This window comes from Vanacampus margaritifer, chromosome 2 (genome assembly GCF_051991255.1).
Source record: "Vanacampus margaritifer isolate UIUO_Vmar chromosome 2, RoL_Vmar_1.0, whole genome shotgun sequence".
Classification (NCBI taxonomy): domain Eukaryota; kingdom Metazoa; phylum Chordata; class Actinopteri; order Syngnathiformes; family Syngnathidae; genus Vanacampus; species Vanacampus margaritifer.
In genome coordinates, this window is record NC_135433.1 from 18,023,416 (window position 1) to 18,134,206 (window position 110,791).

Below are 110,791 nucleotides of genomic sequence, written 5' to 3' on the forward strand. Positions count from 1 at the left end.
ATGTTTATGTTGATGTTCCTTTCAGCTTGTAGCAATTTGTAGTAACAAGAATGCATGTTTTCACAAAGCTCACAATGTCATCAATGTAATGTATTTACATTTTGTGTTCAAATGTCACCATGTAGTTTTGACCTTCATGCATCAGTCAGACTATTTAGTGGAACTGTATGCTTTGTTGTCTGTCATCTGCTCAAAACAATAACTTCCTGCAGTCAATATTAGGCGTTGAGCTTTTCTCGAATTTTGAAGGCCAGTTCTCGCAGCCAATGGAGATATTGTGGTTTTAAACTTCTAGTTCACATATTTATTAACAGGACATGCAGCAAAACAGAGAACTTTCCTTTGATTAGTGCTGCTCTTAATGACAACGCAAAAAGTAAAACCTACACATTTACAAATATTGATTGTCAATGTCAACTTATGTTCAATTTTAGACATTTATTAGTATTTGGACCACAGAACTATTCAAGTTATGAAGGTTCAACCAAACACCCCACCCAACCCCCCCCCCCCCCCCCCCCCGCGCAAAAGTCGTAATTTGGCATCAGCATTTAACGATGAAGTGTTATTTTTGAAATATAATCTTTGCCTGTTTTTATGCCAGCGTTGGTCTCTGTTAAGTTACAAACTAATTGAGACTGAATCAGCTGCACTTCTGGTTACCGCCAACTAATACACTAAAAGTCCAACTTCTTATGATCATCTACCAGGTTTATTATGCTGATCTCTACTTGGAATATGAGATCACAATAAGCCATTTCTCTGCAAAATGTTGGCGTACGTACTGCTGTTGAGCGGACACTGGACAGCCGAGCTGACGTTAGTGTCACCCTTTCACTGACTGGCTCCGACCGCGGGGCTAATATGAGCTTTCATCCTCTGCCTTTCTGACAATTCCCTCTCTGTGTCCCGCAAAGAAAACGGTGTTGTAAATCACGATGACCAAATGTGCATGTAAAAAAAAAGAAAGTGTTAGCCTCTTGTATGCCTGCTCCAAAGTCCAAGCTGATGTGCGCTTGCATTTGAGGTAATTTATGTGCACACACATACGGCGTGCCTCAACATGTTGGTTGGGCCACTTAATGGTTACACATGAGCACTGCCAAGCATACTTTTGCACCGTGTTTCCCCGTCCTCACGTTTTACTGCATTCCCACACGGAGAGCTTGTAACAGTGAGTGATTTACACACGCACAAGTGAATGAATAAGGTGGGCTGGTGATACAGTGCACTGTACCCCCCACACTTCTGTTCTGATTTGAAAGCTGCAGCTGGTCTGTGGTTCCGGCACAGGTCAGGTCATAAGGGCATGTTTGTTTAGCGTCCCTGCAAAATATGTTTGAAAAAGAGCCAGAGTTGTTGTATTCCTTGGTGTTTTGAGGTGCACATTACACCACAAACTACAAACTGCGGTTCCCTCCAATATGCTAAAGGAAAAAATGAATTGTGTATCAAAACATTGGTTAATAGTCATATAGTTAGATAGTTAGTTATGTTGCACTTGCTGACATAGTTCCACTCTATTCAAGTGGTTTGTGGTAGTGTGCACACTAAAACCATTTTTATTTTATTTTTTTACGGCCCATCCCTCGACTAGATCTGGTTCGTCACTGCCTCATTTGGCCCCAACGTAAGCCAATTAGTTTTAACATTTGACATCAACCTTTCCTCTTAAAAAATCAATATGAAAAGTCCAGACCATGGTAGCTTCAGGTAACACCAAAAGGAATGGGATAAAGAACGTTGTGGGAGCTTCTCCCACTTAGTCACAACACATTTAAGCCAACAAATACACAGAGAGATGCCATTTGTCCCAACATTCCCCTCAAACAGACTACTGATGGTACACATTTGTTTCATTGGGGAAATTTTCATTGAGCAGCTGGGGACATGTCTTCGTTCCCCTGTTGTCTCTCATTCAGCCCCCCATCCTCCACCCTCCCCGAATGTGGGTTGAGTGTTTACAACAGGAAGTGCTTGGCGCAGTCACACTTGGCATTGGTGGGAAGTGACATGGCAGTTGTTGGAAGCCCAACATCATTCATAGTCCCAGTATCTGCTTCACTGTAATTCATGAGCTACTGGGAGACATGCTTACTATAATAATGGACTTTTTTTTGTGCTGTTGTTGAAGATTCCATCTGTTTTTGATTATATCCTGGCAGAGCATCACCCATTGGACAATTGAGCTGTAATTCCTATATTTGTTAATGGGCCCCAGGCTCCAAGTTTATATTGGGGCGAACAGCCGGTTGGCAAAGATTCTGCGTTTTTTTGTGATGAATGCTTCTACCCATGTAAAGATTGTCTGGTCGATTTTGAGCCTGATTCACGCCTGCCGACCAAAGTTAGCAAAGACCAGATTCTTTGATGGCTTTAAAAATAATCTCGTGATTTGAGGAGTTTTAACTCATTTGCTCCCAAAACCGTATAAATACGTTCTATTTAAAATTTCCATAGTCCCAAAAACAGATTTATAAGGTTTTTTTTATGCTAGAGCATACAGAAAGCTTTGATGAAGCTTCCGGACTGAAGAGAACGTTTGAAGCAATGGCAGGTTATTAAATTAAGATTAATTAATTAATTAATTAATTAAGATTACAAAAAGGCCAGCAGGTGGCAGCCGAGTATAAGAGATCAACCAGGGCCTTGTTGCAAAGAGCACTTTTCCCCGCTGTTTTAAACAGATTTGTGAATAATGAAGAAACTTAGCTATATTCTAATGCTAATTGCTGCAAAACGGAAACAGATAGAAATATACTTTTTCCTGATGAAAGAAGAGACTCTAATCTTTTTTTTCTTTCTGTTTTTATAGCAATAGAACACAATATTCTGTAGGCCATGCAAAATCCAGCAAAACAGCCAGAGCAAAGGGGGTTGCTTAGTGAAAATGGCTGGGAGTGAATGAGTTAATAGTAAGGTTGACATTCATATAAAATAAACATATTCAATGTGTAAAATAAAATAAAAAAATCTAGCTGTTTGCGGTCTACACTGACACACTTAGAACGAAACAATAACCAAGGAGAAAGTGACCTGATTGAAGAGAACCGAAGCATAGCAAACAAATAATGGTGACCATCACCATTGAAAAGCTTAAATGAACCTAAGAAAAGTAATATCAACTTATATATCCACCAAGTCATACCACGATAGAAATTTCAATTTCAATGGAGATACCTGATGAGATAGCCTTGCTTTATCTTTGTCTGGGGGCTCGGTGGCAAACTGTCCCCTCTCACAGTTCAGTCTGGCTACTATGCACAAAATCAAGTAAGTAGTTTAAGTAGTTATACATTATATGCTGATTGGTGTCATGTGATAGTCTATGTGACGAATGTGTGTGTGCAAACAACCGTTTCTTGTGGCCATTGTGCCTTTCTTTTAGCCAGCTGTAGTGTCAGGCACTGTAAAACACTGATTTTTAGTGTTTGGAAGGTGCAAAACAGAGTGTGCGCGCCTTGGCCCTCGGCATAGCTGCTGCATGATCCGAATAGTGGTAGCTTCTGGAAAAGCACTCCAATGGCACTCCGTCGAAGTGCTAAGCCTGCTGGGGCCGTTTGTACCGGATCAGCTTTTATTTCCTTGAGCAAGCACCACCTGTCAGCAAGAAACACAAGTGTGTATGGATTTGGATTTTAGTGTGTTTACACACTGGTGCATGGTCGTTACAAGCGTGTCAAACGGTTTGACCACCAGTTCAAGCCATGTGCTCTTCCAAATGAACTGAAATCGGCAGCACTTTTTTTTTATTAAGTAGTTTTTAGATGTAATTTATATTCATTTCGATTTTACATTTATTTATATTTAGATTTATTTTTAGATTGTAATTGGATTCCAAAAGCGGTGGGGCCTTGTGTATGCTCATTTTCATGAGCATACATGCAACTTTCCCAAGGGAGCTACCTGATCCTATTACATTATCCGGAGCATATCAAAGGGTTAAGCGCTGTCTGCTTCTATAGTCATTAAGTCCTCTCTTAGCCACGGTAAATCAACGCTGTGCTGGCAGCAGCTGCTCTGATCACCTATTAAAACTTCCATAATGTGCCGGGCATACGGAGTGGGCCCTGTAAACCGACACTGAACGGTGGACCGCAGATGAAGGCCAGCTTGAGAGTCTGATCTGGTTCCTGTGGCCAGGCGAGCGAAGCAAGTCCAGAGATGATAGAAAAGCCCTGTGATTAAGCGTCTTGAACCTGTGCTGGATGGAAGCTATACTGCCGATGTATTTATATCTCAAGACACTTTGCGATAAGATGCTATCTGTGGTTTTAAATCCTTAAGTGGAAATCCAGTACCTTCGAAGCTAGCCCTTTACTTGGTGGAGGAATATTAGATAGCTGAGGCTGTTGTAATGAGTCATACATGTTGAAATGTGTCTGAAAGCTAACACAAATTGGACTTGAACTCCCCAAAATGCTGTGCCATTCATTTAATAACATGTATAATGTGAAAGTACAGTACCTCATAATATCATGGGTCACCGGTTTCAATCCATGTACACTTCAGGGGTGTTTCACACATATAGTTCATAATCAACCCATATTACAACATGCGGAAAATTTACTGTACTTTATTGTTTTGTCCTTTCAGTCACACTCACTTAACTGAGTTTACTGAAGTTTAGAAGGCGTTCGACTGTGTCCTTCGAGGAGTCCTGTGGAGGGTGCCTTGGGAGTATGGGACACCGAACCTCCTAATACGGGTTGTTCGGTCCCTGTACGACCGATGTCAGATTTCGGTCTGCATTGCAGGCAATACGTTGGATTTGTTTCCAGTGAGAGTTGGACTCCGCCAAGGTTGCCCTTTGTCACCGATTCAGTTCATAACCTTTATGGACAGAATTTCTAGGCACAACCGAGGCGTTCAAGGGGTCCGGTTTGGTAGCCTCATTGCCGCATTGAATCCCTACTTTTTGCGGATGATGTGGTGCTGTTGGCTTTTTCAAGCCGCAATCTCCAACTCTCACTGGAGCGTGAAGCGGTTGGGATGAGGATCAGCACCTCCAAATCCGAGACCAAGGTGCTCAGTTGGAAAAGGGTAGAGTGTCCAAAAGAGCAAGATCCCGGCTACAAGCGGCCGAAATTAGTTTCCTTCGCAGGGTGTCCGGGCTCTCCCTTATAAATAGGGTAAGAAGCTCAGTCATCTGGGATGGACTCATAGTCGGGCCGCTGCTCCTCTACGTTGAAAGGAGCCAGTTGAGGTGGCTTGGTCATCTGGTTCGGATGCCTCCTGGACGCCTCCCTGGTGAGGTGTTCCGAGCATGTCTCACCGGCGGGAGGCCCCAGGGACGACACAGGACACGCTGTAGAGACTATGTCTCTTGGCTGGCTTGGGAACGCCTTGGGATCCCGCCGCAGGAGCTAGATGAGGTGGCTGGAGAGAGGGAAGTTTGGGCTTCACTGCTAAAGCTGCTACCCCCATGACCTGACCCTAACCCTATAAGCATTAGAAGATGGATTGATGGCTACAGTACACCAACAAATTATTGACCTGCATATGCGGTCAAAATATGATGCACTACTATCAGGCTGGATGAAAGAAATTTAAGAAACATTAGTCAAGTTTCATCTGTTCTACTATCTGTAGCCACTATTATGCTGCATAGGGTCATACACGAGAAATCTATTGGCTGGTTTGACCAGATCATGACCGGATTGCCAGGTGGAGCTCATTTTGTTTTGGATCAATTCCGAAGAAGTTGGTTAGTTCTGTCATTGTGTTAATGAGCATACACCATCAAAAGTGCCTTAAGTATCTTAAAGGTAAAGGCAGAAAGCCACTTCATAAATGCAGCCCATTTACCATTTAGTTCCGTACTGTCCACATCAGTTGAGTTTACAGCAGCGGGCCTGCTTTTTGTCTGGATCTGGTCAGGAACATTGTGTGGAAATCAATCGCTGGGCAGGCTTGTTGGTCAAAAGTCAGCCCCCACCGAATTGTGCACTCAGAAAGCCCGGTCTCCATGGAGACACAAGCAGTGTCGGAGACTACCCTCAGGTGAATTCACCGTTTGCCTCCGCCGACTGAATTGGTCCATTTAGGTTTCATTTTCTTTCTTGTCCACATCTCTTTCTCTTTTCTTGCCTTTGACCCCTACTGTTCAGCCGCAGGCTCTGAGCCTGCCTTGTCTTTCATTCACTCACCCTGTCTCCCCCACTGACAGGTTTCCGTTGCTTAAATTCAAGAGAGGATATAAGACAAAATTGGTTCTCTGTACATAACTGTTATCACAGGAGATGGTTTGGGATTGGCCTCTGGCAAGGTTGCAGAGGTGTGTCAGCTGATCTAATTGTGTTTCCCATGCAAGCTGTGCTCTTCCCTTTTCCTTCACAGTGCCTTATTTTGTCCTCACGTGTATAATCTTCTTTTCAGCTCCTCACGTTGCTATTGAAAAGAACATACATATATAGCTGTGCCCTGCATCGCAGAGTACACTTGATGCTTGATGAGTTTGTTTGGAATTTAGCCCCAATGGATTTGTTTGAAGAAATAGCGCAATGTCTCCAAAATGTCTGATCAAAGCGTGGATTAGCGGCCCAGGGGCTTCAACTCATGTTAATAAGTTGTCCAAGTGCCAGTCACAAGGCTTATGAACACCTTGTATCCTGAGAGATTGTGTATTTTTAAAAATAGTAGAGGCAGCATATCTAGTGAGAAACACAGATGTGTACTTCTGGCAAATGGCGGAATAAGTATTGTATATTCTGCCAAGTGTTACTTTTTAACATGCGGACGTGTCACTCACCCACCACATCCACTTTTATTATGTGAGGTAACCACTGACTAAAGAACTTGGTTATATAGCCGCTAACACATCATCTATCCGTTTCTATACCCTTTATCCTGTTCAGGGTCATAGGCATAAACTGGAGCCTACCCTAGCAGACGATCACCAGTTAGTTGCAGTGCACATGTGAAGATGGGCAATCATTCAGAATCCACTCACTTAGTCACTTAGTGGGAACAGAACCCACACTGCCTGCTCCAAAGTCAAGCCAATGTACCACTACACCATCAGTAATTTCAGATAACGTTGTCATACTGTTTACCTTCAGGTATTATTCACTGAGAAATAAATGAAAACACTCACTTAACGAATGTCCAGAGGTGGGCAAAACAGCCCACGCAAAGCAAAGCCTCGTAAAAATACAGACTTAGAAAGACTGTCTGTACTGACTCGGATCGACAGGCATAAACCTGCTTCAGTTTGTCCTCAGTCTGTGTATTTTCTCGAGGTTTCGCGTCATAAAGCACTCACCGAAAATGTGGAAACACTCGCCAAAAGGTGGGCATCTGTCATTGACGGGCAGATACAACGGCAGGTTTGCCCACTTCTGTGAAAAACTGCCTGGGTCTGAAACTTCATCCGTCATCATCAAAATTAATAGGTTTGCTGGCTGTTAGAACATTTGAGGTGGGCCTAATCACTTTTTATAACTTTAAAAAACGGGGGATCTCTTGAAAGCTCTGAAAAACTGTTTTGATGTGTTCTGGTTGAGCTGAAAAATGTTGCCCACATTAGTTACATGTTGGTCTTCTTTAAACAGCAAAATAGTTGATATCGAATGAGAAACACCTCTGAGTAGTACTTCAAATTGTATTTTTCAATAATGCACTATATCTTTTACTTTATTACTCCGTTTTTCATATATACACAACAACATCCAATTAATCCAGCCTGAAAAGCCTATATTCAGTTTCAGCCCACCCAAGACAGTGGCTATTAGATATTAATTTATGCACCATTTCTTGTCCTTGCCGCCACATCGCCTTGCAGCAGTCCACAGGCTGCCTGGGGCTGTTTGGTGGCCTTTCGGACAGGTTTCCTGTTGCCTGACTCAGCACCAGCTGCGCTCACAAACAGGAAAAACAAAACCATTAATTAAAAAAAAAAAGACATCCAAAGAGTTTCATGGTGTAGTCCAAAATAGCCCATGAGGTAAGGCATTATTTGACCACTGGACACTGTACATAAAAGTCAAAAGGGCTAGAGTTAGGATAGGTTTTATAGTAGGGTTTGGGTGAGAGTTAGGATAAGGGTGAGTTAGGATTTGTTCAAGTTGAAGGGCCTAAAGCATGCTGTATTGCTGTATAATCTGTGACATACACCTCTTGGTTGGTATTGAATTTCTATCTTTATGAATTTCCCGATTGTTAGAATTTTATTTATGAATTACTTCATAAAGTAGGACTACCGTATTGTGCTGTACACACGTGCATGTTATGAGCCCAGAGTGAGAAGAGTCAGCATACAATCTTACAGCTAAAAGTGGAAATACAAACTCGTATCACCACTCAAATAATATCATACTGTCGTGGAGTGCAGCCAGGCTAAGCGAAGCTCCGTGCAGCTGATGTGTGCCTCTCGAGTCAACAAATATTCCGAAAAATATTAGGGTATAATTTTGCGGCTATATCGCCCAACCCTAACACAAAAAGCATTTAATCAAAAGCAGAACTTGGTCAATTTTCATAGTGGTTTGACAACCTTCCTTGGCTGACTCTTTATCCAGAATTCTCTCCGGCATTGCTGAAGACTATACGCTTTATGACTTTTGCATCCGTGCCAGCGAAGGCAGGCAATCATAGCGGTGGCAGTGGTAATGGCTGTCGATGAGATCCGTGCGGCAGAGCATTGTGGTCGAAGCACCCGCTCTCGCTATAATGGAACAGCTGTTTGGAGCGTGGCGCACCAGAGCGAGTGAGCGCAGAGTAAATAGCAGAGAAGAGCAAGGTAAACAGAGATGGCATGGCGAGAGCTGCTTCCCGGTGCTTGTGAAAGGGGGTAAACACCCGAGGGAGCTCAACGAGGTTTGGGGTGGTCAACATGAGAATGCACAAAACACCACAACACTGGGTGGTAGGGAAATAAGTGACATGGTAATTACCAGCATGAATTCCATTTCCAGATGGAAGTGTTAGTTTTCAAATTACAACTCGCACTGTACCAGTACATTGGCTGAGGCCGGAAGCTAACAATTCAAGCGCTTGTTGTTGTTGTTCCATTTTAGCCATTTAGATGTCTTGAGTGCAGGGCCGGACTGGGACTCATCTTCAGCCCTGCAGTTTCATGGCTCAGGCCGGCCCACTTTAGTTGACAGTGTTTTAATGACGATGTATATTTCATATGTATTAATTTCTCAATCTAAAATAGATAAACATTCAAATAAGTAACCAACGTCAATAGTTATGTTGTATATGGTCAAAATACTAGATCACAATCAGTACTGTATATCTGAACAATTATGACAACATAAATAAAGTCAAGTGTGCTAAAGAAATTGATTTGACCACCTGTCATATTCTCTAAACAAACTCAGGCACAGACAGCGACCCCTGTCCAATTTAAAACTATTTGTTGCAGCGATCAAAGACTTTTATCTGCCGTGATTGAAGCACAACGAAGCTACATGCTACGCTAACCGCCACATGCGCTTCAACTATCGTATACTATGCCACTTAAGCACTTTGAGATTTCTCTTGAAATATAAAGTGCATTACAAAGACAATTTATTATTATTCGTTAACTTCAGCTGGCCCGACACAGTCACATGGTGGCCATGTTGAACCCTGCAATCAAGAAGACGACGTTTCAGCCAACTGCAGACTGTATGTAATCCTAAAAATGCATAGTGATGCGCATCGGGATAATGCTGAAAGACATAGTCACAAATAGTAGTAGTCACCCTTCTTAACATCTTTCGATGTCAACTGTGTCCATTTTGTGTGGAGGTGCAATGATGGAAAAAGTGTTGCCGATTAAGAATTCCAGTCATAACACTGCTTCAACTGTCAGGGCCAACCACATTTTCTAACACACGCTAATCCTGTTCATTTATAGAGGCACAAGAGTTCATCATGACACTTGATATGTCTTGACTTGGCTTGACAATGAACCGAAGTGGGATCCACCTCACCAGTTTGTACGTGTCCCTCTTACAAAGAGCAAAGTCATTACTTATGAGATCTACAGAGGTTTCCAGCTGTCCGCCACCTGACCCCTTTTATGACAGGCTGTAACTTTACTTGCCATTACTGCACTAGGTTATTGGACTGCTGAGATAACAACTGTGGCTGTTGGCACGCTATTGTTTTTATAACAACGAGATCAAATTGTACACATCAGTTCCAATCCACTCTTTAAAAGTGTCATAACTTCTCAGTAAATGAAGATTCTGCACCCTTGTTTGTTTTATATTCACTTTGGCTCTTTTTCTGTCCTTCATATGCGGAACCTCAACAGGGTGATGGTATTACAACAGCGTTTGTGACCATCATATATTGTGAGACACAAGACTAATCCAATGTAATAGTGCCAAAATCTCTTCTATCATAACGGATACACAATGTTTACTAGTGACCAGGCTTGGAATACATGTACCGTCGTTACGTAATCAGATTACAATTTTTTAAAAACTGTATTCTATTACAGTTACAGGAAAAAAACATGTAATTAGAATACAGGTACATTTATTAAAAATGGGGATTACTTCGAGCGATTACAATTTCTACGATGAGAGAGTGCGAAAGAGAGAGAGAGAGAGAGAAGAGAAGGACATAGTGGGACCGTTGTACATGTCAGGGAGGTGGGGACGAACAAACTGACTAGTCGTGTACTCCACACGCAAAAGCTTCACGGACGGGAGGAGGAAATGGCGACCGGTATTCACTGGAACTCGGAGCGAAAGTTTGAGCTAAGAGTCCAGCGGCATGCTATGCGCTGGAGCTTCTTGCTAGCTAGCCCGCTAGCCTACAACCATAATGTGAGTTACACCTTCCAAACAAATCTTCCTCCCACCAATTCACTATTTAAACATCATGCACAACATATACACGGCTAAACTTGTGACTGGGATAAAAGTTCATTTTGCAGTTGATGTCACGCATCATCATCTTCATTGGATCGATCGATCTATCTATCTATCTATCTATCTATCTATCTATCTATCTATCTATCTATCTATCTATCTATCTATCTATCTATCTATCTATCTATCTATCTATCTATCATATTGTGGTGATATTTATTTTTAATTTGTCTTTGTGAGCATACTCGGTATTGGAGTAATCCAAAAGTAATCCAATTACATTACTTTAATGTTATGGTACTTGGATTACGTTACTAACTACATTTATTAGCAAGTAACTTGTAACATTTTAAAAGTAACCCTCCCAACCCTGCTAGTGACCAATAACAAGTCATTGAGAAATGCATTGGAGAGACGGCTGGATTTAGGACAGACACGGCAGGCACCAACCTTAAGGGTGGCTGCTTGTTGTTTGTCTAAGTGTGCATTCATTTTGCTTTGACTGAATGACTGGCCATGGGCAAAAATGCAAAAAAAGTGGCAATTCCATTGCCTTTGCATCCCTTTTTTATCTCTTCAATATAATGAGGACAAGGCCGTATTTACTGAGCAGCCGGGACAGTCGTGCAACATTTGTCACAATGTCATATTTACGGTTCTGTTGTCGTCACAGAAAATGCATTTGTAAAAACAGATAAAACCTTGAAGGAATCATTATAAAATGCCCCATAACATTTAACCCATACATCCCACTATTTTCCATGTTTTTTACTTTTTAACATTATTCTTTTATTTTTTAGATATCCCAACATGGTACGTTTTAATACCCCCCCGCTTCCCCCCCTCACCCCTATGCGAGCTGCATGGCTGACATTACACATGATGATGTCTTGCAGGATTTTTTTGTTTAGTGCAAGGCACACTTGTCCTGTAAAACTGGTCGACTTCAAGAGCAGTCGACTTTTTCCCACCGGACTTTACAAATACAGACGCTCCCCTACTTACGAACATTCGAGTTACAAACAACGGTACATACGAACATGTCTGCGCGCATGCGCGCATGTCAAAAAATGTTCGGAAAGAGATGCTGTAAGTTCGATTTTTTATTGCGCACCTTTTTCCGAGTACTGTAGTGCTTCTTTCCGCCGCTAATACCGACGCTTGGCGCTGTGAGAGCTCACCCAGCATTGGAGGCTCAGCAACGTGTCGAGGAGGAGGAAGAAGAAGAAACGCCTGTCGCTCATAGATAAAGCCATCGCACTCTTCGAGCAGCAAGACCCAAATATTGAACGTTGCACAAAGGTTGCAAATCAATTGAATGATGCCATACAGTGCTACCGCATCATTTATGATGAAAAAAGAAGAAAACTGTGCAATCGTCGTTAGATCGCTTCTTTCGGCCAGTTTCTAGTAAATCCTCCAAGGAAGATACTCATCAACCCTCATCTTCTTCTCCGCGACCCTCAACTTCTTCCTACATTGAAGTTACGGAGGAGGAAGTAACTTTTGAAGCCCATTCCAGCGACGACGAAGAACCTCTCATGATATAAAATCCTCCTCTTCCTCCGCCATCAAATCCTTAAGCATCGAGTACATCTTCCAAAAGTAAGTTAAACTTCATTTTATTTATCTTATTACGTACATGTACATACTGTGTGTGTCTCTCGCGCTCTCTCTCTAACATACGTAGTACAGTACTGTACGTATTCTCTTTAAACATAAATTATAATCCAAAATATAGCACTGAAGCAACTTACGAACAAATTCACCTTACGAACGATCGCTCGGAACGTAACTCGTTCGTAAGTTGGGGAGCGTCTGTATCATATTCATGCAATGTTTACTAAAATAGAGCGTGCAATATGGTTAGGTCCGTTCGATGATGGCTGCTATTGCTTCATAATTGATATGCTTAACGATGAATGAGCAGGGCTTTAGTGCCCTTTAAGAAAGGGCAGTCAGCACTTGATTGATGTGTTTTTCCTGCTGGGAGAGCCAGCATCTTGTTAAGACCCAAGACCTTACCTCCGCTACGTTTACCAGCATACCCCCCACCCCACCCTTATACACATATACACGCATAGGCCTACACTAATGCGCACCAGGCTGTCTGTCCCCTGCTCAACCTCAACCCCCTCGCAGTCAGAGGCCAGACAGGGTCAAGCAGAGGGCGAGACATTTATGAGGTGTAGATATTTCTGCAGGAAAGTATTCTTCCTGTTGACACTAAGCAACGCAGTCTTGATGCTGAGCAAACTGATGCAGAGAGGAGGCACACGCAAAAAAATACATGGCGCGTTACGAAAGGTAACAGTTAAGTGACCTCGGCTTTCCCATGACCTTTGGTGGGACGGTTGCGTTCTTTACAACCCACATTTTCCAAATTAGATCGCAGACTATTCCTATCTTGACTGTGTATCTCAAAGCACAGAGGGGTAATGAGGCAAGGCCTTCTCCAAACAAAGAATGTTAACCTCATCATACTCGCGCTGCCACTTTTCACCTCTTAATCTCCCCTCCTGCCCGCACGCTGCTGAGACAGCAAAGGGCCATGACTTGGACACGGGGCAGTGGCCATCGTCAACACAAAAGGTTGTGGTAGCAAACAGCCCTGTTTGTGTTCACTGGGCTGTTGTTGGAGATGACTGATGTACCCATTAACCCCTGTTGAGGGCGTTCGGGGGGGATGGGTGATGGCGATGGTGCTCCATGCAGGACGAAAACACCCGTGGGCCCGCAGAGAAAGTCATTGACCCATATTGTTTCTCCTTCGGGCCCTGTCAGCGGTTCAGTCACTCTATTAACAGAGATAAGCGTTGACAAAGCTGATGTATGCAAATGTGGAACCGGAAATTTTCAGTTTGGTCCAATTTGGAGGAAAGCCCTCAAATATACACATTATGGACATCAAATTACCATTTGTGTTGTATCATTTTTCAAGAGTTAGTGTGTTTGTGAAATATGAGTTATGCAGAAACACTCACAATTTTTTGGGGGGGCTCACACTTTTTTTTAATCAATCTCAAGGGCAGCCATTTTGTCACTTGCTGTCGCTTGAAAAAGACAAGACAGTTGCTCAGGGCTCAGGTGACATGCAATCACAACTCACCTGTTTTGTGAAGCTGAGCCTTGATTGGTCTTTAACTGAGCCCTAATAAAGTGTGATGTCATTTTCAGGCAACAGAAAGTGACAAAATGGTTGCCCTTGAGATTGATTTAAAAAAAAAAAACGGGAGGATTTTGCTGTTAAATACATTTTCCAGAAATATTAATATTAAAGACGAGTACGGGGCACATACTACATATTGTAAAGAAAAGTTTCAAGTTTCAAGTATCATTTATTTTTTACTGTACAAAATCATTACTTGTGATCGTTTCCTTCAAATTCTATATAAACGGTCAATTTTTACTTATGGTTTTAATATGGCCTCACATTCTATTTGAAGCTTGGCATGTGTGCGATCTAGCATGAATCATGAGAATGTGCATCTACTGTATCTCCGAATCAGTCGGCATCATATTTACAGAGCTTGGCAGTTAAAGCCAGAAGGCTTTATCGGATGCCGTGACAGATCTGTCTATTTACCATGGAACTCCATGCTCACATAAACTTAGCTGAGCCCGAGACACTTACACGGAAAGACTTAGCGCAACAAATAAAATTTGGCAGGCGGAGGTCTTTGTCTGATAAGTGTTCTCCAAATGAATCGGAGTAACCTCAAATTGTTAAGTCTACATACAGTACGTGGCGTGATAAGTTGACAAGGGCACAGCCAAAATAATAGACGTTATTCACAGATGTTGGTGGATGAGAACAATCCAGTGTTTTTATTTCATTTCACTGTTTGGCCTCTAGAAGACCACTTTTATTTAAGAAATGCAAAATGCGACATCACACCGATTTTAAAAACAGTGTCACATTCTCATAAAGCGCTCTTTGCTTCCAACAAACAGCAACAATGACATGAAAATAAATAAAGTATTGGCGAACAAAATAAACCTTTGTCAATACAAGAGTCAGGATTGCATAAAAAAAACAAAAAACAAGACTAGAGTAGACAAAAGGTACTTGGCACAAATTAAATAAATTTAAGTAATTTTCAGATTGAATGAACCTAGTCCATTGCTTTGTGAATCTGATTGTCCTTCACAGTTCGTATCGAGTATGTGCATGTACTGTACAAAATAGACATATGATATTCAAACTGAAATAACATTTTTGAAAGCTCAGTCTCATATTTTGTCAGTACCTGGACGTTCATGCTCTCGCTCCCTGCTGCGCTATTGGATATTTTGTGTTTTTTTTGTTTTGCACTAGACAAAACTGCAGGTACATGTGCAAGAAGACATTGTCACAATGCAGAACCAATACACACAGGGAGGAGTATTGTAGACGTTATCAGTGATTTCTGATTCAAATTCAATACAGGTGCTTTACATAAGATAATTTCAAATAAAGATACTCAAGCCACTTTGGTATGTTTTTTTTTTAGGATGTAGCACATAAAATTACATTGTTAGAAGAACCAGTCTTGTTCTAAATTCATTTGTATGGACATGATTAGTGATGACACAAATGTCCTTCATATCTTAAATTATTATGTATGTTTGCAGTCCACTGGGATCTGCCATTAAAAAAAAAAGCTGTTGAGAAGTACATAAATTAAAAAAAAAAAAGATAGGGTAAAAAAATACAAAAAAACTCACACAAAAGAACATTTACAAAAAAAGCCACTTGACCTTTTTTTTTTAAACAGGATGACTCAAAATCTCTCAGAGAGCGAGCCTTTCCCTGTTATACACCAAATCCTTGTCTCTTTGTGCTCTGTCTGTTTCTGTCTCAGCAGGGCATACACAGTGCAACACTAACATCTTCAATCATGAGTTCCCAAAGCAAAGGAAAGAGAAGAAAAAACAACAACAATCTATACACATATAAAAATAAATCAATTGCAAACATGGAAAGATACATCTCCTATATACAATATAATCCTGTATAAAATAGCTTTTATGTACATATAGACAACGGACAACAATACAATATTCCATCTGTACAATATGTACACCTGAAGAGTGAAGACAGGTGAGAGGTACTGAAGTGTATGGCTTGATTTGGATCAATTTCAAAATAATTACAGACATCAACTTTACACGTTTTCAACTTCCCTGGAATGACGAGGCTTTGAGAGAGTCCCAAGTCTCGCTTTCACTTCTTCGTTCAGGTAAGGCTACCTGAATCGAATTGGTCCTTAGAGACCATTACGGCCTTGTGGTATTTAGCCCAGCTCCGTTTTGGTGACATGTGATAGAAGCTGGGCCTATGGAAGCGTTAGACCAATATAACACCAGTTATTGATGGCTGTGATGTACAGAAAGACCCACAGTTCAGCCATTCTACTAAAATGGTCCAAGTTTTCGAAGTCTCCTTCTCTTCCACGAAGGTTCGACGTCAATAGTCTCCAGTGTGTAGTCCCAGACAGCCGTAAACCAATCAACATCTCCTATGTAAAGTATTCCACTTTGACATTTCAGGCAGAGGAATTCTTCAGTAGTTTACTCATAGAGGTTCAGCACAAGATTGAAACACCTTCAGCAGTAAGCAGCTGACCAGTGGTGGGGTCGTACGTCCCTGCCAGGTAATACAGGTCTGGAGAGGTACAGTTCGGCTTCTGATTGCGCGTCAGACTCTCATATTCCTCCTGACTCACTACCTGGCACTTATGAGAGATTGTCTGGACATCATTTTCGTCCTCGTGGCATGACTGGTACAGGGCATGCTGGATGGGGAAAGGGTTCCGGTTAGTCGCATCAAAACCAACACATTGAGGGGAATACCTTATTTAAATGTCAAGTATGTTACAAATGTCTGCTTACCTTGCCGTCTCGCTGCCTCTTTCCTTGCTTGGTCTCTTCAGGGTGGTAGAACCACTTGACTTTGACCACCATGCTAGAGGTCCAAGACTCCCAGAAGTTCTCAATTTTACCAATGTATGGTAGGTTAGGGCGTCCTGCTGAGAGGAACACGGCACAGTCTCCCACTTTGACTGCTTCTTTGCCTCTCACGATGGCCTTGTAGAAAAGCTTCTTGGCCTTACCTTTCAGGCCTCGCCTCTGTGGAAACACAGACATGTCAACAATCTTCCTTGACAATGACTATGTACTATTTGACATCCCCCTAAACTGACAAGCACTGGAAATGATCATTCTCACACCTGTGTTGGGCTGCCAGACCACCTCCACAACTGGCGCCCCGCAAGGAATGTAGACATCTTGGGCCTTGGAATACATGAAATGCCATCTGGTAGCATTCTCGGTTTCTTCACAAATTCTCGAGATGGCTTAGAGATGGAACTGTTGCAGTCTTTCCTCTTAAGACATTTACTGTTGGAGACATGTTCATCAGGCGATCCTTTTTTGATATTGGAAACAGCCAACGCTTTAGCCACAAATGAATGTTGCCGTGAGGAAGTGGAGGGTTCACTGGGTTGTAGGAGTCCCCGGTGAGAAGACAAGCAGTTCTGTAGCATTAGTGTAGAACTTTCCTCATCCTCTGAGCTGTAGGAAGAGTCGTTGTCAGAGGAATACAGGCTGGAGCTGGATATTGAGCCTGACGAGGAGGAACTGGATGAGCCGGAAGAAGAGGATGAAACTGAGAGATGAGAGAGGAAATGTCCAGCTGTCCTTAGCCCCCCTGAAGCTACTGCAAGTGCAGCCCTTTTCCTCTCCTGCTCTTCTTCCTCTTCATCATCCATATCAGAGTAGGAGCTATGACACTCTCTGTGAGAACTAAAGCCCAGGTCTCCATATTCTCCTATATGCAATGAAGGGGAATGCTTTCTTTGGGGTGGGGTTCCTTTTGGGAGAAGTTCGACCCTAGAGTTGTCACCCTTTTTGTTGTCTTTAACGAGAAGGACCGGATGTGAGTAACCCTCTGTCTTAGGCATTCCGCTCACAACAGACGTGGCACCTCGCAGCAAGAGAGCCTTGCTGTTCTTGGTCTTTGGGGAAGTTACTCCTTCGTGATCTAACTTGACCAAAAACTCTTGTCCAGATTTCTTCCCCCTCGGTGTTATCAACTCGTCTGGTCTGCGTTTCTGTCCATAAAGCGCACTTTTCGGACCAACAGATAAATCTGGACGTGATCCTGTGGACTTGGCACAGAAGGAGGAGTAGCCGTTTGCAATGCTACTAAAGGAGTCCACCTCAAAGGAGCTACTGCTGAAAAGTCCTTTAGACTGGGTGGAGACAAGGGGTTGGATCTGAGTTGAGGCAAATGAGTCATCCTCCCTCAATCTCAAGGCCTTTCTCGGTGTCCCATTGAGCTGAAATAGATTGTGGGACGCCCTCTTCCTGGTGCCGGTCAATGAAGGCCATGCCACAAAAAGGGAAGAATTTTTATTGGCATTTTCAGCCAGCTGACGTTGCTTTTGCTTTTTCCCAGATCCCTTTGGTCTCCCTAGAATGAAAAAAAAAAATGACATTGAAGCATTATCGTATAATGTGTACAACGACCAGGTTGTAGGTACAGTATCTGCCGCGTAATTTTATATAGACATTATCTACTAAGTATTCATGAAGATTAGGACAAATAGGATGAAAAAATGACAAATTCTTACCTGGTCTTCTTTTTTGTAGAGTTAGCGGTTGGTTGTTTTTGACCATACTGGCAGTGTTGAGTCTGTCACTGGAAGCATTATTAAAACCGGGGCTTTTCTTGACCTGACTCCCACTCGGTACAAACACAGCAGGAGATGTCTCCTCACCTTAGAAATGATATATTGAATTCAATTATTGTCATTTATTTACAGATAAACATCCTAAAAAGGTGCATGGTAAGGAAACACCCACAATGGATTTGATATCCCGGTGGTAGGAGGCGGATGTTTGGTACAGAAATCTTCCCTCGATCCCCATCATCAAACTCTACCATTACACCTGGCTTCGCCTCATCGCTTGAAATCCCTGCAAGAGACAAACATGAAACTCAGCAGAGAGTGAAGAATTGAGATCCACAGGATATAAATGGGGGTTGATGTCTCACCTCTGCGAACATAGCCTGGGTACAAGCAGCGTGAGCGTTCACTCCAATAAGCACACACCCTGGTTCCATCATTTAGCACAGCCTCTGACTCTGGGCGTACATCGAGGACCTGACATCCAGACCAAAATGTCGTTAAGGTTTATGACAAGCTGTGCTAAATATCAAACACACATGTTGAGGCAGCATGAGTGAAGTGCAACCAAGTTCATGGGCAGCACTCTGCTGCAATTCCAAGCAGTGCTTACTGCATGCCATGCCAATGTGCCAGGCAGGGCTGAAAGGAACGGAAGCCTGGATGTAGTAAACCCTGACTTGCTGAGTAATACCAAAGAAGGCCTGAATAGAGAGCTTGTGATTGCTGGTTGCCAGATCTTCCTTCCAACAATGCAGGCAGCCCTAACATCCGCCTCTCACTGGGGGCTCTTTCAGGTTGCTTTCATTTACTGTTGCCATGACGAGAGACCCTTTTGAAAGATGAGGTGTGGATGTGGGTGTGAGTGTGTGCGCGAAAAGCACCTTGGTGAAAATTGTGGATGATCTCCCTTAAGATCTAACCAAAGATCTCACAATCTAATTTATCTTGGCCACTGAGCGAGAAACGGGTCCAGTAACTGGGCTTATTGCTTCTAACTTATCTTCATATTCACATTTTCACCTGAGACTTACACCGCTTCAGGTGAAAATGTGAATACCAAGCGGTGTGACAAAGCAAATAAACCAATGAAAGCTTAGGAACAGAAGTATTTACAGGCTCAATGTCAAGCAATGACCGTTTTACAGTAGATGAACTTACAACTTCCCGAAGCAGTTGCTCCAATGAATAGATCTTGGCGCGGTTTCCCCTTTCCCCATCAATCGTAACACTAAATCTGGAAAAGAGACAACAAAAATAGGGTATTTTTAACCTGTTGACTTGCCATTGCCAATTTGTTGTTGCAGCTGTCTAATCTACTGCTTGATAGCTGTGTATATTAGTCTTGCTATCCTTAGTTAAGAAACAAACGTGCAAAATGGATAAAAGGCCTCTATACCTCAAATGCAGTCATCAACAAATGCCAAACAACAAATTGTTTTATTAAAATGTAATTATATATATATATATATATATATAAAATTCACAAGGTGGCTTACATATCTGGGAAATCCATGGTGTGGATCCTGGCAGCGTACAGAAGCTCATCTTCCTTTGAGACCAGTATCTTCAGTCCATCCGTTAAGAGTTCTTTGGTCAAGACGCACTTGGGAACTGCAACTGACAATGCAAACATCCCCAAAAATATTTTAGCATCCCTGCACAACTGTCGTGAGAAATGGTATGTAATTTAGTTTACCTTCAGGGTTTTTGTTGCATGAATCACTGTTGTCGTCCTCCTCTTCCGAGAAGCTGCTGCCATCCATCTGGAAGCCCTCATCAGCCGCAAAGCTTTCTAGGAGCCGACTAACTGCTCGACCCGTTGTCTGTGGATCATTGAGAGAAAAATAGAAACATGTCGGAACTCATTTAACATTTAAAAAATGTGACTGTTTCAATTTTTTTGTCTCTGGTACCTGTTGCACCTTAGCTCTTCTGCTTCTGCTGCCGTCTTCACTCTTTGACACCGGGTCCCAGTTATTTCTCCGCTAAGGAACAAGATGAGGGTCAAAATTTAGACTATGGTGCAAATTATAAACACATTTCTTTGTACTGATGTAATTATCTCAAATGGAAGCAGTTTTTGTCCATTTCAAGATGTCCTGCTAACGTTGCTAACTGCTAAGATGTCCTGCTAAACTCTAAATTTCAATGACAATTTTACCCTTGCAAGACGATTTTTCAAAAACAAGTTCTCACAGACTTGGTAACATCAAATCTAACTTTCACCAAACATCTGACAAAACAAATCTATGGAATCTTTTTAGTACCATCACTTAGCAAAAGACTTAAAATCTTACCCATAATTTAGCGTGCATAGCTGTTGAGGCAATGAGACAATGATTCTGAATGTAAGTAACCCTCTGTTAAATACAACCGGAATTAAATTACTGCCTAAAATGTTGACCTATTCCTCAAACATGCCCTAGGTTGGGTTTAGGGTTAAAAATCCTGATTTAAGAATGAAAACCTAACATGACAAAAACTATTTGTGACGCCATTACTAAATCCTCATTGGCGAATGTCACTAGATTAAGATAGTTCTAGACACCACAAGCCTGCAATCAAATGGCCATCATAAACATTTTGCTTTTATGTAGTCTTTCAATATATTTGCTAAACAAACATGGTATTTCACTCTTCATGATTATATTCCTTATGCACAGAAATCGAATTAATTAATTAATTGATGAAAAATGACTTTCTGCTAACCTTGTTAATCGTTCCTCTCAACATGGTACTTTTGCGTGTGGCCCTCTTCAACCTCTCGCTCGTTGTTGGAAAGGTAGGCAGCCCCATGCTACGTCGGAAACGGTTGCCCCTGTTGTTGTGGCTTCCCCACCGAGGCTCCTTGTACCCTGGTATGGATGGTCTGCCAACTCCCTCTATGTTGTGGTCCTCATGGCGGTTTTTGACAGCACTGGCTGGGCTCAGCCTACAGGGGTTCTTCTTTCGTACTTTGACCTCTCCTTCTGCGCCAGAGAGACTATGGAAGCCTGTGCCGTTCAATTACAGAAACAGACATAGTTAACAAGCCATATGGAGAAACACAAAACAGATGCTTCTCGTCAAGATTTCTTATAAGTCCGCTGTCAACCTTACCATAAAGCTCCTGTCTCTGTTTTTTGTTCCTGGCTTTCTGATTGGCCTCTAGTTTTACAATGGATGAAGGACTCGGATCGGTCACAGAGGAGCTAGAAGTCACATCTCTTGGCGCTTGGCTTCTTAGGTCTTGACCTTCATCGCTATCATTACTACCTTCCTCCTCTTCCTCTCCTGATGGAAGATGAGAATATAGAGCATGCATACTTGGGTTAGAAACTTACCAGTCTTATCAAATGCATTGCTAAACTGTGATTATCATGGAACGTCCCTCCATTATTTCACAAACACTTCATTAGCATTCAAGTAAATGTTGAACTGGTCATTCAAATGATGTATTAAGTGCTTTGCCTTGATGGTATTTCCTGGTGTGAACCCACATGCAACAGAGCCAGAATACGGCGGTGAGTGGGAGTGACTTTGTGTGTGTGTGTTTGTCACATTGCTCCCCTCAAGCCAGCCAGTCTCTCGGTCTCCTGGCCTGTCAAAGCCTCTCACAGGCAAATGTCCACAGCTGCACGTGTAGCACAGATCAGCCAACAAGCCTGATCACTCAGGTGTCAAAACGTCCATGCACACCTTGTATTCAACACAAGGTGTTCCTCACCTTTTTACCCACATCTGGTTGCCTTCAGAGTGAATTACAGATTTTAAGGCTCACCCGTGTGTGGCACTGCATGTCTTGCAAAGTGTATACAGTGCATTAGCATTCCTCTGATCGAGGTCTTTAGGTTTACAGTAGTGCCTTTGAGTTCAAATGCTCCTAAACCAGAATTGATGACTGCCATATCCTTGTCACTTCTGATCAAGCAGTAGATGTTAGTGTGTAGATGTGAGAGTTAATGTTAGTTTTCACTGGTGGCCAAATCTTCTCCTCTTACCTTGTTCTGATGAGTCACTCTCAGGATTAGAACTTTCTCCAAATGACTCCAGTCGCTGTCCACGGTGGACCCTCACTCCAGTCTTGCTGTGATGAGTGAAATCATGTGTCCCTTTTTTAGATCCACGGTGTAGCTCCCCAGCCCAACTCTCCTGGGGACCACTGTCCACACTTGCTGCTGAGAAAGTTGGACAACCCTTCTGAGATCTTGGCTTCCTTGGCCTGAGAATCAGACTGCACGGATGAAATAATGGCAAACCATGTACCTGTGTCGCTGTGTGCCCCAGACTCCCGCCTGTTGCCCTGGTGTCTGTGTCCATGCTTTGAGTTGCACGGTGAAACCTCCTTGTCCCTGTAACGCATCCCTGAAAGTGTCTTTTTGCCCTGGCTCTTCTGTTTGAGCTGTGTCACATCGGCGGCCAGCTTAGAGCCCAGGACACTTTGAGGACCACCTTTTTTGCAACCTTGGACTTTTATCTGCCAGGGCAGAAAGGGACAGTGAAACCTAGTTAAAGCTACAGAAAAAAACACCAGAGACTATAAAAGGGAAAAGGATATTAAGTGGTCAGGTGTAAAATACATGAACATGAACTGCTCAAAATTTGACTCATGTGGGTTGTATTTAATTAGAAACACAGTTCAACAAAGTATTATTTCTCATACAGAAGTGCGGCCTCTTTAATTTCTAGTTGCGCGGAGGATAAAAGGAAGGTGGACAATGGGTTCCTGACCTGTGCACTGCCAAGTTGTTCAAAGGCTCGGCTGGACGGCCTCTTCTTCCTTCTCAGGCTGTCTCCTCCCCCTCCTTGCTCCTCAGGCGTCATGGAATGCCCCGCCACCATCGGCCTGTCAGTCAAAACATGGGGGATGAATTCATTAGAGAAGAATGGCAGTGGTTTGAACGAATAAAGGGGAGCGAGGACATAACAAAGAAAAACAGTTCTCTGTCTGAAGCATAGAGTGATGCAAAAGTAGAAGGACAGACCGGCATCTGTACAGTACTTTTGGAAAACTGGGCATCTAACAAGGAAGCTGAGGTTGTCTGAAGGGAGATTGTACGCAGCATTCGAACTAGCATTGAGAGTTTTGGCAAGTGGTTGGAGGGCATCACATAGTGCTATTGTTTTCAGTGGGGAAAAATTATACATGTCCAGTTGCATTTTCATATTATCTTGGATAGCTTTGCCAGCACTAAGCAGCATCACAAGTCAATCACTTCAAATGCCCTTGAGTAACCCTCCTGGAAGCCCGTCCACAGACCACACTGACAAGTGCCAGGCCATGCTCAAACAAAAGATTAACCTCCCCTCTCCTATTGTGTGCACAGCCCGTGAAATCTGTAACATTTACACAGCAGACAAAGTTTGAACGCCAAAAGAATTTAAAAAAAGAAAAGAAAAGATAACTATAGTGTATGTGCACTATACAATTCGGTAACCAATAAAATCTTTGGTGAAATCCATCCATCTAATTTCTGTACTGCTTATGCTGTGGGTTGGAGGCTAAAGAAAGACAACACTTTGGACCAGTTAATCATAGGGCGGCTGCGAAATGTGCTTTGAGTGAGACTCAATCCTAAATTGGCTGTGTGAACCACTATACTATTACTACCTATGATAAAAGATCATTTGTATATGTAATGAATGATACACAAGAATAATCTATTGTCTCTTCGTCTTTTAGCGGTTATTTGGGCCTGAGTATTGCTCACATCCTCCATATTGGAGAAGCTACGTTATCAGTGACCAGATGGGCACAATAATGGGAAATACTTCTAAAACAGAGGTGGTCGTCGAGGGCCGGAGTCCTGCAGGTTTTGGAGATTTCTCACTTCCAACACAAGCTGGTTTCAATCAACAGGATCGTCATCAGGCTTATGCAGATCTTGCTGATGAACTAATCATATATTATCTGTGTTGGAGAATGGCAACATGCAAAACCTGCAGGACTCCGGCCCTCGATGCCCACCTCTGTTCTAAAGCCATTCACTTTGAGACACGTTTCAATAATCCATCTCCACAAGCGGTCAGAATGACAGTTTTTTATTACTAAAAATATGGCTGAGTAAGCAGTCCCTGTATCTCATAATCGGAATGTGGCCTCAACAATCCATAAGAGAATACAATGAATGTGGTTGTTGTGTAGTGGGGTCTGCCAACAGACTGACAATAAAGAGTGACTTGTCCACAAGAATGATCCCACTGCAGGCTGTCGTTTGCCACTGAACATGTCAAGATATACGACTTACAGTATACGTACTTTCATAGTGTAACTAATTGATCAGCTGACTAAACTGATCACCTGATGTTATTACTACAATACTCACAAAGGACACCAGTAATCCATCTTAGAACCTAATTAGCTATGACTCATAACACACAGGTGAGCAGCTAGTAGCTAGCTACCCTGTGCTACTGTTTGCAAAAGACCCAACAACCCCATGGCATGTTCGATGGCAGCCACCCTGCCTCCTAAACACACTGCTGCCGGGCCTTGGCCCTGTTATCCTTTCACTTGGGCGTCACTGTCACCCAGCATCAGCGTTCCCCTCCCCTGGCGTCAGCACTGGCCTTGTGAGGGGGCAGGGGGCACGGTTGAAGCAAGAGTGGAGGTGACATTGCAGAAGGGCAGCTCAGGGCATTGCCGTTGCCCGGAAAGCACAGGAAGAACCGTGAAACAAATAACTGAAATCTGACTGCATTCTGTTTCCCTATTTTTTTGCTTAAATGGAACTACACTACTTAGAATTACTTGCATTTTCCAAAATATAATGATTATATTTTCTAATATTTAATGATTATGTTTAAAGCTACACCTGCCCGAAGCCAGCTGGGATAGGCTCCAGCACCCCCCGCGACCCTTGTGAGGAAAAGCGGTTAAGAAAATGAATGGATGGATGGATGGATGTGTAAAAAGTGACCACTAGATGTCGCTATAGGCTAGAATGCAGTCTGGACTACAGTGGCTCAGAGAGACCATACTTCGCAAGCCTACCACCAAACTTATTTTTGCGTGAGCAAACGAGCATCTCGGTGAGTGACGGTGATTTGGCAAGCGACGCCGAGACCGAACAAGCCGGATTGAGCCGGAGCAGCGAACAATAGCGGCTCGCGGAAGTTAGCCGGAGGCTGGAGTGGTTAAAACAAGAGCGGCTAGCTAGAGAAGCTGGTTTAAAAATAAAAAATAAAAAAAAGTAAAAGCTTGCGAGAGCAAAGTAGGAGGTGACAAGTGACGGGAACCCGAATCACGGGAGTCAGCGACGACCTCCTACAGGCCCCAGCTGTGGAAGATAAGCGGCAGTCGACCAATGGGGTCCGACACTCGATGGAAGCACCAACCGGGGTTAACTACGTTCGCGAAGTTGTCCTTTGGGCATCCGTAACAGGAAGATGGCGGTGAAACATGGCAGCTTGTAAGGTGAGACGACAGACATATAATATAATTAGTAATTACTAGACCTACAATTATATATATATTTTTTTAATGTACGTTGATGTCATGGAAAATATTTTTGGCATATTTTTAAATCAATAGTGGGTTTTTAAATTCAATTAATTATTAGTTCAAAACTAGATGGCGCTAGAAAGTACACACTGGGGTAGTAAAGTCAAAGTAAATATCTTCTCCTCTTATTGAATACTATAGAGAGGTTTTGAAATGGTTATTTAGAAGATTTTTTGCCTCTTGCCTCAAACTTCAGCTTTACAGAAGTTAAGGTAATTCAAGTTGTTTTTTTCTTCATGTTTATTCTCTCAATTTTCACAGCAGCCCATTAATTGGGGCACTGTTTATTTGAGCAGGGACCACTATTTGAAGAAATGCAGACCTATGTTTAACAGTAAACTTCCTTTTCTATTGTCACCATAATTTTTTTTTAAAAACTGAATTCATATTGCCTTACCTCTTAATCATTTGCATACATTTTATTGTAACTCTAGAGTTGAGCACCAACACGCCGTGACCATCATGTTATCTTTTGGGACCCGCATTGACCCTTTGGGCCTAAATGACAGTGGGGTGTCACATTCTTTGTGTGGGGTAAGATTACCAGGGAATTCACAGTACTCTAATTACATCGTCTGACGATCAGCCCCCTTCACCCCACGTGGATCCAACCAAGCATTACAAACACTCCAATAATCCTATCCGTGGAAGTTGAAACCTAATGAGTAGAATTTGCAGGTATGTACTAACATAAATATTCTGCAAATAGCCATAAGCACAGCTGACACAGTTATGTTGTTAAAGAATTAACAACAACGTTGAGGATTACTTAGACTTTCTTAAATGGTTCATTTGACTCCTCCCTTTTCCAGTTTAATGCCAGTGAAAAGCAGGCCCGTATGCAGTAACTGTGAGAGAGATGGGCTAAAAATGATACGTACTTGACTTTTCTTTGGCCCTCAGACGACACTGAGCTTGTTGTGAGGATGGGTTTCTTCTTCCTGGGTCGTCCCGGTCCTCTTCGTGCTGGGCTACGTGGCGTTTCCTCTTTTCTGTTTGAACAGACGTCAAAAGGATGATGTTGGCTGTACTCTAAATGTGTATAAATGGTCAGAAAGGCGGATCACACTCACTGATGATCGTGTTTCCTCTGGAGTTTAGCCAGCTCCCTCTGCTTCTCTTTGTAGTGACGCTGAAGCTCGGCCAGCTTGACGCGCATCTCAAGCTCAGGACCGTCCATCGTTTCCATACTGCCTTTAGCTTGGCACACCTGGTAAGTGTTCATTATCTTTTTAACATTCATTTCTATTTTTGTGAATAAACCCCCAAATGAGAGCATTTGTATGTTAACTTAACACCAATTAAAAATGCATTCTTACTGGTTCATTGCGTGGTGTCCAGCTGCATTTTCTACGCAAGTTGAAGGTCTTGCGGGCTGGGAACTGTCGATCTGAACACGTAGTGTTGCCTGCCTGTGAACTCGTCTCCAATGATCGGGCTGTCGCCAAAGTTGCAAGGCTGTGGAGGTCAAACATCAGCAACTCCTCCTCTGTTATAGAAGAAAAAGATATCGTTGATGCTCCATATTGAGACAGAAAACTCTTTCATAAAGAGACCCTGCAAAATTGCTACATCAGAAGAACCAGCATTCATCTGCCTTTTAGACAGAATCCAGCGAGGTGGGATATTGCTGCAACTCTTCAAAACGGCAGACCACAATCAGACAGATGTGTGACCACATAGCGAGAGTTGATGCCAGGGACGTATTTTCATATCTGTTAGGTATCCAGCCATTCATTCCCAAATACGTATTTATATTTCTTCACGTGGTAGGGTAAAGGAGGGTCTGAAAATGGCTGGAACAGAATGAGTTAAAGGCTGTAACATTACACTACGTCAGAATGTCAGAACAATTATTTTTGTATTATTACAATTATTTTTGTATTATTATTTATTATTATTGTTTTAATTTACTTTTTATTTGTTATTACACAATCAAAAAAAACATGAACCCAAGAAGAAGGAAAAAAAAAGGGGGGGCACTATAAAATAAGCAAACAAGGCAAACCAACAAACAAACAAAAATTCAGTTGGGGAGTTAAATTCCTGTCTATATAACTATACATAAGTACACAATCATTCTCTTAAAATTAAATATATTAATAACCTATAAAAACATGCAATTCAAAACTAAGTCAGCTCTTACATTAGAAACATAAATAGTCAATTTAAACCAAATTTAATTAAAGATATCAATTTTACATCTTAAAGTAGCTGAAACTCCATGACAGCTATACTGTATACAAGATGAATCAATTCATTTATAGTTGGTATATCTAAGACGATGACCCTCCAAATTCTGCATCAGTGCCTTTCACAGATAACAGCTACATGGGAAAGATCAGTAAACTACAGTACAGGTATCTCACTAAATTATGAATTACCTTATACACAGGAGATATGCTGCCTCGAACCCCCTTCGAAACTGAAAAATTTCCACTAGAGGCAAAGTGAAAACCGTTATTATTATTTTTGTTTCTTTATGTCAGTGAATTTAAAGGCCACCCCTGAATATTAGTGAAGGCAAAAACTGGCCAACCATTGTGTACTGAGATTCTGATGAGTGTCTGGTCATCTGGACCGAGCTTTAAGCAAGGAGGGAAGATAGAAAAACATGAGATGATTGCATTACGGCTTGCATGAAATTTGAAAGACTAATGAATAGTCTTGTTGTCGCTTGTTTGGGCACACGTTTTGATGGACTATTGCTGTGACTTTGAAACAATGTGCCACTTCCCTAAGCTGTCAACAGCGCTCGCATCACAAGCGCATCACTGACTCCGGAATCAGTGGATGAAACCTTTTCTTTTTCTTTTTCTTTTTTTATAGAATCCCCTTTTGGGAGCTGTTAAATGCATTAGGCTGCTGTGGTAAACGCTAAACATGGTTTGCTTGAATGATATTAAAAAAAACACATGGCACTTTGGAAAACAAGGAAGCTTTTAAAGGCACTTTCAAACAATGGGTTCTAATTAGCAAGGCAATGCTCCAGGGTGCTGAAAACATTGACTGCTTTTGTATTTCCACACTGGGTAGTGCTGTGTATGGGGACGTGGTGGAACAATCATTAAGTTTCTTTTACAGTAAAATTGTGTGTATCTGTGTGGATACTTATTACAATAGCAATCTGTTCAGTGTTGATATATTTACCCAACTACCTTGTGGGGACAAACAAGCAAATTTATGTGATGCAACCCATTTTGTGTGAGGATGAGGCAATTTAAGGTGTTCTGGTCAGGAACAGAGATAATGGTCGTACATAAGGAGATCATTGGAAATGAAAGTAATCATCTGAAGTGATGGGAAACAATTTCCTTGTGAATGAAACCTACGCAAGTGCACGACTCTCTCTCTCTCTCTCTCTCTCTCTCTCTCTCTCTCTCTCTCTCTCTCTCTCTCTCTCTCTCTCTCTCTCTCTCTCTCTCTCTCCAGAGGCCTTCGCATCGTGAGAGCAGCCTTTTAGGAAATAAAACTGCCTTTAGTGCAACAATGAAAGAAACCGCAAGCAGGCATGCAGAGGACTTCCCTAGAGAGATTTCACCAGAGGCTCTAGAGATAGAGAAGAAGAAAAAATAATCTAGGAGGGAGCACGGAGCAACAGAGGCTAGCCCTGAGGGGAAAGTGGGAGGTGGTCTCAGTGGGAGAAGAGTAGTCAACTGATTGGTGTTCATGGTTACAAGAAAAACGGCGTCCTTACCTTGGCTTTCCCCACTGCTATGCCTTTTCTGTTGTAGCTCCAGGTCAGCCACCTCACTGAGGAGCTCCATTCCCTGGCAGGGGTTGGCCTGCGATGGGACGACTGATGGAGCGCTAAAAGGAAGCAAGGGAAACGGGGGTACGTCTGTGCAGAAAGCTGCAGCAATGAGCAGCTCAAGGCTCCAGTAGCAGGGCACAAGAGCTTTGTGGGATTCCGCAGCAGTTGCCTGGCTTGGGCTGGGGACGGGTGCCGCTGCAGGGGGAAGACACGCCAGATCTAACGAGGCGTTGTCAGCGGCCATCTTGTTCCCCAGCTGCTGCTGCTTGTTGTCGTTTACTTCTTCCTTGGATGCACACTGCTCCTCCAGGATTGGCGGGGTTGTAGGGTGAAGCTCCACGATGGTGCCCAGTACTGTCTTCTGCTCTTCTGACACAACATGCTCCACCTGGCTCTCCACGCCCATCGGCTCATCATCATCCTCCAAGGTGATGACAGTCTCTGACCTTTCAGGTTCATCCGTGCACAGGGGCATAGGACAGGCAGCAGCCTCGCACACTGGGCTGTCAGCAGGGGGGCAGACAAGCACCTCTTCCTCAGCAGCTCCCTGCGTGTCCACCTCATTCTCCCTCGATACATAGTTAGCTATTGTAACCACTCCTGCCTCCACCTCCTCTCTTTGGTCCAGGACTCCCTCAATGATGCTCCCCTCATCTCCCTGCTCCACTTCCTTAGGTGCAAGTGGCTCCGGAAGAGGCCTGACCAGCGCTTGGCAGTCCAGCCCCTCCCCGAGGCGAGAAAGAGGCTGGGGGGCATGCTCAGAGGGCTCAGATTGGATGGTTTCCAGGTCGGCTGGCTCTGCAAGCTGAATATCCTGGGGAGAAGGCCCGCTCCTGTAGCCTATCGTGACAGCAGAGTATGTGTATCCAGGTGGCAAGTCTTAGGGGAGAAAGAGATTTCAATTACTTCAGTAACTCCTCCAAGAAGGTTATGATTTCATCAAATTGTTAGAGGAACAAGGTTATACAAAAACTCCAAATTCCACAAAACCTTTAGAGGCAGTGATGCATGAACCAAGCAAAAAACATTTACATTTTGGACTGGATCTGGATACATCCAGGAAATCTTACCACTTTTGTTAAGATTGTGAATGAGGATGCTTGTTAGCATTATTTCAACTTCTACATCTCTGAAGGTGGACGATATAGTTTATATCCAATTAGGATTGGTTGGCCTTGATGGTTTGCACTCTAATGAATCACATGCAACTGATAAATGAAAAATAATATAAAGCATTTATCTAAATATGAAATTTACCACGGCTGTAATGCGATGGAAAAAAGCCTTACAGCTATTTTTTAAGTGCTTAAAAAATGCTTGAGTTCGAGCTTGTAAAAGATGATGTTAGTCTCACTTCAAATACTGCATGCACTAAAGACTTTAGTTGTAAATCTTTCTGACACTTCATACTTTTTCCATTGAAATGATTCTGCTTATGCTTACCAGGCTCCAAAGATTCTGGGTAATCTTGCGGGGGCTGGCCCTCCCCTCTCTTATCCTGTGGGTCGGCTCCCTTTGGCATCTGGGACGGGGCTGAACTAATGGTAGGAGAGTGGGGGGCTGTAACAGCAGGGCTGGGAGCGGGGCATGGTGTTGAAGGAGTGCTTTTGGGATGCGGGCGCATTGAAGGGGACTGGCAACAAGGGGACAAGTGAGAAGTGCAGGCTCCAGGGGACGAGGTGTTCTTTTGAGGGGGGTTGTAAGAGTAGGGCTTGGATGGTTTTGATGTCCTTGATTTTGGGATAAGTTCTTCCAGGTCAACAGAGGGTTCATCTGCCCTCTTCTGCATCTATTGGGGTTAAGACGAGACATTAGAAAAGGCTTAAATTAATTATACGCTGTCAGTCGAGCGTTCAGTGTGTTACACAAATTCCAACAAATCAACAAATTTGTTATTTCCTGTCACCTGTGCATTGTGTGGGACTTGGTGTTGCATATCCATGGCATGCACAGCTTTGTGCTGTTGCTGCTGCAGTTGATGATGCTGTGCATGCGTTTGCTGCGACTGGGGGATTTGGTGCTGATGCTGGAGCTGTTGATGCTGTTGGAGAGCATACAGCTCCTGTTGCCGTAGAAACTGGGATCGAGAGTACACGGTGGGATGCTGCATGTGGGAGGCTGGGCCCCGGGCGCCGTACACTGGGGGCCAAAGCCCTGGCTGTTCCATCACATCTAATGAGAGCAGAAGAATGAGACAAATCGGGATTCTTAAACTCAAAAGACAATCGTAACCATCACATTCAATATCTGCTTTCCATACATACTGTATTTACTCTACCAGTGTTAACCAGTAAATTACACTTGGTATGATTTATGTTAAGTAAAACTGGACTTTAAGCAGATTCTGTTTCAAGACGGACTGAAGGTCAAAATGCAAATATGTGTGTGTTAAATCTTGCTGATTAAAACAGAGATGAAAAGGGCTGTTTTCTATGAGATTGGTGGGCCTCATTAGGACATACCGAGGTGGTGGGGTGCAGGATGGGTAGGGGCATCTGTGGGCAGGACCACCAACTGGGCAGACGGATCCTGAGGCAGAGGCAGGACGGGTTGGAGAGGTCCTGGTATGGCTGCGGAGAAACCAGGGGGAAGATTCTGGTGCAGGGCTGTATGACCTATACCTGCTTTAAATAGAGGATGGGGACTCTGTATCAAATCAATTCCCAATTCCTAGAATGAACTCTACAACAGGTTAGTATTTTACCGTAAGAGTGTCCTGTCATCCAAAGGGATGGGCTTCCAGTTCTTTGCATCCAATGGTGGTGAGCAGAATGTGCAGCAGGATCTGCTAATTGGCCAGATTGGAGGGAAGTCCCGCCTGGGACCATGAGATGAGAAGTGAGGTCCCCGTGACAGCTGTTGGAGGGATGAATCCTTGAAAATTCCACCCTTTCCTTATTATCCCTGCATCAGAATATCCAGAAAAGGCAAACATAGGGGATCGTAAACCATAGAACAATACAAACTTAATCTGTAAAATAAATAACTTGAAGTGGTTTACCTGATATACGCGTCTCGATCCCTGTCCAAACACGTCAGACCTATCTGTTCCCCACTCATCATTTTCCTCTCCTGCTCAGTAGTTGGATCAGAGGGATACATGGTGTGGGTTTGTCCTGTGAGACAAACATTAGCTTACAATTAACTAGCTCTGTTCAGCCTTGTGTGTCAAGGTGAGGACACATTCCCTAGTGGCTCACTTTTTCTCAAACAGTCACGTAACCCACAAGAGACTTGGCACACTAATACTTCCACCCAAGACAGTTCCAGCCAATCAGCAGCAGGGGGAGTTGTGCACAGCGTCTGTGGCTTTTTTAAAGACTGATGCTATACGTTTTGACTGTAATTTAGATGCAAAATAGATGTATTTTCTTTCCAGCTGTTCCACTTGCTTTTGTTTCATTTGGAACTACTGGCTTTGCTTGTATACAATCTCTATATAAATGATGTTAGTATGAATGATTGTAGCTTGAAATGTTTCTAATTGCTGGCTTTGCAAGGTTCCGTGTGAGCTATTTGGAAGATGAATGTCTGTATCAAGTTGTTAGCCCACAACCACAATGGGAGAAGATCATTTAAAAAACAAAACGTGAAATCATAAAAGCTATTCCAGCTAAGAGGTACTAACGGCGGAGAGGCCCAACGCAGATGCAGCTGAATGAGCGTAGTTGAATCTAAGATAATACCAGGTTGAAAATATCAGTCATTTAAAAAAAAAAAAGGTTTCTAATAACTAAGAAGTTGTCGTTTGACTGTACCTTTCACGGTGGTATGCACCCTGCCATGTCTGCTGCTGGAATGACCGTCTGATGAACGACATGACGGTTCCCTTTGTCTTGCCACGGCTACTGCAATTCCAACTGGCGGCTGCCGCACCTCGCTTTCCCCGTGGCCTGCTTCCGCGATATCCCGATGTCGTCCACTGTAATCGGGACGCTCATTGTCATTGACTGGGCCCTTCCTTGACGGTAGAGTCTGTTTGTTGATCTGAAGGGCACAGCTTCCCCCAGCAGGCCCTGATTTCAAGCTCCCAAGACCGCCAAAGGGGTTTTTTTGAGAGAGAAGCTGCGGCTGTTGCTGGTTGCTATACTTAAGTAAGCTTTTCATGGCACTGCTCTCACCCCGAGTTGAGCCTTGGGGCTCAGGTTGTTGCTGTGGCTGCTGCTGTTGCTGACTGACCGGAGGTGCAGACGTTGGCTGAGGAGGCTGATTCATTCTTTGCTGCTGTTGCTGTGAATGTTGCATAGTACTGCTTCCTAACTCCATGTAGGACTTTCTCTGTTCCTCCTCATTGTGTGGCATGTGGTGAGGGGGTCTCATTGCCCATTGCGGCACAGGGGGCTGCTGATGGTGCTGCTGCCCACTGTTGCTGCTGTAACCATAAGTCGACATGTCCATTTTTCGTTTCATCTCCTGCACTGTCCCCTGGTTCAGGTCACCTGGAGAGGGAGCCTCTGGGCCAGGTCGTCCATGCTGCTGGTGGCGAATCCTGGCTACTTTTTGGCCATCTCTCTGTAAGGAGCAGCTACCACCAGAAACGCTATGTTGGCTCATATTTTTGTTTCCAAGTGGGGAGGAATTTGGTGGGGGTCCTGGATGAGAACAGTCTCTGTAAGGAGAAGTGTTGACAGAATGCGAGACAGAGTGTCCAGTCTTGGGTGTCTGGGGCAGCGAGGATCTGAACATGTCCATGTCAACAGCGTTGTTGACACACTCAACACTGCGTGAGCGTGCAACCTGGTGCTGCTTCTGGGGTTGGGGTGGTTGTTGTTGTGGTTGTTGTTGTATAAGTGGAGGAAGCTGAGAGACTTGCAAATGGTGGTGGTGGGACTGCATCCAGTCTGGAGCCTTCTCTGTCTTTCTGTATGCGTGCTGTTGCTGCTGCTGCTGCTGTTGTTTTCTATGCCAACTACTGTGGTGACCACCACCTGCATTTTTGTCCATATTTTTGTCCTTGGTATTTCCACCTCCACTGCCTACAATCTGGCAGTCTGGGTTCCCAAGTTGGAATGGCCCACCATGTTTCTCCCCTGCATCTGCCACAGATGGTACAAATGTAGGCCCTGTGACTTTAGGCTCACGCCCTGCATTTGCTTGCCCCCTGTCGTGTGAAGTGGGGTTACCTAGCGGGCCAGCAGGAGGTGGACAGAAGAATTCCGGGTGGTGGTGAGCATGGTGGGGAGGATGTGGATGGTGTGGGTGGCTTGGGTGAAGCTGAAGGCAGTGGAAGCCTCCTGGGTGTGCATGTGTATGGGGGTGAGTGTGCGGGTGTGGATGGGGGTGTGCCCCTCCAGTAGCACCCAATTGTAAGGGTGGGGGTACGGAGTAAGACAAAGAGTGGTGGAGTGGCGCCTGACCCCTTTCTAGGCAGTCTGATGGTTGTTCACTAATTCGCATCTCCCCACTTATCCCTTCTTTGGTGCAGCGGCTATTCCCACTAGAGCCCATATGTCTGCCATGACTGTTCCCTCCACCTACAATAGTTCCCAGGGGTGTGCCCTCCCCGCCACAGCTGGACATGGATGTCTTAGGCCTAGCCACATTTCCTGTCTCTCCAGTTTGCATCTTGCCATTGTGCAAGCAAGCGCTCAATGGCTTGCCCATAATTTGTGGGTCCTTGCTGTATTCCATCGGGAGTGACGCCTTGTGCCTCTCCAGGGCCCGGCTGTTGACCTCCTCCAGGGGCAGTGGATGTTGGGGATAGTGCGGGTGCTGTTGATGGGAGTGGGAATGGTGGTGATGGTGGTGTGTGGGCAGGGCAGGCTGGTGGCTGTGGTGCTGCTGCTGCTGCTGCTGCTGCTGCTGCTGCTGCTGCTGCTGCTGCTGCTGCTGCTGCTGCTGCTGCTGCTGCTGTTGTTGCTGCTGCTGCTGTTGGTGTTGCTGGTGTTGTCGCTCCTTTGCTTCCTGTTTGCTATTTGACCTTTCCTTGTCTTTGACAGGTCCCACCCCTCTCTCCAAAGTCCCCTCTTTAGAAATCTTAAGCAGAGTTGCTCCACCACCTGGATCTCTTTCTCTGCTGCAAGGCCCCTGGGAGAGTCCTGAGCTTGCCCTGGACATCGGTGGCAGACTGTGATTAGTTGAGATGAGAGGTGGCTGCGATGGTAGACCTCGAATGTAGAAGTTCTCTGAGGCACAGATGAAGAGAGCAAAGACAAACCAAATGATAAAGAGATTTCTTAGAATTTAATTATTCATCTCATTGATCATGTCCCTTGGCATTCTTTTATAAATACCCATATCAGAATATGCCATACAATGTTATATAGATTCAGTTGATTTATTACTTATGATTAAATTCTAATCATTTGCGCCTCACCTTTTTGGGTGTCATAGAAACGGTGTTGACCATAGAGAACTCCACCGTTGGCATGGTGTTCCAAGTGGCTCATAGGAAGAAAAGTGTGGGCCAGACTCCCTGAGAACCGAGGATACCCTGCAGCGGCTGAAATAGATAGCAGATAAGACTGACATAAGGTAATAAGTACCATGATGCAGTTATCCACACAAACTCTACATAATCCTCCAGGTCCGATGCAGCTGGTGGTGTTCATACGCAAATAAGTAGCGGCCCCGCCTGTCATGTTTGCCTTTCCCGCTTGAATTTAGAATACAGACAATACACGATAAGCTCAGGCTTGAGGATGATTGTGATGTCTCTTCAACATATGGCTATTTGTCTTTCATATTCCCAGAAACATACATGACACCTTTCTCCATTTGATTAGAGGATTTCACATTCTATTTGCTGCCACTCCCTGACCATATCATCTTTTGGATCCTGTATTATATCAATGTGATCCCTTTTTGCTGTGACCTTGAGGGATTTGAATACTAAAGTTGAATGAAAGGCAACTGGACTGAGACTGTTACCTTTTAAATACAAAATGGTTCATCAGTTTGGAATTTCCATTGGGTAAATACCGACAATGCTGTTGATAAAAAACAACCTCTCAACAGACACTTTGGAACAAAATCCACAAAGTCCCTTCTGAACAGGGTGAATGAAAAGCAAAACCCCACCGATTCCCTTCGACCCCATCTTCATAAGGAGAAGTCAGGTTGTCTACGGTCTAAGAATTACCAAGAACTTGATGACTGAAAATCTTCAGATGTCAACCTGTGATAGTCTGCCAAATATCTCCTACTGTACTATTAAAGATGTTGTTGGTAAGAGGACACTGGAAACAAGGATTGACAGGCAAGGTTGTCACAATGTTAAGGCATTGCACCATCCTCATTTTAAAACATAACGTGCAGGTATATGGTGGATGGAAGGAGGGGGCGTATGAGGATGAAGGGGGTGAACAGGGAGGGAAATGATGGTTGTACAAGCTAAATGAAAGACAGATGTATTTGTGTTGGCAAGTGTGCGGCCTGATCCTGGAAAGCGCAGATGCAGTTTACTTGGCGTGTACGTTTTTTTTTCTCCTCTCCCCCTAAGCAGCGTTAGATGTCTCACTTTTAGCTCTTGGAACAATGGGGACGGTGCTTGTAGTGGCTCTGAAAAGGGAGGAGTGTTGTGGTGGGCTAAGTGACCTCATCTCCGAGCAGCCTCTGTGCCCTCCCATCTTAATTAATGAAATGCGCAGAGAGGGCAAACAGGCCTACAATAACACAGAGGGGATGCTTTCCACAGAGGGCACCAGGGTGATAATTACACACAGTAGCCTCACTTTCTTTCACCTTTCTTTTTTCCACCACTCCTACTCTTTTCCCACATCCCCATTTGTCTCGTTCTCCATCTTAGCTGCCATGATTAATAAGCACACAAATTTATGCCAAATCTTCTACATAAGAAGGAGGGGGAATCCTTTTGTTGAAGAGAGAGAAATACGGAGAGCTGTTTGGCGAGTCTTTATCCAAGCTGGGAGAGGGGCTTTTTTCATTTTTTTCATTTTTTTTTTGGAGAGTGAGTGTGACGATTGATGGCGTAATCCCTTTTCACAGCGTAGTCTGGCTGTGCCCGATAATGCCAGCCTGCTCAATTTCAGCATGCCCTCCACTGGGGCGGCAAGCGTGTGGAGAGGGGGGTCTGCTGGGCACGGTGTCGCTCAGCCATTAATCTGACCAGGACAAGGGAAGATGCTGCCGCTGCTGCTGCTCTTGCTGCAGGCGACGCAAGAAGGGTGTTAGCGCTGTCTGCTGACTGCACAGCGGCTTCGCTTTCTTTCTGTCCCCCCCACAATAAACAAGTCAGCAGCCACAGAGGGGATTTCGCTAAGCGTGCCCTCATTTTCAACGGGCAGAGCAGGAGGCAAAACTAACAGAGCCCAGGGAGGGGATTTCCAGACATTCTAAAGGTATTTTTCACAGCTTGGTGGCTTGAGAGAAACTGAATGACGAGGACAAAGGAACGACAAACAAATGTGGAGGAAGATTAGGGCCATATAAATTCTTGCTTGCTTTTAATTTGTATTCAATTTCTTTTTAATAATGAAGGCCTTAATTATCCTTAATCCTTAAAAATACAATTTTGCTCAGGTCGAAGCAGCTGACAAGCAAGAAAATGGTGACTGTCGACATTTTCACTTTGGTAGTTTGCATTTCTAAATTGTACCTGAAGCCAGCTCTATATACAGTGGAACCTCAACGAAGGAGTGCCCTGGCCCCGACTTCAAGATATGTGCGGTACACGTGATTTTAAGGTACTCCACAGTTCTAATTCTAGTTATCTCTACTATATCAATGTCAGTTTTTAAAAGATGTTAATAAATTTGGCTTTTATAAAGGTTAAGTAGTCTGATAAACAGTGGAACCATCCATCCATCCACCCATCCAATTTCTGGACCGCCAGGGTCATGGGCATGCTGGATCCCATCCCAGCTGACTTTAGTGCGAGAGACAGTACACCCTAAACTGGTCGCCAGAAAATCGCAGCAGTTGAACCATAAAGACTGATTGCTTATGTATAGTGGAACCATAAAAGTTGATTGTCAAAATACAGTGGAACTATAAAAGACGATTGTTGATATACAATGGGACTGTAAAGGTTGAATACAATCTGCTCTGGGATGCTGGTTAACCTCCATTCTGTTCAAATTGCAAAATAATTTTACAACATAGGAAACCATAGAAAGTGAAAGACTCACATTTTAAGTAAATTTCTTTCCATTATAAACCTTTAGTAACCCAACTATATATATATATATATATATATATATATATATATATATATATATATATATATATATATATATATACAGTATATCCATCCATTTTCTTAACCGCTTGTCCTCACAAGGGTCGCGGGGGGCTGGAGCCTATCCCAGCTGGCTTCGGGCAGTAGGCGGGGTACGCCCTGAACTGGCTGCCAGCCAATCGCAGTATATAAATAAATAAATATATATATATATATATATATATATATATATATTCTTAATAGCTATACAATTGGGAAAAGTAGTTTGTGTGAGTTTTGAGGCATATTTCACTGAGATTTTGGTCCATTAGGGCCTTTGATTTTTAAGTTTCTACTATTCTCTCTGGGGTAATTCTGTGCCAAATCACCCCGTGGGATTCAATGAATATTCAATGAACATTAATTTTTCAATGACTACTGTATTCAATGAATATTCAATGAATATCTGAGGGTATGGATACTTTGAATCTTTATTGCTGCTAAACAAAACCATTACCTCCCTGAAACATTTTTTTGTTTTAGACAGTGTAAAAGATTAGCATTTTTTTTATATTATTTATATCTACAAGTACATCAAGTTTCATTAAAATCAAAACTTGCCTGTTTAAAATTTTCAGAATTTTTTTTGTGCGTGATTCGTCATGGAATGACCCTCTATTTTCTTGTGCCGCTAACAACGGCAAGATGCTTCAGGAAATTGCATCGAATGCGGCGAGGAGGAGCGTGCTGTTAGCTCAGCTAATTGACAAAAATTGACAGAAGCATCAAGACACAGAAAGGGAGGAGAGGAGATGAAAAATGTTTGGCGGAGGAGGGGCAACACGGCGGTGCATCTCTCCAGGTCTGACTAATTGAAAGGAAGGGATGCAAACCAGCTCGTCAGAGTGGGAGAATTAAAGAGGCAAGAGAGGAACGGTGGCGACTTGGGGGTGGGGGTAGGTTGACATTTTAAATCCCACAAAGGGAGAAAGCCATCAACTGCTCACAGATGGGAAAGATGGACAACTGAAGAAACAAACCAAAGTGTATTAGACAGGTGTGTTGGGGCAATGGAGTGGATATCAATGAAAAGTATGGCGTCAGATTATTGCTGGCAAAAACGAAGAGATCGTTTGGATCCAAGCCAGCTGGCCCGAAGCCTGCAAGGAACCCTGAATTTTGCCTTTGAGTTGGTTGTCAAACGGAGTCTTTGAAAAGCACATGTATTGCTTTGTTTTGAGCCACAATCACACACTGGCAGATTTTTTTGTGCGTTTCTTCTTTCACCTTTTACATTTGTACTTAAAGTGCAATGACTAAAAACATAAAACAGTGCAAAACCGCTTCCAACACATGGATTTGGATGGAAAACGTGGTGAATAAATCATGACATCAGCCTTTAGCGTTTTCCGTACTGAAGGGGAGAAAAAGGAACTGGTGGCAAACAAAAAGAATATCAGATCTGAATGGACTGAATGTGAAACTAATTCATGCAGTAAATTTAAATGATTTATTTTGCTGACTGCTTATTCATAATTATTCCCATATTTGTCATCGTTGTGGCTTTATTTTTATTTTTTTAATTAATATAGCAATCTCTTTTACAATAAGCTTGTGCCAGCGATTGGCCGCCGACCAGTCCGGGGAGTACCCCGCCTTTCGCCCCAAGTTAGCTGGGAAAGGCTCCAGCTCACACGTGACCCTAATGAGGACAAGCGCTAAAAAAGAATTGATGGATGAATATCAGCGCTTTTCACCCTAGCCAACTAATGTAACTTTTCCCAGGTTTTCGCGTCGTACCGACGTAGTATCAGGCGGAGTAACACCGCCAAGGGAATAACCGCAACCAACGTTTAACGCCCGAGATTCACCCACCCTTAACCCTTTTGTGTTGAAAGCAATTGTCATACTCCATTATTTGAATACCTGAAACTGCAATTGTTGGGTAAACCTTTACTATGAGCATGGCAGTGTCCCACTTCAGCGAGTTCTGGCAGAATGATGTAATAACCCTTTGAGAAAGGAGCAAATACATTTAAACCCTTCCATTTCACCTCAGGAAGGCAGCATGAAATAGGTAGCAATATCACTGCTTAGTTTTGTCCATATTGCTACAGAGATTGTCATGATAAACCAGCTTCAAATGGATCACTGAAATCCAATCAAACATATTTTGGGCATTTGATCAATTCGAGCAGAACATTAACCATCTGTCTGAATATTCTCAAATCTTGTTTCAATGGCAGTGTCGTATTGTGCTGAATATCAACACCGCCAGAGTGTCATGTTGTTGTGACTGTTGCTCAATTTCCCATGTTAGTATTCTTCTAAACTACTCGACTTAATCAACAGCACCTCTGCTGGTTACAGCCAAGTAATGTTTTTTTCTTTTCTTTTTTTTTTGCTCATCTAAATTGAGCTTTCAAGCCATTTATTGCTAACCCCACTTGGATTTTACAGGTAAACTAAACAATGAGAATTACAAGTTGTGTATTTCAAACAACCACATAACTTTTGCTTCAAAGTCTACTAGCTTAGTACTAAAACAAATTGAGGAACACTATGAACAGGTTAATGAATAGCATTTGGGTTGTGTTACGGATATTTAAATATGACAATACAACATTCTCACAAACATATTCTCTTTGCGAAGAACACCTAATATTACTGCGGCTTACAGGCAAATAACCTGTGACTGTTTCCATGTTTCTCTTTATGTCTGTATTAGACTGCCTCCAGGAGGCGAAGGTAAGCACACCAGGAGCAGCGCAATGCCAACGGAATTGAAGCAAATAATGTGACAAACTGTGTCATGCCTTTAGTACTTATTACGTTCGCGAGACTGATGATTCCATCATTTTTTACCAGGGGTTGTACATGTAAATATCACAAACGATCAGGTTAGCTTAACCATGCCAGCCAAATTTGTAATCTTGTTTAAAAATGTATCAATTGTGCAGCCCGAACACCAAGGGCCCACAGCATCTCTGGAATCTTAACCTTGTTATTGTGAGCGCCACCTTGTTTTCACGGATGAGATACTCGTGATTTGTCACTTTGTCGCCTCATCAGACTCTCTTAACGATTCTAAGCAAGACTCACTGATTCCACAGTGCAGGCAATGTCTAACTCATAGGTGTCCAAGCTCGGTCCTGGAGGGCCGGAGTCCTGTAGGTTTTGGATGTTTCCCTGCTCCAACACACCCGTTCCAATCAACAGGATCGTTATCAGGCTTACGCAGAGCTTCCTGATGAGCTTCAGCTGTGTTGGAGAAGAGAAACATCCAAAACCTGCAGGACTACTGGCCCTCAAGGACCGAGTTTGGACACCACTGGTCTAAATGTTGAATAATTTGAGAAGTAATCGTACTCTGGCCTTTTTTGGGTGGGAGGGTGTACCCCTAATGTGGACACTAGCAATGAATCAAGTGTTCTGAGGCGCTCTCGCTATAAATGAAACATGTTGAGAACGACCAAGGCCCAAAGTGGGCTGCTCTCGCCGTTTCTTTATTTATGTACTTCACAACCACAACAAAGCCATTGATGTCATAGTCCACAAGCATACTTTATCGGCTGCGAAACCCCGCACGCCAACTTATGATTGGTGCTGCGTACTGTTTGAGGAATTGTGACCAAAAAAGATAAAGTTTATGTCATGTGTTCCATCTTGAATCACAAATTGGCCCAAAATCAACAGAGACTCGACGCCTGTTTGGCAATTTTTCTATCGGCCAAAGCAACCCACGTGCAGACATGTTCATAATTTTGTCATCTTTTATGAATCCTGGGTGCATTCCACTTTTAAAACTCACAAATATTCCATATTGTATAACTTTATTTCTTTGCGGCTCAGCAGGGGTGGCACCCTAGCGCCATTCTGACGTTAATGTTTTTAATAAACAGTCGATAAATCCACGCAAAGACATTGGGGGTTCAAAACAGTTTTCTCATGCACATCTGCACTTAATGAAATCCTATAACATCTTTAGATTTTTAATGCACTTTATTTCTAGCAAGGACCAAACTAGAGATCTATTTTGACTGATAATGTGAGCAAGTCTGCTTACACTTGCATGTAAGAAGCCTTTATCAGGCCCCGAAAAAAGATCCAGTGATTATTATTGAAGTGACACCCACATCAGTGCCTTGCATGCTTGACGGCAGGGGTCCTGCCGATACCCAGAGAGAGGAGGCGCGATTGTGTGGTAATTGTTCTGCTCATTTTGATGACTTGCTTTTTATGCAAAACACGCAAAAAGACAATGTGCAATTATCTTGAGGAGAGACCAGCTGAATGCAGCTGATGAACAGTCTGGATTCAATCATACACTTAGTGCGTTATATGCTATTAAACTGCAATACAGATAATGGCTTCCATTGCCTACCAAGTAATAATCCTGCTCGTAATCACCTCCATTACTTTTATTAGGCTTGGCATTATCATCATCACTCTTATTAATATTAGTCTACTTTTCCACAAGAATCGAATATCTTGGACAATCAAACAGTGGAAAGAAACACTCAAGTTCACCATTTCAGTTTTGAGAGCAAATACTTTGGATTGTACGAATGCTGTGGCTAAGGATTCGCTACAGAGCTTAACTACAGTATCAGCACAATGTTTTAATACACACAACACTTGTGTATGATTTAAATGTTAAAATCATATAGCTTGTAACAGCTTTTATTTCCGTCCATGCAAATGCATTGTCTCTTTAATTTTAAACATCGGCCTTGTATGATACAAAATGTTTGTAGATTTTGCTTTCTTGTGAATCAATGAACCAATAGTGTCGGCCTAAGTGTTTTCTGAGAAGGGCAACACAGTGGACTAGTGGTTAGCATGTTGTGTAGTTGGCATGTGTTGGTTTTACAGCTTCCTTCTTCATACATGTTAGGCTAATGGTATATACTCTACCGACCTATCGTGATAACACTTGTTGATGATGTCATCATCTAACCTCTGTGGAAATATCTTCATGCACATACCTTACATACATGTGTCGCTGTTGAACAGTCATCCACCCTCCCTGCTTTCCCAGCTACTCGGGAACTACCCGGGGTATGCTAGCCGCTAAGCTAACATGCCGCGCTTTGAGCTGCGACTGGCTAACTAGTACAGCTCAACAGTGTCCTTTCATGGTGTGGAGCCGCTTCTCTAAGTCGCTAATCCTCGATTCCATGGTGGCAAATAAGCTACATTTCTGATAAGTACCATTATCTTAAAAAGAGGATAAGGACTAGGTAATTATGTGACATCCCGAGCAAGAAGAAAAAAGAGGCGAAGACGGAGAAGTCATGCTAACCGCTAAGCTAATATGAAAAGTAGAGTCGCAAAATACCAGAGTAAGTCTTTAGGTAGTACTGCACAGTACACTTTTAATTGAACTGTGTTAAATCAGAGAGTAAAACAGCAAACTAGCTGTTAAATTAATCTAAGTCTGGAAAGAGAATAAATAAAAGCTACACAGCAAGCACAACTGACTGATAACAGGAAATAATCCAGTACGTTACCACTTATTTGAGTCAGGAGAAGCCTAGAAGGTCAAAAGTACATTAATATACCGTATATGAAATATTTATAATATCGGAAATTTTAAATAAAATAAATTTGTGTTTATTTGCACTGTTTTACAAGTTGTTTGTTTGCACCATAGAGTGCTCAGTTTTTGAGATCTGAAATTGTTTTACACTTTCAATTTATACCTAGCCATGATATGTGTTTTAGGCCACATCGCCCAAACCCTGGCTCGCACTCAAAGTTAGCTAGGATAGACTCGAGCAGCTTCACCCGCAACCCTAATGAGAATAAGCGCTACAGAAAGTGGGTGGATGGGTGGTTCCTGAGAATTGCTTCACATCTGTGTTGCATGGAGGCAAGCAACTTGTGGCAGAAGTAGAGTTAAAGCTATCATAAGTATTTTTAGCCTTATTCACTTTGGTAGGCACACTGCTATTACTGTATAACAAACACAACTGTACATGTTGCTTATGTGGGCTGCCACTGATCAGTAACCACACCTCCCCACTTCAGGATAATTAAATATAATTAAAAGCAAGATGACTGAAATACAACCAATTCACAGACTCTGTGCGCATAAGTTGCTCCATGATAACATAATTACCAACAGATTGCCAATTATGTAGTAGTCACTGGAAGTTAAGATGAAACAAAAAGATTTGAAAGTGATATAAGGCTGAAACAACTTGGACCTCTAAAGTAACAAAAACTTTTTTGGTGTGTGTGCTTTTTCATGATGCCATCACAGAAGGGTACTAGTTTGTGATATATAGCTTAAATGAAAATACGACAACATAAACATTAAAAAGGGCAATTACAGAACGTACACCACACCACAAAGTCTTCTGTTTTTAGTCTTAATATGAAGAGACTTGCCTCCCAGGCGAAACGAGTAATCCTTGCACATTTGTAGTCCGGGGTGCATACACAGTTCATTATTTTTAACTTTTACTAGACAGCGGGTTATACACTTGTGTAAGAATGTTAAAACCACTTCCACCTATTTCCATCCACCCGACTACATAAACTTTCTACGGTGCTTGTTGTCATTAGGGTCATGGGAAGGGCAAGCTATGACCATTTTTGAAAATCGTTTTTTGAACACCGTTCAAGCCGATCGGTTAAATAATTTCGGTTCGGTCTGTCTGTGTTCCGTTTGGTCCTTTCACTGAACTCTTTTTGTCCCCCCTCATGAACGCTAACCCAATAAGACGGCGTCCATGGTTACAGCACGCGTCATAGCATATGCGACATATCCTTCCAGCGACACTGCAGCCAATCATATTGCAGCGGGGCGGGTACAACCTCGCAGGGTTTTTCTCAGGTTTCATAACGTAGCGTAGCGTTAGCGTCCTAAGCCATCACTATCGAGTCTTTATTAATCCAAGGCAAGACTTTTGGTACATAAAACCATCGTCGGAATTACAACTGGCTGGAAATTGCTCTGTTCCTAACTGAGTTGTGTGTTTTGTTTCAACCCCCTTTGAAAAGTAACATTTTAAACAATATCTCAAGGAACACAAAAACAATTTCCAAAATGTTGGCAAGACCAAGTTTAATATAGATCTGGTTAACTTATAACATGGAAGTAAGGTTGATAATAAAAATCTGATTACACATTTTTCAGTTTTACTTAAATAGGGCTGATGCATAAATGAGTACACCCCACGAAAAATGTATAAATTTAGTACTTTGTATGGCCTCCGTGATTTTTAATCACAGCACTAAGTCTTCTAGGCATTGAATGAACAAGCTGGCAACATTTTGTTGCATCAATCTTTTTCCATTCTTCAAGAATGGCCTCTTTTAGAGACTGGATGCTGGATGGAGAGTGATGCTCAACTTTTCTCTTTAGAATTCCCCATAGGTGTTCAATTGGGTTCAGATCAGGAGACATACTTGGCCACTGAATCACTTTCACCTGGTTCTCTTTCAGAATTCCAACAGTGGCCTTAGATGTGTGCTTAGGATCATTGTCATGTTGGAAAAGTGCACGACGACCAAAGGCATGGAGTGATGGCAGCATCTTTTCTTTCAAAATTGAGCAATACAGCTGTGAATTCATGATGCCATGAGGTCCTGTGACATTTCTCTTCCGTGTGGTCCCATTGCTAACAGCATGAAATGGGAAAGTGTTTTCTTTAAGTAACACCAATTTATAGTCAACTGTCTGCTTGATACCTGTGTAATGAATAATTGACTCAGCTGTACACGTCTGTAGTCTAAAATTTGGGCTTTTTGGGCTTTGCTCCAGAGACTTTCAGTGGGGTGTACTCATTTTTGCATCACCCTAATTTGAATAAAACTGAAAATTCTGTTCTCTAATGTATATCATTAACCTTACTTTCATGTTATAAGTTAAACAGATGTTATACAAATTTAGTCTTGTCAATAGTTTGAAAATTGTTTTTGATTTCATTGACATATTGTTTAAAGTGTATGTGTGTGTATATATATGTGTGTGTGTGTGTGTGTGTGTGTGTGTGTGTGTGTGTGCGTGCGTGTGTGTGTGTGTGTGTGTATATATATATATATAATTCAGTTTAGGAGTAAAATAAAATATACTGTTTATATTTTAATAATTAAATAAATTAAATAAAAGTAATCAATAAATAATACACTATATATATATATATATAGAATATAGTGCATTATTTATATATATATATATATATATATATATATATATATATATATATATAAAATATAGTGCATTATTTATTGATTACTTTTATTTAATTTATTTAATTATTAAAATATATACAGTATATTTTATTTTACTCCTAAACTGAAGTACAATATTTTCTTTTATATTTATTATTTTTTACACAAAACACATTTTAATCAACCAATTTTATTTATTCTGCAGTAGAATACCAGTTAAGTATGTCAAAATGTTTCGAATTGGCAACAGTTTGGCAGGTAGTCATAGTTTCAGAGCAGAAAACAAGAAAATTCTCACATGTTAATGTAGGTTTTATTGTGCTCAGCCATTAGATATCCCAATATAGTGAAGAATTTTAATTCACTGAATACTTTAGCAGCCTTATACAGAAAGCATGTGTTTTCATTTGACTGACTGCACATGCGACGTGTGTGCGACCCGGTTTTGTCATTTTTAATGTCGAGTGTTGGGAGGGACACCAGGAAAACTGGCCCAAATTTACGAGTGCTGTTCCAGAGGCGTTCCGCCTGACGCGCTGCGAGTACCGCAAGATTCCCTGGCTGAACTTTTGACTCTCGTGTCCCTGGCCAGAAACTGTGGCACAAGCCTTCCGTCCCAAACATACTGGGCCTAGGGCCTATTTTGATGCCTAAATAAAAGGGCGGGAGCTGGCGCGATTACAAGACGTGCTTAGTTTTTAAAAAAAGCAAGTGTAGCCTAAAAATAAAGAACAATGGCACCCAGTAGGATTGAGGTTGGTGGGGTGTGTTTTTTATGCACATGTGTGCTGATGAAATACCTTCATGCGAATGGGAGAACCAGATTTGTGATGCGCTGGAATGGGGTCCGCCCCGGAAGGAGGGCGAAGAAGGCGAGGAGGGCGGCCGGGAATGGTGAGCCGGGTGGGAAGCTGGCGAGCCAAGACTGCTAGCCAGAAAGGTCCCCATGAAGGAGGCGGAGGAATTTCCCATCAATCCACTGCCTGTACGAAGGAGACAAAACAGACCCTTTGATTTGTGGTCATTCAGCGAATGGAGCAACAAACATCTGACATGTCTGTCAACATTTTCATGGAAGTGGAAACAAATGGTTTGACCATATATGGGCATGTGTAACCGGAACTGCTGTATAAAGGGACAGTGTCACTTTGAGATACACTCTGTACAGTAATCACGTCTCTCTCTGTAGAAATCATTTTTGAAATGGTGGCGTTGAACAAGGAGGAAAGTTGCTGATGGCCACATCTCACACTGAAGCACTCAACGCACAACTCTACATATCTCTGCACTGGCGCCCACATCACTCACCAGACCTTGCACCACCTTTTAAAGCCATTCACACTCAAAGTCACATTAAAACTACAATAAACCACGAGGATGGTGAGATCAGGTGCACTGGGAGAATGCCTGCAGCTCGCAATCAAAAACAGATTTTTTTTTTTACTGTATTCTGTTACATTAAAAAAAAAAACTTACGTGTCTTGCTGAAAGAGCGAAAGTTTGAGCTGAGAGTTCAGTGGCAAGCTCCGCGCTGTAGCTTCTTGCTAGCTAGCCCGCTAGCCTACAACCATAATGTGAGTTACACCTTCCAAACAAATCTTCCTTTCACCAATTCACTATTTAGACATCGTATACAACATATACACGGCTAAACTTATGACTGGGATGAAAGTTCATTTTGCAGTTAATGTCACACATTATCATCCTCATTGGATCTATCTATCTATCTATCTATCTATCTATCTATCTATCTATCTATCTATCTATCTATCTATCTATCTATCTATCTATCTATCTATCTATCTATCTATCTATCTATCTATCTATCTAAAACAGCATATGGCAATCAATCAATAGCCTTTATGCTTTTTAATTACACAAGGATTTTTGCTATTTGTAGGCTCCCTGGGTCCCTATCACCCGCAAATAGCAGGGGCACATTGTATAGAATATATATTGTGGTGATATTTATTTTTATTTTGTCTTCATGAGCATACTCGGTATTGGAGTAATCCAAAAGTAATCCAAAGTAATCAAGTTACATTACTTTAATATTATGGTACTTGGATTACGTTGCTAACTACATTTTTTTTAGCAGGTAACTTGTAACTGTAATGGAATACATTTTAAAAGTAACCCTCCCAACCCTGGTAGCAGCCTACTGCTCGACAACAACCTAATACTGTACTGCAGAGAGTATGCTGAGTGTAAGGAGACAATTTGACACCAAAATAAAATGCTACATGTAGATTACAAGGCTGACTGACTTCAAGGCGTAAATATTAATTGTGGCGTATTTGAACGCTGGCCCGAGGAGAGGGGTGAACGACCGCACCACAATGTGTGCGTGTATGTTTGTGATGAGAGCGTAACACTCATGCGCGCTGACAACAAGTCGTGGTCCTCTCTCCTCTCACTCCGCCTCTCCCTGGGGGCACACAGAGGTCTCCTCTCACAGCTGAGCACACACTTTTACAGGCTCGCTCCCGCTTGCTCTCACACACTTTCCCTTCTGTTCCCCAGTGTGCCTCCCCCCCTACTCTCATTCCCTCCATTCTCTCTTCTGTCCTCACTCCATTATCTCTCACCGATCTGTTCTACTTCTCTTATCTTGCAATTTCACAGCAGCAATCAGACAATCCCACCCTTTTTTTTCTTTACTTAAATTTAGACATTTTTCTTGGTTCCATCTCAGTAAGCAAAAATACACTTGTGGTGGTATGTAATAAGCATTCCCATCTCTCAAAGCTCAAGTTATGTCATCCTAAACTTGACTATACCTTAATGAAATCAATCCCAAAATAGAAATTTAGTTCCTCAAGGGATCCAATGCACTAAAATGCGTCTATTGCTGTAACATCACCTAACTGTACATAAATTAATGATAAATAATATTACTCTACAATCCAATAAAATAAGTTTGTGAACCCCTTAAATCTTATTAGGAACCAGAACACTACTTTAATGTGCTTTTATTTTATTAATGTGAAAAAATAAACGCACCGTCACTTTAAAAGACATAGTAGGAAAGTCTGAAAACTTGACATTAAAAAAAAATATATATATATATATATATCCAAACATTAAAAAAAAAAAACAATAATGCATTTCTTTTAACTACCCCCATCCAATATTTTTCAGTGGCAATACATCTTTTTTTGAGAAGCCTTTTTTTTCTCTCTCTAATTCCAAAACTTAACAGGATTGTTCTGGTGCCATATTCTTAAAGGTTAACAATCCCATTTTATGGCATGCAATGCAAATACAGGGAGCACCAAAACAAAAACATGAAGGAAGGGCCTCATCAGGGTCTATTACTTTCTCCTTTGTGGCTTCTGCTTCACAATTACATCACCTCTTGTTACACTGGTGATAAATGACAATCGTCTCCCAGTTCCTTCAGTTTCTGACGCTTAGCATCGCATTAGTCCTTGTTCTCTGCCGTAATATTTGCACCAGCAAAGAAATCTGTCTCTGGCTGCTGGAAGTGTGTGTTAAACAAGATTGCAATGAGTAATTGACCAGTTGTAACAACGACGAATATGGATGGTATTGTGGTGCTGATTGTCTATTATGCATTGCTGGGCAAGCCAGGGAAAACACACTCATTAAACAATGCTTAAATTGCATTGCTATTATTTGCCCACTACCCACACCCAAGTCGAACGCCCGTGAAGTGTCTTGCTTATGTATGAAGGCAGCACTCATGCACACGTGTGTATCCTGCGTTGTGCTGGGAATGCTGTGTGTAAATCATATTGGACCCCATGTAGACAGCTTCATGTGAAGCCACAATTTGCATGTACTATAGCTCATTTCCATGTAAAGTAACACACACAAATCTAAATCTCCATTAAAATCTCTATTAAATTGAATTGAAAAAGAAGCATTATTTGTCCCCGGGGAGCAATTCAAGAATCTACCGGAAATTAAAGTAATGGCTTTTTAATTCATGTATTTATGGAACATTTCTTGGTTTGGTTTCCTGGCAAGGACAGCAAAATTCCATGTTTCAACCCCTATCTACTGCTGTGTTTCATGAAGAGAGTTCTTTTTACATAGAGCACAGCAAACAGAGGCTATAATGCTATCACACACAGACATGACGTCTAAGAATCAGCGATAGATGAAAGACTGCAACGAACAGCGTCCATTGTGACTAGAGGTGTCAAAATGAACCAATTAATCGACAACTAATCCATCCATCCATTATCTGAACCGCCTGTCCTCACGAGGGTCACGAGCATGCTGGAGCCTATCCCAGTTGTCTTTGGGCAGTAGGCGGGGTACACCCTGAAGTGCTTGCCAGACAATCGTAGGGCGCAAACAGAAGAACAATCATTTACACTCACAAGCACACCGCGGGACAATTCAGAGTGTTCAATTAACCTACCATGGAAATTTTTTAGGAATGTGGAAGAAACCCGTACCCGAAGAAAACCCACGCAGGCACGAGGAGAACATGCAAACTCCACCCATGAGGGCTGGATTAAATCCCACGACCTCTGCACTGGGAGGCTGATGTGATAACCAGTCATCCACAGTGCCGCCTCGGCAGCTAATCGATTATTAAATTAACAACTATTTTAATAGAGTGCAATAATAATTTTTGTAATCGTTCGAGCTATTGTTTAACTTCAAATTATCCAAATCTTCTGATTTCAACCTCTCAACGGTAGTTATTCTCTAACTCTCCGCCTGATTCGTCCATAATGAAAGCAGACTGTTTATCTTTTATGATGACTCAAAATAAGACATCTGAACCAAACCAAAATAATTGTATCAACAGCAACAGTAATGGGGAAGAAAAATGAAATTGTATTCCATTATTTGATTAATCAATGGAATAATTGATAGATTAATTGCTTCTAAAAAATATTTGATAGCCCTAATTGTGATGTGCAAAATAATTTTCTGACAGTGCTTTCGACATGTGTGTTTTGTGAAACTTCATTTCCCTCCAATCTGATATTTACCATTTACAAAAGTATTGTCCTAGCTTTGATACTTCATCCAAGGTGAAATATTGGCACGGAGAGTTGTTCCCCCAACAAACCTGGGAAATTTCTGTCTTTAACAAAGGGACTGCTGTTTTATCATTGTTATGTGGTACAGTGATTCAGGCAGTCTGGAATAGGTGTTAGTGACAGGAGGCGTTGTGCAGCAGCCTGCTGACGCGCTACAATGTCGTAGCTTTCCTGGCTTGTACCCCCACCCCTATCGCCTCCATCTCTGGTGCCACCTCAAATCACCCGAGTGCCTGCAGTAAAGCCCTGTCACAGCTCCAAAGAAGACAGGGGTGGGGGGTTGAGGACAGTGGGGGGTGGATTATTGCCAGCATGGTTGCCAGGCACACATCCAGGCCGCATCATTCAGATACCCACAACTGTTGTACAACGTTGCCATCACCATATATACACTATCCTGGCCTTTTTTCTGCTCATTTCCCCTCGAGGTACCCAAGCCTCCTCAGTGCCTCCGGCTCACATAAATCAGCTAATCCTCTTGCATTATTAACAGTGTCGCCCTGGAGAAAAAGAAAGGGTTAGAGAGACATCGGGAGTGACAGCAAGGCCTTTTTGTGCACAGCAACGGAGAAAGGTGTCTCTGCGAGGATGACAAGGGAGAAAACACAGAAAAGGAGTGTCTGGATGTCAAGCAACAAGACATTTATGGAAGAGCAGTACTTGATGAAAAACCTCTGAGACGACAAGGTGGCCCCATTTATCAAAACGAACCGGATCAGACCTTGCAATAATCTAATCTGTATTGTGACGCCATCCTCAAATTGGAATCATAGGTCCATGTTCTGGTTTTCTTAATCCTCATCATGCCACTTATGGCGCTTTTCCACTGGACCGGTTCCACACCGAAGCGGCATTTTTTTGTCCCCGGATGTCCGCGTCTCCATCGGACTTTTTCGGGGCCGAGCAGTTACAACGGAACTGCTTTTTAGAACCATCTCGGAGGTGGTTCTGCAGCGCCGGTCGCCTAACGCCGAGCAGGGCCGTGTCGTCACTGCCATCTGATTGGTCGACAACAACGCAGTAAGCAACGCCGTGGAACACGTCCATTTCCTTATTTTATGCAAGCCAGGCAAGAGGCGCCCCCGGGTCTTCGCCAAAGTCATAAAAATACAGTTTATACAATAAATATAATAATGTGTTACAACAACGCTAAACTATATTTACAATTTAAAAGGTACTTGTGGAAGGATTTGGAATGATTGTGGTTTTAAAAAATCGCGAATGCACACCGCTCGCCTAGTCGTATGTTCCCATTCACTTGAATGAGAGCTCCAGCGGCAGTTAAATGAATGGGCTGAGCTCTCCATTCAGAAATAGCTTCGCGAGCCAGTCGTGAAATCAAGATCGCAATATTTCATCCATGGTGGTCCATATGAAATTGTGAATATGGTCCAATGTTGGCGCGACTTGCCACTCGTGAAATGTTATGGCGAGCCGCATGCACTGTGGGAGTGCAAGCTTGGCTTGGACAGTTCAAATGATCCTGCCCCCTTCCCGCCGCGCGCCTGCTGCAGTGGAAAGGCAATGGAGGCCGTGTAGTGCCGTTCCGTACTGTGTGGTGTGGTAGCGTGTCGTGCAGGGCTAATGGAAAAGCGGCATTAGAGTCGTCTATGGTCTGCTTCGTTCTGTGACAACATGAAGCATAACGAATTGGAGGTGTTGCTGCTGAAGAGGGTGCGCATTGTAAAAGTGGTCTGGGAGCCATCCGAAGTAGTGAAGAACAGGGGTTATTGGGGGTCACTTGAAAATCAGTGCGTTAACTTTCCACTTTTGCTTGCTTAGCAGATTATTGAGGAGCCAGCTGACACCAAGCCAACTCTGTGTCGATGTTCTGTCTATTTTCAGCTCCAGTTCTTGAGTGGTGCCAGTTGGGCACTTGTATAGGCACTGATTTGGTGCTCATTCCTCACACCGATAGAGATTAATCCCATTAGGGAATTAAGGCAGAAGGGAACATTTTATGAGCTGTATACACCTCCCAGTCTGAGCAATCCTAAATCGAATGTGCAACACAAACGTCTGGAGGTGGAGGTGTTGACTGGATATATAGGGACGATGAAGCTCAGTTTGTTCCTAACAGCAGCATCACACATATTCATAAGGAGATGGACTGGAGGCCCCCATGGACAGTTCGGAGTGAGCAGCAGGCAGGGAGGATAAAGGCCCCGTTGTCATGGGAACAAAAGAGAACCAGAGCTTGAGGCACGGAGACTGAATGCTCACCATTAAAGCAACGGCAGGGGGATGCATTTGGTCAGAGTGATGGCTACCTTAAACTCCACCAAAGAGAGTTTAACGAGATGATGGGAATATTGCAGGTGTGACAACAGTCATCAGCAAGTGACCAAGACAGACGTTACAAAGTAGAAACACGCAACACCCTATCTACCAACTCACAGTTAAGACTAGAATAACACTCGATGAAACAAGACTATCTCCAAGGTTGATTCTTAGGCATTCAAAAAGCTTCATGAAAATCTGGTAAGTTGATGTCGCATTATCCTGTCTACTAATGTGCGAAAACTCATGTTGAGGTTGCATGATCAGAAGACCTTATAGCATCAGGTCTCTGGGCTTATGATGTTCTAGCACACGCTCCTTTCCAACTTCTTGTATTCCATGAACTGATGACATCAAACTGAGTGCAACAGCTGTCTTTGATATTATCCGACAAAGCAAGACAAGATGTTAGAAAATTTGTGTTCAATATCTGAACTGTGCTACCGCCATTAAGGATAGGACTCTTCAGTTCCCTGACTTAGCAACTGGATTAGCTTAAGTTTTTTAAGAATCAAACAAGAATTAAGAAAAATGTTTACTTACCAAGTAAAAACATCACAAAGGTTTTGTTAGTTTCCCTCCAGACTCTGAGTGTGTTGCTCATCTGACTGCCCAAAAACTTTCCACTTAATACCTCATGTCCCTTAATCAGTGCAACATTTTTGTACACCAGTAAGCGGATTGAACTGGGCAAATACTGCATACATCGGTGGCCTCCGACAGACTGTGCACACCACCAAGGAGGGCCGCTGACTAACCCAGCATCGACTTCCTCACAATAAAACACACAGGGAATTTTAAATGGCTACTCAAGTGGGTGGTGGGGGTGTGAGGGGGGGGGGATTTCCTTCGAACAGTCATCTTGAAAACATTAACTCAATTGGTAGCCAGATTGCTTCGCACAATTGTCACAGACATCTTTGTTCTAGTTTTCTCCAGCTTTGTTCCATACGTAATGATCAAAATTTGTATTATGCACAAAAATGTATCCGTACAGGGGGGGTTTTCACCCTTAGGGGGTACCAACCACAGGAGCAATGTTTTCTAAAGGGTAGAGCTAAGCACACAATTTACCATAGACAACAAAGATAAAACAACATAATGCTGGGTGACCTTCAAGTCCTTTGCTGCATTATTTACATAGCAGACACTGCTATGGCCACTCCCTTAGACCCCCTATATTGCGGTTTACTATGACAAAACGTTGTACCACTTGGTGAAAGGGTAGAAACACTTCAACCCTACTTCACACCCCTGATGTGTTTTGGGATTGGATGGCAGCAGCGTGACCAAACACGAGGGCTGAACGTAAGAGACAGTCCCACGTTTTTCTGTTGGAGGCTCGTCCATACTTAAATGAGTGAGCAGGCGCTGGAGTCCTGTTAGAGGGCCCAGTGCAAGGGTGGGGGAAAGTGCCAGCAGCGCACGCCCCCGACACTCTCCACTCTGCATGCCTGTGGACTGAGTTTAGTGGATGTGGTCATTTTATGCGGGGGAGGAAAAGAAACAGGAGACGCAATTGGAAGAATAGACGGTAGAGGAAAGTGAGAGAGATTTTCTATACTACAGGGGGAAACATCCAGATGATGGGTAAGGCCGAGAGCTAAGCCAAGTGTAGATGGTGGTGTCAGGGACTTTTAGGGGCTCACGCGCATGTAGTGCTTCCTTGGTCAGCTACTCTCTTGTGATTAATGGCACGCTAAAGGCATGCTGAGATTGTTTTCCCCTCTACCTGAAGCATCATACATATACAATTGAAAAATGCCTCAAAAGGTTGTGCTGAACCACCATATCGAAAAAACAAGGACAAGATATGTCCTTGCAAAGGTATCAATAGGGAAAACAGGTTGGAAATCATCTTTTTTAGTTAGGATGGAGTGAGCATGCAAAGTATATTCTGCCTGCATTTTACCCCCCCAAAATATTTTTTAAGATGTTTTCCTCAACTCATACCCTGGATAATTTCGGATTTTTTTTACACTCCTCAGTTTTCTATAGTTACTTCAACAGTTAAGAGGCGCCTTCTGTCTCTTTTCTTTTCCGTGGTTGTTATTTTCGGCTGGCACTGTTGCCTGTTCGCAGCCAAGTCCATTTTCCATGTGGTGCTCAAATTCTGAGAATCACAGCAAAAAGAGTAAGTGTTCACACAGCATCAGTGCTGACATGGACCAGGCAGTCATTTTGGAAAGACTAAATTTGAGTCAGGGGATGTTTCTTAAGTCCACTAGAGAGGAAACTCCTTTTCTATATCACCTATCCTGTTTAGGGTTTCACGTGAGATGGAGCCTATTCTAGCTGACCTTGGACAAGACGAGAGGGAGATCATGGACTGGTCGTCAGTCAATCACACGGTACATAGTTTGACAGACAAGTATACACTCTGATTTACACATTTGGGCAAGTCAGAGTCTTCTGATTTCTGACTGTGGGAGAAAACCTGCACTTCTAGGGAGACCTTTAATTGTGGGCAAGACTGTGGACTGTAATACCGATCAATATCATAGGCCGCAAAAACAGTAAACCAGGGTTCCTGTGTCAATGATCCAATTGTGTTTATTACGGCCAGTTTTCTATTGGAAGGTGCTTTTTGAAGGTAAGTGCAGTTTTAGCTTGTCTTTGTGACTGATGTTGAGTGGTGCTTGGTCCATGAGAAAATGTAGTAATGTGTTGAGTCATTGGCCTCACTGGAAGAGAACAAGTAGACATTCCATGCTGGGACAGAGGAGGGAGTGGGAGGACAGATTCGAAACAGCAACAGGATGAGACCAGGACAAGGCCCATTACCTCCTTTTTTACACCACCCACCCACACTTGTACACTCAAACTTCCCACACCCACCGCACAGATTTGGTTTAATAGCTGAGGCAAGAAAAGCAAGGTCTCCACAGAGAGTCGTGTAACGGTGCCTTCATGAGAATGTTTATGATGTCAAAGGAAGGAAATATTAAACCAGACCAGAGTGCTATACTTTTGGTCTGAGCTCATTACAGAGTGTTTACTCTCCAAGCACCTTAGTTCCATTGTACTTTATTAAGCAACTCCCCCACCCTGGACTGGCTGTTAAAGCCAATCTAAAGTGTCTGTCTCTTGGTTAAGATAATATGCAGGAGGCCTGGCTTGCAAGCTCTCACGTTGTTCTTTGTATGCAGAGCAGTTCTACACCTCCACAAGGAAAGCCATTTGCTACCTGTCCAAACGTTTGTTGAGCGGGCTTGTTAACTGACCTATTGTAACATGAGACGCTTTCAGAGCCCTTTCCTACGTTCCGGATCGTTATTCCCGAGGCATAAAATCACCATTATCATAGTGGAGCTCATCCATCTCGCGCACGCATGCTAAACATCCGCTTTTAAAATTGTGATTTCTTTCTTCCTCTTCCCCCTGCACACACTCTCTTTCACACACGCACACACAGACAGCAACACACCCAAACATAAAGACGCCCACAGCTGCGCCAGGCCATCTCTCTAACAATCCAATCTGTTTTCTTTCCCATGATGTTTCCCATTGGCACAGGGAGGAGAAAATCAGATTTACTCCCCCACAGGGCCAATGCAGTTGCACTGATATGGAAAATGATTTCAGAGCTGCTTGAGCCCATAAACATTATTTTGGTCTCCCCTGTTAATGACACATTTCTTCCCAGCATTGTAGTAGGGATGAGTATTTAGAGAGGAAGTGGGGAGGAATCCTTCGGGGCCGCACAAGCGTCGGGGGAGTCCTTCACCCTTCAGACCATTCACTGACATCCAAGACTTCCTTCACCCTGTTTTTCATCCACGCACACACAGTTAATCAAGCATGAACTTAAATTGTCATGGCCTTCAGATAAAGGTCCCGCCCTCCCAAAAAAGTACAAAGATATCAGTGCAGATTCAGAAAGGGATTTCTCACCTCACGCTCTCTCCGGAGCTGTCAGTCGGCTTCCTAACACACTGCATTTGGCTTCAGGGCTCAAATCAGCCCGGCTCCAATTGTGTCATACACACCACAAATCTTTTTATTGGTGTAATGCGGCAAGCGCAGCAACTCCCCTCTTGAACGTGGGGATAAAATGCATGCTCGTTGTGGCGAAGTCACAAACACTCTGCCCGAGGCACATTTTCAACGAGAGAGACAACACTGTAGCCTCAGGTCCAAAATGCAATGTTGTAAAGAGACTCCAGTGGGCCAATGGCGGGGCACTCAACCTTGCATTTGGCACGCATTAAACCCCATCTGCAGGACCAAATATGAGGGCCCAACAGGAAACAACCATTTTAGATCCCAAAATGGTCATGCCATTGTTCTATACCTTCCCCTGGTAATATGACAAACAAATCTGGATATATTATTGATGATTGATATTCATTGGTTATTATAATCTAAAACCAAAGACTCTATTTTTGTGGGCAGGCCTAAAAACGCATCTTGCAATTCTGTGACAATAAGTGGGAGGACAAACATAGATGCACATTTGGGGGGTGCCAAGCGCTCTACAATTGCCCATGTCACCTGTGTGGACGATTACATCATCCGCAACCGCAAGTCTCGAGATCTACTTCCGGTTCCTTTAACTGTAAATGCACTTTGCAAGTGTCGATCTCCTCCGTGGACTCCAATGAGACCTTCTGCGTATAGACTGTGCGTGTGCCTCCCTCTGATGCGTGTACCTCTCTCTGCTGAATTTAAATGCATTAATGAGGGGAGACGCTTCGATTGGCTCGAGTCGGCGGGATTCCATTCCACAGCAGGCAAACTACCATTTACTCTCTGCACTCGTCAATCAAAAGACCAAAAGAAAGAGAACTCTACCCATGTGCACAATTAGACTGCGCTTTGTGCTAGACTTGAGCATGAAAATAGGACCCTGGATGTTACCTCATGCCTAGCCAGGTGATGCACAGAAAAAAGAAGTTGTAGGGGGTCTTCGATTTTATGATGGTTCTGACATGCGACATTTCAACATTACAAATGGGGAGCAATAAAATGGTGTGTGCAGCAACAAAAGAAAAAATTGTCACAAGGCACAAGAGCAAATTCAGGTTAAGTCACTGCCGGATGAAGAGAACCTCTGTAAATTCATCGGTTTTATGCTCAGACTGGATGTTTCCACTCACCCAGGTGATACACAGAACACATTAACAGCATTCTTAGCAAAGAAAAATGTATGAAATGTAGAAACATTTATACGGCAACTTCACTTTAAAGACCAATGTGAATTGTGAAGACAATTCGCGTTGTGGAAGACCATTATGTTTATCTAATTTTCAACAGTCTTATTTTTAAAAAGTGTAAGACGTAAAATTAAAAAACATTCCACCTAAACTGACTGACTCAGCTCATGGTGAGATTGGAGTCTTCCAGCTTTCTACTTCGTGCAACTTTCAGTATCTATTCCAATTCTTTGAAAAAGCCATGTCAAGACATTCTTTTAGAATAAGTGCCACAGGAAAAAAAAAAATCTTTTGATGCTTCCCGAACTGAGTTTCTGTGACATACGAGGTGTGTCAGAAAGGCTTGTGGACTGGTGTCGTTCTCTTATTCCACTGGAAATATCAGTTGAAAAAGCTGTGCGTATTTTGATGTCTATATATCCCTTGGTTTTAGGTTAGGACTGGATCCGTTTACGTGGCCAGGTGATGAGCACACACACAAAGGCAGATTTAAACATGCGCTCAGCACTATTCCTCCAGATGAGTCCCCTGTTAGGTTTTGAACGTAATTAGTTAATTGGGATGTGGTTTGACTGAGCAGGTTTTCCCCTCCCTGGGGGTGATCATACGGCTCCACTATTCCACGCTGGCACAGTCTTTCCGTAGCGATCAGAGGTAATGACGCCGTACAGGAGGCAGTAAAAAAGTATTTGAGTGTTTTTTTAGAGATCGCTCCCTCGCACCGCACACATGCTCATGCCACATGAAAGTGGCTCTTTGACGACTCCGTCCTGGGTGGTCTAGCCTCCCTCTCTGGTAGATGGATCTGCTTTTGCAAAGGCAGTGCGTGGGCGTGGGTGGATGGTACCCTTGCGCCACAGTCTCGTGTCTTCTGTCAATCTCTGAAGTGGGTTTGAGTGAGGTCAAATCAACCCCACTGCTGTCATGCTGCGTAAAGCTTAATGGACAACAATTGAATCAGCACCATATAAATCCACCAGCATCTTGATTCATCGGCAGGTTTTTGGACAGTCTTTCCTCTTTTTACTTTCATCCCGTTTTCTAACCCTTTTCATCATCCCCCCTACTGTTCAACTCATATTCCTTCACTTCCTCATCACCTTGATCTCTTCCCTCGGCTGCCATCAAGTATGTGCTTCAAAGTGGCCTTTTTTGTTCATATTTTGGGGGTTTTAAGCACTTTTTCGGTTTGTGTGTTTCTTGTATGTCCATCAGTTTATCCTGCGAGGATAATGAACGTCTTTTTTTTTATGGGGAGTCGCAGGTCGACACTCAGTCGTAAATCAGCATCCTATTGTGAGACCATCAACCAAAAATTGCTGGAATGTTCTGTCATTTTGAGTCCTTTGACTCTCCCTCCCTCACACATCCATCAGTGACTCCCCTTTTTAGGTCACGAGCTGGACATTTGGGACTCTTTTAAATCCACACATTGCTCCTGTCCTTTTGGTTCTGTCCCCATTTGCCCTTAATATGATCAAGTCTGAGAGTGTATGTGCAAGACAAAGCAGAGCCCTGGCTTCTCTCCATCTGATGTGCCTTGTCAGAGGCACAGAGACGGAACAAAGAAGATAAGAGAGCTGAAAGCCGCCGAGCAGCCAGCCCAAGGTCTTGCGGATCCCCTCAGTGTAATTTTGAGTTCATGCGGAGAACAAAAGAGAAATATTTAACTCTTCTAGCTACTTGATAAGCTTCAGACGAAAGGAGAGAAGGTGCTGCGTAGCCAATGCCACATCATGCGCATAGTTACCTTGTAAAGCGCATTTGTGCATCTCTTTCTGGGACAGTACTTCAGCAAAGCCAACGCGGATAACACATTCTTCCCACTGCTGCGGCCTACACTTGAACTGCATACGAGGTCATCCAAATCACACAATAAATTTGTTTTTTAAAATAAGAAAACATTCATCCGGCAATGAGGGGTTGAGTTATATCGTAGCTCCCGCCAGCAGGACATCTGCCGGACCACATTGTAGGAGGAAGTTGGTAAAAATTAGCGGCCTTTCCATTTTTACAGATGAAAAGGTCAGCGTCACAGATGATTTGAAACCTCGAGAAAGGGAGGCGTCATAAAAAGAACCCCAGCTGGATGGGTTGATTCGCGCTTTAACGGCCAAGAGTGCGAGATTGGCGGTATCCAAGGTCAAAGTGAGGGGACAGGAAAAGGGATTGTGATCAACTGCACATGGCTACTATGTATAGCCAGTCAGCTGCACAGCTACAATTTTAAGTAATCTTTTTTATCAGGCCGGCGTCCTGCGCCTCCCTCTTCGAGCCAGTAGCAAGCATCTTGCATCATCTGTTTGCAGCTGCTTGCATTTGATTGCTTGTTCATAAACATTCATTCATAAAGTTTGCATTGGGAAACTGATTTGCTAAAAAGACAATAAGCCACCACAGGTGTACTTCCACTTGGTTCTATAAAACGGCACTACAAACTACAACTGCAATATTAAGTCACATGTGCGAGCCAATGCCTGCAGCCAGTTTATTTCTTTTTGTTAACATAACAGTGTAAGAGTAGTATTAATTTAGCGACATGCGCATCGCTTTAGTTGTAGTTTAGCTACACTGTTATCCATTGCTAAACAAGCACATCTGCAGGGTAAAAGAAGCCAAACAGACATTAGCGTTGAGACAATGAGACACAATGATGGTGGCCAAAAAACATTTTGCTCTCAAAATGTGCTAACCAACAGTCAACCCTTCTGTTGAAAGCTACTATATTGCTGCAAGGAGACGATGGTGCCTGGAAGGGGGAGTACATGTACAATAAAATTAAAAATATTAAGTCTTACATTGAATGACCAAGATTATTAACACATGCAGCAAACCACCAAATTTAAAAACAAAAGGCCCTATCTTTAGTTTGATAACAAGGCACAACTGTGGCTTTGAATAGAAGTCCACTTCACTTTCTTCCTGACGTTCTTGTATTTAAGTGTTTGGTGACTTTGGTGAAGGGCTGATTCCAAGGTATCGTGTAATGTGCATTTTGTGTAACTTTCAAGTGCAAAATTCAAAATAGTATGATCTCTGGCGTGTTCAGCTCGAGCGGCTGGACATCGAGCTGTAGCACAATTGTAAATACAGGTATGGTGAAACCAGCTAGAGAGGAAGGAAGCACATTTCCAGTGAGCGCCAGCAGCTTTCAACAGATTATCACAATGCAAACAATCCAGTCAGAGGCCACCATGGTGGAGGGGGAGGAGGAGGCAGAAGAGGGGATGAAGAGGAATAGAAGAGATGAATAAAGAGGAGTTACTACCAAGGCGATGAGTACGAGAGCATCCGCTGACATGTTTTGACACTGAAATATAAGCATTTGACACACAGGTACTTGAACGTGGCTTTGATTCACAAACCAGTGCTGCTTTCCTGTACTCTCGACTGTCTGGCCTTCGAAAGTTACCAGGTGGAGCGGAGTGGGACCTTCACCCAGATTACCAAGACCCAAACACTCCATTCATTTGAGGAGCTCACAGTATAAGACCATGAAAAGCCTGCGCTCTGCCTGGCTTGATTGCATATTCTTTAAAGCCACATTGATGTCGCCGGCAACTTTGTAATACCATTAGACACATTCCCTTATGGTGTGTGTGTATGTGGATGTTTTTTTTTTTTTTTTACTGTATTTGTTCTGGCACCATATTCTATTGTGGGGTCAGGCTTTCCACACCCCAGATAAGAGAGCAGTTATGTCAACAGTGGGTGCTGTGAAATAGGCCACATGGTCATGTTGACATTCTACTACACTGCTTATTTACCCTGACCACAGCCATCAATGTAGCCTCTAGTTCTCTAATGACCAGATGACTCTTGGCGAGGAGCCCACTTCTGGCTCTGACCAGTACTCTATTTTTGCGTGGCAGGTGAACTAGGAAGTTTTGGATGATTTTTTACTGTTTGGTCTGTGGGAACTAGTGCTCAATTTTTATTCCTTGGTCGTTCCATGCCAAATCACCACAAAAATCGGACAATTTTAACCGTGCATATTTTACTTTTAATGAAACGTGCTGTCCCTGTTGATTGTGATGGCACAAAACTAAATCTCCAATTTTCAGAGCAGGGGTTTGGGAGCTATGGCCTTCTGAATTTGGACATTTTCGGCAAAACATTTTCAACACTTTGATCTCACGGATTTCTGGGTCGACACAAAGCAGGCATTGTTGGAAAGAGAATTTAACAGCGATTCCAAATCTGCAATCATTCCGAAAATTTGTATATATTAGAAACCTTTTGACCTTTTGTTTTAGTTGAACTTAAAATTGACCTTTTGGATCACCCAACCTTAACAAAAAAAAAAATCATAAAAAGTGATCTCTACATGTTCTCTAAAACAGGGGACCTTTTTGAAACTGTGAGCTACTTCTTGGGTTGAGATTAATGTGAAGGGCGACCAGTCTGATACACACTTCTGAAATAACAAATTTACTCAAAGTACATTTAAAATTTGTATTATTATATGATATTAATAATGAATTATATTCATTTGTGTAAAGATACTGATCATGTTCGGGATTTATCATAATGATTAGGAAACACACGTTTCCACATTTTTAAAGGATCACTTTTACAATGTTCCTAGAAAATCACAATCTCCCATTGCTAATGAGCTATTTGTAGGAAAAGCCTGCGGCCTACTTATGTGGTCCTTGAGGGTTACCTGTTGTCTGCAGGCACCGCATTGGTGACCCCTGCTCTAAAACATATAAACATATCAGAGATGCAATTTTTTTTGTTTTGCAGCAGTAAAGAGTCATGTTATCTATACCCTGACGTTCAATGAATATTTGGAATCCTTCCAACAAATATTTTGCAGACATTTTTGCATATGGCTGCTGTGCAAAGTTTCTGCAACTTTAGGTGCAAATGCAGCTTCAATGAGAGGATGGTAAGACTAATGGCAAAAAAAAAAAACACCATTTAAAACCACACAATTGGAGCATGAGTCTGCATACTGAGCTGAGCATGACTGTAAAGAACCAGTGGAGCAGCATAATTAGGGCACGAAGGGAAGCGGGTTAATTGACTTCTTTGAGAAAGAGCCTGATTTCTATCAGCCAGTCCCATAATTATCTGAGCCTTCTGAGCTTTCATTAAGCCCCCCTCCCTGATTTATCTCTCACTTGACCACCCCACCTCACCCTCTCCTATCCCCTCCCCCATCTTTGAAGGAGGTAAAACCCCGGCCGCCCCTGCCGTGCCCTCAGCAGGCCCGGGAAGGCTGAGGCAGATTTACAACCAGCACCTGAGCGAGTAAGGTGCACAGAGGCACATAAACACACCAGGAGTGCACAACCACACACACACGAGGCTCCAGACTGCTGCTGACCTCGCCAGGACCTCTGCGTGCTAATGTATTGACGAGCAGCTATTAGCAGCAGAGCTATATACAATGCATACACTGTAGATATTACAGCACCAAGCCATGTTAATGAAACGAAGACGGATGAAAAAATGTTTGTAGCTGTTTTTGTAGTGGGTCTGCGTAATTTTCCAGATGTCATAGATCACTATAAATTTTGTACGTTATCCCAAGGGGGACTGATGGGGTTGAGGTTAGTGTTATCAACCCAATCCTGCTTTTATGGACCTTGCTCTGGGCCATTGGTGGAATAGTGCTTTCAATATCTGATTCCACTCCATCTCACAACTGCTCTGTGATTGACTAGCAACCAGTCCAGGGTGTAGTCCACCTTTCTCACCCTTGGGCAAGGGTCCAGGCTTCTGTCATCGCCGTGAACAGAGGAAGCGATATAGGAAATGGATGGCTGAACCATGTTTTCTGCACTGGGTAACAGTCATTGCGGAGCAGAAAAAGGCCATCCAAAAACCTTTATAAGCATGCAGTGGATTAAAGATATGCCTTTCACACTGGGTTTTTGCCAGTCCTGGTTCTGCACTGGCGCCAAATAGAGCAGGAGTACTTTGATTTTTAGAACTTGTAGAGCTCATTGCGGTTCAGAGGGACATCGGCGGCTGGGAGCGATGACCCCAGGTCCATGGCGCAAACATTCAAATGCCATTTCACAGCGCTAGTCACTTACTAAATGCAGATTCATACGGTAACGTTTGGATATTGTGTTGGTGACGTAATACTGGATCTCTGGGTTGGTTGTCTGCCAATAGGAAGCTACCACCACTATCACCAGTACCAAACCAGCACTGGGACTAGCTCAGTGTGAGAGGAGTATCATTAGTCCTGTCCCACAATTAGCCAATTGATTAATTAAGAGGGGCCTTTCAATAACTTTCTTTCTGAATAGTGTATATCCTAACCATCCAAAACAAACAGGTTTCCATTGTAATGTTTTTCTTTTTTTAGTTCTAACTATTATGCTCAAACCAGCAGAAAGACATCTATTGTTCTCATTGAAGATGTGTGATTTTTCTTTTACTCGACACGTCAGGTCGGCTTCCATAGAAAGAAGTTGCCTTCTTCCTGGCTGTCACTGCTCCTTTCTCTGGAAAAGCTGAAAAATTTGGTCGACCATTGCGAGAGCAAGCAGGGAGAAAAAAAGAAGGGGGATGATGAGGGGGAAAAAAGAGATGAGAAGTGACAAATGAGCAATTTCCTACACAAACCCATAAATCAGTATACAGGGGCAGGGGCAGTATGAGGTCTCCCTTGGAAGACTTAATCTTCGCTCTCATGCAGACACACAACTTTATGTGCACACACACACAAACCAACGAGAACCCGCTTGCAATCGCTATCCAGATGGTGCGCTGGTACAGCTTTGCTGTTCATGACTGTGGCTTTTGGCCTGCCTGACCGGCACAGTAGTGCAGCTGCAAAATCTCTTGAACGTGGGTCACAAGTGCTCAATTATGTCCCGTGTCTTCTGTGACATAAAAAAAGCAGTTAGGGTGGCTGGAGGACTGTCGGCATCCTCTATACCAGAATTTTACGCCCACGGTAGGATGTGGCAATATGGGTTAAGCGTGGTGAGGAGAGGTACTCTCTTCTGTTGATTTTGGTGGAGTGCAACAATCCAGTCAAGGTAAAGTAGCGCTGTTGTGAGCTGTAAAAGCATAATTGCTAGACTGGAGGGTGGTGACTACAACCCAGTTGGGGGGAGCTAGGAAGGCTCAGTCGGTCCTTGGAAACTTGAGCCCCTCATAGGACAATCTGAGGCGGATTGATGGGGGTCCAAAAGGACTTAGGATCTGCTTTCATTCTGAATGTTCGCCATCTGCTCGCTTGGAAAGAGAACCCACAGAGCCCGAGAAAAGTCTTTCGAATGACAGATGAGACAGAGAAAGTGTGCATGTGTGTACTACTCGGTGTGTACTGTAGACCGCGTGGCCGTATCGATCCTCAAAGCAGCTCCACTTTCTGAAAGGAGATCTGTCAAATGGGGATACAAACTGAGAGCAGAAATGGTGTTAATACAATACCAGTCCCCATAACGTTTCTAAAATAGCAGCGAGACTCGACTTTCCACTTTAAAAGGTAATCCTTTTTAGAAGCATCTCACATAGCTGTTCCCTGCTTCCCCCAAATGAACATCTTACTCCTCCTCTAGCTGTTTTGGGCGCTATTGATCCACTCAGTTTCCATGCGTACTGATAACCCTCCACTCTCAGTGCAAATTTGAGTAAAGACTATTTTCAACCAGGGAGGTAAAAGACCTTTTTCATCACTAAATAATCTCTGCTGTCTAAGTAAATAATCTACAGCAAGTCCTCCCTTGTGGAGAGGCCTCGTAAAGGTCTCGTATAATCCCCTAGGTAGCCCTTTAAACACCCCCAGCTATCTAAGACCCATGACTCACCCTGGAAGCAATCAGCAGCAAACGGCGCACATGATTTTTTGCTCTGTCTAACCTCCTAACCTTATGTAGAAACAGAGAATGGTGACCTAAAACTGCCATTGCGTGCAACTTGAGGGCAAATGGCTCCGTTAAGGAGGCTTAAGCACACCTGGGAACAGGTTTCAACAGGTTTCAGGTCAAACACAACCATTTCTGGGATGCTGATCCGAATGAGGACAAGAAATGAGAGAATGGATGACGAATACAATGGCGAGATGATCTGAAGCAGTTCGAGTCTTGACTGTCAAGATATTGTGATTGTCATGTTTCACAGCTGCCGCAAGCTATCCCACACCCTCATCTATCTTGAAAACCAAAGCCAGACCTTGGTTTTTCATGGTAAACAGGATTAAACTGTTCCAAACCTGGTTAAAATTTTCTAAACCTCTATCTGCGTGTGGAGTTGTGATAGAGCGGGTAATCAGTGTTATGAGAAGATAGATTTACTACATCCTCCGAGCAGCTTTGGCGTTGGGACGGAATACAACACGCCGTGGGCTGTGGCAGAATTAGGCACCTGCATCAGCGCCCTGTCCACCCCCACATGCTGCCCTCTCAGCTGCCTCCCTCTTTCCTTTTTCCACCGCATGCGAAACGCTTGGCAAAGCTCTTTCCTGTGGGTACACGCACGCGTTAATGCAACACGTGCAAAACCAAGCAAAACATGCGCTCGTTCCATAATGTGACGGGAGGCATTTGCGATAATGCAATCGAGGAACACGCGAGGCGCAGTTACCACACAGAATAACACACGCCCGCTGCATGAATGTAAGCAGGAAAACTGCACAAAAGCATGGAAAACCACGCTTGAATGGAAGTTTAATCACAGATCCACATGGCAGCCACCCACATGTGCCCCCCGATTATACGGTAGAACCAAAAGGCATCCAACAAGCGGTTCGGCGGCGTTGAGAGCCAGCCAAGCGAGGGGTCTGTCAGAGCATTAGCCAGCATGTAATCATTGCCCAACCTCACGGCAATTAGAAGTGGTTCTAATTCTTTACTGGAATAATTGCCTTCTCCCACCACTAATAGTTTACTTTTCTCCAACAGCTGACAGAGCCTACCCCGGATTCCCAAGCGCAGACGCTCGCAATACACACTAGCGCTGACGCGGCTGCAGCTGTAGCTCGTCTGTCAGTGTGCGAGATCAAGATGGATCCTGGGAATTGTCCTCAGTTGTGTCCCACTTGTGCCACATCAATCCCATGACTCTTGACTGTGGCAAAGCATGGTGTGTGTGCGTGCATGTACACCCCCCCCCATCACCATGCCATCAGGAACGTGACAAACGGGCCCTCTCAGCCCCTTTTTAATAGTGATTCCTTGAAATAATCATTACACTTTGACCAACATTAGATGACAGGCAAAAAAAGTTTCTTCTGATTAGGCAGGGGAATTTGGCCGAATTATCTAATAAGAGCCTTGGAATTCTCTCCATCAATACGAGATCTTTGGATTTTTTAGATTTTTTTTTTTCTTTCTTTCTTTTTCGGGGAGAGCTCAGTATTGATCATTTGACATGTCATCATCATTGTTCTCCCTTTTTTTTATTTTATTTTATTTTATTTTATTTTATTTTATTTTATTTTATTTTATTTTTATTTTATTTTTATTTTTATTTTTATTTTTATTTTTATTTTTATTTTTATTTTTATTTTTATTTTTATTTTTATTTTTATTTTTATTTTTATTTTTATTTTTATTTTATTTTTTTTGTGGATTTTTTAGATTTAACGTCACGTACTGTAGTTAAAATCTGGGAGCAGACAGACAAGTGGCCAAAATGACACTAAAATGGCTGCCCTCGCCTATAAGGAGCTGAGTTTCTCAGACTTCCTTGTGGCTATATACATGATAAAAAAAAAAAGACCTACCAAATATCATGTAGCAAAGTGAAAGAGGACTTGAGGATTTGGGGAGCAATATCAAGAAGAAGTATAGTGGAAGAGGCTATTTCAAGACAAAACAGCAGACTTCCTGTGTCATTTCAGGCATGGGTTCATGATAGATGACACATCAAACTTCATGTTGCCAAGTGAAACTGCATTCAGGGGCTAAATTTGCAAAGGAAATTGACTTAAATGCACAGGCTCACCAGGAAGAACAAAAAAATGGTGCTTTCTGAGTATGTGAAAAACTTCAAAATGGCAAATTATCTGGCTTGAAAATAATTATGATGGTAATTTCTAAAAACGTCTCTTTTAGGCTCGCTGTACGTAAGGTAGGCGTGTGAGATGAGCGATGTGCGCCAGTTCTGAGAGCATGTTAGTTAAGGAAGACTGACGAAGCAGAGGGAGCGTTCCTTACTGTACTTACCTGTCACTTCGCCCCACTATTAATCAGAGGCTCTCCTCGACATGCCCACAATGGAGCTATCATTATAGCCGCTGTGTTACACCTTGGCTTGACAGTGCGCCTTTATCTCTGTGTAAGCTAATTAATGCGCTTGCCATAGAGCTGAATGTTGCACAGCAGCGACAGTGGATTGTGCTCAATGCGAGCAGCCGTTTCGTTTGTTTGTTTGTTTGTTTTAAATGTGTTTGGGTGGGGGATGGGGACACCTGTCTCAGGTGCATCCTTTGCCATGTTTAGTTCTGTTTGCCAGAGCATGATTTGGAATGTTGAACCATGACCATGATCTTAAGACAATCTGCAAATGTCCTGCCATTTGAGGTATCCTATCAAAGGCCTATCAAAAGTGGGACAGTGACTGGGTAGAAGGGAACAGTCGAAAACTCAGATCTGTGGGTGCGTGATGTCTCCAAGTCAAATGTGTGTGCGTGAAAGTGCATTTTTCTTAAAGGGACAGTGAGATACTTTTAGTTGATGTTGATTATGGTTAACTTCCACATTTCTTGACCGATTCCAGTCGTTTAAATTTTAAACTGTTCAGCTCATTTACATTTTATTTATGGACAGTAAGATACTTTTAGTTGATGTTGATTATGGTTAACTTCCACATTTCTTGACCGATTCCAGTCGTTTAAATTTTAAACTGTTCAGCTCATTTACATTTTATTTATGGACAGTAAGATACTTTTTGTTTATGTTGATTATGGTTAACTTCCACATTTCTTGACCGATTCCAGTCGTTTAAATTTTAAACTGTTCAACTCATTTACAAGAGTCAGCAGTCCCATTCAAAATTTCCGCCGGAATTTTTCTAGTTTTTACACCAAAGACTTGTTTACCCTGCTTCCTCGTGTTGAAAGCAATTGTTGCTGTCCGACAAGGGTTGAAACGTCCCATCATATTTAGCGCCGGATGTTGCCGAGCATAATTATCTGTTTTTGGGACTCGGACAAGGCCGCTTTGGGGGATTCTTGCCAAGTGCTCGCTCCCCGCCCCCCAGGTAATAAAAGCCACACGGCTGCATATCAGCCACCAAGCTTGAGGATTAACTCCTGCTCTGCCCCCGTCTCTTTAAGGCTAGATACATTTTACACAACTTAATCCCTTGCTTCAACTCTCTCCCTCCTTTTGTTTTGACTTGGCCTTATGGACGGCACTTTCCTGCGGGTCCGCGGAGAAAACCCGTGGGGCAGAAGTTTCGAAATGACTCTTCTCCAGTGGCCCGATGAGCGTATCACCCTGGCTAATAGGGAAAATATATCGCCTGGCTTCTCGTAAATTTGCACATTGATGTCAAGCGAGGACAAGAGGGCTTACGATGCAGGGCGAGCTCCCTCCGCCTCCCTCCCGCTTTGCCTACTGTTGTAACTGTACTGAGCCTGCAGGCGAGATAACCACTTACCATTGTGAGAAAAAGCTGTCTGAGCTTTGTTTTGTTTTTTCTCTCTCTCTCTGGTACAAATATATAAAAAGCTTCGGCCGCGATTGCAGAAATAGTTCTGTCACTATAATTAGATATAAACAGTCAAACCAGACTCTCAAGCTCGCTCTGTCTCACTGGCCTCGTGGCCTCTTGGGAAGCAAGACGTGTTAGTGCGTGTGACAACTGTGTGTGTGTGTGTGTGTGTGTGGATGTGCGCGTCACTTTGCCACGCACCAGCGAGTGTATGACAGCATGTGACAATGCTCATCTAGTTTCGCTGTTGCGCTGCTCTCGTTCTCTGTCGTTCTGTCCTTCTTGTGAAAACACACAATCTCACTCAGCCCACCCCAAACTCCCACACCCCCACGTCCACCACGGGGTAGGTCAGCGGCCACGCATGTAGCACCGACAGACAAACACACATGTGTTGCTGAGCGGTCCGTCATTTGCCCCCCATCCTCAGAACGGGTACTGCATCGGCAGAGAGAGGAGGCAGTGTAGCCTAGTGGCCGCGTGAAAAAAAAGCAGATGGGTATCTTAAGGGAGGACAAGCAATGTTAGATTCATGGACTGGTTAAGGGTAAAAAATCAACAAAGAACACACAGAAATGAAAGAATTCAGCGTGTAAAACAAGCCTTTTGACATAAAAAGCAGAAGGGGAGGGAGAAGTGTTTTTTTATTCTAATCAAAGTCAGCAAGAGCAAAAGAGAGCAAGACAGAGGAAGAAGGAGAACGAGAAAGACCAAGCAACAAGTCCCCTTTGGATTGAGGACGAGGCAGCTGGTTAGAGGGTCTCCTGAGACTTATTAAAATGGAATTCCTGCTGCTAATCTTTGTTTTCTCACCAACGGCGTGACACATCCTGAAGAAGCATGCGGCATGTATATTTAATGGCAAATCTCTGCATATGTTTAACGCCGCACCTCATCCTTTGCAACGGTGCCCCCGCCGTCCCCTTGTCCCGCTGCCAATTGTCCTCCTTAGAGTTGTGCGTGACCTTGAGCCCATGGAAACATTAGGCTGTAACTGAGGCAGATGTGCTAACCACTATTCCACCGTGCTTAAACCAGCCAAAGCCAAAAAAATCCACAATTTGGATCAACAGACATTAATCACAGAAATTCATATCATTTCTTACCAATGCTTTTCTTTTGTCAATCATCCATCCATCTTTTCCTCACAAGGGTCGCGGGGGTGCTGGAGCCTATCCCAGCTGGCTTCAGGCAGTAGGCGGGGTACACCCTGAACTGGTTGCCAGCCAATCGCAGGGCACACAGAGACGAACAACCATATTCACAATCACACCTATGGACAATTTGGAGTGTTCAATCAACCTGCCATGCATGTTTTTGGAATGTGGGAGGAAACCGGAATACCCGGAGAAAACCCACGCAAGCACGGGGAGAACATGCAAACTCCACCCAGGAAGGCCGAAGGCCGGACTCGATCTCACGTCCTCTGCACTGGGAGGCAGATGTGCTAACCACTATTCCACCGTGCTTAAACCAGCCAAAGCCAAAAAAATCCACAATTTGGATCAACAGACATTAATCACACAGAAATTCATATCATTTCTTACCAATGCTTTTCTTTTGTCAATCAATCAAACTCAAATGTATTTGCCCTGAGGAGAATGTGTTTGATATACAGTAGTGCAAACACTGTGATCCAAACCCTGGCACAGCTCTGCCCATAAATGGTCACTTTTTACCCCTAAAATTTGAGACAGTGTGAGTAAACCAGTAAGTATGCAAAGTTTTGCTCTACATATCAGTCCAATTATTAGTTATAATGTACAAATGAGCTGGTTTGCCTAACTGCATTAACTCCGAAAGAAGGACATCAACACCAAAGATGAGGAAGGCCCTGAAAGACCGTTCACTGATCAAAATCAAACACCAATGTTGGAATGATAGCCGAGGAAAATCACAAGTCTTTCTCACTAAAGATTGGCATAGGCGTCTCCGTTGAAAAAGAAATACTCTAGCACAAATAACAGGTCTATGTAACCCAGCTGGCAGTATTACTGTTCTGGAAGTTTTGAATGTTGTCACATATACTGGACCAAGTAACGCTTGGTTCTGGTGTACCAAACTGTAAACCCAATAAAAAGGCCAGCAATGGAGGGAAAAAGGGATTTTTTTCTTCTGCTTTTTCAAAGTTCTCCAAACAGACAGACAATGTGCTTTTTAAATTGATGCGCATTCACGCAAATCTGCAAAAGCATCTGTCTTTTGCATACCAAATACTTATCCACCCGGTCTTACCCAAAATTGTATTCTTAAGTCTACTCTGTGTGTTTTTGAGTTCAGAATCTGAGTCGTGGGAGTAATGTGTCTCTCTGCTGGTCACAGCAAATATGCACTTAACTGGCGAAGCGTTATCAAGCTCATTATCTTGAGTGACACACGCAACAACAGCCCTCTGTTCCGTCATCCGTGAATGAATGTGACGTCTTCGCACAGACAGGAAAGATAACGACAGCGGGCTTTTTTTTTGAGATTACATTACACCCTCAATACGGAAATTCTGCTTTTACAGCAACAGCGTGGACACTCACTCACAGCACACAAGAATACTAACAGCAAAGAATGGCCAAAATAGATGTACACATTTATAACATGAGGCGGAGACAGAGAAAAATGAAAGCAGCCGCGTATGTGGTGACCGTAGTCAATGTTGAACACTATATGTGCAAATGTGAACGGCAAATTTTACATGGACAACTAGAAGCTGTTTATACAAAGGGGATATGAAAAGACATGAGTAGACATCAGTGTTGTATGTAATTGTAATGTAAGGTAAGGTAATTAAGTATCAGTGGCTGGTATTAGCCTCCACTACTCAATACCTGCAAATAAGGCCGCTCATCCCTACAGTAGTGATGGCTATACACAAATTTCATATAAAAAATGGTCTTGTGTAAACGGCCCCTAAGTCCTTACCCTCATCCAGATCCACCCCCAAGTCGGACTCTTCCTGCCCGAACCTTCCACCAAGTTTTGTAGTCGCTTTTGCTTAATCCCGCAAACAAACAAACAAACAAGACAAACATATGGCCACCAAAACCTCCCAAGGAGAAAGCGCTGCGCAAACACATGAACAACTGCTGAGCTGAATTTATATGGAAAAGAAATTCAGATTTTCCCTTTTGGATGCGCTACCACTGGTTGGCTTCTAGTAGACAAACTGCATTAAGAGCAGGAATCCGGACGGGAGAAGGGGACAGACAGACGTTGAAGGGTTAACAATGCACCTGTCTGGGCCTCCAAACCAACCACGGGGTGCCTGGTTCGAGTCAGGCTGTCCGAGAAAGCGCACACACAAACACACACATGCGTGCAAACCCCGCCTGTTGTTTGTCACCACAAATCTGCCGACAACAATAGGGCACAACGGCTCCCTTTTTTTTTTTGTTCCCGTCACTGAGCGCTTACAATAATACGTTTGAAATTAAAAAAAAACAAGTAATCTGGATTTTCTGCATGAGCCGTTAATAATGTCCAACAGCTGTCACATGCAACGCGGCCACTCACTGAGGTGGGCTGGACAAAACAAATCAGAAAAGAGCAAAAAATAATCTATTCAATGTACTATAATATATTTCCATTCCTTTCTTTCGGTCATGGGAAGCGAACAAATAGTTTGAAAACCCAGATGGATTCTTGTCTTCTCTACACCGAGCATAAAAATAGACAAGGCATGGTTATGAAATCCAGCGTCCTGAAAGCTGATCCAAGAGACTGCTAGGCCGTCGGCCGCTCTCGGCCGTGGGTCTCCTTTGTGTTTCGGCGCAGAGTACACGCCCCGTGCTCTGGGCCAGGGGGCTTGTGGCACCGCGCCACGCCATGTAGTGTGGGTGGCGCACCGTTTGAAGTGCCCTTTCGGAGGCGGGCGGCTTGGCCACTCGCTGGCCAAAATCCTCTTTGCTTTTCCACCCGCTCGTGAAGCTTTTATTTTTTGCAGGCTGATTTTCTCACCAGTTGTGCTCCGTGGGATAGTATTTTATATATATATATATATATATATATATATATATATATATATATATATATATATATATATATAAAATGGAATGCTAAAATTCTATATTTTGAGTAATTTTGGGTAAAAAAAAAATTGGGGGTGTGTCTTATATGCACAGTATTTAATGATGTCAAACAAGAGTCTTGATGTGTTCTAAGGCCAAATGAGGAAAAGATTAATTGGCTTTTTTTATTTTAATGTTTTTATAATTGCACATTTTATCTCTAAAGCTTGAAAAATAAGACAATATAGACTCTTTTTATTAATTTATTTTTACATAACTTTTATTTGTACCATACTTTGGTCAATTTGATTGTTTGGTGTCATAAAAGACTATGCGGGCTGGGCGTACTATTGTATGCGTGGCACAATAATAAAAATGCTATTCATTCATTCGCCTCTTTAGCGTGTCATCGCTGCGGCTCACTCTTCAAACATGACCAGTCGACCCATGCTTATTAATCCACCTGGTATATTTGTGTAACAATTGGTTTGTGTTTCAATCGATTTGTGATGCCTGGAGTGTGAGGCACAAAGATGACGTAATAGAAAAGGGACTGTTGTTAACATGTCCGACGCTACATTTATATAGCAACTGAGCTAACCCATTACCAATTTGCTGCCAATCTAATGCACTCCACTGAGTTGTAGTCATAAGAGAGGGAGAGACAGACTTTTCCGTGACCATTGTAATTTACTGGGGTCCCGCTGGGAGTGTCAGGGGATGGTGGCAACACCAGTGAGGTGCCATTTTGCACAGGTTTTGATTTTGTGGGGACCCTGACTCGACGGCGATGTCATATCGCATCAATTCCCCAACGAACCTGTGACATGCCAAAATCTCCCCTCATCCACCCGACCCCCACGCCCATGTAGATGGAGCCAACACAAAAGGGCTTGCTCAGAGTCGGATCCGAATGGATTTTGGCCCCATCCCCATGTTCTGTCAGTGTGCTTCCCACTTGCAGCTGCTGCAGCGGGATACAAATAGCACATTTAATATACATCTACAATGCGTCCTATAGAAGTGAATGAGTGACATTGTGAGTCATCGTTCATCTTCAAAAGACCATCACCATCCAACGTGACGGTTTGGGATGCTCAAAGAGTACATTCTTTTGAAAGGGGAGGGGTCTTCCATTACGATTATTAATTCGCAAAGCACAAGAAGCTCAAGGCGATTGTTTTGGATTGGGGCCTAATTGGGTAGTGACCTCCCACATCCAACAGATGGAGGCGCTCTCACCATCACCTACAAGACTGCAATGGAATGAGACGTCACTGTTTGGCCTTGGCAGAGGTCGCCACTCTACTCAGGGCCACTCTAGTTGTTTTGGGTGCATTTTTTTTCTTGTCAACAATAGATTTTGGAATTAGAATTAAAAAGATGTGGATAAAATCTTTCGCCTCCCTCATTCGAAAGCTGACCAAAATTGAAGTGGTCCTTTTTCAATTTGTGAAAGTCTCCATCAAATGTGTATTTGAAGCTCATTTTTAGCTTTTAGCGATGGAGATGATCAGTTTTGTCAAATGATATGAAATGCTCCTTAGGTGAAGTCGGTTTGAATGCCTCCACGTTGCTAGCTATTGTTATCTCTCACCATGCACTATTGGTAAACTAACAATAGATACTGTATATGTATTGTCACTGTCCAATGTCCAAGTAAAATGCAGATAGATTTTTTTGTAGACCTATCCATTATTTTGTGTGTACATGTGTATTTTTTTAATAGCATGACTGATTTTCCCGTTCTAACAATTCATGTTAATTTGACTGGCTTTCCATTAGTGGAAAAAAAATTTTCTTTAATTGTTAATTAAATATCACTGGCGCAGGGTGGACTCCTTCTCCAAAACCATCACTTGCTATATTTGATGATGCAATGGGAATGGACCATTGCAAACATCAAGCTATTTTTTTTTAACATTTTCGATTGGTCAATAATTTGTGTGTGTGGGGGGGGGGTGGACGTTCGGGGGGTGGGGGTGGTATGGGGCTCATACGGGGTCTGACCAATAATTAAAATTTGTGAATTGGAGGTTTCCATCCGACAGTAACAAAAGGACAAAAAATGTATTTTCTGCACTCAAATTGCAAATATTTTGTGTATTTTCCAATTTTATTGGTTTAATAGTGATGTCGCTATAATTGCTAAATATCGGCAATTATCAACCAGTCATCACACAGGGGGACCAGATAATACAGAAGTCCGCCAATAATAATAGACTTGCCGCGTTTGTCCATCTGTTGTGGCTGTGGCTCAAGTTGTGCTCAAACCCCCAAATGTATTTTTACAAGTTAGCCTTATAATAGGACTCAAAAGTATATTTGTATTCAAGTTGATTTTGCAAACAATTGGGCTTACTTATCGATTAGCGACATCGGCACTTTCTAAATTATTGGTTTATCGGTATCGGTCGAAAATAGTATTATCGTGCACCCCTAGCTAAAATATATATTTTTTTTTTAATAAACAAAAAAATAAAAGTATCACAGGTAGCATGACAATTAGGGGATACTCGTAAAAATGGGTACAATGTTGATAGGTTTCACTTGCAGACTATGTTTTCAGAAGAATCCTTCTTGCAGATTTTTATTAATTTGGGATTTAGTCAAGTGCAGTGGTATGCAGGTTATTTTGATTAACGAGTCATCACTTGGTAGATCATATATTCATTTATATATTTTTGCTGTGTGTGCCAAAATTTAGGTCACTATCAAGCTCCAGAATGGTTACCATTCGAGTGAAGTGGAAAGAAAATGGAGCAATCAAGGCACTCTTATGCACTGTGGTGCCCTCCCATGTGGGCAAGGAGAGCCACCGTCATGGATACATTTAAGTGGTTTATTGAACAGTCAAATACAAAATGAGAACGCTCACAAGAGTTGCTGTACGCCACAACTCACGCCCAGACTCTCAAATGGGGACTAAAATGACTCCAGGGCCTGATGTCACTCGCTAGAGTGCTACTTTCAAGATAATACCCAGCTTTATTTCAAGGTATTGGTACTCACGACATTGTCCAATATTAGTAACGGCCGCTGTCTTGGGAACTAGAAAGTAGAAGAATAGAAATTGCCATTAATTTCATGCAATTGTACGGGAAAATGCTATATTGGAATATATAGGTGTTTCTTTAAAATTGTCTGCCAATGTTTTTAGGTGAAAATTTTATGTATCAAAAGTACTAGTGGTATCAGTTTTGGTGGCTATTCAAGAGCTGAGTACTAGTACTGGTATTGGTCTTTAAAAGTGGTATCCAACACTACTGCCCTTGACAATGATTTGAAAACACTGCGCTGTGCATGCCAGGCCAGTAGGAGGCGCTATCAGAAGGCATCTCGTGACAACCCTCGACTGAAACCAATGTCACAAAAGGGCCAAAACGCCGCCGTTTTTTATCAGTTGTTGTAAACAGCCACGGTCACAATCAAGCGGCACCCCACACAATCGTCTTGATTCTTTTTAAAGGCAGGCCCGGGTCGTAAGCGGCCCCTTTGCTAATCCCTCCAGACACCTGTGTTTGTCTTTGAAGCGTCCTCAGACCCACGGGATATTTCAGCAATGAGACGTTCAATAAAAGTCTCCGTAAAGTTATTTATCTCCCCTTTGGTTGAGAAAAAAAAAACTGGGGGAGAGAGCGAGAGAGCGAGAGAGACGGCAGACAGGCCGGCTAACCTTTGAAGGGGGAAGCTGCTCGGACGTAAAAACTGGGAGAATGACAGGGACATCCTACAAGAGAACAATAAAGGGGGTGGACGGGGCTGTTTTTTATCTTTAACAGCAGCCGTAAAACACACGCACAAAGCCGGGCAGGCCAACAATGGTGCGGGCTGAGAGGACGGCGGCTCGAACCCAAGTGGCAGGAAGGCCGCCGCTTCCCAGACACCAGGCTCTTCCTGCAAAAGAAGCATTTGCGGGGGGCTGCTTGTGGAAAAGGGAAGCGTGGGGAGATGCCCAGGAAGTGGAAGTTTGAACGTGCGGGATGACACATATATGACCTCTCGCTGTAGAACACCCCCCCTCGCCCCACAGCTGCTTTCACACCAGCACACCTCGGGCAAGGCGCGGCATTCAAACAACATGGCTGAAAGACGAGCCCCCTGCCATAAAGGCCGGCAGTAAAGGCCGCTTCCAGCGCGTCCCCGCCACAGCCAAGTGCAAACTGTCCCCCAAGTCAACAGAAGATAGCTCGTCAACCGACTCGCTCAAGTCCAGCACATTAAATGAGTTTACAGCTCTGGAAAAAGTTGAGCGGCGGTCACGTTGGGAAAAGTGTAACCGTAAACCGGACACCTGGCATGCGTCACAAACGCTCCCAAAATGAAAATGGACTGACAGGGTCGTGGATTTTCGACGAATTTGAATTTCTCATGTAATCTGGTGCTTTGCGCTGTTTTTGTTGGCTTTGTTGACTTTGGAGGCCCACGTGACAAGCGAAGAGTCGCTTCGCTCAATCCACGTGTCAAACTCGAGGCATGGGGGCCACATCAAGCCCACAAAATCATTTTCTGTGGTCCAGTGTGGCAAATTGTGTATTTACTTTCTTTGAACTATTATTACTGTTTACTTAGTAGTTAAGGACATACGTGTCTTTTGGTTAATTAATTTGTTTACTTTTTGTGTGCACGTGTAAGGATGATTGGCGATTTTCGCTAATAGTTAATGGATAAGATGGTTGTTCATATGTTCCGTACTCGACTGTGATATTACCCTTTTGTATGTATGGTATTTCGACAACATCACAGTTTTTCCCAAAATATCAAAATTCTGAATAAAATAGTGCATTTTCTTCAGGTTTCTTAGCTGAAAATCTGTCCCTAAATAGAAAATTTCTTCCCTTTTTACAGCTATCATTTATTTAAAAAATTGTGTTGTCAATGTTAAAGCGTTAATTGATTGATTCATCACAATTTTTTTTTACATTAATCATGAATTAAGGCAGATTAATCGAACTGTTAATTTTGACCATAGATGATCCTTTAGTGTGACAGCGGATGGCTACGTTTAAGGTAGCACAGGTTGTGTTTTAGCAATAAGCATTTAATAAATGTTTGCGTATCACATTTAGAATATTTCTTCATGTCAAAATATTGGGGTCATTTTTTTTTCCATTTTAAATTATGCAAGTAATTAACTGATTAGAAAAAGAGGAGGATGAGCGTGTGCAGTCGGTCAAAAAATGTTGAAGACGTCCTCATAACATTAAATGTCAAAAGAATTAACACATAACCTGGTGCTCTTCAAATTTGGTGGGAAAAAAATTGTGCTAAAAAAAAAGCCTTTTTTTAATTAAGCGATTAATCGGGATTAATCAAAATTCTAAGATGTGATTAATCTGATTTAATCGTTTGACAGCTCTAATAAAAAGGCACTGTATATAATTAACAATGAAATGCAGGCGCAAATCTGAAAATACTGTACTGAAACCATGAAAAATGAATTTGACATCCATGACTTGTTAGCCGCCACATGCCAGATGTCGCAGTGAAATGGCTGAACTGGACAGTCATGAGAAAGAAAAGAAAATACTGTAGGTGACTCAGCACCGCTCATCGACTGGCTGCAATGGAAAATCTGTGGCCGGTGTACTTTTCAGGAGGGAAAGTTTTGAGGCTCTACATATACTGTAATGCATTCTTTATTCTTTATTTTATATCAAGGAAGAAATGTTTTTCCTTTTCTACGCCATCCATTGACTATACTACTGTAGTGTTTCCATGACAAAAACTCTCCACTTTTTCGTAAATATAAATATATATATATATTATTGTGAAAACTGCATTATTGCTATGACTTGGCCAGCTGGATGCCACTTTGTACCCACAAAAGTCATTTTTTCTGAATTTTGCTTGCGTAATTTGAATCTGTTTTGCTGAAACAAATCTGACGTGATACAACATTTTTAATTGGCTGTTGCATCTGTAATGTCGTTCACTGTTGATTGAAATTTGGAATCATAGCAAAACGTGAATTTGACGGTTGGCCACTCATGAAAACAAATTGTCGAACCCCACGTCGCTCGGTGTGTAGCGAACCGTAATGTACTCCACAACATGAACATGTTTGCTTCGGAAGTGAAACAAATTGTTTCCATTTTTAGAAGCAACATTGTACACTGCCGCGCTATTATCACAGACAGTATGGCACACCTTATCACCATGCTTTTTTTTTTTTTTACACCAACCTTGAAATATTCATTGTGTCTGTTAAATATTCATGTCAACCGGTGTGCAGGTTAGTCCCCGGGGGGATCCGACGCTCTCTGCAAACAAGATACTCAGTGGGGCTAACGTCGCTAGCATATAAGACAATGGATGGGGACATTAATGACTAACAACGGACATCCTACCCGAGAGGTTTTGTTTCTCTCGTTTTTAAGCATGCATTTTTCAGGGTTTAGACATAAAAACTACTTTGAGAGTCCTTTTCATGAGTTCATCTTATCTTTCTCTACTGCATAAAAGCTGTTGTCGTGTTGACGAGTAGCCAAAACAGTTTTGGTGCTTTTTGCAACCGACTCCAACGTCACCATTATCGGGTTGGATTTCATCTACCTACCATTTCTATTTGTTATTGCTTTCACCAACAACAGTGGTCAACTTGTATCATTGAATACTAGAGATAGACTGATATGTTTTTTCAGGGCCGATATTAGTAGTCAAGGAGGCCGATAACCGATATTTGGAGCCGATATTCATTTTTTTTCTCTTCTTTGTTATATGCATGTTTATCGAACAACTTTTCAGACCTTTCAAAATGTAGAAGTTTTTTTTTTTTATCTTGGACCATAGACATCCTTTTAAATTTCTACCAAAATGTTCAGGAAGCTACCAGGGTTTTCAGTACATCTTAAAAAGTTAAATGGCAACTAAAAAAGTAAACACCACAAGTCTCTACTGTTTTCAACAGTAAATATTTTTTTTTCCAAAATGTAAAAATACCTGAAATCTTAAACTTTCACATTTCTTTCTTTTAATGTCGAACAAAAACAAACGGTTCAGAAGGCTCACAGGGTCAGCAGCATCTCTTATAAAGTTAACTGAAATTTTAAATAAATAGTTCAGAGATTAAAATGGTTTTAGATTTACCTTATATTGGCTGTCAGATGAAAAAAACAAACAAACAAAAAAAGGCCAATACCACTATTCGTCAAAATGTTTTTGTATACGTATGTGTGCGTATACCACAGCCATTTTCATACAATCACAAATTAATGTGATGGTATATGCTAAAAAAAATAAACAAATAAATATGTCTTTCAGTGTTTACATGAGAACAATAAGCATTTTTAAATTTGTTTAGTTTATTGAAAGTTGTCTTGCCCCTTTTTGAAATTGTCATATAATCTCTCTTCTCGAGCGTTTAAAAAAAAATCATATGAAACTAATGTGTAATGTAATGTAAACTAAAATGCATAATGGTGGTATCCAAAGTACGGCTTTTGGGGGCTTTTGGGTGTCGCGGCTCTTTTTTGTTGTCAGACTGCAATATATTTTATAATTATAAAATTACACACGGGCAATTCTGAACAAATAGGAAGAATAACATAATGAAGGATTATGTTATGTTTAAATTTCATAAAGACTGTGTGTTCGGTCTAGACAAGGAAAAGGCCCTGCAGGAGTGTTTTGATGTGACTGACTACACTTGTGTTTTTAAAGAAGTACATTTTAGTTGTTATTGTTCAAAGTAATGATACTGCGATCGGTCAGCCACCGATTGTGATTGGCCGATTTTGGTGGGACAATATATGGTCAGCCTATTTCAATCAATGCCTTTCAATGCCAATCACGAAAACTGATCGTCCGCAGCTCGTACTTTGGAGCCTGCAACCAACTCCAGAACAGCTTGTGTGCAGAATTGCGGCCCCTCCCCCTCCCCTTAACACTGCACGTTAGACATCAAACCAGTAACTGATGTGTGTGCATTGCATGCATGTCCTGTTTTTGTATAGTAAAGGGATGGAAATTTGCGTTGAATTATTATTTTTTTATCTGATTAATCAATTTTTCAGGGGGAAAAAAATCATTGCCGGATTAATCAAATATTAACTCATTCACTGCCATAAATTCATTTAAAAAAAAAAGATTATTACAAATTAGGGGCAAGAAGCGGTTAAATGTTTTTAATTGTAATTAATCACATGACTTCACTCGTTAACTCACAACTAATCACAAATTCTATATGTTCAAAAAATCTGGAAAAAAACAACCCTTTTTTTTAATGTCAAAACGACACTGATATTAATAATTTGAAAACATTTTGACCATAAAAACTTTACTGGAAACAGAGTACAGTTGGACCTCAACTACTGGTGGGAGATGGAAGATGATTCCGACTGCAAATAGTGAAAATCAGCAAATGATGGATGCTCCTATATAACTGTATTTTATTTTTTTGTTAATAATAATAATAATAATAATACACATACGGCTTGGGTAAATTTGCGAAGTTTTGGCGAACTTCTGTGTGTTCTCTATTCTATGACCATTCCCGAGTCATTTTGCTTTCCCAGGAAATAGAAATGCAGCATATGTAACCTATGACAAAAATGGAATATAAATGAAGTGTTCTATACATACACGCATAATATCTTAACCTACATTTATATTGGTTTTAGCATGTTGAGTAAACAATGAAGCAAAACATCCTTAAATGTTTCTTTATGCGTCCCTCTGTAGGAAAGGTTAAAGGGAGACTTGACTCATTGAGCCATTTTCAACAGGAAGAAGATCCTAGTTTGTCTATAATTAATATGATGAACTCATTATTTTTCATGAACAATTAATACCTTTAAAAACTCTTCTTTTTTTTTTACACTTGCTGTTGACTGAAGATGATATCACCTGTGCTCAGGAAACAGGTAACGAGTCACGACCAATCATGGCTCAGTTTGCTGAGCAAACCCAGAAAACCGCTGATTCACGTGATTGGCTATCTTTTTCCTCATTGTTGATGAAAAATAATTATCACATTCATTCTGGAGAACACGGCTCAATGATCCCTTTAAGACACCCCCACCAAAAAGCATTACACTTAAAATCTCATTTTATATATGATATAATAAATGTCACATATAAAATAGCCTGGCACTGAATATGGTGTTGTAAAAGAAAAATTATTTCACTTTGAAAATACAGTACGTATTTCTAAACTTCCAACGCCTGAAAATGTGCAGCGAATTGAAGACATTTGGAAGACTGAATCGCGAGATAAGGTTTTGTCTCTCGTCACACCCAAAAGTGACGAGAGCGGAGAGAACAATAAGCCACCTGTGTTGCTTGTGCACGGGAGCGATGGCATTTGCAGTCTTCGTGTTGGTGCGCCACAAGAGATATTCCATCCATCCTTTGTGTATGTGTGTGTGTGTGTGGTTTTGTCTTTGCTACATTGTGGGGCCCATACGCGCGTGTTTTTCCAGGTTTAACTACCATTGTGGGGACATTTTGTCAAGACTTGGTTTTAGAGTTTAGGTTTGAATTGGGTTGTGGTTGAGGTTATGGTAAGGAATGGGGGTAGGCCATCATTTTTGATGGTTGGGGTTAGGGGAAGGGGCTAGGAAATGCATCAAGTCAATGAGATGTCCCCACGGTGATACAAAGACAAGTGTGTGTATGTGTGTGTATGTGTGTCAAAAGCAAACATGAATGGAGAGCGATGAAAGGCTAATAAATTCTCTACATTCCATGTCATATTTTTCAATGTGAATGACACCATTTTGCAAATGCATTGGGCATCTTCATTTTCAGCTCTTCGTTATTTGGCCTCCTCTTAAATGCAGCCTGCCATTGAAAATGACAAAAGGGCTATGCAATGGTAACATTTGAAAACATTTAACAACGCCATTTTCATACATCAACTAGTATTTCTGCTTCTCTCTTATTAGGTGTAAAGATGAATATCAAAAAGGTTGAATTTAACTCATTCACTGCCATAGACGGCTATAGATGTCAAAAAATCATTTGAACTGTTTCTATTAGTTTAACATTTTTTTCCACTTTTGTTAACGGGAGTATGAAAACCTAGGAAAAAAATATTGTACATTTAGAACAGATATAAAACTAGTGAAATCATGCGCTTAATTACAATTTTTTGTAATCGCCTCACAACCCTAATTTTTAATAGAAAAGCTTATTTTAAAAAAATGTCTACGTTTTCATACTCTTGTTAACAAAAGTGGAAAAAATGTTAAGCTAATAGAAATAGTTCAAATAAATTTTTGATGTTTATAGGCGTCAATGGCAGTGAATAATGAAGAAATATAAAGATGGTAATAAAAGCAGAAATTGCGTTGCTTTCTTACCATCAAGTAACTGCAATTAGAATCCAAAAAGTTTAAATAAATGACATACATAAACACACCACTTTTCTTTTTGGTCCCATGTGCTGACTTTTGATGTAGCCAAATTGGTGTAAATCTGTTGGTGAGCATTTCTCCTTGGCCAAGATAATCCGGTGTGGCAGTCAAGATGTTATTGTACAGGTGTGCCTTTGACTGCCCACTCTAAAATGTGCAGTTGCATCACACACGCTTTTAATAAATGCTAAATGAACGCAGTGTCACAAATGTAAATACTCCTGAGTCACTTGTCAAAGCTGGCGCGTGCACCGTGAACACATTTGCACCCCGACGCTTTGAAGGCCAACTCAGGAGGACGCCGCAGGGGGGAGGGGGGACCACCCGGTCCCTGCCGCCCACCCCCCGACCCATCGTTGCACCGTCACCCGTGCGAAGCCGCGCTCACCCACGCAGCCCACGTCCACCAGACGACGGCATCAACGCTAAGTGACAAAGCGTGGTTTGCTTGCGCGGCCGCGACCCTCCACAACGCGCGCCCAAGACGTCTTTACAACAATGAAGGCCTTGATTATCCTCAAACACGACACTTGATCCTCAAATCTGTCATTCAAAGGATAACATTGCTGTATTTTCTGCTTCTTCTTTTTTTTATGTTGTGGCGTAACAGAGATTAAGATGGGCAGAAGCATCAATAATCAGTGGGTTGTTGTGGGAGGTGGGGGAGGGGGATTCGTGAGCTATTTGATACATCTGCGCGTTTTGTTCACATAGGTCTTAAATTTGATCGAAACGTGTTACTATAGCAACGTAATCATATCACATTGGTATCGTATAACTTCTAGCACAGTATCAACTCACTCGTGTGTGCATTAGCATTGTGTTAGGCTAATAATAGTAGCCTAAATCATTTCTGACCATTTTCGGAAAAACAACAAAAAAAGATGACAACAAAGAAGATTACCGTGACCTGGGTGACGGTCAACCTACACAGATATTATGAAAAAAACCACATTTTTGTATTTTCTGTATTTTACTGTATTTTCTATTGTTATCGTGACAGTCACTTCAAATTACTTGGGCAATCATGCTATTAGGCTAACGATTTCACCACTTCTTATGAGAAATAGTACCTAAATATAAGGGCTAGATGTAGACTCTGCCTTAATCTGCCTCACTCTGCCTTGAGTGCTATGCTAGCATTTTAGCATTTCATTAATTCTCATTACAAATAGTGGCTGACTAGCACCCAAGTTTCCAAAATGTCTTATTGATCTGTGATGGCACTTTCTACTCAAGTGGCTATCTTGCTCTAGTATGTTAGCATACCAACTGCGAATATGTTAGCATTTCATCAATTTGCATTAAAACTGGATGTGAATAAGTGGCAGAGATGCATTGACATCAAATCCCTATCAAATGATGTCAAATCCTGATCCATCTGTCTTGGCATTTTCACTGCACAGGTTGCCATCTTGCGAAATGTAAGCATACCAACTGCTTGCATGTGTTCTCATCAAAATTTGTCCTTGAATACAGGCCATGATGTACAGTCAAATCCTTAGCGAGCCGTCTTGGCACTTTTCCATGTAAACATTTGAACAATTCTCCATCTATCAGTATTGTAACTCACGATGTTTACATATATCTATATCTAGATTTCAACATTTATATTGTTTTTAAGTGTAACAATTCAATGTGCAAAACAAATAAATTGAGACATTAGCGAAAACTGAAGAACAGAAGTTGCATTGGTATCATGACGTTTCATCGCGTGTGTCATTTATTGCGCAATCGCTGTATGATAATACCCTGTTACTAAATATCACAATATAGTATCCTGAAAATCGCAAAAACAAAAAAAGATGCTAGCGGGGTACTGTTTTAATTTTTTGTCAAAAGCTTTTATCTATGAAAGTTGGTTGCTGCAATCACTGCAATATGCATTAGACTTAATATAAAAAAAAGTAGGTACTAAGAAAATGTACATTTCTGAGCCTAAAATTGTCTACTTCCTATTTTTCGTTTTTAATTTTCTTGTGCTAATTGACTATATTAGCTTCATATCAATTTAAAGTGAAATGAATTCAACAACATCGTTATGCACAAAACAATGGTCACTATCCATGTAGTGAAGAAAAGCCATCACGTAAATATTGATTTCGATTAATGCGCAATTGCTGTATTGTGATATCTACTGGTAGGTATCAATGACTGCTGTGACTCCCTCCCTTAATAACCCGGGTGTCCACTGCTGGGTTTAAAAAAAAAAAAGTATTCCATGGTAGTAAAACAAAATTGCAGAAATGAAGGCCATTAAAAGGTATTGCATTGCATTGCATTTTTACGAGACATTCCATTTTATTTTTGTGTTGAAAGGTTTATCTCTCAAAGCAACAACTGCGTGCCGGGTTTGGTTTTTAAAAAGGTATTACATTTAATTTAAGGACTTCTGAATAAATACTGTGACATTTACTTAATTCTGCAATAACAGTTTGCTTAAAATGCTTTTAACCTACGTGATAAATAAAATATACACGCACAAAAATCTGGTGATTTATGAGTTGCTATCTGAGCAGTTAAAGTGTCCACGGTCACTCCTTAAGAGCATTGATGGGGGGGGGGGGTCATTTTATTTCTTTTTTTTAATCACCATCAGGTTTGTGCTGCAAGCTTCACACTCGTGAATGTGAGTTCGGACAATCGTCAGTTGAATGTTGGACTAACCTGAGTGGGGAGCCATCGGTATGTGTGACGGGTAGTACTTCCCCGCGGGGAAGTGACCGGCGTGCTGCACGGAACTGTGGCCGGACGGGGCGATCCGGGAGGTGGCTCGGTGCACCAGGGCGCCCCGCTCCGAGAGGAGGTGGGCCGGAGCCGCGAAGTCCCGTCCTTCCATTCCCGACAAAGTCCAATAATCCGCAATCCGGATGGGGTCCGGTGAGGAAAATCAAACGCAGCCCATAGAATAATCCTCTGCTTGGGATGTGTGTGTTGCATTCAGTCGGTCGCGGGGCTCACGCAGCCGAAAACGTCGCTCCGGATCATCTTTTCTGCCCAGAAAAAAAAGAAGGAGAGAGAAATGGAAGCAAAATGATGCAAGGCGAGCACAAAACAAGACATTAGTGCTGCTTCATTGAATTTACTCTACTCGAGAGGCTCTCTCTTTTTTTTTTGTTGAGTGGAGATCCTAACGGGCCTTGCTCTATCGATCAAGCCGGCTTTAGCGTACCTCTCCCGGTCAAGCCTCGCTCTACTGCACGCTCCTACTTCCGGTCGTCCACTCGCTCGTTATTCGCCATAAAACATCCACGTTTTTACAAAATACATTCAGCTCTTCATTTTAGACCTGCTTACTCGTCCTATTGTCTCCTTAATTCGGATTTATTTTTAAAATTGTTTTTTTTCAATGCACTGCTATTAAAACAATCGGTTCATAATTATAATATTAAAAAAATATATCACGTGAAAAAAGGATGGATGACATTTAAATTCAAAGATGCGTCATCAACCTCTCGATCGTTGCATGTGTGTGTGCATGCATTAGAGTGCACTCACCATGCACGACTTATTTCTCAACAGAAAATCAAGTGAAGGCAGCACAATATTCATTATCATTATTTTTATTAATATTAATATTATTTGTATTATTATCATTTGATATTATTGCACAAACAATATGTAAAATTTAGATTAAAATGCAAAAATGGAAACAATCAATAATCACATTTTTAGTAATAAAATCTAATTTTGCTCCAGCTAGCAGGGCAATATTACATTGAATTAAATAATATAATATAAATATTCCTCGCAATTTACGGGCCCCTTACACCCCCTGCATGCAGCCCCCCACCTCCTCCCATGCATGACACACACATACGCACACACACATTGGTCTCGTGTGCTTCATCCACAACAATAAAAAAAATCTCCCACCTAGTCGAAAACGTGTTGAAAGGCAACGTATAGTGCGCTACTGTGCAAGCACGTGTGGCTTATATGCGGTGAAGAGTAAGAAAATGGCTACTGCAAACATGACAGCTGAGATTGTAATGGAGGTGAAGGAGGAATGAAGAGAGAGGGGGGTGGGGGGGGATTCATTGGAAGCGAATGGCCGCCCGTCAGCTGCCTTTGTCTCGGCTTTGCATGCAGCCATTAGCCCGCCATGCTGGTGCTTCCAAACACCTCATCGACATTGCTGGGGGGAAAACCCGCCGTTCAGATGCCTTCAAATCTATAAACAGTCGCCTTCCGCGTTCGTTCCCTTTCGCCTTAAATGTGCTCCAAAACGTCGAAAATTTGAGTGATTTGTTTAAAAACGTCCAAAATAATCGACGTCGTCTAACGTAATTAATTAAATTAGGCTACTGTCAGCTTTAGCACATAAAACAAAAAGGGGAGAGAATAAATCAAATTATGAGGTAGTTCTTTTTTAAATTAATATTATTATTTTATTTTTGAATCGCTCTTCCCGAGCTGCGGGAGCAGGCGGCCCTTCGTGACAAAGCCGGCCGGGAGGGAGTGCATCTCGGCCGGGGAGAGCCACGAGCATGACTCGCTCGCTGCTACGGTTTCCACTTTCGCAATCACACCAATCGATCATTTTCTCACATTTAAGCACTATATTAAATATGCTTAAAACGTAGATGTATTTGAAGAAAAATGCGATGAATAAAATGATTTAATTTAAAAACAATACGCCAGTAATAATAATGAAATACATGCTGACAAAACGGAATTTTAATGCGAATGTTTGTGAGTTTTAAAAATCATAATTGTGACGTATTACTATTTAAAGTGGGCAATTTTCAGCTCGTTGCATTAAATCATATTTCCCTAATGTGAAGCCCAAACATCCTGTTTATTCAAAATTTCAAATCAAATTTGCATTTTAGACCGACAAAAATCTCCAATTATGCAATAAAACGACAACAAGCCTCTTCTGAGTTTGTCCATTCACGGAATTTAAGGCAATATCAAGCAATAATATAAAAATCGCTACTTACTGGCATGTTAAAATCCTGCATACGAATGAATTAAAATCGCACAATTCACTGGAAGCGATGCTGCAGGGAAGAATGCGACGCCCATTGAAAGTGTCTGTGAAGCGGTCAAACGGAGGCAGGCAGTCCGAGCGGCTCCGGTATGTCCATGAGAGGTGCCTCGGAGTCGGGATGTAGCGGGGACTGGGACGCTTCCGGCCTGGCTGGATCGCGCCTCGGTCCTTCCAAGCGGCGTTTTTCTCTCCCGGTGCGACTGCGTGCCTGGCGCCCGCGCGCAGGGTAAACACGCGCCGCCATTGGTGGGATACCTGCATGCTAATGAGCTGCGAGGCCTGCGATTGGACATTGGCGAGGACCAATCACGCACCGATTTGCCTTCTCAACGCGGAGGGAAGCGGCAGATTTAAAGCACAGGATGCTTTTGTTCACAATGCCTGCTTGCAAGACAGTGGCATGTAAAGCACAGTAGAGAAGTTGTGTGTGCGGTTGGACGAGTTTGAAATCACTGTCGATATATAGTCGCTTTAAACCTTATAGCAGACAGAACATTTGAATGCATCTGGTTTATTGACCAGCCCAAGCAATTTTGCTGCCCATTCAAAAAAATTCTTTGGTGGGCCCCACTATTGTTTTTAGCAAGCAGTCACACTCTTCATTTGGGTTGTCGTCTTGTTTTTGTAGCAGCACCATTTCCCAACACTCACAGTTTTGTTTTTGTTTTGTTTTTGACAGTGGCGCCTTGAGATACAAGTTTACTTTGCTCTGTGGTCATGCTTGTAGCTCAACGCACTTGTATCTCAAATCATCTTTTCTGCACTGAAATGAATTTAAAAAACCAGGGCTGACTGAAATTGATCTTTTTTTAGGCTAATGCCGATTTCGATATTTTGCAGTAATAAAATTCCGATAAACTATTAATCAACCAATGAACGTTCTATTTTAAATAAGCCATGGTCCCAAAAACATATTTATACATTTTCCCCATGTTTTTTTATGCTAGAGCATACAGAAGCCTTTGATGCAGCCTCTGACCTGAAGAGGTCGTTTAAAGGAATGGTAGTTATTACAAAAAAACGGCCAGCAGGTGGCAGCAGAGCAAAAGAGATCAACCAGGGCCATGTTGGAAAAAAAGCACTTTTACTCACATTTCTAAATATATTTGTGAATAATGATGAAATGTAGCTATAATGCTAATTGCTGCAAAACAGAAGCAGATACAAATATACTATTTTTCCTGACGAAAGAAGAGAATCTAATCTTTCCATGTTTTTATAGCAATAGAACACAATATTCTGTGGGCTTTGCGAAATCAGTCAAAATCCAGTAAAACAGCCGGGAGCGAAGGGGGTTGCTTCAGTGAAAATGGCTGGGAATGAATGAGTTAAAAATGCATAGAAACATACTTTATTAACATTACCGCAAATAAATAATCAATTAAATACAATTATTAATAATCAGAAAATGAAAAAAATAAGACAATCACTTTTTCACATGCAAATAAATTACACAAACACAAATGAAAAAAATGGCATACTAAAATTGCCACAAAGACACCATTTTGGTTGTCTGATGTAAAAACACATATAGGAAACATCAATAAGAAAAAAATTGAGGTGGTTAACTATACAAGTAATCAGAACTATATTTTGAGGTACTAAACCACAAAAAAAAACAATCAGTAAAAATGAACACCAAATGTTGCAGTTGCACTCAGCTACACCTTTTTTGGGGCTGTTTCACAAGCCAGGAGCGAAGGGGGTTGCTTCAGTGAAAATGGCTGGGAGTGAATGAGTTAATTAAAGAAAATGAATAAAACAATTTATTATTGGTCCCTTTATGCTTACATCAATTAATATATTAGCAGAACATTGAACTGTTTTGAAACACTTTGTTTTTTTAGTATTTGTTTATTTTGACAACAGAGAGAAAAATTGGAACAAATCTGCGGATTTTTTGGTAACATTTGAACGTTATTATCTTCGTCTTACGTCTTTCGTCAGGCCCTAATTTAAACACCAACCAAAATGTTTGTATCATGTTTTTTTAAAAGAAATATGTCAACATATATACAGTAACGTACTTTATATAAACATGCAGTAAATCGAAGTAGTATAAGAACCAACGTCTTCGTAAAAGCGAACGTAATGCCAGCATGCAGGTTTGAAATTTTACACTCTCTGGCCCTATTGTGTTGAAATCAATTGTGTCACTGTTTGGCAATTATTTTATACATCATGGTAGATTTAGCAGAATCTTTGAATGAAAGAAGCTACACAAGGTCGTTAACACAAAGCCGCTTTTAAAGTGAAAAGGGATGAAAATGGGTCGTTTTGACTGTCGTTTGCATGACAGTAGTGTTCTGGAGCCTGAAACCAAATTGAAAGTATTTTAAAATGTCCGCATTAGCATTTGTATATAGTGAGAACAGCGCTGTTGTCCCAAGTATGTCATATTCAAGCATCAATGACAAAACACAGACTGAGGAAACAATCACGGCCGACAAGATTACATATAAAGACAAAGCAAATGTGCTAACAGGCAACGCGAAACCCGCAATTGACTTGGGAGTTACGGGTTGAATCGATTAGTCGACGTTTATTTTAAGTCAACTGATCGCTAATCACGTCTTTTTGGAATATCGTCATCTCATCGGCCAGGGTCAAAGAGTACGAATTTAAGCTGGTTGGGAAATTGTGAAAGAGAGTAGCGGTTAGCTTTGCTAGCTTTGGCTATTTCGACCGCTGCTAGTCTTAAAAAGATACACATTTTTATGATGTGGATTCTTAGGGCATGCTAAGCACAAGCTGGTTGAGAGAAACGTACGCAGGGCTCAGCAATTAATTACAACAACTACTTTCAGCGTAAAGATGAGTTGTATTTTTTTAAGCATTAGTTGCTCCGCTGAATCATGTCATCATCTGAAACCAGCCCGTTTGGGGAAGGCTGTTGAATCAACTTCAACTTTCATCGCGTTATACTAGTCCACTAAAAAAACAAAACTGTTCAACCCATTATGAGTAGTGACAATTGCTTGTTTCACAATTTTTGAATGATCCTGCCAACAAATCAATGAACATTCAATCGGATTGCTGTGATGTCATGCATTACAATTAAAAATTGTAATCGCCTGACGATTTATCGTAATTAATCGCATGACTTCGTTAGTTAACTCACGATTAATCACACATTTTATATCTGTTCTAAATGTGCAATAATTCTTAAAAATAGGTTTTCATACTCTTGTTAACAAAAGTAGAATAAAAAAAATTGAAATAGTTCAAATGATTTTTTGACGTTTATAACCGTCACTGGCAGTAAATGAATTAAAAATAAGAAAGAAAACATTAGAAAAAAAAATTGGGGCGTCAGGCGATTAAATTTTTTAATTGTAACTAATCGCATGACTTCACTAGTTAACTCACAAATAATCACAAACTTTATATCTGTTAAATGCACAATATAAAAATTCTAGGTTTTCATACTCTTGTTAACAAAAGTAGAATAAAAAATAAATAAATAATAGAAATAGTTCAAATGAATTTTTGACATCTATAACCGTCAATGGCAATGAAAGAGTTAAAAGTCTTGTTGTACTTGTATTAATAAAACAACATGGAAAAGTGTTTCTAGTTACACACTTCTGCTTGTTGGATTCTTGTGAATGGAGCCTTTTTTTTTTTAAAGAAAATAAAGAAGCATTGCATTTTTGACATACGGGTCTAACCTGCAGTGCAAAGTCAGCCAATGTCAGCACGGAGGGGATTCAACATAAATATAATTTACAAGTATGGGCTATTTAACTGAAACGATGTCAAAATATTAGGTGATGGCATGTTCAAGTCTTTTTGCAGTTTAAGACATATAACCTGCAATGTATCCAATGAAAAAACACTTATTTTGTTGATGGTAAATTTCCTTTTGGGAACCTTTGGGAAAACATTTTTTTAGGAGGCCAATTTTGATCATTGAATCACCTAACAAAATGTGATTTATGAAATAAATAGGATGACCATCCATCCATCCATGCATTTTTTATGCCGCTTATCCTCGTTAGGGTCGTTGATGTGCTGACGCCTATGCCAGGCGAGAGTGATCGGGTACACCCTGGAATGGTCGCCAGCCAGTAGGGTTGATCTCAACTGACGTCACATCAACATCTTGTCTGCTCATTAATACGCATAAGGCCCGAACTTTCAGACAAACATTTAGCGAGTAGTAGCAACGCCTAAAGATGCATCATTTTGGAAGAGGACAATGTCCCAGGCGTGAAATTTTAACATGGTTCATCGACAAACACAGTGTGGTGCAGCTTAAATGTTGGTGGACATGCAGAGGTATCAAAGTGGCGGAAAGAAAGCAGTTATAATAGAAAGGTACGATCATAGCATTTACTCCGGTGCAGTCCAGCTAGCTCGCCCAGCTAATCTAGTGTTGCTAATTCTCATGAAAACTAAACACATTGAGATACATATGCAGACATATATGTGTGTATGTTTGTATAAGTATGTGTATTTTTGAATGAATGACCTTTCATTATTGCATGACGCTGAATATTTACAAACGAAAGCCCTTTTGTGTGTGCGCCCGTGCTGCTGATTGGCTGGCGCGCCTCCATCGTATTGTCAGTCACCAGAGTGTAAACAAGCCTCTGATTGGCTGACAGCCAGTCCGCATTGGACTGCCTGCAAGCAAAAAAAAAAAGAAAAGGCAATAACTGTCCAGGCGGTTTCAAGGCGTCCCCGGGGTAGATGATGAAAGGGGATAAGAAGGGGGCTGTTTCAAGGCGCGCCCCAACCCTATCCCCCCCTCCCTCGCCTCCAAAGGCGGACCCCTGTTGGCCCTGAAGCCAAACGAGTCAAGCGTGAATCAAAGAGAATATACAGCAGAGCGAGGGGGGAATGATAGCTTGGATATTAGCAATAATGGAGCTGTTCCTGCCATCCAATTCGTCAGCGAAAATCGTTGCCGCTTGTCGTGGAGTGTTGTTGTTGTGTGTGTTTTTTTTAATGAAGACGACGTGCGTATTAGTGTAAAATTTGTGCATGTTTTCGCGTGCGGCTGGCTGCATGAGGTTTGTCGCAGTGGGCTGGCTGGTGCGGTAAAATAAAACAACACTCGGTAATTGCTTGCGAGTAAATCATTTGCACATTTGCGGTTTGGGGCTGCAAAAGGTGGGTTTGCACGGTGAGTTTGGAATAGACGACACAGGCGACGTAATAGTGGGTGATGTGTGCAATGTATGTGTGCGTGTAGCATTTAGCCTGCCACTTCTCCCATTGTCAGCACCCACTCACTGTAGCTAGAAGTGGCTGACTGCAGTACATGTCTGTATAATAAAATACAAAAATAGAAAGAAGAAAGGATTATCTCTTTCAATGTCATGTTTTTCATTTTCATTTTTTTGTAATATGAATACATTGGAATTAAAGGATAAATCATTCATTTATTTTTCTTCAGTAGGTATGTATTACAATTTTAAGGCTTATGACAAATGCAAAAAAAAAGACGATTCACATATAGTCCTACTCCCAAATATACCACATTTATAATAAACATTCTTTATATGACTCTTGTTATTGCTACATTTTGTGCAATTGTCTCTACATACACCTACACATTTTTGAGGGAGTTGAAATACAATATAGCGAAACATAATATTGTGTACTACCAAATAATTACGCATTTATTCTGATTTTGTCTATCATTTTTGTGTGGCCCTTATTTATGAACACCCCGCTAAAAACACTGTTCTTTATCAATACACACATTTTGAGGAAGGTGAAATATAAAGGCAGCACTGTAATATCAACAGCCAAAAACATTAAGATGCCTATTGACGTATATCTATTTAAATTTATCATTTATATTTAAAATGTCCTCCCAGATTTATAACACTTTTACATGACCCTTATTTATGAATATCCCGCAAAAAAATAAAAAATACACACTGCCCTTTATACATATTTTGAGGAAGGTGAAACATTCATTATAATTGTCAGACTATAAAACTATCAAACTAAGGATTACACCTGATGACAATGAATATATGATTTTTTTTTTCTTGCGGTGGAATTTGATTAATATCATGCATTTTCAGACTCCCTGTGTGAAATATTTAAAAAATGTACAATGTGGAATCCACATGCACACATCTTGTTGTCTATACAGGCTGCATGATAATTAAAGCCGGTTGAGTGACTTGTAAGGGGAAATGCCGTTTTACAAGGAGGATGATTGTCCTTGATCAATAAAGTGCTGATGATTGACAGCTCTTTCCTCCCACCCACTTGCACAGGACAGACGACCCTCGCGGATATTCAAGATGGACAAACCGTGCAGCCCTTTTGCATTTATGTCCTCAATAAAAAGTGGGACACAGGAGCAGACATTTTTAGTCACAATGCGGCTTATCTTCCGGGGTTTAAAAAAAAACAAAAACAAAATAATAATCCCAAAAAAAGGATTAAGTGTTAAGAGCACAAAAGCGCTTGATGACATTTTGTGGATCAAGGCTTCCGCTTTTATTAAAAACAAACCCACACATTTCAATGGAGCTATCTTTGATCTTATTCCTCATAAGCTCGGATGGCTAACAAAATATCCTGGTCGCTGGGGGCATGTATTTACTCAACTGCAGATGGGGGAGGCCTTTTATTAGGATTTTATGCGCCAGACAGCGCATATTAATTTTACGAAAAGACACAAAGAAGAACACCGTGGCAAGGCTGCAATGAGACACAGTAACTCATTTTTCACACAGTAGAATGTAACCAATCTGAGTATTGTTATATCATCTTTCTTTATATGTTGCTGCGCCGTTTGAAGTCCAATCATTGTTATTTAAACATTAATATTGCGTAATCAATGCTGCTCCTTAGCTCAAGCTGCTAACATACATTTGCAATACAAAACTATGTGGTGACGTGGTATCAGGTTTTGTAGTATCGTGGCATTTTTATGAGTTTGCTAGATTGTTGAAAGACAATATTAGGCTTTTGTTGTTGTTGACATTTATCGATACAATCCTATCATTAAAACAGGTTTGCCCACATTCCTCCTTTGTCTCCTTGAAATTGTCAACGCTGACGTGGTTTTTCTCGACCTCGCCACAATGTGTCGAGGTTCGCCATCCGCCTTCTGCAGCCCCGTAGCGAGCCTGTCAACAGGTTTTGCATTCTTCTATCTGACGCAAGTTGCATTTCTCATCTCTGCGGGGAAAGAGCAGGGGATTCCCATTTCCTGTTTGCCACAAAAGACAAGCACATCCGCTGTTGTCATTCCAAGGTGACACAGTACTGCAAACATAGTGCTACAATGTAAACACGTTCATACTGAAGCGTGTATTCAAGCGTCATATTGAAAAATAAGTGTTAGCACACATATGAGTTCCTTTTTCCGTAATTCCTCATTGGACGCAAATGCTTCTGAAACGGCCTTTTGGTTAGGGGTTACAGCGCCACCTGTTACTTTTTTTTTCTCATTTGGATTAATGACTGTGGTGTGGACGGAGGGTTTTTTGTGTGTGCACAGACTCGGAGGAAAGCCTCACGTCCCAATTTTGGTGCAAAAGATTGATGCGTTTTGAATCATGTGGCGCGTGCTCGGATTAAACAGCCCAACACAAACAGTGGTCCGATTTGTTCAGATGGAGGAAACATTTTTCTTGTAGGGCAGGGCTAGGTCACATTGGATTTTTTGAAAAGATTGTCCTGGCCATTTGTAGATGAAGTTCAAAATAAATACATTAAAAAAAGTAATGTCATAAATAAATCAGCACCAATACAGTATAAGTACATTTCATTAAATTTTAGTTATAAGAAATCATTTCACCACTTGTATCATGAGATAAATAAAACAGTGGTGCCTTGAGATAAGAGTGATCCGACTTGGGATTTTGTTTTTGTTTTGACTTGCAAGCAAAAAATAATTTGTCATCAAGCAGAAGTTTGGAAAACAGTGAAAAATTCTTCAAAAAAAACTTTAAGCTGTTGTATTTATTTATTTGTACATTATTGCCATTCTCAGTTGATCCTGTCAAACATAAACATAAAACATGGAGAATTAAATGTGTATTTAAAACAACCACGTAACCTTACCAAAAGGTTGCTAGCTTACGACTAACATACAATGCAAAACACCAGTCATTGTGTTATAAAATACAAACATTATATGGTTCATGCGTGATGCACCCTTGGTCATGTGACCACTAAGCACCCTTCTTCTTCTCTGAAAGAAGAAAAGGGGTTTTGTTTCCATTACGGAACTTTTCCCCCACCCCAGCTGCAGGTTTGGGAAGCGACACACGACCAGCGCTGCTCCCGTGGTCCAAACACACAAATAGCAAGATATAATTCTTACAGCACTTAATTTAGGAATATAAATGTGGTTTAGTATCTGTCACCTGAGTTTGAATTTGAGTTTCTAAAAATGATTCTTATTTTTTTTTTTTTAAACACTGACAATACCATTAACTCATTCACTGCCATAGACGGCTATAGACGTCAAAAATTCATTTTAACTATTTTTATTAGTGAAACATTTTTTTCCCACTTTTGTTAACAAGAGTTTGAAAACCCTGTTTTTTTTATTGTATTAGAACAGATAAAAAATTTGGATTAATCATGAGTTAACTAGTGAAGTCATGCAATTAATTCCGATTTAAGATTTAAAAAAAAAAAAAAATTCTTAAAAAAAAAGATTAAAATGTTTTCGTAAATTAAGGGCATCAGGCGATTAAAATGTGTAATCGTAATTAATCACATGACTTCACTAGTTAACTCACGATTAATCACAAATTTCACATCTGTTCTAAATGTACAAAAAAAATAATCTAGGTTTTCATACTCTTGTTAACAAAAGTGGAAAAAAATGTTAAACTAATAGAAATAGTTCAAATTAAATGTTGACGTTTTTAGCCGCCAATGGCAGTGAAAGAATAATAAATTAAAAAAAAAGATAAAAAATGTCATACTCTTGTTAACAAAAATGGGGGGGGGGATGTTAAATAGAAATAGTTCAAATTAATTTTTGACGTCTATAATGGCAGTAAATGAGTCAATTACAATTTGTCATGTAAAAATATTCATCATTAAAAAAAATCAGCGTTGGAATTCCCCCACCCCCCAAAGAAAAAAAATCAATAGCTACATTGAAATTCTAATTGCGCAAAAAATACCATACGAGGTCAACATCCAGGTTACCAGGAAAAAAGCCTGTGGGGAGAACTTTTTCGATTTATCCAATGTCCATTCATTTTCTTTACATTAAAAATATATTTATCAAAAAATATGTATTTTGATAGGAAAACAGTTAGCAATTCAACCACGAACTCAAAAAAATTAAGAATGTTGAAATTTGACTTTTAAAACGTTTGAACAGTTATGATTTATAATGGCCTGCATTTGGCATCGGAACTGATTATTTCTAATTACTAACTATCTCATTTTGTTAAAATTGAGTAGCTTATTATTATTTATTTATTTTTATTACTAACCGTAGTTCTTTGTACATTTAAAAAATGTTCAAATGATACTTGAAGCATTATCAATGATCTGGAACAGATTATTTCTAATACCACATGGGATTTATTTTGTTATAATTTGTTTTTAAATCAAACCAATGAGTTATATTTTAGCTGTTTTACTCAATTCTTATGTCATTTGTTTTTCAAATGTCAGCTTTTTTGTGATTATTTTCCCTTTTGTTAATTATTGGCATGTTTTTCCACCAAAGACTGCCTGGTAACAGGACGACAACAGCCAAAAAAAAAGCCAAAAGAGATTCTTGGATTGAGATGTTGCGGCACAGCAGGCTAAAAAAGCCTTGGAGGAGAAGTGGCTGGCTTAGGGCGCATGCTGTGGTTTATGTACAGTGACAAGTGTGTACGGAAAGCAAAACAACTTTCTGTGTTGTTTTCTCCCTGCTAGGCCAATATGACCAAAAACGTGTTTGTGTGACATGTATGTGCTTTATGTATGCACTTCTCCAATTAACTACATCCCATTAACCACTGGCTTGTCACAGCTTTTGACCTTTCCATTTCACTCCACCTTGGACCTTTGGCCAAAATGCAGGGCGGGATCTTGGTTTAAGTAAGTCATTTTAAACTAAAAAAAAACGTTTTTTTGTTTTTTTTTTGACGTTTTCTGAGTTAAAAAAGCGGCAGGCAGCCACCAGCATTCAGTACAGCTGCTGCTCTATAGATTATGTAAATAAGTGATTATACAGTGCACTCCATTTACCATTTTAATCAAATTGGATTTATCATCTGTTGGACTATGAAGCGTTTTCCTTGTTTAGTTTTTTTGTGCAAGATGCAAATGGATTTGGACACCACTTGCTGATGTTAACACGAACGGCGAATGGAGATTTTTGGTACGGGACCGAGCTTTAAATTATTATTTCTGAATGGGTTGTATGATCTTTTAGCTAAGCAAAATTGATTACTCAGAACATTACTGATACGAATATTTTATACTATATTAAAGTTTTTTTTTACTATTGCTTAACCATATACAAACTTTTCATAAGGTTTGAACCAGTTACATATTGCAATTCTTAACTTTAAAAACTTTTAGGAGTTGCTATAGAAAGGGCAAATATACAACATGGTCAATTCATCAAACGCAACATCAATGCTACACACTATTGAAAATAGAATGTATTTCTTTTCATCTAGCCAAAATAGACAATCTCAACAAAACGTGTCCCGACAATGTAAAATTGAATGTGCTGTCAAGTAAAAAAAAAAAAAAAAAGAATAAAATTGAATAAATCACCCAGTTGTATTTGATCAGCAAAAAATCACCAACATTTTAAGCAATACCTTCATTGCCATTTTTTTAAACCTATTTTCATGTTATGATAGATGCCAGTGTAAATCTGTTATGATTAGCCAAATCTTAACAGATTTACACTGGCACTTTTAGTCTAGCCTCCACGTCATTTCAAAATTGTATTTGACAAATTTGGTCCTCTTCTTCTTTGAGGATGTTCTCCTCCTACTTCAGGGTTTTCTTGACCTCCTCTGCTCATCCTCCACCGATTCCCATTCTCACACTCACTTTTTTTTCCTCTGACCACTTCCAATTTGGTTGGAAACAAGTGAACTTACCTGCTGCATTTTTGCAAGGTTCAAACCTGATCGCTTTGTCTACAATAAAGCAATCATGTGTTGAAACAGCTAATGTGCATGTATCTAATCAGCTGGCTCATGCGTGTGGTGATTTGTAGGGCTGGGAATCTTTAACTGTCTCACGATTCGCTTCGATTTTTGGGTCTGCGATTCGATTCAGAATCAATTATCGATTCAGAACAATTTTAGATTAAAAATGATTTGATTGACAATTATTTCTGCTTCAATTTATAGATATGTAAAGAATTGTCATGATCTACTCCAGTCTGACTCGCTAATGCTGATTAGCGCGCTACTCGTGGCACTTTTATCACTCAAAAGAACGACTATTCATACAAAACGCTTCAGGAATGTATACAGAGAAGCATCTTAACATTAGTGATCGACATATGCGCTTCCTACACTGCAAAAAAAAAAAAAACTTTTATTGGAATGACTTGATCATGATTTTTTGCTTATATGTGGCTACAACTTGACAGTGTATCAGAACGAGCGGAACCACACTGCCCCTAATTGGCCAAATCATGTACAACATGAACAGTGCTCCCAATAAAGGCACACACAAACAAGGGCAAGACAGTTTCAAATAATAGAAATAAAATCGATTCTGAATGATTTTAAATGAGAATCGCAATTCTTATGAGAATCAATTTTTGGGCACACCCCTAGTGATTTGTCAGTCAGTGCTTTGGAATTGCAACTAAGTGACATACCTCTTTGTCTAATGTATAATAGTGTGTCCAGTGTTTCGCAAATTGCTGTGTCTGTTGATCTGAAAAAAGTGTGAGGCTGACTTCGTGTTTATAGTGGTGAAAATCTGGTCCGATGTTTTGCTCCTTCAGTGTAAGGTTTTGGTAATTATAGAATTCTTTTGTTTTTAGTGTTTATGCAATCGTAAAAAAACTGGAACATACATTTAAAAGTAACAGTGTGTAAATGTTCACCACTAGATGTCGCTAAATACCAGAATTCAGCCGAAGCACGTGCATTTCGAAGCAAAGCCTACCACCAATTATTATTTTACGTGAGCAAGCGAGCGTCTCAGCGAGAACCCCGGCGAGTGATGCAAAAAAAAATGAGCGAGCCCGAGTTAGCCGAAGCAGCTAACAAGAACGGCTAGTGGGAGTTAGCCGGAGCCATAGGCCAGAGTAGCCTGGGAACCGGACTCATCGCTGTAACCAGCGGATGAGGCTGGTCACTGTGACAGTGAAAAGATCCAATCAGCGAAGAGCGGACGCAATGTCATAAAATTGGAACGTATGTGTGGTAGAGCAGTACACACACGGACATACTTATGAAATATTTAATATTCAAATGTATCTCCATGAATAAACAATAGCGGTGGGTGGTTACGGAGTAAATTAAGCATGGCTACTCAAAGAGAGTAGTGAATGACTTATGTTGTTACGGTAAAAACATGATGATTTATGTGATGATATACTTCCGAAGATTAACATTGCTCACAAAGAATACATCACAGCAGATAAACAAATTTGGTTGCACGGTTTGTTTTGAGTTTTCAACGGCCGAGTGCCCAGAACAACTTTGCTTTTGTTCAAGAAAGTGGGTGTGGCTTGCCAGGCTAAGGCTGGAGTGGCTAACAAGAGAGGCTAGCGGGAGAAGCCGGTAGAAAAGAAAAGCTAGTAAAAGCTTGCGAGAGCAAAGCTGAAGGTGACAAGCGACGGGATCCCAAATCTCGGGACTCTGTGACAACCACCTACAGGCCCCACCTGTGGAAAGAAAGCATGTTTGCCAAAGTTGAACATTTTAAACTTTTTTCGCATTTCGCCTAACGGTAGCCAGTCTGCTTCGAGTACCGGCTACGTCACACACAGCGTCCTTTCTGTTGTCACCCCGAGTGCAACAACACGGCCAACCGGGACCGAATGGTGAGCAGGGAAGTAGCATAGAAGTGCTGGTAAGTGTATTTACTTGCTGTTGAACTGTACCGAGGTAGCAGCAATATTTATTATCCATGCCAAAGTTATTTAGTGCAATTGCCACTAAAAAGCGGAAGTGCTATCAGGTACCTCAAAAACCTTTTTGTATTACTTTTTCTTTTCTTTTTGTTGACTAGTAAAGAGCTCTAAAGTCATTCACTAAGGGACACGCCTCCTCCTCTCCGGTGTGCGTGAATGCATGAATGAGGGGCAATCGTTCAAAAAAAAAAAACTTAATGCAAAGGAAGCGTTCCAGATCGCCTTTTCGGTTTTGGTGTGAATGTAGCATAACAGTTGTGGCTTTGTATTTGACTTTAATTTAATCCCACTTAAAACAGAAATCATAAAGTTGACATTTGTGGTGATATTCGTAATTTAGCCATGCAGACGATTCTTAGATGCATCGCGATTCACACATGGACCAGTCTGAATCGAGCCACAAACGTCCACATTCTGATTATTAAAAAATGTTAATAAAAGTATACAGAAGGTTCAAAATATTGGACTATTGGGAAGCACTCACGTAAACAAACATGGATGATGCCAACCTCGACGTGAGATAGAAAAAGCTGCTTATAATTTAAAAGCACATTCACGTAATGGTAACAAAATCAGTCCACATTCACTATGATGGCAGAGAAAAAAACTGCCGCTGTGACTTGTCAAGAAAGCTACAAAATTTCAATAAAATAACATGCTGCCTGAACAAAGGCTAACTTCAAAATAAAGCTAAAGAAAGAATACGCTGATGCCATACAATAGTCTTAGTATGCTTTTATTTTGAAGTTGGCCTGCATGGTGGCGTCACCGGCTGACGGCAAGCTTGACTTGTCTTCTACACATTTCGGCTTGCCTTATCGTAGTTTTAACAGCCATTACATGCCAGCATCAACACGTCGCCATCCCGAAATCAAATCAATTGATAATTTAGGGCGCTGAGAAACCTCTAGTTTATTACGCCGTCATTGTGTGATTAGGCATAAGTCTCCAGTGTTAGCGGCTAGTCGCTAGCTGCTAGCAGTGAGTGCACAGCTGTCTGCTTTTAAAGTACCGGTAGTCCGACAACTGTGGCTGTTATTTTTCTTTGCCTCTTTTTCAATGATGTGAACATAGGCTAATTTGTCATTCACTCTCCATGTAGAAGCAGTATGTGCTTTAAATTGCAGTTTGAGGTATTTTTCTTTCTTTAAAGAAAAAAGAAAGAAAGAAAAGACAGTTAGAATCATTTTCATCCTCATTTTCTTTATAAAACATTTTTCCTATTATATAAATTTCATTTCATTATTTTTTTTGTAAATAAAAACATTAGCTGCTTTTCCACCAACAAGCCATGCAGGATCTTTGAGTTCTAGGTAAATAGAGTTCTTGGTTGTGAAAGTTACGCAGGGAATTTATAATTGTCTTTTCACAGCGTCGTAGAATTCTCTGTAATTAATTCAAATGAGTTTGATGACGTATGAGTTTGATAAACCCAGCCGATGTAAAAATAACCCCGCCCCAAATTTGACCAACCAATCAACCTTGGTCAGTGCAGCCCGTCCCCTCAAAGCTCCAGCCTGGCCAGACCCTGTTGCTGAGATAGTTCTTGGATGCCCCCTGGGGAATTTAAGTACCCCAAAAATTGTTGTTGGTGGAAACTGAATTTTACCAAGGTAAATTGAAAAGTTCTCCAAAAGTTCCGGCAGTGGATAAGCCCCTATGCACCTCAAAATGTCAAATATGGCTTGTGTTTCTACATTCTAGATGGACATATTTGACAATTTGAGTTGAATCTTGTTATTTAATGGGGACAAGTGTTTTATAAAATAAAAGGAAGACAGTTCTATTTATATATATTTTTTTGCTGATCCCAAAAATAATCTGATCCGTGATTCACATCCGTGATCTGATCCGAACCGTGAGTTGTTGTTTTTTTTATCCATTGCACCAAGTGATTAAAACTTAGTGAGATGAATAGAAATGTGTGTTGTAAAGAAGTGCATCAATATACATAAATTAACCACCCCTACAGACGACTCCATTATTACGTGCGGCAATGACGTGACGTCATCGCTAAGGGAGGAAAAAAAGGAGAGGTCTCTGTGAGATGAGGAGCTCGAACAGACTCGCCTCATTTTCACCCAATATTATTTCTACCTCCTCCCTCATCAATCCTCTGTAGATATGAGATGGTAAAAATTTGAGCCCCGACGAAGCTTACAGAAAGTTGAAACATACAACTGGGACGCTGGACCATATTTATTTACTTCCACAAACACAGCGTTGTGAGCGACGTTGTATCTTCTGCACATGCGGGTCACTTTGGGGATGCATAACGTTCACACAGCAGACAGACTGGAGTCATAATATGAACTATTGGATTTCACCCCCCAAAAAACGGAATTGAGCATTAAAACCTGCAGTGTGAACGTAGCCTAAGAGGCAATCGACACATTGGGTACGACACTAGCTACAAGCACCACCACGGGAAACTACGTTCGCGAAGAACACGGACATTCTTGCATCTTCTGTACTTTTGGCTTTTATTGGTTTCTATGTGCATTTATCAATTGTGAATTTGAGGTGAAGAATCTCAGGTTATTTTTCAACCAAGTAGCTAGTTCCGCGACCGCGCTAGCATGTTACAACAAAAACAACAACATTGTTGATTCGTCACTTATTTTCGTACACTTAAACGACAATTTCAACTTTTGGGCTGCTGGGAAAGGAAAATAAGAAACCTAAAGAAGGGTATTTGGAGAGATCTCAAAATCGACCACAAATCTCTTTTTAGGCAGAGCTCGCCACGGCTAGTGGCCCACATATATCACGATCGCATTAAGCTAATTTATTTTTATTTTTACCATCTTACAATGACACTTACCTTAATCAAAATGGTCAGAACACACTTTGGAAATCCTTTCAATGATTCTTTGTCATTCCGGACACTTCTTTGCCGTTCCCATTCGACATTCCATGGACTGGCACACAATGTGGAGCAAATGACCCGGCATGTGAATACTATCTAGAAGTTTCATTTCACATCTTTGTTCGCCCAATTTTGGACCCGTGCACGTGTATACCAGGGGTGCTCAGGTTCGATACTCGAGAGCCCCTATCCAGCCTGTTTTCCATGTTTCCTTCCTGCAGCACAGCTGAATCTAATGATCAGCTCATCAGCAAGCTTTGCAGAAGCCTGATAACGATCCTGATCATGAATCAGGTGTGTTAGTGGAGAGAAACATGGAAAACAGGGGCTCTGGAGGACCGAACTTGAGCACCCCTGGTGTATACCATTGTGAAGTGGTTATAAGTGGAAAATAAATGAATCAAAGTAACTTCTAGTAATGCCGAGTAGGCATTTGTTTGCGGTGTTTTGCTGGCCGTTTGCCACACCAAAGGCCTGCTGGGTCGATACGCAGGGGTCGGTGACGTCATGTGAATACTATGTACTGTAACCCGTTTTGGACTTTTTGATAGTTCTGACTAAGCCATTTCAAAATAAAATACTGCCCACGGGTTAAGGAGTGATTCCACAATGTGTTTAGCCACACATAGTAGCCAGCCGAAGCTCGTTGCTAGTTAGGTGGTGCGAACTAAGTAGAGAGACGTGCGTGCGTCCAAGCCAGTCAATCGTTTTGGGACCGCTTTTGAGGAAAAACTTTCAAATCTATTTCAATCAAGTTCAAGAAATCATTTATCAGTGAGAGGTATGATGCTAAACTTTTGTTGAAATTCACTTCCCTCAGGAGTCTTTATTAACTCATTCACTGCCATTGACGGCTATAAACGTCAAAAATTAATTTGAACTATTTCTATTAGTTTAACATTTTTTTCCACTTTTGTTAAGAGTATGAAAACCTACCTAAAATTTTTTTTTTTTCATTTAGAGCAGATATGAAATTTGTGATTAATCGCGAGTTAACTAGTGAAGTCATGTGACTAATTACGCTTAAAAACTTTAATCGCCTGACGCCCTGAATTTGTTATCTTTTTTTTTCTTTTCTTCTTTCACTGCCATTGACGGCTAAAAACGTCAAAATTTCACTTGAACTATATCTATTAGTTTAACATTTTTTCCACTTTTGTTAACAAGAATATGAAATCCTACCTAGATTTTTTTTTAATTTTTCATTTAGAGCAGATATGAAATTTGTGATTAATCGCGAGTTAACTAGTGAAGTCATGCGACTAATTACGATAAAAAACTTTAATCGCCTGACGCCCTGAATTTTTTATCTTTTCTTTTTCTTTTTTCTTTTATTCTTTCACTGCCATTGACAGCTAAAAACGTCAAAATTTCATTTGAACCATTTCCATTAGTTTAACATTTTTTCCCACTTTTGTTAACAAGAGTATGAAAACCTAGATTTTTTTTATTGTTCATTTAGAGCAGATATCAAATTTGTGATTAATCGCGAGTTAACTAGTGAAGTCATGTGACTAATTACGATTAAAAACTTTAATCGCCTGACGCCCTGAATTTTTTACCTTTTCTTTTTCTTTTCTTTTTTTTTAATTCTTTCACTGCCGTTGACGGCTAAAAACGTAAAAATTTAATTTGAACTATTTTTTATTAGTTTAACATTTTGTTCCACTTTTGTTAACAAGAGTATAAAAACCTAGATCTTTTTAATTGTACATTTAGAACAGATATAAAATTTGTGATTACAGACGCTCCCCTACTTACGAACATTCGAGTTACGAACAACGGTACATACGAACATGTCTGCGCGCATGCGCGCATGTCAAAAAATGTTCGGAAAGAGATGCTTCAGAAAAAAGGTGCGCTGTGATGGGTCATTGCTGGGCCCTGAGCAACTGTGATGTCATTTTCAGTCGACAGCAAGTGGCAAGATGGCCGCCTCCTGAGATGGATAAAAAAAACGGCTGGATTTTGCTTCATAACTCATTCCACAAATGTGATATTAATCAGAATGTCATGTTACGAACAACGGTACATACGAACATGTCTGGGCGTGTGTCGGAAAATGTCCGGAAAGAGATGCTGTAAGTTCGATTTTGTATTGCGCACCTTTTTCCGAGTACTGTAGTGCTTCTTTCCGCCGCTAATACCGACGCTTGGCGCTGTGAGAGCTCACCCAGCATTGGAGGCTCAGCAACGTGTCGAGGAGGAGGAAGAAGAAGAAACGCCTGTCGCTCATAGATAAAGCCATCGCACTCTTCGAGCAGCAAGACCCAAATATTGAACGTTGCACAAAGGTTGCAAATCAATTGAATGATGCCATACAGTGCTACCGCATCATTTATGATGAAAAAAGAAGAAAACTGTGCAATCGTCGTTAGATCGCTTCTTTCGGCCAGTTTCTAGTAAATCCTCCAAGGAAGATACTCATCAACCCTCATCTTCTTCTCCGCGACCCTCAACTTCTTCCTACATTGAAGTTACGGAGGAGGAAGTAACTTTTGAAGCCCATTCCAGCGACGACGAAGAACCTCTCATGATATAAAATCCTCCTCTTCCTCCTCCTCCTCCTCCATCAAATCCTTAAGCATCGAGTACATCTTCCAAAAGTAAGTTAAACTTCATTTTATTTATCTTATTACGTACATGTACATACTGTGTGTGTCTCTCACTCTCTCTCTCCAACATACGTAGTACAGTACTGTACGTATTCTCTTTAAACATAAATTATAATACAAAATATAGCACTGAAGCAACTTACGAACAAATTCACCTTACGAACGATCGCTCGGAACGTAACTCGTTCGTAAGTTGGGGAGCGTCTGTAATCACAAGTTTACTAGTGAAGTCATGTGATTAATTAAAATAAAAAATTGTAATCGCCTCTTGCCCCTAATTTTAATAATCTTTTTTTTCTTCAAATGAATTTATGGCAGTGAATGAGTTAATTGTGAGGTCAGCATATTACAGTATTTTCTCATGACGTAAATAGTGAGCTAGGAAAATAATTGTGATGTCCAATTTTAACATTAGAGGTTATTGTTTTGGAGCATAAAGGCCTTTTCAGACTACACTTGGGTCTCTTGGTTTTTGCCGCAGGGCGCAAGAATGACATCACCCTGATGCAAGCGTGACCATATTTAGAAGTGATGGTTCTAGTGGCCAACAAAGAAGGAACAAGGAGGCTTTTCTTGCTGGTTGATCAATTGTTCTTGGCGCTCTGAAATCACTCTGCCAGGCTTTCTCCTATTGGATGAGCTTTCTTAAATCACCAATTTAGCTTCTTCTTCTTTTTTTTTTAAATCAGTTTGTGTGGTGGCAAACACCCACCTTGTGATTCATGCTGCAATTTTTACAATTCAAACAACCTTCCCTTCAAGTGCTTCCAGATCATTTCATGCAGAGAGGAAAGAAAAGAGTTACAAAACAAAAATCAGATTCGGAAGAGGCCCAGGGCTTCATTGAATGAAGCTATAGTTCCTTGGCCCCAAGATGCCACTTGCAATTTTTTTACGTTCACATGGCATTGACCTGTACACAAAAGCAGTAGAAGATTGAAAAATGGAGGGTTAGTTTTGCAAAAGCGAGGCAACATCTCCATTGAATGGCAGGTTTTGCTAAGTAGAAAAGCAGACCCAAAGAGATCAAAAATCTTCACTTAAAGGACGAACTGAAATCATTCTGAAGGCATAAAAATATAGCGCACACATTCGCAGAAGACTTGAACTCACTTTCATTGTCTTCAGCCAAAACGACACGTCGCACACCCCGGGCCAAAGGACGGAATCACGTGTGACCGAGTGACCGGCTGCACACGCTCATTAGCGTCATTAATCAGCAGAGACGGAGCGGCCTAATGATAGAAAGGAGGAGGGACTTCATAGCGGCCAGGAGATGTGACAGAGATGGACGATTCTTCAGGAATATGAACATTTGGAAAATATAGCGGGCTTTTTTTGGATTCATCCATTTTTGGCTTGTCGGTAATTAATACCAGCTTGAGTTGTCACTCGCATTTGTCATATAACTAACTGTAAGGCAGGGGGCTCATTCAGCCCGTTCCCATGTGTGTGTGTGTGTGGAGGGGGGAATAAAAAGGAGCCTCTGTGGCTGCGTGACATTTTCTCACAGGCGTTTGATTGTGATTCGGAAGATTTCTCTTCCGGGACTTCCACTGGCTGATGGTTGTCCTCCGTAATGTGCAGCTAATGGGAGCAGCTGAACCTTGAACCAGATCTGTGTTGCTGCTTGTTTGGTGGGAGGGGGATAGCCCCCCCCCACCTCCTAAACCCATCCCAAGTAAACGCAAGGCTCTGGTGGTGCATGCTTAGCGAGGGCAAGCTGTTTGATCAGCACATATTTTTAATTGGCTTCAGGCACCCTGGAGTGT

General features: G+C 41.6%; 1 protein-coding gene and 1 long non-coding RNA gene across 4 annotated transcripts; both read right to left on the minus strand.

Moving 5' to 3' along the window:
• Positions 1 to 14,613: 14,613 nt before the first annotated feature.
• On the minus strand, positions 14,614 to 90,656 carry bahcc1a (BAH domain and coiled-coil containing 1a). 3 transcript variants are annotated; one of them, XM_077557109.1, is made up of 29 exons: positions 90,426 to 90,656; positions 88,147 to 88,472; positions 47,830 to 48,012; positions 36,044 to 36,169; positions 33,486 to 35,852; positions 32,729 to 32,843; positions 32,432 to 32,631; positions 32,190 to 32,348; positions 31,634 to 31,899; positions 31,171 to 31,516; positions 29,671 to 30,606; positions 27,293 to 27,462; positions 27,047 to 27,183; positions 26,855 to 26,965; positions 23,201 to 23,315; positions 22,736 to 22,946; positions 22,471 to 22,647; positions 21,590 to 21,763; positions 21,200 to 21,483; positions 20,404 to 20,475; positions 20,187 to 20,313; positions 19,987 to 20,107; positions 19,649 to 19,724; positions 18,856 to 18,964; positions 18,663 to 18,776; positions 18,431 to 18,577; positions 17,027 to 18,270; positions 16,689 to 16,925; positions 14,614 to 16,591 (listed from the first exon to the last, which is right to left on the minus strand). In XM_077557109.1, exons 2-29 carry the CDS (start codon positions 88,316 to 88,318, stop codon positions 16,382 to 16,384), a joined length of 8,706 nt encoding a protein of 2,901 aa, XP_077413235.1. In that variant the 5' UTR covers positions 88,319 to 88,472; positions 90,426 to 90,656; the 3' UTR covers positions 14,614 to 16,381. The 3 variants fall into 3 exon arrangements, with proteins under 3 accessions (XP_077413235.1, XP_077413236.1, XP_077413234.1); XM_077557110.1 differs by having other exon boundaries at positions 22,471 to 22,644; positions 32,190 to 32,351; XM_077557108.1 differs by having other exon boundaries at positions 32,190 to 32,351.
• Positions 90,657 to 97,344: 6,688 nt separating this feature from the next.
• Positions 97,345 to 110,279, minus strand: LOC144045074 (uncharacterized). Its single transcript, XR_013291420.1, has 3 exons — positions 110,133 to 110,279; positions 109,732 to 109,932; positions 97,345 to 97,661 (listed from the first exon to the last, which is right to left on the minus strand). It is a non-coding gene; the product is annotated as an uncharacterized LOC144045074 (long non-coding RNA).
• Between the last annotated feature and the right edge of the window lie 512 nt (positions 110,280 to 110,791).

Excerpts from the sequence above, each read along its gene's own strand:
- bahcc1a (XM_077557108.1), bottom strand. The coding sequence starts at position 88,318 with ATGGAAGGACGGGACTTCGCGGCTCCGGCCCACCTCCTCTCGGAGCGG. Across the intron at positions 26,966-27,046 it reads CAGAGGAAACACGATCATCA|AAAAGAGGAAACGCCACGTA; the intron begins GTGAGTGTGATC and ends CTGTTCAAACAG. Across the intron at positions 21,764-22,470 it reads GAGTGACTCATCAGAACAAG|GAGAGGAAGAGGAGGAAGGT; the intron begins GTAAGAGGAGAA and ends ATCTTCCATCAG.